We start from the raw sequence: 141,418 nt of genomic DNA, 5'->3' as shown, positions 1-141,418 counted from the left end.
AGACCGGGACGAGGGACCGGTGGGTGCCTGCCCAGCCCTTCTGGGCGTGGGTGCCTTGCGGAGCAGCGCGGTCCGTAGCCCCATCCCGAGAGACTCCGCAAAGGCACAGTCCGGGCTCATGCAGCCTCTCCTGCGCGCCGAGAGTCCTGAAAGCGTTGCGCAGAAAGGACACGGAACGTGGCTTTTCCTGGGAGAAGGGCAGGAACTGCTCATTGGAAATCAGCGTTTCTGTGCGAGGCTGGGCATGCTGGGGAACCGCGAAGTAAAGCGAAGCAAACCCGGCACGAAAGGGTTCAGTAGATTCGTTCACTGCTCCTGGTAGTGCAGAACCTCACTTCCTGGAAGGGTATTGCCAAAGAGCAGAGTGGGGGACTAAGAATGGGGAAAGAGCCACCCAGAGACTGATGCTGAAAGATAGGTTTTCTGGGCAAGCTTAGTGGAAGAGCCAGGATGGGGGCCTGAGACTGTCACTCTCTTGTTCTGGAAAGCAGCTGTTCCTGAAAGTCAGGGCACCTGAGCAAGAGGGCATGCAAGTAACTTTGCAAAGGTGTCAGACACAGTTCCTGCACTGCTTCCTTCCTTCACCTGCACCTCCAGACCTCCTGCCCTAGCTATCAACAATGTGTGTGCCCACCCAGTTTTCCAACTTCTCCTAAAAGCAATCAGCTTCCCACTTTGCCTGAGCCAATCTGTGTCATTCCTTACACCAGTTTCCACAGAAAGCCCCCTCAAATCTTGTCCAATCCAGTGTTCCATCCATTCCTTTGGGAGGAAGACTTGGGTTACAACCGAGTGGTACACATGAGGGTATTTGGACCATAAAACAGTAGCCATTTCCTCTCCATGCTGTGATCTTTTCCTGATCTTCACTCTTCCTCCTTTCAGCTTTCTGTCTTACTTTGTTTCAAACTTCTCCCTTTTCCTGCATCTTTTCACCAGCTAGATCACACTTGTTGGGAGAGAGACCACAACCTACTCGGAATTCCGACTACAGCCTATTGCGAGTACAAACACAAAAATAATGGTGAGAAATTTTCCATGGAATTTTTCTTTTTCCAGTGGAAAGAGCTGAATGGTTCACATTTGGGGAAAAGCTGTTCCTTCTGGCAAATGCGATGGAACTCAGGCAAAAGCCCATCAAAGGAAGGCCTTGGCATGGACTGGTGGGCTACCAAAGCAGCTCAGCTTATCAGATGAAAACCGTGTTTTTCGGGAGCTTATGAGTACAGGCCAGGTTGTTCCCTGGGGGCTGGTCAGATGCTGGAGACTCTGTGAGGGTGGCTCCCACTGTCAAGGAAGGCACTTCATGTCTGGCATCTGGGTTGGAAGGCTGAAGGTCTTGGAGACAAGCATGTCTCCAGGAGGGATGCAAGAAGTGCAAGGAGTCCTTTGTGGCTTAGAGAAATGAACATAAATACTGCCAGAGCCACTGCTACCAGGTTAACCAAGCACTGCTGCTATTCCTTGCCTTTGGTTTCCTGGCCAGGTAGAAAATCTGGACATTAAATCCACAATTCTACCATGATTGCTATGCAATAATTACTATGGAAAGTATCTACAGCATGCACTGACAAGGTACGTTCCTCTGAAATTATTCCTACAGCTGTATTGATGAGACCCATGTATTGATGAGACCCATGATTGAAGCACACTTCACGGGATTGCAAACAACCTGCTGTGGCAGTCACCCAATTTTCCATTCTTCTGTGCCTTCCACAGAGAACTTGGTACCCATTTGCCCTTCTCTGCTATGTGAAGAAAATGCATGTGCTGTGTTCACAACACTGTGATGAAGCTGATGACAAAGAAACAGAGTGGATCTTACAGGGAATGTTAGTAAAAGAAACATTTAGTAATGCAGATTCTTGTTTTGGAAGGATTTCCAGATTAGCCTATTGCCTTTTCCTTTCTAATAAAGTATGAGGTGAATGTTTGTGGGAAGCCATCATCTGTCACCAGTTTTGCTAGGTCTTTTTGTGTGCCCTGACAAAGACTGGATCATTCCCCTTTCTATTCCTCTTCTCTTCTTAAATATCTGCTTTGAGCATTTTGGCACTTACTTACCATGAGCTTTCACCTATATCATCCCCCTTTAACGCATGGCCCTGGGAGGGGAGTCACTGTCTTGTTTTGGGAAAGACTTGCTTACCATCCTTGCTGTATTTGTTTGACCTTTTCCTTGATCTTTCTGCAAGGAAGCCAGTTAATGGCAATTGTGCTGATAGATTTTGTCTTGAAGTTATTTGTTAGCGTTTCTATGATGTACAGGGCTTAAATTCTGTGAAGAAGCCCCCTAAGTAGGGGCTTAAGTCCCACTGAAAGTTGAGAGTAACCAGGCAGCTAAAGCCAGTGGCACTCTGTAGTGTTCTCCCTCCAGGATTTTTAAAGTTCCTGCCATGGGAATGTTCTGGCATTGTGAACAGAGTTGAGAAGTATGTAAATTCCCCCAGAGACTAGTCCAGAGTCCTTGCTGTCCCCCATTACTGGCGCTGCTTGAAGTGGGATCTGCCTGGGTGGCTGTCTCGGAGGCTGGAGTATCTGGGACCATTTATTATTGAGAAGACAGGAAAGGCAATAGGGGCCAAGTGTGTTCCCTCCTGCTCCCCCTCCTTTATTTGTTGTTGTTGTGTAGGAAGTTTCCTTTAGAAAGTTTTCTATCTGCACAGCAGGGAAATTTTCTCTCTGTGGGGCAGTCTGTTTGTGTTGAGAAAGAAGCCGCTTGAGAGACTATTCCAAGGTAAACACGTACCAAGGGCGGATACTTTCACAGTTCTGTCACTTTGACAAATATCTGTGCTATAAAATCCTCTCTGGAGATGTGCTGAAAAGAATACGTTACACAGGGAGAACGTACTCTGATCCACGCAATGATATTTTCCTCTCTTTCTCATCCTCGGTTCAGTCCTGCAAACAAACACTTAAAGCGTTAAATAAACAAAGTGTTTAAAAACCCGAAGAGCACCACATCTCAGTCACACCACTGAAGTCAAATGATTATTTGAAACCACAGACAAATACAAGGAAAGCTGTATTTGACACCTGGTACACTGTGGTCTGATCTTTGTTTTCTCTATGTATACAAGATTTGAGAAGTTGCAATGTTCTGGTTATGACGTCTCTAAACATCCCTTACAAATATCTTTGAGCATAAGACACATAAGAGAGACTTTTGGAAAAGGAAATAACCACTCACCCACACCCTCGTACCCCAAAGGTCTATGGGGTTTGTCTTTAAAAAGACAAAATTCAAGCAGCCAGCCTCCCCCCAGCATTACAAACCATACAGACTCTCCCCATCAGCTCCCGTTCTCCTGGGAAATACCTCTGGAGGCATTTCCTGCAAGCAAAAAGGTACAAATGGGCCAGAAAACGTTCAGATTGCAAACAGCACTAGTGCTTATGAGTGCTTTTCAGTCACATTTTCTGTGTCTGGGGAAGTGGATCCACAATCCTCGTTACAGCAGCAATACTGTAAGTACAATGACACAGCCTTTTCCAAAGGAGCTCTCCAGATTAAATTTCTTGAGCTTTTCTTTCCAAAGTACCTCTATCCTCATCTAATGAGCAGAAAAAGTTTCCTTTGCAGTTGCAAGTTCCTGTGAATTCTGAATTTAATAACACTCGCTGTATTTGCAAATGCTTTAGAGCCTCTAGGCTTATTACAGTTCCATTTGTAGCTTGATGAAGTTCAGCTATGGTTCTTTATCTCCATTGCATGGCTTCAGGATACCTGTGTTTTATAGATCAGAAAATGCATCAATAACCACGAGAACATTTCTCCTTAACTTCTGAGCAACCTTAGACAGAAGATCCTCTTCCCTCCCCTTTACCTCTTGCCCAAGAAACATCCATGATTGATCAGTTTCTGAAGAGCAGTTAATCTTCATAAGAAGAGGCTCAGAAAAAGGCTTCTGTTTTCTCAAACTGGTTTATGGTATCACAAGAGTCATATGGAGAACGGAAACATTCGTATCATGCTAAGGTACAAATGCTGGGGCGTTTTCTCTGCTAGTGATAGAGCTAAGTCAGGACAGTCATCTCTGCTTGGGTTGCCTTTGCTTGTGACTTTGTTGCTCCACTCTGTCATCTGCCTTTCTGAATCACTCTGCAATGTTGCTGGTGTTTTCATGTTCCTGTTTTGAAATGCGAATATGCATCAAGATGTGGGGTACAACTGCTCCACGCCAACCAAATTGGCTGCAAGCCTGGATATTATAGGGAGGAATTCAGCCTTGGAAATCTGACAGCATCAACGGTTTTTATGTCCCCGGTGTCTTTCAAAGGGGCACAGGATGTCAGTGCTTCACTGAAGCAGCCTTTTCTAGCAAAGAAGCCCATTTCCAAACAGTTGAAACCCAACTTGTTCCAGCTGTAGTCTTTAGACTAACTTTTTAAAGAGTTATTCCAAATCATTGTGCTCTGGAATGAGGCAAACTGCTCATTATCACATGGCAGGCATCTCACATGGACTCCATCCCACACCTTTGGCCCATCTACATTAGAAAATAAAGAATCAGCCAAGGGATTCCGCTCCAGCGCAGTTGTTTTCTTTGCTGCTTAAGGATTCATTTCAAAACGTAGTGCAGGTCAGTCCTCATCTTCCTGTGCAGGCAGGGAAGGGCTTGGAATACTTCCCTTGTTCAAGGGCATGGCTGAAAGCCTTGCTCAGCTGCTGTCAGGTCTCAACACTGTTGCATGAGCAGCACTGATGAGGTCTCTGTCTGATGGGAGCGACTCAGAGACAGGCCAGTGCTGAACAGAAGCTAATTGCTCCACAGATAGGAATACTTCATTTTAACTTTTTTGGAGTTCTTTTTTGATAGTGCAGAGGAACTATTAGAAAGAGTTGCCAATGAAGATCAACCAATAAGCTCACTGTGCTCCTGGGTTTGCTTTCCATACTACAGTGCTGCAGAAATGCCACATTTCTCACGATTTGCCACACCGTTGACACTGCTACCTACATGTGTAATGCACTAATGTCCAGTGGTCCTAATTAGATGTGTGTTGAACAAATGCAGGGATCAGCTAAGAAACTTTTCCATGTCTAGCAATGCACTCTCAGTGAGCTGAAACCCTGGGAGGTTCCTCCTTCCCTTCAATCTTTAAGGCCATGGCTGAGAGCAGGAAATTGGGTTAGCTGGGGCATGGATTAGATCTGTACAAAAGTCTGTATTCCTGTGCTGTGAATTTTGATGATAACCTTTGATGCGTTCATCACATCCTTCCTACTCAATGTCAGGCTGGATCTTATTCTCAAGCTAAAGGTTGACCTGGCCCCTGCTATAGAAAGAATACATCCTATAGGCATTGTGTACTCCTCTCCCTGATTTACATCGTGTTTCCTTTAGCAAGGCTTGCTGGCATCCTGTTTGCCTGGTTCCTTTGTCTGCTGTAGCTTCGTTCTGGGCTGAAAATACTATAAGGATGTCTGTACAATGATTTGATGTGTCTGAAGAGCATGAAGGCTACTAAAAGGAATATGTTTCCCAATGGCAGATACTCCTTTTTCTTTCCTTCCTCAGGGCAAGAAGTCGGTTTTATAACAGCCCTTGCCACAGTTCTCTTAACCACCACTTCAGGCATGCATTTCCCATGCAGTTTCCGGTCATTGCCCTTTCTTACCCTCAGCCTGATGAGCCTTACCTCTCATGAATGACTTGCTGCCTTGTGAAAGGGTTTTTGCCCAATTAGCCCAGGTTCCTTTGCTGCTTGGCTAGTACTCATTAAAGTGGAGCATCACATGTTTTTGCTGCTAGGCCAGGAGAAAAATGTGTTTACAACATATGTAATGCTCTCCCACAAGTACACCACCCCTACCTCTTCCTAGCATGAACGCCAACAGACAATACACACATCTTTGAAAGCCGCCTCTAACTCGGAGTTGTGTTTGCAGTATGAACACACAGCGTGTCTTGCCACGCCATTAATCCAGCAAACAGGGTTAGAAAACACCTCACTTGTGCTATTTGGCCAAGGTGGTGTTGCTTTTGGAGTCTCATCTTTTGTATTTCCTTGCACACTAGATTAGCCAGTTTCAATGTGGTTAAACCTCCATTTAGCCATACGAGTGGCTGGAAATACCCATGCAAAAATCCATGACCTGCTGAAATCAGTGGGTTAACTCCTTGGCTGCTCCCTGTTCCTCTGTTTCAACGAAACATTAATCATATGAGGAAACCCAGTGAGATTTAGGCCATCATTTTAAGCAACATGATTAATTAGGTTTTGCCTTGCTTCTGTTTCATACTTGGGTCCCTGCAGACTCAGAGCAGCAAGCCACTAGATTTGAAAAGCTGTATTTTCTAAACAATTTTGCAGAGATATAGAAGAGACTGGAAAGGGAAAGAACTGGAGAACAGGCCTTTAGATCTTTAACAGTGATGGCATGAGGAAGGCTCTCATCCCATGCCTGTTCTTGTTACTGCCTGCCTGGAAATAGCTTGACACAAAGTTGGTTTGAAAGGGCAGGAATATGTCTATTTACATTGGGAATGCTTTATCTCAGGTAGAATAAAAGATGACAATTCAGAGCTTGATTCCCAGCCGAAATGAGCATCTCTCCAGCACTCTGTTCTCACACACTGTTGCTTGTTGAATGCAGCTGAAATGTAGGAGTTCTCTAGATGCTGGGAGATCTGCGGCTTTCTTTGATTCCTGAATAAAGAAAGGTCTTCCAAGGATTCTGCTTTGTGAAGCTGACGTTGAAGTCTTCTTCATGCAAACTATCCCAGCAGAAACCCTGAAGCAGCAATGACTTGGCCCACGAGATGGAGGAGTGTAAGCTCTGTTAAGGTCCATTACAGAACTCTAACAGATGCCCTAAAGCACACTCAGGGGGAATTTTCAAGCACTGGTAATAATTTCACTCCAGGCTCCACCCTCCTCCTGCCTCAGTTTAATGTAGCACACATCACAGCCAGAGATTTAGTGGCCTTGGATTAAGTCCTCTTTCCAGACCTGGTCCTTTCATCTCTCCTTGCTGGAGGCCTATTGGAAAGCGTGCAGCCTCAATGTTTTCACAGAGGGGAGCCCAGCGCACTGGGGGTTCGGGTTTGTTTCTCTTCACTTTCCTTGAACTTGAAAATACCAACTGGGATTCTGTTCCTAGTTTCAAAACAAAATGACCTCCCTTAAGAGAGACCAAGCATGGGAAATGTGAGGTCAAACGCTCAATGGAAGCATCCTAAGCAAACTCAGGATGACGTTGCGTGGTTTTGTGCAATCCTACATTGGTGGTGGCTGATATCTGCTGTAATAGCACACTGAAATATGTGTCACTTAGAGAGAAACCATGCTGAATGTGAGAAAGATTTTCAACACTCACTGTGCACCAGAGCCTTTGAAAAATCACTTTAACGGGTTATTAAAGCTATGCATTTTCTCAGATAGTTTAGAAAGGAGTTGCTATCATTGTTAGCAAGTATGCTGGTACAGTCCTCACAGGTGGCTTGTTTAATTTGGGGTATACCATCACACACTGTCAGTGCCCAAGAGAGGCTGGAGGCAGAGGTGTGCGCTGCTTGGTCCAGGCATTCAGGGAGGAGTTTCTGCAAACCTACATGTGCTAAAAGGGGTCTCTAAATTGACCGCCAGTGAATCACTCCCTGATACTTTCCCAAGCTGTTCTCATCTCACGATGAGCATGATGCTGCCTGTCCCTGGTAGGGGTGCTTAACCTACCTCCAGCAGCGATGGCTGTGGTTTGGTTGCTCCATGTCCTTTGAGTTACGTGGGGAAAGTGGAAGTCTCAAGCCCTGTGTGCTGGCTGCAGTGCCCAAAGCACTATCTGTGTGTACTTCAGTGCCCGAAGTCACCTACGATTTTATCCTGTGGTCCAAACATGTCACAGATCTGCTCCCTCATCATTAATGAACAGAGCTCCTCCCTGTGCCCGTATCAGTTCATGGTGACTGGTTCTTAGTGACTGGCCATTTATGGGAAAATATGTGCTTTTGAGAGTATGAACTTTTACCATGGTAGCACTCTGCCCACGCAGACAGGGCTGTCCTTGCCAGCTTCCAGCCTTGGTCCTGCGTGCATGATTTAACCTTTGGAAAAGAAGAGGTCGGCGCATCCTGTGTGTGTTGAAGAATTCACAGCAGCCTGTGAAAATGACTTATTGCATGTGTTGAGCACCAAGAATGTGCAGGACTGAGGGCTCCCTGTGGGATCAGCCTGTGCTTTCCTTGCAGTCATTCCTGGGAGCATTTCTGAGCAACAACCATCAAGTAGTCAGGGCTGTGAGGAGCACAATAGTCATAAAACCCTGAGGATTTCCATTCTTTTTCTTCCACTCTTTGTCAGCTTCTAGGGTCAGATTCTTCTCATCTGAGCTGTGTGTTGGGGGACCTGTATGATAAAATAGCGATGAGAGGTTGACTATGACTGCAGACCCCATATCTTCTGTGAGGAGCATATGTGAGTTTATGTGAGACACACGATGTGTGTTTGCAGCTGTATGCAGCATGTGTTTTTGGATGGGTGTGTTTACAGATGTTTTTGGCCCACTTAAGACATCTTTGGCAAGAGACGGTTCTGTGAATCTGAACCAAGCCAAACACACCTCTGAGGTCATTGCTGCCATGAGATCACCACGTAGGCAGAGTGCTCAGGACCTTTGAGGACTCCTTTTCTGGGTTTCTCTTAACATTTTCCCTCCTATTTGAAGCCGATCCAGAGCAATTGCAATGCACCAAGGGAACAAACAGAAACACTTTGCAAAGCAGAGCCATAACTGCTAGGCATGGAGATTGCATGCAGGGGCTAAAATAAAATGTGTTGCTGTGCTCTGTTTTTACGGAAGGACTCCAAGCTCCTGCAGTCAGTAGGACTGCCATTGCCATGACCCTCTGGAATTTCGAGTACAGCCTTCTACTAGGTCATTATTTCAAAGTTTGCATAGAAGCAGTCTCTGCAGAATATTTATGAAGCTTGATTTTGTTCTCTATTTTGGCTTCAAATGAGTTAGTTTTACTTTATCAATCTACTTGGCACATACTGATTGTTGTTCAGGAACCCGGCTTAGGGAGGCATCCAATCTAATACGTCAGATGTTAGCACCCTGGGTGCTGGGGATCCAAGCCATGTGGGCTGGGGCAGTTCCCAAGCCAAGTCAATGTCTAGGGCTTTTTTTTTTGGAAACCAGAAGAAAAAAAGCCTTGAACTGCAAAGTGTGAAAATCGCATGGAAGAGCACGGTTCTTCACTGCAGTGAAGGAGGGAGCTTTCGATTTCACTGTGGTAGCAGTGATACATGTGTGTACATTTGGTAAGAATATGGCTCATTGGCTCCAAAACCAGGAGACACTTTCCTGGGATGGTGTTCTGCTATGATCATCAAACCAGAGCACTGCAGCAGCTCTGAAATCTCTCTGGTTGCCCAAGGGAGCTTTGCGAAGATGCGATGTTTATTGTTTGAAGGGGTGGACAGCTCTTGCTGAACCTTGGCACCCTCCCCAGGCTGTAATACCACAACTTTTCTGCTTCAGAAATGACACTGGATACAGAGTGTTAACAGGGTAAAATGACTGTGTAGTCCGTGGGACTGGAAAAGGCGGTCAGAGCATCCGGGATGGGGTGTTCTGTTTGGCAGCATGGTGCAGGCGCCGCATCCATCTCCGCGCCACCCACAGACATCCTGCCTCACATCTCCTCTTTGCAATCCTCTCACACACACTCTCATCCCCCAGTCCTTTTCAAGCGGACTCTCTCTTTACAGCCATGCGCAGCCCCTTTCGTCCTGTTCCATTCCCTTGCCACCACCCACCCACTCTCTCTCAATTACTTTCTTCTCTGGTCTTCATGCAGACGCCTTCCCTCCATGCCCTGTCTCTCACAACATCCCCTCTTGCCCGACACACAGACACCCTCCCTCTCCAGAGCATATGCAGAGCGGAGGCATTTCCTTTTATTGTCCATACAGCCCCTGCAACCCCACCCATCTCCCATTTATTCACTGCAGTAACACATTTGGAGTGGAAGTAGTCCTGCTGAGAGCAGCCACACAGGCAACGCAGGAGAGCCAAGTCTTCGCCCAAAATTGCTCCTACTTGTAGACTACTGCTTCCTGCCTGCACACCCAGAGGAAGAGGCACGCTCAGGCTTGGGAGATGCGGTGTAGAGATGTCCTTTGCTGCTCAAAGACTCTGAAAATGTTTGCAGAGCCCCTCTGTTCTTTGCCAAAACAAATCTGGCCCAGGCAGCTTCAACAATGAGCTTTCCAGCACACGCTTTCCTGTGACATCCACCTGGTCTGGGAAAATGCATGAGGGTGAAGGGGAACCGAACAACATGGAAGTGTCAATGGCAAAAGGGCTGGAGAGGACCAGTGGTGAGACCACCAGCTTATGTTACACAGGTCACAGGCAGAGCAGCTTCAGTGCAGTCAAAGAAGTAACACCAGCCTGTGCAAGCTGACCCCAGAAAGCAAATCTTCATGGAGCTAGATGACAAAAACAACCCCAGAAATAATATCATCAGCAGAACACTGCCCATGTAATCTATCTCTTCCTTAGAAAAGCAGATTTGAAGATACGGAGCGTTTATGTGTTATGGTAAGGTGCAGCCCACAGGACCATACTGGACCAAAAGAGATTTCTGTTAGCTCTTTCTTACCCCAGGACTCCTCCATGAATTGTTCCTGTGCCAGTTATCACTTTTGGCTCTCCACCACTGCCCACTCACGAGCAGCCAAACACGAACTGGGGACCGCTATTTATAACAGAGCTCCTCAGCCCTCTCACAGCAGATCCACATTTCCCCTTACTTCTCCTCATTCCTAAGAGCTCCAGACCTTGCACTGCAATGCCAGCTCCATACAGAGCCCAAGTGAATGTTTTACAAAGCGCTTAAGACCTACTGGTACAAAGCACTTAAGACTACAGGCTTTACCTGAAATGTTAGTGCATTTTATTAGCAAAGCGCACCTTGCCATTGAAGGATCAGTGATGCTGTACAGGGTCCAAGAACCCTCTGAAATCAATGATTCATTATGTTAGGGGCTGTATACAGTCTATACACAGTATACATATATACATACATATAAATATATAGATCACTTAGTCCCTGTCCCAAGTCCCTCAGACTCTAGCATGGTGAGACAAAGTAATGGTAGCATAGTCACTGTGAGGTGGCTTACACATATAATATATATATAATTTATATATATATGTTTTTTTGCTGAGTTAATTCGAGTTGGGATAAGATCCCCCACTGGGAGCCCCCTGCCAGCCCTGTGTCAGGGCTGCTGCTTCTGGTGCTGAAGCCAGCTTATGCCTTTTTAAAGAGACGATGAAAATGCAGGCAAAGTGTAGGACAGGACCCAAGACCCTGTGGTGGTCAGTGTCAAGGTTAGGAGTGTAACAGCCCTTGCTGCTAACTCCTCATCCGGGGCCATAGTCACTTACTGAAGCTGGCTATAGAAATACAGAGGAAAAATAACTGCAGCAGGGCAGCGGCAGAATGTGAAGACACAACATGCCTGTCTCACCAACCTCTTCCTCCCCTCATTTGCCTTAGTACATTTGTCAAGGGATTAACTGCCAGAGGAGATAAAGAAAGATGCACCCCCACCCCTTCATCTTCCCTTCATTGTTTACAGCCCTTCCTGAACCTGGGGACAGCAGCAGCAAGAGGAAAAGGCATGGAATGAAACCAGCCCCCATCTTTGATGTGCTGTGACTGCCTGAGAGTGATGAGGACAGAAGGCATGTGGATGAGGACAGTAGGCATATGGCAAACCTAATTGTTGTGCAGAGATGGTTTTAGTAGAGAAACTTGGCATCAGGATCAGTTCTGGGACATTATCATCACTGTGAGCTCCTACAGCAATGAAACATGAAAAGGGGCTGGTGGGTGGTGGGGAGGGCAGGAGGAGCAGGAGAAGTGGTCGTGAACTTTGAGGGATGCTCGGTGCTGTGTTCTGGAAATGCCTGACAGCCCCAGTCCTGTTTGGATTGCTGACTCTCTTTGCCATGGACTGTCACTGCCAGAACTTTGTTCGAAGTCTAATTAATTAGGAGCTTAACTCCTTTTGGGTTACATGTTAAAAGAAACCCTGTTAGCAAGGGCTTTTCCCACACAGGCAGATGAGAGGCCAGGGTTTATCCAGCCAAAACGAATGAATCTGATGAAAATTTGGTGAAAATTCTCAAGGACTCAGATGTAAAACCTCCCAGTGCTTAGACCTGATTTCAGCTTCAGGCTTGCCAGATGTGGTCCACACCACTTTCCTTCCTGCTCTGTTATCTGAGGGGTGAATAAATGTAGCTCTGAGCAAAGAAAATGTTCAGAAAAGTTGCTCTTGCAACATTTCCAGCCGTAGACCCAAAACTTCAAGAACTCACAGCAGAGCTTTTGACTCTCATGAGCTTTTTTTGTCCAGTTCTTCACAATCACATCTTTGTGTAGGTCTGGAGTTGATGATAGAGTAGCTCCATCTTCAGATAAAGCTCCCGCTGGCCCTGAGGGGGCTTTTGGTTTGTACCTTATCTAGGAGGACCTCTCAGCTTTGCAGAGCTTTGAATAAATCATGAAATGCTTGTTAAAGTGAGGACTTTTGTGTCTATTTTTTATATAATTTTTGGTATCAAAAATGTAACTACAAAACATCACAGGAATTTTCTTTTTAAATGTGAAGAAATGCAAGTCCTTGAAGTCTGACTGGGTATAATTCCATTAAAATGTATTAAAAGCACAATTTTCAGGTGATTTAGAGCTTTCTGTTTTGTGCTGTAATGGAATTGTGTGTTTTTCATGCTCAGAATAGGCAAATTTATCTCTTTATAGCTTCTCCCATCTCACATAAAGATATATTTAGGCTTTACTGTAAAGTACGTTGCAATTCTTGAGTGAAAAGTTCAAAATATCAGGTACCACCCTGCTAATATTATCAGTCTGGTCCCCTAACAAGGATGTTGTGATAAGCGCATTCGAATGGGTAATCTTATCATAAGGATGAACTGGTCTCAATCTTTTCTTCTGGTGTGTTCGGCTCCAGACTTCCCTTCAACATCTGACATATGGGTTTTATTGTTCAACTGACTTTCTTCTTGTACAAACATCCTGACTGAAGCACATGCAAAGGGAGGAGGGGAGACGTTCCTCTCCATATATGTTTGAGTTTCTCTGTTTTCTTGCTATGTGGTCCCAGGAACATATGGAGGACCCTGTGTATTTATAAGCTCTTTGTTTCCCAGTTTCCAAAGCCAGGTATCACATTCTGATGTTTTGTGGCACTTCTACCTTTAGGCCCTGAACTTGTTACAAACTGTGCCCTTACCATAGCCATGGGCAGCTGAAGAATGTCTTACTAGTTACCACTTTGGTAATAGAACAAGGTGTACCAAAACCAATGGAAGAACAGACCCTGGCAAGGTACTTTTCTTGCACTAATCTGCCACTTAATGCTTTTCTAGTCATCTGTGCATTAGATGGGGTAACATACATCTTGGTAACAGTCATGGCAACGCTAATGGGTTTGTTGTCTAAGGTCAAGTTCATTGGACTGTGTATATGTTCACAGCTGCCTCCCACTGGATGTTGCACTTCGTTCTTTGTGCCCTCGTTAGCTAAACAGATTGTCAGATGATCCCATCTGGTTTTGACATCACCTTTATTATTAATCAGCTTATTACTAATTAGATTGTTATAATACCAGCGTTCAATTTTATATAAGCAAAAAGCAGGAGATAGTCCCTCATAATCTCATACAAGACAAAGAGAAGGAGGAGAAGAGGCAGAATTCATTCATTTCATGGAGAATCCTCTTCTATTCACTTTGGGAAAGTTGCTACAAACTATATACAATGAAGAACGTGAGTTTGGCTGGAGTATATAAAGCAGATGAGGTTTCCGCTAATGTGAAGGAAGTAGGAGAAGGTATCCACTTGTCAGCACAAGGTCTTCAAGATCTTGTCTGATGATTGTAAAGTATTGTTATAAATGCTTTTTTTTTAAGAGGACAATAGGAGCCATGATCCACAGGGTAAGAGAATTCTTGTTTCTCTTTCAGTCACAATCTATCTGCTGTGTTTTCTATTATGTCAAATAAGGGATGAACTAGGTTACATCCTTCTCTGAAATGAAACCAGCATTAAGATCTCCCTATTCAACCCAGGTCCTCATGTTTTTAAAACCTGTGGAAACTTCATTACCTTAAAATGACAAATCTGAACAGGCTGAAACTTTTCCAAAGCTTAATTAAAAAGTAACACATTTGGGGTTTATAGTAAAAGCTTTGTTTTACTACAAAACAAAGCTAAGAATACATTTGAGGTCTCTAAGGAACAATGAACTAGATTCCCTTTACCACTCAGAAAAGACAAAGTCTGTGGGATGTCTGCTAGGTGTCTCTGCATGAAATAGTTCTCTGCTGATTTCTTTCATCTGGGTCTTATTGAAATTTCCCTAGGAGTAAGACCCATGGAGAGAGAATATTCACTTTATAGTTTTTGGCCATGTTTTATGATGTATTACAATTTCAGAACACTTACTCTCCGTAAGAAGCCTGATCTTCTTTACTGTCCAAATGCTTTAAGAGAAGACACTATATAGGCTGTATTGACTGTATGTATGGTGAAACTGATACATCTTTGCAAGTGCAATCGGTTCCACAATTACTGCTGATATGGCTTTGTCAGTCTGGGTCTTTATTTATGCTCATCACAGCTGGGTTGCAACAAAAAGGCCAAGCACAAGAACTGAAACCACTCAAACCCTGGTGAAAGGACAGCATGTGCAGACTTAAGTCACCTTCTTCCTAGTATCCTGTTCTTGCTGCTGCTATGAGACACAGGTCTACATAAACTGATGTGGTACAGGAGTTGGGTGGGAAGGCAAGTGCTGACACTGATGATCAGTTACATAAGAAAAAGCTGTATAGTCCTCAAACCTGGACCCGGTGTGGATGCATCACCATAGATAAGCAAACTGTTTTGAAACGGCAGACAGCTAGTGAGCTTATTTACATAGCAAATGGCACTTTTCCATATTCAAATTCAGGGACAGATAAAGATCATAATCTTCTGCTCACCAAGCAGATATAAAGGCAGCACTTTCTAGAGATTCCTACTTGGCCTGTACCTGTGATACAGGTAGTGGGACATTTGTTTGATATGATCTGGATTATTGTTCCAGGTTTTCAAAGGGAATTTGTTACTTGTGATCTATGTATAAATCTTGCAATCTTATATATATACTTGTAATTTATATATAAATCTATATATGTATATGTGTATATACACACATATATATATATGTATATAAATCTATATATAAAGTTGTAACCTATATAAGCTCTGAAGATGTTAAGGCTTTTCCTGGCACTCATGTAGCAATTACAGTGGAAGGATATGTTAGGACATGTCTTCTCATGTGTTGAAGACTGAAAACGTGGACTATGGAACAAATCTGACTGAGATTAATGATCATGCCCCTATCTACCACAGGGCTAAGATCTTGGGATATGTATTTTTCTCCTTTTCAGTTCTGCCCCCATGAAGGAGCACAATGAAATTCAATACTTCGTTTCCAAGCTTAAAAACCAAATTAAAAGGAAACAGGGCTGCTGAAAACTAATCATTAAAAATGCTCAGAGTCTTAATGTTTTGGCAAAGGCCTTTCTTACCATTCATCTGCCACTTAGGCTGTTGAAAAAGTTGTCCTGGAAATGAACATGTTCAGTATTAGCAGCAATAAGTGCTTGATAGGCATCCTTCATATCTCCCAATAGCCAGTGGGGTTTTTTCCAGCTGGGAAAGTTCACACTGCTGGTGAATGATTCTCAGAATACAGCTGCAATGGTCCAGAGTGCTCTTGGAGTTACACCATTGATGGTCTTTGCCTTTCATGTGGTGCAGATGTTTTGCGACATCAGACCGCTGCTAGTAATGACTGGGGTACTGCAGGAGCTTTTCCAGGAAGCTTTGGAAGAGCTAGTGCCTAATGACTTGCAATGTGTGCTGCAATGCCCGTAACACCTCACATATATGACCCCCTAAAGATGATCTCTGAAGCCCAGCTCCACCACCTTTTGAATGTCAGCTGGCCAGCTACATTCTGCCCTTGCATGTGTAGATTCACATGGCCCCACTGACTGAGCCATCGCTAGCCAGCACAGTCATGACAAATTCATCAAGCCTGGATTTCAAGCAGCAACAACCGCTACTGTTGTGGAACATCAGACCATGGTAACAGAGCTGCTGATCTGCAAGCTGTGTACCAGGCTACAGCAAATTTTCTGATCAAGTCTAGCCTGTAAGATGGAAAGAGACATACATGTCCTTTTGGGTCACTAAATGGTGATTCCTTATTGCAAGGACTCTCCTGTACCTTCCACATGGTAAAAGCCCTGATCATTCCTTGCTCAAGAGCCAAAAATCACATCCTTTTTTGGATACTTGCTGAGGTGTCACTGAGATGGGCAATTTCTGTTCTGCACCTGCCGAGCAGAACGTGCAACCCCATGAACAGGCAGGGAGGAGGCAGGAAGTGCACGATGCGAGAGGTATGTAGCATGGTGGCTGGTGGTGGTTTCTGTTGTTGTTCTAGCTCAGAACTGGGCTGTGTTTCCTGATCCTCTTGCTCTAAGCAGTCAGCAGTTTATTTCCAAGCTTTGTCATTGATTCCAGATGAAAACCTGCTGGCACAGTGGCCCACGGAAAAGTAATTTCACATCTGTCCAGCAGTCTCTTCCAGGAGAGGGAGGTAAGCGATGGCTGGGATAAAAAGCATCTCTCAACTCTGTGAATTCAGCCAGCTTACGTTCTAGAGGGTTAATGTGTTGAGAAGGCTAAAATGATGTTTTTATGGCCATGTCAAATGGCTGGAATGCAGCAATATTCTAGTGGAAAATGGCACTGTTGAAGCAAAGAACACAAGTGCAGCAAGTCAGAATGAAGCCAATTATTTGAATTATATTTGTGGCACAGGCCTTTGGTCTTGCGAAGGGATACCCTTGCAAGTCCTAGGGCAGCAGCAGCATCCGTGCCTTTGGTGACAGCTTGTTGGTACAGACTGGTCCTACAGTCCTTGCCCTGGGTATTCAACCCAGTACAGAGCAGCGCTTCCTCCCAGAGCTGAGCTAAGGTGTGCAGCCACTGCACACTTTATCCAGTCTGTTCCTCTCAGCTCAGTGCTTTTTACTGGTGGGTAAAAGGGGTCCTGAACAGTTGCTTTTATTTCCCAACTACTGAACCCTGAGTACTCCTGCAGTGTGCATTTTCGGACAGTTTTAAGTCTTGATATAGATTCATATTTCTAGTATTTCCAAGGGAGTTTTTTTGAGATGATAAGGAAGCAGCATGAAAAAGCATCAAGAAGGTTTAATAGCAGAGAGGGGAAATATTCTGATCCTGTGCCAGCTCCATATGATTAATGGATTCTTCTAGAATGGCTTTCCAAGATCTGTTTTGCTACAGGAGTGGTGGGGATGGATTCTTAGAATCATAGAATAGTTAGGGTTGGAAAGGACCTTAAGATCATCCAGTTCTAACCCCCCTGCCATGGGCAGGGACACCTCACACTAAACCATGGCACCCAAGGCTCTGTCCAACCCGGCCTTGAACACCGCCAGAGATGGAGCATCCATTCTCCATCCTTCATTCTTTCATTTATTCTTGCAGGAATAAATGCTAAGTAATTATCAAAACATTGCTTATTGTCATTTTTAGGTCCTATTTGTACAGTGTGTTCCACCAAACATTTGAGAAGGAGGCAAGAACTGTCCCCCATCCTTCACAGAGCAGAGCATGGCTGAGGCTCGGGGAGCTGAAATGCTGGGGGGTGGTTGCAAAGGAAGCGCTGCTTCCCATGGGCAGCATGGAAGTCACCCCGGACATGTGCTCAGCTGTGGTCCTCAGGACACAGATATGTGCATGCATGCTGCTGTCTGCTAGTGGCCCGGGTGCCCAGTCCTCCCTGAAAGAGCTTATTTAACATCCAGGCAGGAGAGTACAGAGAAGCCGTGGAAGTGAATCCAGTGAAGCCAGGCTTTCAGCTTTCCACCCTTTAAAGGATGAACACATAAGGGAAGGTGTCAGAAGTCAATTTGCTTTGGCAGAGAGAGGGGGAAAAAAACCCACCCTGTGGCCTGGCTGGGAGCCAGAGGATTTGTGCTGGCTACAGCCAGGATGACGCTGTGGGCCGAGGAACAGAAAAACACTTGTGCATGGTCCCAGTGACCTGGCTCTTGGTGCCGTGGGGGAGGTTGAAGGTGATGCTGGTGCAGGGCCATGGTGGGAGAGGGACGCACCAGCCTGTGGTGTCACTGGAGGTCCTGGCCCATGTCCTGCCGTCCGGCTGCATAGGGAATTCCTTTCCTCTTGCTTCAGGATGCGTATGTGTGCCAAACTCTGTGTGTGTGTGAGTGGGGGGGGGGGGTGGTGAAATGGGGGTGGAGGAGAAGAAAAAGACGCCATTCAGTTAAATAACCTCCTTGGCATTAACCCTTACATTCCTGGCTTTTTCTGGACAAAGGAGCTTTCTGAGGGATGGGTAAAGGAAAATCCCATTCTCCCGTGCAGGGAAGCACACAGACCTCTTTGAATGGAAGTTCTTAGCAAGCCCTCAGTCCCGCTCAGTTTGTGTCCACCCCCTGGTTGCACTCTGCTTATGAATCTCCACATTCTGGATAGTCCTGAGCACCAGACTTGAGGAGACAGTCAAGGTTTTCATCTAAACCGGCAGTGAACGGTGCATCTGTCCAGGCTCCTTAATCAGTAAAATATGATCACAGTGCTGAGAGTTCAGTCCATGCCAACCCCTCCCTGCCCCAAACCTCTAGCAAGAATTCCAGCTCTGCTCACTCACATGTCTGTCTTCAGCTGATTTTATTTTGGTGAGGTGGCACAGACCGGGATAGAAAACAGGATAGGTCTTATTTTAGAGGAGATGGAAATCCTGCTCTCATCTAGCGAGCTGGAGAAGGCATCTCCTGACCTGTAGTTCTTGCTTTTGGGTCCTACATATGGAAATTGTTACTGAGTTATTACAAATCATTACTTAGTGACACTGGAATTCCTCAGCAGGGTATCACACCCACGTTAACGCTCCTTCCACCGTGCTGCACTGAGCTGGTTGTATTGAGGACATCACTGGGGCATGACCAGTCTCCTGTCGCAAGGTTTCATCTGCTGTCTGCAGCCTGTGATTGCTGTTAGGAGGAAATGGGCTGTATGCAGGAGGGTTAGTCACAGTGCTTTGAATTGGGTGGAGGAGCTTTGCAAACCTGTCTCACCCTTAGAAGCATCACTGCGGACTGGATTGGCCAAAGTGTGATCAAAGTGTTTCCCTCAACTGGCTCCTGCCTTGGATGGTCACTTATTGGGGTAGTAAAACCCCCTCATAGGAAAATGATAGATGTGTGGAAGCAGCCCTGATCTCCTTGCAACAGCCTGCTGATTTGCCTGTGACCTCACTCACTCTGTGAAAGAGCATGGAAGAGTTCCAAGATTCTAATCTCACCCTCTAACCCCATTGTCCTGTGCGCTTCCATAGGTGGAGTATCCCTGGGAGCTCCCCAGGAAACCAGGAATCCTCAAAAGGCTTCTGCACAGACTGCCGTCATCCCTCCTTGAACAGTGAGGCCCGTTGCACTCTCTGTGCAGGTCCATCCCTGTGCAAGCCTTGGGGTACCGTGAGGCACGGAACATGCTCCTCAGAGAGGTGAAAGCGCTAATGAGCAATGTGAGTTTGTGGCAAGATGGTTGTGTTGACACCCTTCTCATCACATTGGCGTTTGGATAGAAGGAGCAGTTCCTCTGCTGTCCGTATTCCCAAGGATTTTATGGGATCATTGTGGGACACTCTAACGTTAACAGATATTAGTTAGGAATAAAACAATCTCAGCAATGGATTTTTTGTGGCTCCTATGAGAAATGAACAAAAACAAGAACATATTTGTTTCTGTTTTCTTACTTTTTTGCACCAAGGTCAAATCTTTCCAGAAATGAAACAAAATTAAATGAAACCAAACCAAACCAATTTGCTTTTCCTTCTGGTTTGTTCACAGTTAAAAGCAAGCAAACAAAAAACCCCTCTCATGTGCTTCGATTTCCTTCAAATTAACCTGAGGTAACTTGACATTAAGCAATTAAAAGCCAAACAATGGCCATCTTTTGACTTCTCACAGTTTTCATGTTTTCTGGATAAATGGATACAGATGGCTTTGATTGCTGGAAATACTGGGGGCATTTGGTCTGAACAAGCCTTCCTAGCTTGCTCAGGATTGCTGATTCCTTCTGCCTGTCTTCACTGGCAAACTAATGTTTGCTGATGAAAGGAGGAAAAGAGAGGAGGCAAGAGAAATAAGCTCTTTGGCTTCCATTAGGACTTTAGGATTCAGCACCTTGGCACATCCAATGCTTGGAAAGAAATGGTGAGGAAGGAGACAGTAAAGGCCAGGAGCTGAGCTGAGCAATTTGCTCAAGGGACAAGACAACATGAGAATCTCTCTGGAATCCTGCCACCCTCCATCCCTGAGTCAATGGACATGGGAAGAAAGACATCTGACTGCAGCGTGTGCATGGGTATGGGGGCACTGGGGAGGGGGAAGCAAATGTTTATTCTGTTCTGCCGTTTAAAGCCCATCCATCGGTTCACACTGAAGGGCCAAGGCTGCCTACGAGGCTGAGAATGGAGACAGTAGTGCCCAAGGAGCTGCTGAAGAACAATGGAAGGAAATACAGATTTGGAGAATGACATGGATGGGGAGTTGTGATGGGAGGATGTGAGCAGGGCACCGTTGAGGGAGCGGATGTGGGAAACTGCTGGACCCAAACCTCCTGGTTTTGCTCTCCCAAAAACTTCCAGGAAGATTGCGAGGGCCACGTTCAGGCCCTCTCCCTGCAGAGAGCTCCTAGAGTGGGTTATGCACAAGGGGGATCCCATCCCTGGTGACCCACGCTGCAGTTATGCTGTCAGCATCGGTGCGTCTCTGCAGACAAGGCACCCGCTCTCTGTGACAGCAGTTCTTCACGGTCTCCAAAGTATGAGTGAGCAACGTGTTTTACTGCAGCCAGTTCTGCAAAGCCCTCCTGAAGAAACTGTTTCAGGCTGCCTGGGCCTGCTGCTGATGTGTTCCTGTTAATGACGGCACAAAGCCTGAGAGGGCAAGCAAATGTGCAAGGCGCGCATCGCACTGCCTTCTACTCACTCACTGGTTGCCTGGGAGAGGCGGGCGTCTGGGTGCTTCCCCAGCTCCTGCCTGTGGTTTGCACCTGATCATGGGGAATGCACCCATCTGCCTATTGATTTCCTCACCTGCCTGCTTGAAGGATGATTCACATCGCTATCTGTCTCCGAAAATGAGGTAGGAGGTTATTCATTGCTTCATCTGGAAGAAGGGACTATGGCCACCAGTCTGTAGGCAGCCAGAACATCCATTCTCTACTGTTTAGTTTGCAGACTTTGTTATCAGGAAGCACCCAGTGATGCAAGGTTTCCTGGGCTTGGAGCATGGTGCGAGCATCTCTAGGAGTGACAGGAAAAGATGCAGCCTGCAAACACTACAGGTTCTTCTCCAGCTGAATCAATCCTTTTCCAATATGATTCCATTCATGAAAACATAAAGAAACAGAAATAAAAACACCTCAGAAATGGAAGAATGCAATAGCAGCCATGATTTTGGATTGTCTTCCTGATGGAAAGGCTTATGTTAACAGGTTAAGGTAGAAGTTGAACATATGCTTAGGGTTGATCCAGTTTTAATATCTCAGTGAAAAACTTTTCTTCTGGAGCCCAAAGCAATCTGGTCAGATTAGGAATTGCTGCTGTGTTTCTAGGAAGTGCAAAGGGGAACGAATAAATCTTCAGCACTTGAAAGCACATGCAAGTGTGGTATAAAATATAAAGAATATCAACCCAGCGTTAATTGTATGAGAACTGCCAAAATGTTTATAAACTTCTAGTGAAGTGACACAAATCCTACTGGAGAAGCTTCAGATTCTCCTCTACGCATAATAAAGACGTGTTAGGCTAAACAAATCAGTGCCGAGGGCACAGAAAATATTAAACAGACTCAGTATATGTGTACTTGGCTGCAGTCAGTCTTGGGCTTGTTTATTGCTTCTCATGCACCTGAATAGTTGGGTGTCAGGGTTGCACTGACATGAGTCCTCTTTATTCCCGTTCATTCCTTCCTGCAAAATGCCCATGGAAGGAGATGCCAGACTTGAAGAATCTGGGAGAAGACAAAGTTTATTCTCAGAAGATATAAAACCTGCCCCCATCAGGCAAATTCATCTGACTTCACTCTACAGTATTTTAGCAGCCGTCATCAACAGCAGATCCAAGCGGAACTGCATAATCACTTCTGCTCCCACTCGTGTTTGGTGAGGGAACAAAAAGCAACAGACTTCCTTTAGTGGTGTTTTTAATCTTAAAATTATTTTCTCAGAAACGAACATTGCAGCATTTTTGCATTTTATTTGCATACATGCAAATAGTGTTTGATTTTCCAAATTAAATAGCGCTTTTCATTTGCAGGTCACAGCCCTTAACAAAGAACGGAGTACATCTCAGTTTGCATTGCACAAGTGGGAAGCTGGACAAGTGCCCTGTCTTGAGAAAAGAGATGAATGAGGGCGTCTTTGAGGGCTCCGAAAGTCTTCCCCTGAAAGGTAAAACTTTCCAAGTGCTCTCCATGACAGCCACTTAACTTATCCATGCTCCGGCTGCAGCCCTGACTGCTCTCACAGCCTTGTTTAACACCGTCTCAGCATTAAGCCCCACTGATGAAAGTGGTCCTGGTCAACAGTGCTGCAGTCCCAGGTCCTGGCTCACCTGCTCTCCTCAACTGTGGCACTTAACTACTGCTCCGTTTTGGGATCCAGCCCCAGCACTTCTGCCAACACACCTCATTCCAGAGGTACAGTGCTAACTTTTATCCACCATGCCAAATTAAAGAGTGGCTAAATGCTGTGAGTAAGCTTTCCACAAACACCAAGATGAGACCTACATTATGCATTGAACTTGAACAAAACAACTACTGAAGAGGAGCTTGTGCTATGGTTACTAACATCTTGGCATTCTTTCTAGTACTAAAAACTGTACTTGTGGTCAAAAATAAAACAGATACCAAAATGACTGACAGGTCAGGAGCATACAGGATATTACAGCCCATGAAAAACTCCTGCAGCACACTCATTCTAAGGAACGCAAAATCATAGAATCATAGAATGGTTTGGGTTGGAAAGGACCTTAAGATCATCCAGTTCCAGCCCCCTGCCATGGGCAGGGACACCTCACACTAAACCATGTCACCCAAGGCTTCGTCCAACCTGGCCTTGAACACCGCCAGGGATGGAGCATTCACAACCTCCCTGGGCAACCCATTCCAGTGCCTCACCACCCTCACAGTAAAGAATTTCTTCCTTAAATCCAATCTAAACTTCCCCTGTTTCAGTTTGAACCCGTTACCCCTTGTTCTATCACTACAGTCCCTAATGAAGAGTCTGTCCCCAGCATCCTTGTAGGCCCCCTTCAGATACTGGAAGGCTGCTATGAGGTCTCCACGCAGCCTTCTCTTCTCCAGGCTGAACAGCCCCAACTTTCTCAGCCTAAAAATACATAAGAGGGTATGCTGTGTCCTGTGCTTATGAGACTTCCCTCAAACCATTTCACCATTTTTTCATGTCATCACTTTTCCATACTGGAAAAGCAGTCATCTGACCAGGGAGGGTCCAGAAAAGACAAAAATGCTGATTGGGGATTTCAAGGGAAAAACTTACGTGAAGGAATAAAAAAAGATTGCAATGGGACCTCACGATATACATAATCTCATCCTCTGCCTAGCTCCTGCAGCACACGTTGTTGTTTCCTGGAAAGAGTTGGTAGAAGCTTCATCACATAGGAAATCTGAAACTTTTCTCAAGCAGACGATGCAAACAGTCACGTAGGGACCCATTCTGTGCTGTCTAAGCAAAACGGATTAGACCTATCAGCAGGTCTTCCCTATATATAATTTCTGTGATATGTTTATGGAATGCTGCCCATGTGCCAAACCGCAGGAAAATCTTTACACATTCTGAATTTAAAGAGTCCTTGCTGCACAACCCCAAAGTCTCGAGCCGTCCAATTTGGATTCCAGCAGCAACACAAGCTTTGCTCAGTGTTGAAAACTCTTGGCCCCACGATTATTTTCCATTCAAATGCATCATTGCTTGAGTAAAACATCCCATATGGAAGTATGGTTTGGAGAGAAAATGGGTGTTGGCCTTCCTGCATTGACTTCCACAGGGGCAGGTGAAACCTGGTTAAAGGCTGAGAGAAGAAAATTGACAGGTACCTCATGCACACATAGAAAACATGTAGCTCAGTTTCCCTTGTGGGACTGTCTTCCTTTATTACTCAAGGCCTGCAGTTATTCGTGAAACTGCCTGTGAATAAGCCAGAACCTGAAAATTACAAAGGGCTAAAGCATTCCAAGAAAATCAAAGTGTCATAATGGGCAATTAACTCATCATTAAAGGAAGCTGGAAGAGGGTGTTGATTAGAGCGGTCTGATTTTGTCAGACTCCCTGAGCTTATTAAAGTTGATAAGCTGCTTCAACAATTTGCATATAAGCCCAAGAGAAGGCAGAGTGGGGCTGTGTGGCCATCCCAAACCAAACTAAAGCCTTTTTTCACTGTTTTTGTCTTCTTGTGTGTTTTCCCTTCATGCTGGGCGTGTGTGCATGTAAGCACGAGCATTGATCCCTTCTCCAAGACCACTGTTTCCAATCCTGACAAAAAATAGTATGCTACACCTGTATTTTGAACCTTTTGCTTCTGGTGGTGTTTTAATCAGTTTTAGTACAAGTATCCTGTAAGAACATGCTCCAGGGACTCATCGAGCATAGGCTTGAAGGTCCTGAGAGATGGATTTTAAATTGAATAGGGGTTGCAATGGTGTGAAAAATGCACAGGTAAAATACAAAGGCTTTTGCTATTTCTCTTGGGATCTTGTATCTCATTATAAGGATGTTTTACCTATTAGGTTACCAGTTAGCCTAATGCCCCCTTTGCACAATCCTCATTTTCCTCTCAGCTGTAGACTTCCAATCGAAATATGTAATTCCTTCCCAGTCTTCATATCTCCAAGTGCGGGCCTGTGCTGTCTCTCTGGTTACTCTGCGTGCAAGGGCTGCACGGGGTGCATCTCAGGGTAGAAGTCAGCCACGTCATTTTATTTCCTGCATTAGGATCTATAAAAAGTCGCAGTCCTGGAATCAGAAACCTCCCAAGCCCATCCTGTGCCCAGTGCGGCACAGACGCCTTGCTGCAAGGAAACTCCTCCGCCCTCCTTCTCCAAGATCAGTAACAACAGTGTGTGAGTCCAAGAGGCCATGCTAAAAATAAATGACAAGTCCTAAATGGAGCAATTTCCCTGTCCCAGAGCAGGGGAATTTGCTGCTGTGAGAATTTCCCGTTTCCACTGCTCATCTCCTTTACCCTTGCCGGATCCTGACATGGACCCTGTATGCAGCCCAGCAGCAGAGCAGCCTGAAACCTCACAGGGTTTCTGGGGACCAGACACCTCTCCCTTCCTCCTATTCCCTTTCCCCTCCTCATCCAGGCAGAGATGTGTGCTCAGGGGGCCTCAAAGAGACAAACTTCTCCTTGCTTTACTTTGACCTGGCTCCATGTGCCCAGTGCCTTGACAGTCTGTCCCTCCCCAAGGGCAGAAGGGAGCTGGGGGAAGCCACCTGCCCATCACCCCAACAGGAGGAAGAGGTCACCTCTGTCTCTGTCACCGTCTCTGTTCATTTGAATAGCCACATTCACCTTGGGAACTGTAGCAAAACCCAACAGTTCTTGCTTTTCCTGTCAGGGGCCACATTTTTACTGTCTCAAAGAAACAGTGCTGTTTGCATTGGTGCATGCCTGTCACAGCCTGCAGGGAAGCTCACTGGTGACCTGGAGGGAAAGAGGGGACATCGCTGGGTCACAGCCACAGCACAGCACTGACATCACACTGCAGATGCAGACATCTCTCTTCCTTGTTTCCTTACACTTTAACTTAGATCATTAAACCTTTGCAAAAGAGTAAAGACGCTCCTCTTGCATCTTGTCTGTTTTTTGCAGTGGGTGCATTACATGGAGCTGGATGATGGCACCATGCACACATCCAAAGGCATAGATTTGTGCAGGGTTAAGGTAAAACGTAGGTGTTGATAAGCTCTCCTGGGTTTCATCTCTCATTGCCCCAGGCTTGCTAGCATTATCTTCTGCAACAGCTCCTCAGTGGCTTTGTAAATCTGCACAGTGGAAACCATTTCAGGCTCTTGGGTGGCTGATGCACGTATAACACTTGCTGGCATGGGTTTCTTCTCCTTAGAATCATAGAATAGTTAGGGTTGGAAAGGAACTTAAGATCATCTAGTTCCTTAAAAGGCATTGAGTGCCACTGGCTACCTGGGGAGGAAAGAGGAAAAACAGCAGCTCCAACTATTCACTTTCTCTTGAGAAGTCTTACGTATCCCAGTGCCCTTTTGCAGAGCTTTAGGCCTTGGTGTGTGTCAGAGCTATGAAGAGGACCTGAGATCTGGAGGAGGTCCTCAGGGCCTAGAAACATGGCTTGGTGAACTACAATCCTTCATTTTCATATCCTGTTCCATCCAAACACATTCAACACCTTGGTTTGCCCTGGTCAAGACTCTAGCCTCATGTCTCACACAGAGAAGCCAGTCATACACAGAAAAGTAAACCAGTACATCTCTCACAGAAGGCAGAGCTGTAATACAGCTCTTCATGTATTATCTTTTATTCTAAACAATGAAATAGTTTCCACTGTTTGCTGTGATGAGCAATTGCACTTACCTAACCTGCTCCTGAATTTACTCAACATCAAAGGCTCAGAGAACCTGCTTATCTTCCAAGCTTTTAGTACCCCTTGGTGAAGGTGGCTCTGTCCTAAGCCACTCTTTCTCACCTTGTGAATGGGGAAGGCTGACTAGTGGGGATAGAGGACACAGGCAGCAAGAGAATGGGTGACAACATCCATCTCTGGGTGTACAAGAGCAGCCAAAGAGCTGTCAGGGTGTGAGATGACTTTGTGAGGGAGTATATGAATGTGGTTTCAAAAGACAAACCATACTGAGCTTTGTGCTCCCTTTTTATTGGCTGGTTTAATCCACTGGGGACTCACCGAAGGGGGCAAAAATGAGATCTGATCCTTTCAAGGAATTAAGGAAGCAGAATTCCTCCTGAGCTTTACCCAATACTTCACCGACCTCCTGCTTGAACACATCCCTCATTGAGATTGCTGGTCTTAAGTCAAAGGCCTTGACACTGGCGACAAGCTCTGCACAGACAGAGGTGTCCCTACTCATTGAGGGACTGGGGCTCAACTGTTTTGTAAGATGACATTTCTGCGAGCTGTTGTGCTGCTGATGCTCCCCTTTCTGTGAAATGGGAGTTGAGAGACACTGTGTAACATCTGCCCTTTGATTTGCATCAAGTATTCATTGCAGGCAGACTCCCACCCAGACCCAGAAGTACACACAGCCCTCCAGGCACAACCGGACCTGCAGTGTTCCATTAAGAATTCATGCCCTAAGGCTTTTTAAACTGTTTTCATTTTCTGTGGGTTTCCGCCTCCCATCTCGCACCAGTGCCACGCACTTCCTAGGGTAGGAATGAGCAGGAGGAAAAAAATGATGATGGAGCCAGACGAGCAGAAACATCTGCCAGCCAAATGGTCTCAAGACTGAAGCTCCAATTTTCAGTCTATGAACGGCACTTTTTGTCTCCTGCCAGAGGGTGAATCTGGATGCATGCCCAGGAGTCAAACAAGATCTGAGCAGAGAAAGCATCAGCACAGCCAGTAATACAGGAAAAAGCGGAATTTTTGTGGAATCTTCACTCTTTCCTGCTGGTTTCCTGCTGGTTTCCTGCTTACTACATGTGAGCAACAGAGACAGTTTTTGTATTGGAACCTGAAGAACAGCAGTTGTTCTGGAATTACCAGATTGAGAAAAACAGCCTGTGGATACCCCACTGCCACTAACGTGACTTCAACCTTCTTTGTGATGTACGGTTCTACAATTCAGCTAATAACTGTTCTGATTTCCAGGAGTCTGGTCAAAGTTCTCATTTGATTCCTTTTTATTTCTCTTGTTACTTTGGTATAAGCCTGCCAGCCATCAAGCGTCAGGGAGGATGGGCACGCTGGAAGTCAACGCTGTTACCAGATCTTATACACATGCACACCAGCAGCTCTGCCTGCATGGTTTTTCCCCCTCATGGTCCTAAGAGTTTCTGCTTATTGATGTATGTTGATTTATGCGGTCTATTAATTCAGGAAAATCTTTACCTGGAGCTCTCACAAGCTTGTGTTTCTTGGTGTAAGGACTTTCATTTCAGTTATTCTGAAGTGAAATATTATATTATTTCACTTCAGCTATTGAAGAACAAAAATTAAGATGCTCATTCACCAAGATGTTTCTTCCATTGTGTTTTAGACTTGGTACGTCAGTGAGGGGGTGTGATTTCTGGCTGGCGCTACATCCAGCACCAGCCTGGTGTAAACTATGTAAGTGTGTTTTTATAAAGAGATTACATTTATCTCCAAGCCAGAAGGCTGGTGGGGGAACTTTCCCAGGATCCTGACAGTATTTTGCATAGAAAGGAGGAAAAAACCCAACAGAAAACCTTGCAAAAATACATCACACTGCAGTTTTGGAAGGGCTTACACTGCACAGGCCTGACAAACCAGAGAATAAAACACAATCAGACAAAATGAGTCTGCTTCTTTTGAAAGAAAAGCTTGCTTTCTTTTGAAAGAAAACAGTCCATGCCCCATCCCAAGAAACTGGCCTATGAGCAAGTGCCAGAGGGATGGGAGGCTTGAGAGATAATTTGCTAACCAACACTTTGTTATCATTATGGCTCAAATGTAATTAATTCCAGTGGAATTTGTTGTAATAATATTAGTCCTGGTGACCTCATATGTTATACATGTTGCTGCCATTAGGACTCCAATGTGTTACCTAAAAGATACGGAACTCTTAGCCATCTGTGCTGTACATCTGGAGCTGTGAGGACATCTGGATCTCCTCATCTGCAATTGCAGTCCAATTCTTCCCCCTTGGCAGCTGAAGCTGTCAAAGGAAAACCACTGGTTTGGGGTTCAGGAATGGCCCAGTGTCTGTCCCAGCATGTTTAGACTTTGTTTTGCTGCTGCTACACTCACTGAGAAATCCCTGCTTTGTTTAATTTGTCTTCGCTGAGTCTTTGCATTCACTTTTTTGTCATCTTTCATCACCCTGGTCAAATCTCTCCTGTTTATCCATCTTCTTACTTCTCTCTCCTGACAGATACTGGCGTCTGCTGATCTGGACCGTTCCTTCCGTCCGCAGCATGACTCTCATCTGAACTTGATTATTAAAAGAAGCAGGCAAGATTAAATCAGTTTAAAACTCCCTTTTGTTTGACAAATATATGTGGGATGATTACAGCTACTGTCAGAGGTTGCTGGACTCAGATCTTCTACCCAGGGTTTAGAACAGTAACACATTTTCAATGAAGGGACCAGTACAATTCCCTCTATGCTGATTTACTTTCATACAATTAAACAAAGTTTGACTTAGAGTCAGATTAACGTACTTTTCCCGAGTCTGAGACCTGCTCCTGAAAGTTGCCCATTTGATGTGTGCATCCAGCATGGCAGCAGGTCCAGAAGATTCCCATGTGGATGCCCAGTGCTGGAGAAGTCCTTCTGACTGTGCAGTGGCAGGACTTGGGGCTGTTTGGTGCTTCACAAGATCTGGACACACACCCTGTAATCTCATAGCTTGGTCCCTATGCTCACTTTATAGGTCTGCACTATAAGGCATATGCACACTGCCTTCACACAGTTATAAAACTTCTTTGGAGTCTGCACCATGAGATATATTACTAACAATCAATTATTTGTCCTCTCAAGGACATCTTGTCCTGTTCCCTTCATGTGCCCTGCAAACATGAGTTCATGCATTTCCCTTGGCTTCATTTCATGTTGTTCTTTTTAATTTTCGCTTGTATCTGAAACCAAAGGCGTGAAACTGTGCAAAAGGACATTTAAGATTGAAACCCAGTTAGAAAAATGATCTACCAGCTGCATCTGTAAAACAGTGGCAGCATTTCCCAAGGTGAGGGGATGGAATCTTTGCCACTTAAATCATGCTAATCTGGGCTTGGTATGCATCTGGAATGTGCTGCAGAAACCCAACTTATGCTGGGCCAAAGTGCCTTTCCACTCTACTAATGTTCCCACCCCAGATGTGAGGCTTGGAAGAGATGCCATGGAGGGCAGACAACCCTTTGTAGTCTCCCTTTCTGAAAATAAAACAGCTTGATTTTCTTCCAACCTCACTTTCCACCAACAGTTCCTGGAAGAATGGTCTGGTAGAAATATCTAAGAAAACATGAACTAATGGCAAAGCTTGCTGAGAACAAATAATAACTAGAGAACAGCAGCAGAGAAGGCAGTCCCTTCGTAATGGCCATCTCATTGGGAATAGACTCACTCCCTATGAGCAGGTCTTTTCACCAGGAAGGTCGTGTTCTGACTACTGCATCTGAGCTGGGAGCTGCCTGCGAGGTGACTGCACATGGAGGGTGTGTTCTCAGACTGGAACAAACAAATAGTTTTAAATAGAGAGTCAAATAGAGAAAATAAGGAGGGGGTGGTTGTCAGAACAGAGAGCTTGGGTGATCTGTATTGAATAAAGTACTGTCTATGAGTAATTCCTGCTGTGCTCAACGGAAGAAAATGAGCTGTTTAAAAGATTCTAATGTCCTGCAAAACACATTAAAAGTCTTTGTTCTTAAATGCTTTTTCCTTTTAACTACTTTTCCACTAAGTGTGGACCACCCTGCATTTTAGGAATAATCAGCAATGATTCCTTCCCAGTCCCAATACTGCTTCCATGGTATTTGTGATCCCTACTAACAGTGGCAGCAAAGTACCTTGCTGGGCATTCAAAGAAGAATCAAGGCAGCCCTTCCAAACCATTTCATGATCCTGTGCAGCCCTGATCCCAGCTGTGTTATATCCACAATACCTGAGCATAGCACCACCGATGCTACCTGTGATGCTCAAATCTGTCGCTCTCGTCAGAGAAAAGCCTCCTCCTGCTCTCCATGTGGCAATCCCGTTTGCTGCAGACCTAGCATGTCCACCACATCCCATTCCTGCCTGAACTGCTCACACGGTGTGCAGTACTTCATCACTCATGCTCTTGCTCTTTTGTATCAAAACAACCTTCACACTGCAGCTGATTTTGTGATGCTTTAGATAATGGCAATGTGCTGTTCACAGCCACTAGTCACAGGCACAGGGGAATCCTTTTACCTTAGTAAAAGTACCTCTAAGGACCAAGCGGGTAATGCCTCTTCTTATGCTCCAAGGGCAGATTCAATCACTCCTGCATTAGCAGCTACACTCAGATCATCATTTTACCCTTAAATTGTTCAAACCCAGTCTCAGATCTGCATTTCATTAATATTGCCACAAACAGACAGGCAGGAATTCGTCCCAGATCTGGATATGGCCATCACTTGCTGCATGTATCTGAAAGTGACTTTCTTCTCCTCTGGTAGAGCTTCCCCTGTGTTTTCCTTCCAGACCTCATCTATTAAAACCAACATCATAAAGTTTGACCAAGTGTGAGAGAAGAGAGTTGAGATATCTTCAGGAAACAGGACCCCTTTAAAGCTTTTCTATTGCACTGGCATCCAATGGCATTTTCCCATCCCTAGGAGGTCTCTCTTAAGCTACAACCACGACCAGGACCAGCAGATTTCAGCTCAAAGAGAAAGTAACAACTATCAGAAAAAGAGATTTTAGCTGCTCACAGAAATGCAAGTGCAAAGCCAGCTCCCTGCTGCCTGGCTCCTATTGCCCTTCACAGGGAGAGCTATACAGTTACAGGCATGCACATCCTTCGCTTGCTTTCCCACTCACGAAGAGTGGTCCTTGCAGCTCAGCTCAGCCCAACAAACATGCAACTGGCCCACAGCATGCCCTGGATGTCAGAGGAAGTGACCAGCAGGCCAAAGACCAGCTGGGTTTCAAAACCTTTTTAAAAAGCTCCAAGTGATGGAGCAACTTTCAGCACGAGGAAACCAGCCCAGGCAGGAGCTAAAGGGCTGCGAACACAAACCACCACCAGCCTGCCAGTGAGACCAAGCCTACCAATTCCTATTTGAAAAGGTGATTTTCTACAGAAGACCTGACATTTCACATCCTCCCTTTTACTCCTCTGTATGTTAATGAAACATGGTGGTGTTTGAAAGGAGACTCTTCCTCCTGGGTGTTTCTCATTAAGCAGCAATCTCCCCTCTGCCAGGTTAAAGTCATTCCACCTTGTCCTGTCCCTCCACTCCCTTTGAAAAGCCTCTCTCCAGGTTTCTCAGGATCTCTCAGCCTGTCCCCAGAGCCCTCACAGCATCTCTGTGGCCTCCTCCAGACTTGCTCCAACAGCTCCACGTCCCTCTTGTGTTGTTGCCCCAGAGCTGGACACAGGACTGCAGGGGTGGTCTCTCCAGAGCGCAGCAGAGGGGTAGAATCCCCTCCCTCGACTGCTGCTCACACTCTGGGAGTGCAGCCCAGCACACAGGAGGGCTCTGGGCTGCAAGCGAGTAATGATCTGTTTGAAAAGGAAGTCCAGATGTAGCTGTTGAAGTCAACTGCAGTGGTGCCTGTAACAGAAAGATTTAAATTGGGAAAGGGTGCTGCCTCTCTAAAAGCTGGATTTTGCACAGTGCTGAACTCCTCTGCTCCCTGTGGACCTGGGGCAAACTAATTCTGTGCACAAGGCTACCTGGAAACTGTATGATCTGAAAATCCTGGGCAGGAAACAGCAACGACACTTGGAGAGGGAAAGATTCAGACAGAAGAGTGGAAGAACTGCCTTTTATCATTTTCCATACCCTGCTGAGTTGAACACAGTGTCACCTCTGCAAACTCCATAAACTTTATTATTAGAGAAAATACAAGTTTGCATCAAAACAGTCATAAAAAACACAACCAAACAAAAGTACTTAGCATAGGGAATTCAACACACAGATGTTACACACGTCCATGGAGACTGCCATCCCCAAACACTACTGCATCTCTTCCTCCCTCTGGGCCCTGTACTCCTTCATGCTCCTCTGCAAACAAGAGCAAAGGACAAATGTTAACAGCATATACCTGAGTGACTCGTACATTCCATTACACCACCCTGCTTTGTGCTGTGACTCCTCTGTCCAGTGCAGAGGACCCTGAGCAGCTCTGACAGAGCTCCAGGTACCTTCAGAAGTGACTGAGCTTTAAATTCACTCCAAGGAAAAGGAACCCAGGCCATGCCGCAGGTCAGGCAGAGATGGTCTGAGGTAACTATAGGTTCTTTATGCCTACAATACAGCTGCCAGCCCCTTCCTCTCGCCTCTGAGACCAAGAGACAGAAAAGCCCTCTGAACTCTTCAGGAATAGTCTCACCTCAAAGGTGTTGAGCACATGTTGACAAACACCCATCAGGTCATTCAGCCCCTTCCGGAATGGCTCAACAGCAGGAAGGGCCCCTTTGGGAAAGAAGATGGGTCAGTGGTTTCCAAAGGGGTTGGTAGCCCTCTCCCTCACTGCTCTGGGCAGTGTGGTTGATCCTCCGTGATGGGAACAGGCTCTTACACCAGGCACATGCCACACACTTCCCTCCTACCAGCCCACCATCAGCACCCTGAACGCTGAGCTCAGGCTCAGGCTATGGTGCAGGAAGAGCAGAGCAGAACCCTGCAGGTAGCCCCACAGGGAAGGGGTTCCCTTGACAAGAACAGCCTCAGCACTACTCATTTTTAGGAAATTAAACAGTCAGCAAGCACAAACTAGATACTCAAGGGAACAGCCCCATAAGGAATGAAATAACACTGTCCTCCTGGGGCAGCACACAAAGCTGTGGAGCCTAGATGGAGGGCAGTGGACTGAGCTGAAAGGGTTGGTGTGCTGGAATGAGTGAGTGATGGCCAGAACCTCAGAGTTGTCAGTGCTGCCTATTAACAGGGAACACAGACCCCTCTGGGAGGCAAGTCAAAAGACAGCACAGACTGATGTGGCTTTTCAAGAGAGTTTTGGTTCACAGCCTGATGACCAAAGCTGCCAGACAGCCAAGAAGGAGAAGCAGAATCAAATTATCTCATTGCAGCTATGTATGTCAGCACATTTTGGGGTGGCTTTCCAAAACCTCTGCTGATTTAGGGGTAGATGAAGCACCCATCACCTCTGACAGGACGTAGCAGATCTACCTTAACCCAGCACTACAGTACAGTGCCTGCTGCCAGCCAGACTGACCAGGCACAGCAGTTGTGGGTGGCTTGCAAAGAAGAGGGAGAAGAGTGGTTTCCTTTACGGAAATGGCTGATGGTGCAAACCTGACATGAGCAGAGAGGATTCCACCAAAGAAGGGCCCTGAACATGAAAGCAATGCACATCCCATACCTCTGGTCTGGATCCGGAAGTTGATCTTGCTTTCAGAGGGGTGTGTGATGCAGTAGCCACAGAACTCTACATCAGGGCTGCAGGAGGGGCAAGAGGAGAAGAGAGCAGTGAAACACAGGCCAATCCACAGCAAATCTCAGGGAAGTCTGAGGCTTGGGCCACCCCAGACCTGCTGGGGCTCAGGATGTTTCTAACATGACTGAGGGCCTTATGGGAGGGATATGCTGAAAGGACATTACCCGTGTAACCTTATTCACACACCTCCATCTATCTCTGAGCTGCAGCTGGAGTTCGTAGAGGAAAGACCTGGCTGGCACCCTGTTCAAACAGGGGATCCTGGGTGCTTGGAAACCTCCCTCCACACAAACCTGTTGCAGTTCTAATGGGCAAAGGAGGGAGAGGGGTCTCGAGCAACACAAGATGTCTGCAGACTGCACGACATCTGCCTTCACAAGCCGAGGTGGTTGGTAGAACATTTGTGCATGCAGCAGAAAGCACAGCCCCTCACAAGAAGGCTGCTCTTTTTCTTGTCATGGTGATCTATCAGAGGAATTCACATGACATTTGCAATGCAACTGTCATTTGAGATGATGCATTGAACTTCCTGCTGGAATTCTTCTGAGGCTTACCAGTGAGTCTTCACAAACCCCCAGTGCCTCCCAGCTAAATAAAATCAGAGTGAAGCCATTTGTATATTTTAATGGGGGCAGCAGGATAATTCATTTCCAGCATCAATTCCTGCCTCTTGATGGAAGCATTAAAGATTTGCTTAATACTGACTGTTCCTACCCTCTTTTCTGACAACACTTGTCCAAGAAGGTGACATAGATACTGCGTGACCACCTGTACTTACACAGAGTTGCACATCATTTTACCCAGAGCAACATAAGACATTCAGAAATCTGCCACATGTCAGGCATTACATTTCCTCTGTAACTAACCATCAGAGCAGTGAGAGTTGGCTGCTCTCTAAGCGATGAGAAGCCAATAGGGCAAAGGACTCACTGGCCAGCCCTGTCCCACAGCACCCAAGCAAGGGAGTAAGGCAGGTGCAAAGGTGGTAGCCAGGGCCAGCCAAGGGTCCAGGTCACCAGGCAGGTTTGTGGGGGTGAAACAGGTCCAAGGCCAGGCCAGGAAGCCAATCTGCAGGTCAGGTGAGGGTAATGAGGGTCAGACAAAACCTATGACCACCAAGCAGGTGTACAATGTACAACAATGAGGAGAGGTTGACGTCAGGTCAGGAAGTCAGTCCATGGGTCAGCATCCAACAGCCCAGTACAGGCTGAGCTGGAGACCCATATTCATACAACATAGCTCAGGAGGGACTAAAAGCCCTGAACTGAGCTTAAATGGGGCTCCTGAGCCTGTGGGTAGGGTGTGTGTGGAGGCCCCAGGTGAGGCTGCTTAGACCCATCAAGACCTATTAGTGCTCTCAGGGGCTAACAGCCCAAGAAGAAAGTTAATCCTGCGAAGAGAGGGAGTAGGTAAGCAGCCTTTAGCACCAGGTTTGATATAAATACTCCAACAGGCATGCACAGAGGTAGTTTTGCCTTGTTCCAGCAGCAACTGAGATACAACTCAGTAAGGAGAAGGGAACAGTAGGAGACAGAGGAACTCCCAGTGGTACCATGTGCTGTGGGGACTCCACTTACTTCTTCATGACCATGTATCGCAGGGCATTGCCAAGTGTGTGGTCCTCATCATGCAACACAAACGTGACGCAGTTTCCATTTGTCCCATCTGCCTGGACCTGCCACGAATGGGGAGAGAAGAGATGCTGTAAGGTTCTTTGAATACCAGCCCCAGGGTGAAAAATCAGCAGTTCTGCTCAGCTTCACCACAGGCACTGGGAGGACTTGTAGCTCTGGCTGGGTCATCGTTGCGGCTCGTGTCTCAAGCACTGGAGTGTGACCAAGAGCAACTCCACAGAGGAGGGAAGGTGGCAAAATTATCGACCTCAGAGAAAGCTCTCCCTGGTTATCAAAATGCCTGTGCACCCTTGCTCCTCACAGGAAAGAAGAGGAGCCCAGAGAAAGCTGCAGCTTCAGGACCCATGGTGGAAAGAAGCTGAGAGTGACTGTTCAGGTTGGTGTGATTCCAGGTCCTGTCACCAGCCCAGGGCTAGACAGCAATGAGAGAGACAGTCAAAAACTACCCAGAGAAGCGAGCTGCCTGTCAGCAGGGAAAGCTTATCCACCTCAAAACCAACTATAAGCCCAGATTCACACACTTAGGAGAAGCCTGGGGAAATTATTGGGGAGCCTCAGGCTGCTGAGCCCACGCGTAATGAACCCCACAAGGCCAACAACCAGCCCCTAGTGTGGGAGACCACTTTCCTCCTGTCTGCCTGTCCCGGAGCTCAGCTCTCCCCAGTTCCCACAGACAGACGGGGGCAGGGAGCATCCGATGCTCCTGTGCCAGCTCTCCCTGTCGCTGTGACTTAGAGAAGTGCCGGCAAGGAGCCCGCAGCAGTTTTCCGGCAGGGCAGTGCCATCTAGTGCCTCCTGCTGCTGCAGCGGCTCTGGAGCGGGACTCAGCGGCCTGAATGAATCGGGTGAAAGGCAGGAGACGAAGCCGCTGTTGGCAAAGCCACCCAGAGGCCTGACGTTACACAGTGCTGAGAGATACTGCCAGAGAGGAGATTGAGATGGGATCTTAGGCAGAAGCTCTTCCCTGTGAGGGTGCTGAGGCGCTGGCACAGGGTGCCCAGAGAAGCTGTGGCTGCCCCATCCCTGGCAGTGTTCAAGGCCAGGTTGGACACAGGGGCTTGGAGCAAGCTGCTCTAGTGGAAGGTGTCCCTGCCTGTGGTAGGGGTTGGAACTGGATGAGCTTTAAGGTCCCTTTTCCCTTGAATCTACCCTCACTATCGCGATTTATCCAGACGGCGGCACACTCCTCCTTAGCGTGCCCGTGCTGAGGGGCCCGGCCCAGGGAGACTCCGGCTACCGCTGCCGGGGGAAAGCAGCGCACACTGGCTGAGCAGAGCCGACTCCCGTCCCGTCCCGTGCTGTCCCGTGCTCTAGGCCAGCCAGCACACTCTCTCCTGGCCTCACTCACCGTCTCCAGCGCCGCCTTCCTCTCGTCCTCTTCTGCCATGGCCTCCAGACTACAACTCCCAACAGCCAGCGCGGGGCGGTCCCACCGGAAGTAACGTCACGGCGACACGGTGTCGGTGCGGGGGGGCGGATCCCGAGCGCGGCGGGCGGTGGTGCCCAGGGAAAGGCCCCTCCTGCCGCGGCAGCCGGTGAGCGAGGCCGGCGCCTGTGGGGGGGAACCGGGGCCTGCGGCAGAGCCGCCTGGTGCCCTCACAGCGTGCGGCTCTGCCCCTGCCTCTCCTGGGAGCGGCGGGGCCGGCCCTGACTGAGGGGCTGGGCCCGGGAGGCCGGGAGCCGTGGCGGTCGAGGGGTGGCTGGACGCTCCTGGGGCCGGGCCGGCTGTCGGAGGCCTCGTTCTGTATCAGCGGGGTTTGGGAAGCTCGGGGTGCGGCTGCTGGCGTGCGGGGAAGGGAGTGTGTGTTTGGGGGTAAAGGCCGTTGGTGCTGCGCTCGCTGCGGTTGGCCCCGGTGCGCCGTGTGGCGGAGCTCGGAGCCTCGGGCTCCCGGGGGGGACCGTGAAGGGGACCGTGAAGGGCCTGACCGTGATAACCGGCTGCGGTTATCCCCGGGGGGTGTCAGCGTGCTGAGGGCGCACCCGCTGCCTCCCTGGAGAGTCGCTTGTGCAGGGACTCCTGCTTACCTGCACCTCTCTAAAACACGGTTCACTGCCCTCCGGAACGGGTGAGGGGCCTGGAATAGAAACCGGATTGATCCTGCAATTTGTTCCTGAAGGGATGAAGTGGAATATCTGCACTGAGCTCTGAGGGCAGGGAGGGTGCTAAACTTTAACTTGGTACGTGAATGAGAGGACTGGAGCAGCTCTGCTCTTGAGCCAGGCTGAGAAAGCTGGGCTGGTTCAGCCTGGAGAAGAGAAGGCTCCTTAAGGGGAGACCTTAGAGCAGCTCCAGTGCCTAAAGGGGCTACAGGAAACCTGGAGAAGGGCTTTGGACAAGGGCCTGTAGGGACAGGACAAGGGGAATGGCTTTAACCTGCCAGAGGGGAGACTGAGATGAGCTCTTAGGCAGAAGCTCTTCCCTGTGAGGGTGCTGAGGCGCTGGCACAGGGTGCCCAGAGAAGCTGTGGCTGCCCCATCCCTGGCAGTGTTCAAGGCCAGGTTGGACACAGGGGCTTGGAGCAAGCTGCTCTAGTGGAAGGTGTCCCTGCCTGTGGCAGGGTCCTGGAACTGGATGAGCTTTAAGGTCCCTTCAACCTAAACCAGTCCGGGATTCTATGAATGTCGTGCTTCTCAGACTTAAAATGAGCAAATAAACTATAGGGCTCAGTGTTGGAATGTCCTTTAAGGACATAATAACTTATTGCAATGCCAGGGGAAGGTTAAAGGGAAGTCAAAGCTACTTGCTGCTAGAGTCACTAGAAATGATCTTATTGCAGTGGGGCTGTTTGCAATTCGCAGGGTTGCAACACACTCATTTCATGTTTGGAACCAGTTGGAATGGGATGTCCTTTGCTTTCTGTAAGGAGGCTTTCTGGAAATGTAAGCAGTGACCTCCTCTGTTACTAGCTGGCTCTGAGGCTGTGAATCTCCTGGTGGAGAACAAGAGGGGCAGTACTGCACTTAGTGCTTTGCAGGCTGCTGATCTCCTGCAGTGTGTGTGGTAGGGGAGGATTTTACTCAAGAGGTTTAGTTGTGTTTGTGTGTCCCTGGCTGTGCCCTGGTGTTGTATTATGCACTGACATAGGTCTGGTTCCATTTCTGGACTGGCCAAAACATCACAGACAACTTTATCGTGGCGGCTCTCAAGGAACATGGTTGTATAATCAATTCCTCCTGGTTTAGTTAGTATTGCTGCAGATCAGTGTGCTGTGGTAATGCTCACAAGTTCTTTGATTTGTTAGGAAGGTGAAGGTTAGGCAGCATCTGAAGAGATCCAGTGTGGAGTGAGTAGAGAAGATAATAAAGTGCAGATTGTGTGGTTTGCCTCTTCTGGCTAAATTAGAGCTAAGGTGTGTGACACAGGGAGCCTGAGCTTGTAGAGAGTCACTTCTGAAGGGCTGGGCAGTTGAAATGGATTTTATATATATATATATTTCCCCACAGGTATTACTTTTTTGCCTGGGCCATGTCTATGCTCTCCCTGTAGCAGTGTCAGGAGTGAGCTGCTGTCTCTTTAACCAGGAGAAACGAGGAGCAGTTGCATGGCTGTTAATCATTATACAAGATCAGGATCAGCTCTGTGCTGCCCTGGTCTCTGGTGTGATAAGCTTTTAACTGATATAATCCAAGGCCTGCGTTTGTTTCAGCTTTGTGAACTTGCTGGGTCTGGGTTTTGGTTTGGCTTCTCTTCTGTTACAGCTTCTTCAGGTGGAGGTAATGGCTCCAGTGGGAAGGCTCTAAGGAACTGCTTTTTCCTTTATGTTTTAACTCTGAGCAATCTCCACTTCTGTTCAGTGCCAGGTCCAAATGCTCCTGCCTTAACAATACTGTGAGCAGCAGGCTGAATAAAGCTTTTGGCCTCTTCAGGTCTGTGGAGGTGGGACTTGTGATTAGTTATTTACTCATGTTTAACTGGAGGTAGGTGAGTCTTGGAGTACTAGGGTCTTGCTTAGAGACCCTCAGACTTCTGTCTGTAGCACTGTGCTTTGAAGAGCTGATAGGTTTTTTGTAAGGTCAGAGGCAGCAAAATATCACTGGAATCTGTGTGCTTTTCCTGCTCTAATGCCATCAGGGAGTGGTTGATGCAGTATTTTAAAGCTGGCTTAGAAAGAAGCCAAACTTACGTGTTGGCCGCTGAAGTCTTCTGGTGAGCGTACGCAAGCTTGAGTGTGGATCAGCCTGAGAGCTCTTCTGGTACAGCTTTCTGGAAGGAAGGTGGACTTCTCTGTAGTGGGGCAGCTCAGATGCTGTGAGATGTAATCTGGCAGAATGCTTTGGTGGTGCTGGAGGAAGAAGGTTGTGGTCGGGCTTCTCAGAAGCTTTCCAAATGACGTGGCTCTGTGCTTGTCACGTGAGGTTCTTGGTAGTTGAAGTGTTGCAAGGAATGGTGGGACACACTGGAAGGATGTTTTGAAACTCTCAACTGGGATGTTGCCTTTGTGCAACTCCTAATTGTGGAAGAGCAGAGTGAGGAGCAAGAGCAGCCCTAAAGCTCAAGTACTGTGAGAGTTGTAACCTCAGCTGGGGCTGGACCATGGGCCTGACTTGGTGGGCCACCTGCTTGCTGCTTGAAGCTATTACTTGCTCTTCATAGTATTTCTTGCTGGGGATGAAAAAGCCCTAAACTTCTGTGGCATTACGAATGGCAGCACTGAGCCAGACCAAGGTGAGCCTGGCTCAGTGAGATGCCTTGAGGAGTGGAAGAGCAGAAGGAACTTGTGATAAACTCTTATGCTCCAGTGAGTGGCTGTTTGGGTGAGATTTAATAGTGATTCTTTCCCTCCATAACCTTGTAATGTGAACTCTTTTCCTCCATGATAGCATGTGGGAACATGCCTCAGAGGACAATGTGTGAAGACCTTCTTCCTTCTGCTGGAACCTGCTCTTGAGCAGATAGTGAGCATTTTTGTATTACAGATAGTGAGAAATCACAGCTTCCTTCTCTGCTTTATGCTCTTCCTCCTCTGTTTGTGCTGAGGAGCTTCCTTAGGAAGTGTGTGAGAGCAAAAAACTGTTACCTTTGCTTTTCCATGTGCTGTGACTTCCACAGTCACCTTCAGGTGGACACTGATGTTGCTTCATTGACCCTAATAAGCACCACCTGCCCTTGTGTTTAAAGATCTTCTCCTCTTAGATGTAAATGAATTTGGGGGGGTATTTTCTGTAATGCTGACAGGCTCAATGTCAGAGGGCAGTTGTGAGCCTGCAAGCCAGAGTACCTGTGACTGTGGGACGAAACAAACCCAAACCTGGCTGTTTGTCACCTCTTTATAGCCACATTTTTAGGTGAGCTGGAGCTTGCTTGCTTCAGAATGGGAAGGGAACAGGGCAGTTTGGGTGCTCTTCTCCTTCCTTTTTCCTAGCAGATTTTGTGCAAGCAGGGTGTAAATCCTGTTGTTCAAGGCCCAGAGCCATGTCCAGATGAGGTTGGCACCCAGGTGGGAGTGATGGGAGGGAAGCAAGTGATGTGGACCACTTAGACATGGTGAGGACAAGGGAAGCTTCTATCTCAGAGCAGCAATGCAACAAGTTGCCTTTGTTCTGACAACAGATCTTGCTCTGAGACAGGGTGAAGAAATGGCGAGTGGTGCAGAGCAGCACAAGGGGCTTCCCTGTGCCCTTGGCAGAGGGAAGGGGCACGAGTCTGGTCAGAGGAGAGGCAGCTTTAGCCCAGGAGGAAGTGAAAGCGGTAGATCTGTTTGGGCGAGCTGCTTCTGAGTGCTCTGGGGCTTCCTCCTCCTTCAGTTGCTTATGGCTTTTGGTTGTGTTACTGGTCTGGAGAAGCAAAGGAGAATTGGCTTATCTGGGAGCTCACATGTGCACGGTGTGAGGCTTCATGTGGCATGTTCTCCCATCCCCTTTGCTGGCACTGTGACCCCTCTGAGGCTTTCTGGAGCGCACTTGGCTGGGTGTTCTTCTCCAGAGCAGTGTCCTTCAAGTCCTCTCGCTGTTCTGCTTCCTGCTTTGCTTGCTGTGGCCTCTTGTCAGACTCACCCTTTGCCTTCTGCTTCCTTCAGCAGTGCTGGCTCTGAACACCTCAGTTGTGTATGGTTGTATTGACATAGAAGTGTGAGCTTTCCAGCCACAACTGAGGTTTCTAGGCATAAACCAAGATGGGCAACGTGAGGGCAGGCAAGTGCAACATGAAAAATAAGATTTTGGGGGTTTTGCATGGTCAAAAGTCTTCCTAAGTCTTTCCTAAGCAGAAAAGAGGCTTATGGAGGTACTGGATCAGCTGAGCAGATGTCATAGCTGTGGTCTGGCATGTGGTTTCACATGTTAAATCTTGGCTCTGACAGTAGATTAGTGGGATGATATTTCAGCTGATTGTGTCCCGTTATATGACAGCAAACGTGTTCTTCCAGCTCTGGAGACCACAGAAGGCTGGCCCTCAAACACTTGCGTACTGTAACCTGCCTGGTTCGATACGTGTGCAGGGATGTTAGCTTTAGAACTGGTGTGCTCCCGAGGATGATCAGCTTGCGAAGGTGCTGTCTTGCTTTGAGATAGGGTTGAGTGCTTTTAGAGCAGTTTTGGGACAACAGGCACCCAGTGAGTGTCTCCAGACCATGAAAAGGGGATGTGTGTGGGGTGACTCCACACAGTGGCAGTTTTTCTACTTGAATTTGATAGCAATCAAAGCCAAGGCCTCACCCCTGAGCAGTCATGCGTTAGGGATGGGGGCTGGTAGGTATAATGAGCTTCTGTTAGTGTAGCTGTGAGATTGTGACTTCCTTTCTGAACTGGAGCTCACTGGCTGCAGCAAAAACCTTGTTTTTCTCAACAAGCAAGAAAAAACTCCAGGGTCAGTTAAAGAACAAAGAAATGTACTAATAATAACTGGAAACCTAAGTGGAACCAAGGTGGGTAGAATTCATTATGGGGCCACTGACTGTAGGACGCCAGGGATCAGCAGTGAGAAGAATCTTCTAGAGGTTGTTGTAGCCTTGGTGGTGTTCTGAACAGAACCTAAAAGGAAATGAGAGAAGCTTTCTGATAGTGACATCCTGTCAAAGTACTAAACAAGCTTCTGCCTGCCTCTTGTTGAGGGCTCAGTGAGTCCTGCTAAGATGATGCTGCTTCCTCTGGCAGAGCACACGAGTCTGATCCTTGCGGTGTTTTGTTCCAGGTGAAGCCATGGCTATCCTGTTCGCTGTTGTGGCAAGGGGCACAACCATCCTCGCCAAACATGCCTGGTGTGGAGGGAACTTCCTGGAGGTGACAGAGCAGATCCTGGCGAAAATACCTTCTGAAAACAACAAACTGACCTATTCACATGGGAAGTGAGTAATGCTGCTCCACTGGGTACAGAGAGAGGCTGGTGAATGTGCATGGGGACTGGAATAAATGGAGTGTAGCCAGGTTTGGATGTGTTTGTATGCCCATGGAATGTGCTGTCAGCTCAACAGCTGCTTCTTTTTCCTCGAGAACTTTGCAGCATGACCAGGATTTGAATTTAGCTTAAGCAGTAAGTACCAAGGCAGTTGATACAAACCCAGGTTATCTACTTTTATGCAGCTCCAGAGGGATTTGGAGGGTGCTCTGCTGTGGAAATTAAGTTGTTGGAGTCTGGTGTTTGGCTTGGGGAGTCTTTTGTTGGCTTTGCTGAGGCTAGGTAATGGCTTTAGGTAAGAGCATCACCCTTCTCAGCTGGATCACTTGTGGCTCCTGGTTGCTTTAAGATAAGTCATGCTGACAGACTCCACAGGTCATCCTGAGCTACCACAAATCCACTTCGTGGGATGGAAGGATTCTTCCCAGGCTTGCACAGAGCTCTGAACGGCCCTGGGTCAGTGCTGATAGAAGGGAGGGATTAGATGCTATATCACCTGAGCCTGTGCTGACTCACTGCACATGTGTAATAGGTAAGTCAGTGTGCTGGTGTGCAAACTAAAGAACAGACTGTGGAGAAAGCAGATTTAGACACATTGGGCCCCACTTCAGCTCTGTTTGTGGAACTGGCAGCGTGGCTGCATTCACAGAACTGCCTGAGCTGCTGTGTTAAAGCTGTTCTGGCTGCCTGAGCATTCAAAAGATAAGAATCAGGGTAGTTTCCCCACATCCTTCCCTGGTTTGGGAGCCCTAAAAGTCCCTGGGCAGAGCTTTGTGAGGAAGCTGCCTGCCCTGTGGTGTAACATACTTCAGATGCTGAATCTTTGCTATTGTCATTTTATAGTAGTTCTTTTCTTTTGTATCATCTTTTCCTTGAGTGCTGTTCAGCCAACTACAAAGCTGAGTTTCAGGAGCACCACAGTGTGTTTTATAGGTGAAAACTTGAGTTGTGCTAGAGATTGGTATGAGCCTAAAATAACAGCTTGGCTTAATTGTGATAGGAAATAACGCTTTGAGCTGGTTTGCACTGTTTTTCAGGATACTGAGGGTTGCCTTTAACTAATGTCTGTGTTTGCTCAGCACCACATCTTTACATGAATGGTTAACCTGGATGATGGATACAAGCCTGCTTAGAGTGATTACTGTTCTAATGCACTTTCTGCTGAGGTTGCTTTGTCCATTAGCCTTTGTGCTGAAAACCATATGGCACAGCCTGGTGGTCACACAAACAAGGTTACAGAAGCAAGTCACTGTGCAATAGAGGCTCACTAAGGGGTTCTCTTCCTGGTCACCCCAGTTAACTGCAGCTCTTGTCACATGTGAGCTGGTGAATGGATGCTTCTGTGCACATTGATTAGGATTAGACACAAATCTTACCCCTGGGTATCCTGTCAAGGTTTTGTTTTTACAAGGAAGTAGCTGGAAGGATGTGAACCTGAAGTTGTTTGGCACCTAAATGACCCACAGCATTATTGCTAAGTGGGGAGTGCTGTGTAGTACATAAGGCCGGTGATCCTTTAACACATAGGTGGTCTCTAATTCCCTGTAGCTTATAGGAGTGGAAACATTTACCTGAACAAAGAGGGCTGGGATATGTTTGCATCTGTCTGAGTTCCTGTAGAGTCACTGGAATTTGCTGCTCTCCTTCTCCAGCCCTCGAGGGCCCCGCAGGCAGAAGTGTCTTCTAGAAGGTTAGTCCTGTGGCAGCTCCAAATGACCTTTCTTTTCCTCTTCTCTGCAGTTACCTGTTTCACTACATCTGCCAAGACAGGATTATATACCTCTGCATCACAGATGATGTAAGTGTTTTGCTTACAGCTATTGCCCAGACAAGCTCTTTGCAGGTTTTGGCTTTTCTTGTATTTATATGTCAAGGAAATTCAATAATGGGTGCTAATCTGAGGTGGCTTTTTTCCATTGAAGCTGCTGCTTATGTTCCCACTCACATCAGTTACAGCTTTGAAGTGTAAGCCTGAAACTCAGATGCATGTGAATAGTTAGTTTTGAGGTGAAGTTCTTGCTTTTGCCATTTGTGTCTTAGCAGCCCCAGTGCAGTAGAGCCTTAATGCAGAGCCTTGAATTGTCAGTGCAATTGGAAGTGTTGTAGCAAAACCTTCTCCCTCACTGGAAGAAGGTACCAGGCACAGAATTAGAGCTATGGATTCCCCGGTAAAGTCTGCTGCCATCCCACATCCAGGAGGCTGAGACTGGAATATGGCTGCTGCTGAATCCCAAGATAACCAATCAGATCCCATCATGTTACGTGCAGCATGAACCGATAATTACAGTTTCTCTACCTGACCATGTACTTTGTTATTCCTTGGCACAGCTCTGGATGTGGTCTTCTTTCTTCCTTGCAGGACTTCGAACGATCCAGAGCCTTCAACTTCCTGAATGAAATCAAGAAGAGGTTTCAGACCACGTATGGCTCGAGAGCACAGACAGCTCTTCCCTATGCAATGAACAGCGAGTTCTCCAGCGTCTTGGCTGCGCAGCTGGTGAGAGCTGTTGCTAAATGGGGTTTCCCAAACTTCTCCCCAGAAATCGTCCTTGCGTTTGCTCCCTTGGAGCTGAAGCACCGTGTTGAGCCTGAGTTGAAAGCTGGGGAGCTGGCTGTTCTCTCCACTCTTACCTTGCTGCTGGAGTGCTTCGGTGTAAAAATGGGTTTTAATGGGCATTACCTGGTCACTGCACTGGAAACTAAATCTTAATGGTAGCATTTGAAATGTCCAGCTTAGTTCCGGTGACCATCCAGTGCAGGCTGATGTCACTAAGAGCAGGACAAACGCACAGTTTCTGTTAAACCAGAGTTCAGAACTTGAGTACCTGGTAATCCTGAACTGCTCTCGCTTCTCCCACCTTTACTGCACAGTCTGACAGGGTATTTGCTCCTGGCACTGTGTCCTTTTCAGGAGGAAAGAAAACTGGGCTTGGGTTACAGCCAAGGGCTGTACACAGAACCAGGATAGGCTCTCCAGCTGGCTTGCACAGGGGCTCTAAGGATTTCCATTCCCAGGACCGGTAGAAGGTTAAAGAGCAGGATAAACAGCTTGTAAAAGCTCCCACATTCCCTGAGTTGAGATTTTCCTTGCACTCTTCCAGCCTCAAGATTCAAAGTGTGAGGGTGTTCCAAAAGTGAGGAGAGTATCTGCTTTTCCCTCAACTTGCCCTTCTCAGCTGAGGCCATGATGCGTTCAGGATGATGCTGGATTCCAAGCCTGGGACTAGGCATTGTAGGCTTTGCAAGGCGAGTCACTCCACTCGTATGATTCCAGCCAGGAGAGAAGATGAAGCCCATGTCAGTGGGCTCTGGGTAGGTGCTGAGCATATGAAGAGCTGTGGGACAGAGCCGTGGCACAAAGCAGTGCATTTCCTAGAGCTCTTTGTCTTACGCAGCATTGACTTGATGTGTGACCCTGCCCTGCTGCAGAGGGGGTTTTGTGGGGCAGAGCAGGAGGAAAAGCAGGGAGCAGATGCTCCAGGTGTGTGGTTGGGCTGCTCTAAAAAGCGGAGCTGTTAATGTTGTGGGAATGCTGCAGTTCCCACCCTCCCTGGTGCTGGTCTGCAGAGGAGAGCTTCCAGCACCAGCAAGGGAAACAGGCCTGGGGAAAGCACAGACCTGCTGCTAGATGGAATTTCAAATGAAATGAGTGAAGGCAGATGGAAAACATAGAAGGAATAAATAACTCTCCTGTGACTCGTGATCAATAGCCTCAATAGTGCACAGAACCTCAGGCTACAAGGAAAATGGTTTGAATCTTCTGCTGAAGACTCTTTAAGATTCCCTAATTGACTGCAGACAACTCCATAACCTGAGCAGTGTTAGCTTGGGGTGAGGTTTGGTTTGGTTTTGGGGTCTCCCTTGAATTAAAGATAAAATGTCCTTGGAATATTGGGGTTCAGAGCTTGTACACAATCAGTACCTGGGGCAGCTACAGCTGGTGGTGCAGGAGGTTCTCAGTCTGCTGTGGCTGGTTGGTGCTGGTGCTGTTCTCCATGAAGGACTTGGCTTTTTCCCTGCTGATCTACTGAAAGTGCCCTGTTTGGTGATCCTGCAATGCAGGAGGAGGGGTCCTTTACTGGTGAGCCATGAGCATAGCTCCTGCCTGTAAATGTAGACACTGGGTGGGTTTTATAACTCTCTCCAGCAGCAATAGCTGCATGTTGAGGTGGACAGTAAAGCCAGGGTACTGGGGTGGGTGAAGGTGAAGTGAGGATTTGCACTGCTGCTGCCTGCCATTTGTATTGGAGTTTGTGAGGAGCTGTTTGTGGTGTGCCCTCGGTCACTACTAGGGGCCATGTGGAGCACAGACTTGCACGTAGTTCACTGCAGAAACTGCTTTGGGTTATGCAGCAGATAGAAAGCCCTGAATGGTAATGCCAGTGTGCCATTGTGTATAATAAATCAGACTAATGCCTGTCTGGAGTGGGACTGAGTTCTTCTTCTCCACCAGGTTTTGCTACATGGAGATTGGAGCTATACAGGTGGTGTCAGAAAGCTCTCCCTCAAATGGCTCTAAAGCATCCAGAGCCCTACTGATCCAACGCTGCATGTAGTGCAAGAGCAGGACTGTTACAGGTGATTCCTGTGACTGCAGGAGTTTGGTGTGAGGCCGAGGCTGGAGGAGGAGATCAGGGCAGGTCAGAGCTCAAGTTCAGCACACAGGTAACACTGGAGAGGGAGGCCGCACTTCCAGTACAACCAGCGGGCAGCTTTGGTGACAGGCCAGTGCTGCACCTTTGCCTAAGAACCAAAACTCTGAGGAGAAGGTTCAAAGGAGCTGTTGCACTCGGTGCTGTTACTGTTGATTACGTCTCTGATCACTTGAAACCTCACATCCCTGCCGGGAGCATGGCACTGCAGTGCTGAGGGTCCCTGTGCTCACTGACTCCTCCTCTGTTGCAGAAATACCACTCGGAGAGCAAGAGCACTGACCAGGTGGCAGAGACACAAGCTCAGATCGATGAACTCAAAGGAATCATGGTTCGAAACATAGGTACCCACTTCCCTCAGCGCCCGGCATTCCCGGGATCCTCGCAGGGTGTTACCAGAGTGCAGCTGATGTGGGGTGGCTTCTCTTGGCAGAGTGAATGGATGAAGAAGGGGCTGGGGAAGGCCAGAGTTTGCTCTGTTACTTGCCTTGCACATGGTTGAGGGTGGCACATGGGTGTGAGGAGCGTGCTGAGATGAACTTGCGCGGGCTGTGGTGGAGTGAAGCGTGCTCTGGATTTGGACTGGTTGTCATGAGGCTTTCCTGCAGCTGCTCAAGGTGCTCCTTGGTAGCTTCCATATCTTCTGTGTGTGTGTGTGGCAGACTCTGGCTTGGGTTTTAACAAGTCTCACCACTTCAAATGGAATGTTAGGTCTGGAACTGGCCAAAATTGAGTCAGGTCAGTCCCTAAACGTAGCCTATGTGCTGTGAGACTGCTCCTTAAGTGCCTCCTGCCTGGCAGTCTCCAAAAGGCTGGGAAGTACTTGATGCCAGGAGCTCCGGGACGGCAGCGGAGCTGGGGTGTGGGATGCAGCATTTTCCACTGGGATACTACCTGCAGCTTTGGATTTTTGTCTCTTTTTCCAGACCTTGTGGCACAAAGAGGAGAGAAACTGGAGCTGCTCATCGATAAAACAGAGAATCTTGTGGATTCGGTAAGTCTGGAGAAGGACTTAGAAATGAGGAATGGTGTTAGTGCATCATTGGGGAGGAGTGTGGGTGATGATCAGTATCTAGAGCTGCTTTTAAATAGACACTGAAGCATCATCACTCTGGAGAGGGGCTTTGGACAAGGGCCTGTAGGGACAGGCCAAGGGCAATGGCTTTAACCTGCCAGAGGGGAGACTGAAATGAGCTCTTAGGCAGAAGCTCTTCCCTGTGAGGGTGCTGAGGCGCTGGCACAGGGTGCCCAGAGAAGCTGTGGCTGCCCCATCCCTGGCAGTGTTCAAGGCCAGGTTGGACACAGGGGCTTGGAGCAAGCTGCTCTAGTGGAAGGTGTCCCTGCCGATGGTAGGGGGTTGGAGCTGAATGAGCTTTAAGGTCCCTTTAACCCAAACCAGGCTGGGATTCTATGATCTAGATCTACAGATCCTTTCCTGCGTCACACACAAATTGTGTCTTATTCCCCCACTCCTTGTAGCTGTTTGATAAGCTGCATCCCAGCCCCGCTGCTCCATGAGGGAATGAGGGCACCCTGTGTTTTCTCTGGAGTTGTGGGTGACTCAGTTGCTCCAGTCCAGAGGAGCAGCTGCCTCCTGTATATGGAGTAATAGGGAAGCTAAAGATCATAATGAAACCTTCTCTTGCAGCCTGGACTCAAGTCAGCTTGATCCATACAGACTGGAAGCCTGTAGAGTTGGTCTAGTGTATCAAAAGGGAAGGTGCAGCTGATGTAAACAAAACCCCACCACCAATAAACCCAAGTTGTTCTCCGAAGTAGTCTGGAAAAAACTCTGGAGGTTCGTGGGGTGTTTCTAAGTGAGAGAAGACTGACAGCCCCCTCTCACCCTAGCTTAATGTACAGAGCAGTATGTTATCTAGTAAAGCACTGTGCGCTTTGGAAGTCTTTCCCCTGGGAATCTCTGGAGGAGATGACTGCTTTGGGTCATTAGGGAGACAGTAGCTGGGAAAAGCATGTGGTTCTTGGGATGCAGCTTCAGGAATGAATGAGCTGTTCTACTTTCTCTCGTAGTCAGTCACTTTCAAAACTACCAGCAGGAACCTTGCTAGAGCCATGTGTATGAAGAACCTCAAGCTTACCATCGTCATCATCATAGTATCAATTGTAAGTATGGAGCACAATAACCTTTAGCTCGGAGGTCAGGTTCAGCTATGGAACATGCCCCCAGCATGTTGCTGTGTTCTCAGCTCTGTGCCTGGCAGGGTCTCAGCTGTAAACCCAGTGTGATGATGGTGGGGTTTGCTAACTTGGGCTTTCCAAGCGTTGGGTACCAGGCCGAAGGAGCACTGGGCTGTGGCTGTGGAGGGGCAGTTCTTGTCTGAAGTGCCTGTTTTCTCTCTCCAGGTCATCATCTACATCATCCTCTCGGCTGTCTGTGGGGGCCTTGCCTGGCCGAGCTGTGTGAAGAAATAACTGGGGGCAGCTGGTGCTGGTCACTTGGAGATGAGAATCACAGGAGTGTGGAGAAGCAACCTACAGGATAACTCTGAGTCTTTCACTACTGACACCTCCTCGTTCTTCCATCCCTCCAGGACTTCAGACTTTTTTGCCTTATCACCCCAAACAGGCCCAGCTGGTCACTGCTCCAGTGCAGTGTTAACCTCAAGCATGGGCTGGTTTCAATTACTTGAAGGGATTATTACTATGATTTGTTTCTTTTCCTGTCCCAACTCCAACCTCCCCAGCTGGGCGGGTGCTGTGTCCAGCTCCAGGGGGTTATGTGCATGCTCACCCCATGTCCATGTAGCTTTGCACTTACCTGTGAGCGTGCAAGTGGAGAACAGGACTGCTGGCAACTGTCCGCCTGCGAGGACGGGGCTGTGGGCGGTTTTGAGCCCACCTAATGGGGCAGGAACAAGGTGAGGGTGTGTGTGAATTCCCACTTCCTATGAGTATCAGAGATCCAGGTGCCTCTCCCTGCACATCTGGCTTCACGTGGTTGTGGAGTGGTTTAGCATGTGGAGGTTGTGAGGGTGATGGGGGGAGTAACGAGAACAGCTTTGGGCACTGCAGGATGTGGGTGCTGCTGCTGTGTGGAGCCTCCCTTTTCCTGGAGGTCTTTGTGCAGATGGTAGGAGAGGGTGTTGGATCACCTCAGTGTTTCGAAATGGCAATGGCTTCCCTCTTCATCCTCTTCATTGTCACTTCTTCCTCATCTCCCCCTCCTTTAGTGTGTGCTAAACCGATACAGTAAAGGAGGCAGTTGCATATAGCTAAGGTTGCAGTAATGTATCTGCTTTCTCACATGTTGTTTCTCCTGTTGTTCTTTTGAGGGTGAGCTAAACTGAGTACTAATGTCCCTCACTAAGGTGAAACTGGGGGCCAATCTGCTGATCTGATCGATGAGGTACCAGGTATCTGCTGCTTGTGCTTCTGCTCTGCAGGCAAGCGCCGTGAGGACAGAGAAGGGTAGGAGGTTGGAGTCGATGGATGGTGACTTTCTCTAGGGGCTGGGGAAGAAAAGCTCTTTCAGAGGATGTAGTAACGTGTATTCCTCTGATAAGAAAATAAACCCAATCCCAAGGCTAATAACCAAACGTCAGGCCAGGTACACTGCTGCTGTGCTGCTGTCGGGGGACAGGGGCTGCTCTGCCACATGTTGGCAGCTGTGAGCACTGCGTTTCTGTCCCAGCCAGCCCTCAAGCCATGGGGCCCAGCCCAGCTGACCAAAGCTGCTGTTTCCTGGGCGAGGGCTGCAGGGCTGAAGGCTTGGATCTCACAGGGGAAGGAATAGAACTGAAAGCTCATAGAAGCATCAGATGGATGATGAAGGAAGCTGCATCTTTCTGGCCCAGGGAAGTGGCTATTCGCAGTGGGAGGAAGGTGTTGAGGTGGGGAAGGGGAAGCTCAATTTGGTGATGAAGCTTGAGCCCTGGGTTGGTGCCATGGGTTCCTGGTGCCCTGCAACACGTTCTGGCCACAGGCAGGGTGACCATGAGCAGGAACTGCTGCCTTGAGGCCTGTCACAGTGACAGGAGAGCTCCAGGAGAGTTCTATCAGCTTGTACATTTAACATGGGATTTATCTTCTATGAGGCTGAAACCTAACTGAGGATTATCAGGTCTCCATCCCCAGGAAGCGCCATTGGTTCTGCTCAGCGCTGGGGTCTGTTCCTGTAACTGAGTCCAATGTGAAGCTTAGAGAAAGATTTCCTTCCTCCTGCCCCGCACAGCTCAGCGTGGGCTCTGCATGTTCTAGGGGTTGTTGATGTTCCCGTGTTCATTTCTATGATCTGTTGTCTTCTGTACAAATACTTTTTAAGCAAACCCTTCCTTTCCTGTTAAAGGATGCACCGAGGCATTAGTGTAAAGTCAAAGGAACTTGGTTTAAATAAAATTCCTGTACAGAAAGCACATCTCCTTAGTTTTGTGAAAGGTGGCTGCAGCACTGAGTGTAGGGACTGCTCTGTGTAACCAGTGAGTAACGGGGGGGTGCATCACCCGTGGGGCTGCCTGGGGAGGTCGCACATGCAAGTCTGGCTGTGAAAACCTCACTGTGCCAGGGGGATTCTGACTTGAGCCTGTTCTGACCTGATGGGGGCTGATGTCTGGTGGTGGAAAGAAGCCACTTCTCCACGTTGTGCACCTGCGGCATATGTGAGCGCCCCAGGCTGAGGCTGGGATGGAGGCAGGGGAGGACACAATATAAATACCTGAAGGAACTCACTTGGTATGAGAACAGCTTAGAAAAAGGGAAGGATAAAACTTAACCATTGCTCGAATGAGACTTTAATCTCTTACAGAGTTTGGGTTTGTGCTTAATGTCCCTGATCTGTGGCGATGGCCCCATCCTGAAGTGGGACAGCCCTCCAGGTGCTGGGCATATGGGATTTGTATTTTAAATGCCTGTGAATCCAAGCAGAATGAGGCCCTGCTCACCTCTTTGCTGCTTCTCTTAAGCCTCTTGTCTGTCTAGAAATGTGTGTCGGTATTGCTGTAGACATCAGTTCCTTGGTTCTTCACAGCAGCAGTGTCGCAGCCTGATGCACTTCAGCTGGGAGATAACCTTAAACTAGTTTAACACTGCACTCTTCCAGGGAGATTTTGGTCTTTATCTAGCATTAAATAGATGTTCAGTAGCCATTAAGTAGTGGGAGCTGTCTCGACTCAGGAGCCTGCACGGAAATGCTGGTGTGCTCTTTATGGAGACTGTAGCCCAAAGGTAAGACAGAGAAGTGAACTCAATAGAAAGATCAGGCCCCTGAGATATGCTGCTCTTTGTTCTGTACAGGGGGAGGTAAATAAGTAAGTTCTCTACAACCCAGGTTCCAGCTTTACCACCAGGCCAGGTTCTGGAACAGAACCTTCTCCATAAAGGAAAAGCCTGAGCAGGGCAGTGCTGTAAACCTGCAAAGCTTTATCGGGGGTAGAGAGAAGCCTATTGGTGTAGAGTTGCCTGTGAGACACTCACATGTGGCAAAGAGGGGTTTGTACTCTTGAGAATGAGCTGCTGTAAAGCTTCTCTTTGCCAGTGGTGTTTCCTGTACTTTGTTGTGCTTGGGCCACTTGTGGATGTTCTTCTAGGAAAGCCATGAAGCGAGGGCTGTGAATGGAGTTTTCCCTTGCTACCCCCACCTCATCCTGATGAAATCCAAGCAGATTTAAAGGTAAAGATCAGCACTTGTAGCACATGAGGCTTCCTCTAAGCCCTGTTTACCTCTGCAGAGAGTTAGAGGTGAAGTGCAGAAGCCAACTCCTGCAGGCTGTGAGCTGCTGCTCATTCCTAGCACAAAACCAGCCCCCAGTCAGGCTCAGTTTGAATAAAGCAGATCTATTTCAGCACCATAACGTTTTATTAAACTACACTATCAAAATCACATTGATGGCAGGGAGAACATTGCTATCAGTGCATATCTCCTGTACTAAGACTGCATTCAGAGCATCCAGCACTTGCTGAGGAAGAAGACACTGGAACAGAATCCTTCATAACCAAAGAGACAGTAGAAAACTCTGCTACAAAACCCAGGGCGGGGGGGAGCTGGGTGGAAGAGGAAACACTTCCATTCAGATCAGGCAGGGAGGGTTACTGTTAAGAAGTTCACTTTTAACTGGTATTTAACTTTTCGTCTGAGTTAAGATGCTGCTGAATAGCAGGTTTTAAATAGCAGCCCCTGTCCCTGCAACTGCCTGTTCACAAACCCACACAAATATTGTGTACTGCTCCTTCACTTGTGAACAGTGACACACGTTGACCACAACAGCTTAAAGTGTTACCACAGTTATAAAACCCTGCTTTGTCTTCTAGAACAAACAATAAAAAGGAGCAGGAACACATTCTATACAGAAGTAAAAAACAAAAAATCAAACCAAAAAACACTTGAGTTTCAGACAGAGTCGAGAACACGAGGTTGAGTTTGAAAAGTCACTTCTAACATCTCTATAACTAGTTCTAGCCTCCCCGAGCTGCTGCTGCCATGGAACAACACAGCAACAGCTCCAAGCTGCGCCCCGGACCCCCAGCACCCTCCAGAGCAGGTCCCAGAGGGCTGCTGTGACAAACCTTCCCAAGGGCTGCAGTGGAGGTTTAAAGGAGATAAGGCTATTTGCAGTCTTCCTGTGAAGACTCGTGTTGCAGTAACGTTTACGGCAGTGGGAACACAGCAAAGGAGTTGTCTGTTCCGCTGCTGTGAGGTCAGGCTCCTGGCAGGTGACAGGGTGAGGACAGTCTGTGTCAAGAGAAGAGGAGCTATATACATCAGTTTGCAATGTGATGGGTCTCTGGAGTTCCATTGCATGCCCAGCCAGCTGGGGTCTGCTTCACAGGGGTGTTGGGTTGTCAGTAGCACCCATCCTTCCAGGAATCGTCCTCTGTGGTCTGTGCTGACTGTAGAAACCTGGGTTGAGAGACAAATGGGAAAAGGTCACTAACAAACAGCTGCAAGAAGGAGGAAGATCCCAGAAACCTGCTGAACACAGAGAATGCTTGTTTGAGGCTTCACATCTATTGCTGCCAACATCTGCCGGCCTTCAGCAAACTGCTGCAGCCTCACATGTGCCAGAGGAACAGACACAGCAGCACCAATTCCAGGCAGTGCAGGGACATTAAGTGACATTTATCCTACTCTGCTGTCAACAATCTATAGGGTTTTTCCTGTGACTGAGTCCAGGAGAAACATCTTCCCTGCAAATACAACTGAACACCTGAAAAATACCCAGGTTTTGTCATGTGTTACTGCAAAGTAATATTCAGATGGGAGGTTTTAAATAGATACATTTCAATTGAAGGCTACAATGGGACATTAAAAATCAACAAGCACTTACTGTGTATTAGCCTGATACCAAATCAACTTCACTTCCCTCAATCATAAAAGTTCATGCTACAGCTGTACCAAAAAGAGCTGTAAAAACCCAGCTTTTGGCAATTTATCACACAGAGAAGCACAGCAGATGCCTCAGGATGATGCGATGAGCATGCTTGCTCCAGTGCACAAAGCAGGGATGCAGGTATGTGTTAACATGTCTTAGAGGCCCTATTCTTTAAAGGGATTTAATAGGTTCTAACTAAACAGCTGCTGCTTTAAGACTATCTACAAGCTTCAGGTATCCACAGTGTAAGTATTTAGGAAGCTCATTGTAAAAGCCAGAAATAAATGTCAAAAAAAGCAAAGTCCAGACCCCTCTTGCATCTTTCTGGATTAAGATGTGGTCCCTAAATCAGTTCAGACTCATGCAACAAGTACAAGAATAGTAAGCTACTGAAGCCCTTTCCTATGCTCTGCTTTCCCTTGTTGTAGAAAGTTACTGTAAGGATATAGAATCATTTTACAGACAAGCCTTGGTAATTTGTCCTACTTTCCAAACCCTTTGAAAACTCACCTGGAGTCCGAACCAAAGACTAAGGAAGAAAAAAAACCACAGCAACCTTATTTCACCAGTAGCAAAGTTAAGAAGCACCAAAGTAGGTCATCTGGGAAGATTATTATATGAACAGTAAAGAGTTACTGGTCTTTTGGAAGAGTTTTTCCCCTTCCCACTGAATAAGTATGTGCCGTAATGCTCATTTCTTATAGAAAGAAGTTTGACCCTGGGGCTTTTCACTTTCTGGGATAATCAGCTTGGTTTTAATAGCACGCTTTTTTAAGCAGATGGAACACTGAAATACTGAGTGGTTTGGTCACTGCTGATGTGGTAAAAAGGGGCATCTCACCCAGAAGCTGCTGAGTCCCAGCCAGGCAGTTCCCAAAGACATCCACAGAAGGGGACTGCACCCCTGTAACATCCATCTCCCAGCTAAGTACTACTCTTTCTTCAAAGGCTCCCCAACCACAACCCTACTTCTACAGCTAGTCAGTAGTTGTGACCCAGCTCTATACCCACGTCACGCTTTAAGATTGAAGATGAACATAACTTTTTAATCAAGTGGTTTAATCTGTGAACCGAAAGGCACATGTTCAAGTCTGTGACATTTGGAGCCTCACACTTACCTCCTGGATGGTGGCGTTGGCTTGTTCTTGGGCACCGAAATCCCCCCAACAGACGTGCGGGCTTTGATGGGGGAGTTTTTTGCCACAGTGACCATGTTACTGCTTCTGGTAGTGCAAGTGCTGCTGGAAGAGCCTGTGTGGAGCTGTGAAGATGCCTGTGGCTTTCGAACTCCACTGACAGGGCCTGTGTAACTGCAGGCTTTCACTGGCTGCCTGGGTGTGAGGAGAGAGTTTGTGCATGACCCTGCCTTCATCGGCTGTCGCACTGTCAAGGGAGACTGCCCAGCACTGGAGGAATACCTGAGCTTACTGGGAGCCAGACCTAGGAATAGAGCAACAAAAGGAAGAACAACCCAGTTGGCAAAGGTAGCTTAAGAACAATTCAGGATACCAGGCCTCTCAGGGTGTCCTTAGGGTTGGTTAGACACACAGAAGGGAATCAGCTGCAGGAGTGCACAGAGAACACCTCACACCGACCTGCTGACCGCTGCTGGGTTCTGGGAATTCGGCTGCTTGGCACCTGCAGATCCGACTCCAAGCTCCGACTGCTCCTTACGGACTCCAAGGAGCGGAGGCTGGTCCTGGCCAGGTTGGGCATGCTGTGCCTCATCTCCTCTGAAACCAAGAGCAAATTCCCTGTTGCTGCTTCTGATAGCAATGGGGATGTGTAATGGGTTAGGCCCTCTCTTGAAAAACCTATGTGCTTAAAAGTAGACAAGTATCACAGAACACCGGGTTGGAACCTGAGGATCATCTGGTCCAACCTTTAACCATTAGTGTATAATTAATCCTAGAATCCCAGACCGGTTCGTGTTGGAAGGGACCTTAAAGCTCATCCAGTTCCAACCCCCTGCCACAGGCAGGAACACCTTCCACTAGAGCAGGTTGCTACAAGCCCCATCCAACCTGGCCTTGAACACTGCCAGGGATGGGGGACCACCTTCTCTGGGCACCCTGTGCCAGTGCCTCAGCATCCTCAGGAAAGAACTTCTGCCTAAGAGCTCATCTCAGCCTCCTTTCTGGCAGGTTAAAGCCATTCCCTCTTGTCCTGTCCCTACAGGCCCTTGTCCAAAGCCCCTCTCCAGGTTTCCTGTAGCCCCTTTAGGCACTGGAGCTGCTCTAAGGTCTCCCTCTAAGGAGCCTTCTCTTCTCCAGGCTGAATCAGCCCAGCTCTCTTAGCCTGGCTCAAGAGCAGAACTGCTCCAGGGCTCACAGCATCTCCGTGGCCGCCTCTGGACTCACTCCAGCAGCTCCACATCCCTCTTGTGTTGCTGCCCCAGAGCTGGAAACAGTACTCCAGGTGTGGTTTCAACAAGAGCAGAGTAGAGGGGGAGAATCCCCTCCCTTGACCTGCTTAATTCTTTGTTTCCATTAAATAACAGCACTTTTGAAATGTGTATGTCAAAATTACTTGCACTGGCTCACATCAAAGCTCAGCCCCAGCTTACCCTCACTGTTGGCATACTTGAGCCGGTCCTGCATGGGACTTTGCACAGATCTCCTTGGGGGACGGATTCGGGATGTGGATGACCTGCTGTAATCCGCACTGGAGGAAGGGGACTGACATCTGGGTGAACTGAGTGGAGACGGTGAGTATCTGTGCGTACTGCGGTACGACAGGGAGCAGTCATAGTCATCCTCATCCTCCAGGCTGTATGTGTCGAACTCCTGGTCGCTGTAGGTCCCTCTGCGCAGGGAGTGAAGCGAGGCGCTGGAGCTGCGCCGGGACACAGATGCAGAGCTGGAGGCACAGTCCTGACGGAGGCCTGGAGACAGAGGCAACATGGATCAGAGGCAGGTTTTAAATAGGAATCCCTTACCCAGATGCAACACAATTCAGAAGCAACTCTTTTATCAGTGATTTCACCTTGGGAGGAGAGTCAAGTTAAGAACTCGCTTCACCGAAGACACTCACAGCTTATGGAACAACCAAAGTGGAACAGTGTCACCCAGATCAGCACTGTTAATAGAGCTAATATTCAAATTGACCTGAATTACTCCCTGTGTCACAGACACAAGCAGCTGTGACTGTGGACTAGATACTGCCACAAAAGCTCTGTGAGGTTAACAAGATGGAGGAGTTTAATTCATAGTATGAATGGTTTAGTTCAATTAATTACTCACCCACTGACATTTCAACTGGTTGAAACAAAGATCTGAGCTTCTGTGTCCAAGGGAAAACACAGCCGATTCTTACAGACACCTCCAGTGCACATGTGTATTTACAGGTTCCCCCCTAACTTGCACCTTTAGTTCATCTTCTTGCCTAACAAAATACCAGCAATTTCCTACCAAGAACTAATTCAGCAAACTGGCAGAAGGGACTTTTGAGAAAGGCACCACTTAAAGCTCTGAAAAAGCCTCTTCCCAGTGCAGGGATTAAATACAGCAAGTGTTGCCCACTCCTCTCCCTTCACAATGCAATATGAAAAGCTTCCATCATTCCAAGGATGAAGCACTTTTCATACTGCACTGGAAACTTTGTAATGTGACAGGATTTTTATCACAAAGCATAAGAAAATATTCAAGTTTAGAAACGAAAAGGCTGTTATTTGCTTCATTTACTTTAATACAACTTCTCCTCAGCTGCAATAAAGTGATTGCAGATCTTGTGTCTTTTGCCCAGTTCTTAGATCATAGTGGTTTCTAAATGGATAAATGCACAGTTCTAAAGTCAGTGAATGTTCTCCAAACCAGCGAACTTCATTCTCCATTTCCTGTAAATCAAATTAAGGATTCATTTGCACAGAAAAACAGATCCAACCACTTTGTTCCACCTTCAATTAGGACCTCATCCAAATTCCACTGAAGTCAATGCAAAGTTTACCAATGATTTAATGGGAATTGGATCCAGGCCCTGAAATCCCCCCACTGGGACACGAATATGTTTCATTGTTAAGTTAAATCCACAGAGCCGCTTCTGAATGGTTTACCAGAGCAAAACTTAAACTATAACTCCAGCTCTTTCAGGTTTAGCACTCCTGAACTCCTGGGTTTACTCAGTAGAGCAGTGAATAGTATCTGCATCTTCTGTGCCATAAACAACTTATAAAACCCAGCCCTGCAGACAGCTGCTAACAGGGCTCCAGGCTGCAGCCACTGTTCAGAAAACCACACGTTTACAAGGAGAAAAATTGCTGGGTTATTATTTCAGCTGGATCAGTTCCCAAAGCAATCCACAGGGAATGTCCTGCTTGTGTTTGCTCAAGTGAGGGAGCTGCAACCAGGTGGGAACTGTGAGCTGCTGCTGTTTGAACTGCCATGACAATGAAACAGTCTCTCATGAAACTACACCTATACTTCAGAGCCAACATGGGATGGAGGAGATCTGAGTATTAAAGAGTGCTTATGTATCTAACAGTGGGGTTTGGGATAATACTTTCCACACTATCCTCTGCTTTAAGAGGTGTGATCTTGAGAACGTTCTACAATTGCTAAGTTTGAGTGGCAGTTTGGGCCTGTACAATATTAAAGGAAACCCCTGCAAATCACAAACATGTGAAATGATCTTTCCAGTTATTCTTTTGTTGTTAGGGAAAGCGGAAGAGAACTCCAGTTAGAATTCATCTATGTATCTCTACAGTGCTAAAACTACCACACAAAGGAGATGGCCATCACGTACTTTCTTCCTGAAGGCGTGCCATGACCTGGACATCAGTCAAGTCCTGCAGTTTATATCCCATAGAGATGGAGTCATCAGATGTACTCAGCTCACTGTCCACAGATGACTGAGAGCTCAGTGCAGAGTGCATGCTCAGATAACCTTCAGGAGGGAAGAGGAACACAAAAAGCATTCAGACATCCACATACAAACCAAGAGCAAGCAGCAGAGCAGGTATTCTGGTAATAAAGCCAGTGCAGTTGTGAAGTTGAGGAATGGTTGCTAGAAATAATTAAGTAGTTAGAAATAACTGAGAACACAACACTCAGTGTTTTGACCTGCAGTTTTCAGGAGGCATAGTTGTATCTGTGCAGGGAACAAGCTGTGGAGAAAGTAATTTTGAGTTTAGAACCATTAGAGTATCAGTATTATTTCTCCCTATTTTGAGAAAAGGGCAACTATTGATCTAGATACATATTTGTATAAAAAAACCCCAATCAAACCACCCCAAACCTCACACAACAGAAAAACACCCCCCAGGGAAACACAAAAAATGACCAGAGAAATTTCTGGGAGCACGGAAGGATCAGTGAATGTGAAACCTCTACATGGCAAATGTGCTCACCTATGCCACATGCTCCCAGTATAACTAACCCTTGAACACAGACACATCAGACCACGTAACTCACAGAGCTATTTTAGGAGAAAATACATCATAACCTAAATTAATTTCAAGACAAGTTTGCAATTAGTAGTGTATAGATTTAGACTCCACACTGACAGCAGATCGGATGAAGCAGGTAGATATGCAAGAGCCTGAGAGCACTTAACATCACTTTCAGCTAAAGTAGGCTTAACAGACACAAATCCTGCTCAAGCAGGGATTTGAGATCATCTCTTAAACAAAAAGCAACGAGCAGGCTGAGGCACACCAGCAGACACATCCAGAGTGGAAGTCAGCCTCCCAGAGCATCCATGGGATGTCATTCACCACAGACTTCCACTTCAGCTTCAGGCTTGGCCTGGTGTGCTCTGAGGGGTCTTCACAGCAGCACATTGACTGAGTAATTCTCAATACAACATTTTGCCTGTTCTCAGCAAAACATCTAAAAGCCATTGCTGAGCAGCCCTTTTGAACAATGGTCAATTCCAGGCAGGCAGGAAGAAGCAGCAGTTTCCCAACGTTACTTCTTCAATCAGTTTTGAAGAGCAGCAACCGATGAAATGGAAAAGACACATTTAAAGTCCAGGTGTAAAATAAATACATTGAGCAAACTGCTTTGTACCAGTAAGCCTTCAATTCCTCAGCTGCAAAAGCCAGCTTTAAGATGTAACACAATACCATGAGAGAAGTGTGACTGTAGTGTAAGCACTGTGTTTGTGCACACATGTGCTGCACAAATATATGCTCCAAGTCAAGACCCTCCAGTATTATTACTGTACAACACAATCCTGTTTTTCCTTCTGGTGTCAGGAAAAGACATTGGAGGCAACACAAGTGTAGGGATTGCACCTGTGGGATGCAGGGTAAGGAATAAGCAGTTTTCCATACTAAAAGTTGTATTTTTAATGCAGCTGTATCCTGAATGCAGCTGTTTAAGAAGTTCCCACTCAGTTGTATGTGGTTAGTTTGGTTGTTGCAATCCAAACTGCAGGTCTGTTTTAAAACAGTTAAGGAAAGAAGGAGGAAAACATTCACATTCTTTCATCAGCAAAAAGCGTTGTGGGATCAACACTGCAAGATGGGCGGACTGTGATTTTCATTACAGAACCTTCACATCTGGGTTTTGTCACAGGCTCTTTGTTTAGTTTTTCAGGGCAGTTACTGTTAAACAGTTTTCAAGGTAGGGAAGTTTCGTTCTCAGATACAACATTAGATTTGAGTCATTCAAGTTGCTGGTGAACTTTAAACTCGCGTTAGCACTTCCTCAAGGGACGAGCCACCACACAGGCGACATGAACTCTCATGTATAATCCCATTTGGATAAAACCTGTTCTATGCCTGCCTTTTTATGTGGCATCTGTGACAGCTTCCCATTTGCAGGGTGAATGAAGAAGCCTTAGAAGTTCCACAGACACTTTGGTTTTACACATCAGTTACTGTTTCTTTGTGAAAAGGTGGGCAGAATCTAGGTTGCCAACCAACCTCTTGTTAAAAACAAGAGATTGATTTAGAAACTCTTCCCTGCAGAATCCAGCTTGCAAACCCAGCAGTCCTACATGCAGCTTTTGTTTGCAAACAGAGATCAGTGTTCACTTCTATTTACAGCAGAAACCCAGCAGCTCTTAAGAGCATACCTGCACCTGTGGAAATAGCCATATCAACCCTTTTTTAATCCATAAAAAAGGGGCTCATTCAACAGCAAGTTTCAAGCCAGGACTGTTAAACATGCTTTATGTTTTTAAACATGCAAATTAGGACATAGCAATTTCCAGGAAAATAAACAAAGCAAGAAATCAAGGAAGACTCCTTTGATCATAAAGCCACAGGGCAAAGTCTTTGTGCTCGGAAGCTGAACACAACCTGCAGCCAGGATAAACGAGGCTCCTGCAAGAGCCCACATGGACTCCTTAGGCAGCAGCTTTATATGCAAAGGCAGACTTGAGGCTTAGAAGCTTCATTATCATTCCTACAAATATGGGTTTCCAACAGGAATTGTGTGGAAATGGCCTCTAAGGTAGGAAATCTTACTCCAAACACAATTATATCTGACAAAACTTTTGTTATGTTGTGTTCACCTGCCCACTTGGCCAATTTAAAAGCTTCTCCTGGAGATTACACCTTTTACCTTAAAGCACAAGGCTCCTTTCTGTTGCCTACATTAATCAGGATTTACAAAACAAACTCTCAAGCCAGCAAACTGAATCCAAGGAATTTTATAAAGTTAACACCTATAGAGGATACCATTATTCAAGAGCAGTATTTTCTTTGCCCCAACAGCTATTTTCTAAGTGAAGTCAGCTAAAATTAGTACAATTTATAAATATATAAAGTTATAAAAACAGAAACCATGAAATAAATACAAGACATTTAGAATGCAAGGAGGTTTTCTCTAATGAAACAGATGAGACCTGGGTCAGTCAGCAAGCAAAATAAAAAGGAGAAAATCCCCATGAGTGAACTTGAATCTCTTAGTAACTTTTCCCCGTGTCAGTTAGCAAAACTCCTTGCATTTTAAACACTGGAGGTTTGCACTGCTCTACTGACATGCCATACCTGAGCTGCCACAGGTTAGTAGTGCTTTGTTAGTCGATTTGAGATGCCCGGGAGAGTTTAGTGCATTGCTACAGGAGCCTGGCTCTGTATTCAGATTATGGGTGCTTGGTGATGCCAGCGGACTGCAATACAGGTTTTTCCATCTACTGGCTAGAAGGAAAAATACAAAAAAGCCGTCAAGGTTATCGAGTTATTTTGAAAACCAAAGTGCATAAGATAAAGAAAGGCAACAGATCAAACAAGATTCCATACTGTAACAGATGTACTTCAAATGAGACATTTTGACAGTGTCAGTTACCACTGCAGGAAGCAAAGCAGTGCTTGCCTCTTGCTTGTTCTCCCCTTTAACTTGTTCTGTCACTTCTGAAGAATTCCAAGAATAACTGCTGACAAACTGGGCTTTAACAAGCCACACACTTTGAAAGGTTTAGGGCTGGTCTTCAGACATGGCTGTTTTCATGAGTATCTGTCACTTTTACACCCCATCTTCCCTCTGAAGAACTCCACTGACCTGCATATCTTTACACATCTGTTATTTTGACTTTATCCTGATGGATTCAAACCAGCGTTGCACCATGAAGCTGTGCCTTGGGATTGAACTGAGAGCAGATCAGTATGGGAAACAGCCATTCTGAAATCCTCATTCAGCACAAAGACTCACATATGAGTTAGAGAAACAGTCAAAGTAAGCCAGGTAGCAAAATTAGTGCATCCACACTTGTGAAGTGGGAAATGAACACCTAAGGAATGACTTCATCTGTGACCTGTATATATTTAAGGGGCTGCTGGATTGCCCATAAGCCATTATCACTGAGAGAACAGTAGCTAAGAAAATAACGAAGATTCACGATAAAAGTAAGTTTTCTTGTTTATTTCCCCCCCCCCAAATATAAGATCAGACTATCTGAGTTTGGAGCGATGGTGTACAATAAAACCTGATATATTTCAGGCAGAAAGCAAAGAGTTAATGGAATGAATCTTTATTCAAGTTTTTAAGAGCAGATGGTTTATGAAAGTAAATGAAGTTTGGTCTCAAACAACATTGTTATCTCAAATGAGGAATTTCAAGGCTAAACTCAAAATAAGCCTGATCACAAGCACTGCCAAAACACTGTAAGAATGTAACTTAAACCCCCAAACAAATCAAAACCCAAACAATGAAAAAAGCCACTCAAAACCCTCCCAACAAAACAGCATCCTCTCAGACTTCAAACCCCTGAGGTCAAATTACTGCCCAAACTGAAGTCAGACTTCTTGCATTCACACAGAGGACAAAGCCAGTTCAAACAAGGCAGACAGCAACTTCTGCACCAAGCTGGGAGCTTGATTTCAGCAGTTAAGAACATCCCTGAACTTCACACCATTAATTCTGTTGGAAACTGCACTGTTTCAAATACCAACCCTGCTTTTGTGGTTAGATGTCGGTGAGTCAAACCAGACAGATGAAGTTGCAACAGGTCCTGCTCTGAGGTGCTTTTCAGTGAGGAGTTGTTAGAGGAACATACTAAAACTGGTCAACCCTCCAGCTGCAGGGTAAAACCCAGCTGCCTACAGAGGAAAGCTGTATCCTACACAAAGCTGTACAGTATAGAACAAGGTTATTTATTCACTGCAAACCCCTCAGTGGTTTGGCTACCAGCAATTCAGCCCATTTCCCATTCTAACCCAGAGGACATTGGAAAAGACATGATTGTCTTTCCACCACATGGATTCCAGGTGATATACTACAGGTATGCAGAAATGGAACCTTCTCAGTTTTGGAATGAAGTAAACTCTGCAGCTATTCTAACAGCTCTTACACCAGCGAAAGGCTAATGTGGTATTGATCCTCTGGTGCTCTGAAAAAGAGAACACACAAACCTACAAGCCCAGAATACTCCTGAACAGAAAGCTCTGTCCATTTCATTTCAGGCAGATTGATTAAGGGATTTTCCCTCCGTGGTGAACTAGTGCAGCTAAAAGCAATCACACACTGCTTGTAGGGGATGATGAAACTGGAATTAAAACTAGGTTTCCATGTGACTCCATTTCTGCGAGTTAGGGATTTTAATGTTTTATGATTGTAAGCTTTGAGCAGCAGACAACTGCATTACCAGGTAATGCTACTAATGGTACAGGTACTGTAAGAATCATTACTATTAGAAACACTTAACACCACCAGAACTTCTGATATAGAAAAGAAGCTGCAATAAGAGTTTTGTCTGATTCTCTCCCCCATTCCCCAGAAGCATATTATTCCCTCTACATATCTGTACACTGAAGATGTTTAAATATTGAAAAATAGTATCAAGAACCAGCAAACACTACAATGTGTTTTAGAGTTTTGGCTCTGAACATAATCAAAAGCAGAAAACAAGGTGGTCAATCTGGCCATTAAACTGAAATGCTTCAATTTGCTTCTTAACAAATACATAGAGGTGAAAGACTACAGTTCTACTTGTTTGGTCTGTTCTTTGCCATCAGTGCAATTTTCTTGCTGTTTACAGACTGATCTCTTACCTTCATAGTTGAGGCATGACCAGCGTAACCAAAAGCAGGGAGGTTTCCATACACCACCACACAGGGCTGCACAAACATGCACAAATCTGAGCCAACATGTGAAGTGCAGTGTCTGCAGACACTCTCCACCACTGCAACTGCACCCTTCAGGCCTCCTCTGCATCACCACTTCTCACTGATGTCAAGTACACAAGCGGAAACGAGGGACACTTGAGGCACCAATGTCCCAGCTTACGTACCTTGATCGAGTCTGCTCAGCAGCGTTCGACAGGCCACCTCTGTCTCAGGGCTGGGGTGATCCAGCACCTGCCGGCACCATTTTAAAGGTGAGGCTGTTTTCTGATCCACAGATTTCCTTGGGGATACATAGAGCCTTTGCAAAGATGGAAAGGAGACAGGAAAAAATGCCCATTAACTCAAAGCACACAGCCAATGAAACAGCATTTACTAAAGTGCATTTAACAGGAGTCAATAGAGAAGTTACCCAAATGAAAAACAGGAGAGAAAGACTGAGATGAGCTCTTAGGCAGAAGGTCTTCCTTGTGAGGGTGCTGAGGCGCTGGCACGGGGTGCCCAGAGAAGCTATGGCTGCCCCATCCCTGGCAGTGTGGAGGCAAGTTCCAGTATTTGAGCATGAAACAATGATGAGGATGGTTTTAAGACCTCAAGGAATGTCTGCATGTGCTTCACTGGCCTCTTACACACTTGAGCAATAACTTTTGACACTCCTGCAGTGAAATACATCAAGTTTTTCTGCTCCAGTTACTCATTCTCACTCAGGCACCTACCTTGTATTCAATCCATAAAACACTGCTTTCCACAACAAAACCAATACAAATCAACAGAAATTTCAGTAATTATCCCATTACTTTCTGAAACCTCTCTTGTTTGAAAGGCACAGAAGCATACTATGGGGCTCTCAGGTGCCTATCCATGTTTGGCCAAGGTAAAAAAGACAACTGGGATATTTAAAATACTGGCATCAAAATGTCTATCTCAGCTATCACCCTGCCTCCTGTCCTGACTCCAGGTAAGGATAAGCACAGAAACCATCAATCCCAAAGCCGTACTGATGCAGAAAGGTGTCCTGGACTCCCTCAGCCTGGCAATCTGGGAGTGTCAGATGGAGCATTTATCAAAATCACATTTTTTAGTAAAGCATCTAAGCCCTTTCTTGAATTCATACCTGCTTCTAGCATCCACAGCACCCTATTGCAGCAAGTCCTGCAATGCCCCAGCATCCAGGGTGAAGATCCACCTCCATCCATTCACCTGCCCTAAAAATATCACCTGCTATTTACACTTATATTCCTCTTGTCTGGCTCTTGAAGGGTGGGTACAGATGGAAGGTCATTATTCCCTCTTGACATGCTACTCATGGGTTCATAGATCTTAATAATATCCCTGCCCCTGGCCAGACCCATCTTTTGCAGTCTCTTCAGTCACGCTCTCCTGAAGAAGCTTTTTCATACCAAGCTTTACAGGCAAATACCAAAATCCAAAAGCTAATTTGCTATTGACAAAATAAACACTGAGAAACACGAACACTATTATTCCTGCAGCTGCAATATCCCCACAAGCACATCTTACTGTGCTCCTGCATGGGTAAATGAGCATTGCAGCTACTCAGATCCAATAAATCAGAGAGAGCCAATTGCTCTCTCTCTGGATTTATTTTACAGTTGAGACAAAAAAAGCAGTAATAAAACCATCAAATAAAAAAGAGGCCAATGGCCTCCTTAGGGCAGGTCACGCTGTTCTTCACGTATTTTAGGTTAAGGGAGGAAATCCTGCTCTACTTCAGGAAGCAGTAGTTCTACCTAGCTCCTTCCATACTGCTAATCATGTTTCTATGTGATCAGATGTATGGTAACACTTGTTTGATTGCCAGAACTGTTTCCACATGGAGCAGGGTGTTGGAGTCCTCTGTAGTCTGGCAGAGGACTCTCATTTCCCAGCTGACAAGTCTATTGGTAAGAGATGGATTCATTTAAATTTCATGCAATCATAGGATCAATCCCAGACTGGTTTGGACTGGAAGGAACCTTAAAGCTCATCCAGTCCCAACCCCCTGCCATGGGCAGGGACACCTTCCACTAGAGCAGGTTCCTCCAAGCTCCATCCAATCTGGCCTTGAACACTGCCAGGGATGGGGCAGCCACAGCTTCTCTGGGTTCCCTGTGTCTCACCACCCTCACAGGGAAGAGATTTCACCAAACTGAAGGAAGAAAGCTCAACTCAGAGCACTGACAGACAGCTTAATTGAACAAGAGGGGAATTCAGGTTTGATCCCACAGCATCTAGCTTGCTAATTTCCCTTTTCAAGAAACTCTGGAGAAGGCTTCAACACACCAACTTCTCAGGTACGCTAGCATCCTGTATGCAGTGTTTCTGGTACAAATATGCTCAGGTGTGCCATGAAGCATGCACACAACTGTCAGTTAACCAGTCAGCCAAAGTCCTTTGACTTTAACGAATACCTGACTCCTCAGTAAGCTTTACCCTGCAGTTTGCTCCCTCAACTCAGCAGTTAGGGAGTGAAGTGTGTGCTGTTTAAATGCCAAAAGGTTATGCTTTGAATGTTTTCTGTGCTCAAATTGCAAATGACAATTTAGAAGCTATCTGGGTAGTTACAAAGCCTAACACAAAATTCAGAAAGCAAACATTGGGGGCATATATCCTCAATGCGATGTACTGGGGTTTGCTGTGGAACTGATTAAATATAAATGAGGTTTTCTTCAGCTGCTGTGAGGAAACCCTTGGGTAAAACATCTTTACTTTCTGCTTAGTAGTGTTTCACTTTCCCATATCAAGAATTCTATGAAACGCAGCTCTGGTAAGTGTCAGGCAGTTCCAGTTGTGCAACAACTATGACAACTTTCCCAACCTGCACACTGCATAGAAGAAAAAGCATCTTTACAATTCAGGACACATCAGATGAGTTATAAGTGTGCAAGCCTGTACTGCCTGAGAGGTTAAGATCCTAATCAGATAAGATATTTGCACTAGTAAATCTATAGGTCATTAAGAGGCGACTTCAGGCTGCAGAAAGCTCTATAACTAGTGCATTACCGCATTAAACTGAGAGTAAAATGAACTGCAGTTTTTAAGACATGCTGGTTTATTACATGCCTTCCACAGCACTTAGCACAAGTTGCTACCACAGCACTAAAAGTGAGCTACATGCATCAGAGCAAGAAGAAAGAGACCGGAGGTAGCTAAAGATGTTTAGAACAATTTAGGTTTACACGATATACTTCCAGAAAGTGCTCAGAAGGCAGCTAAATTCTTCTATAAAGGTGTATTTCAAACAGGTAATGCATCCATTTTCCTTTCCTTTACATATCAGACTTGAGAAAGTTGATTTTCACATTTTTTTCTGTGCTTTATGTTGTTCTAGTCTCAAATCTAAATGCTACTGTTGAACAGAACAGCTCAACAATAGAGTGTTGTGGAACAACAGTGAAACAACATCTGGCAGGTCTTGTAATGACAGAAACTAAGGGAAAAAGGAGGAAAATCATGTGGAAAACACTCCACACGAAGACATTCCAGTATTAGCCCAAGTAGAGGTTTGAGCCTTTCTTACCCAAAAACTGGGAAAAGAGGAATAAAATGATACTGCAAAGCCCCGAAGAGGTGCTGCTTTTCCTGCCTATCTAGTGACTAATCCTGCTCAACAAAATCCCCAAATCTAGGCACTAAGTCCCAGAAGCTCTAAACACACATTAGCTTAAGCTCATGACACAGCCAATAGTCTGTAAGATGATCAAAAGGCACCTTGTGGGACAACTCACGAGCTGCATTATACGAACACGGCACAAGTCTGCTGAGCTGCGTGTGAAAAAGATTTCCCGCTCTGCTCTGGCAGTGGGAACGAGCATATCCCTGCTCATACCTCACCCTAAGGAAAAGAGCAGGAGCCAACACCTCAAGCATTTCACTAAGAAAGCAGTTGACTATATCAAGTTAAAAATACCTCTAGAAGGTTTTCATAAGGTGACCAGCCTGAGAAACAAAGACCTTGTGAATTGCTTTTCATAGAATCACAGAGTGGTTTGGGTTGAAGGGACCTCAAAGCTTATCCAGTTCCAATCCCTGCCATGGGCAGGGTCACCTTCCACTATGCAGGTTGCTCCAAACCCCATCCAACCTGGCCTTGAACACTGCCAGGGATGAGGCAGCTACAGCTTCTCCAGGCACTCTGTGCCTGTGCCTCACCACTAAACAATAAACTAAAAGCAGAGAAAACGACAACTTAATTCTTTGGGGGAGCACCTACAAGTGGCAAACACTGAGGAAGACAAACAAGGCCAGGCTCCTGCAAGCACGGCTGGTTTGATCCCTTCTGTGCAGGGAACAGCCTTTCTGCAAACTACTCAGGAGCTGACCTGCACTGAGGTGTAGCTTAAAGGAGCTCATCCATTAGGAGTGAGCAGCACTCCAGTCTGAATGTGGCTGAGCTGTGTTGACCCAGCAGCACAAAACACTGACTTCCACTTGATCAAGTCTAGGGGATATTTACAATTGTGAACAGCTATTTGAGAAAGGGACCTAAGCAAGCAAGTCAAAGGAGAGCCATCAAAGAGGTAGAGAGTTACACCTGCAGCGTGGGATGCGGCACCTCACATTTCAGAGTTCAGTCACTGCAGGGTTGTTGTTATAAACACAAACCCTGCTGAAGCCGAGGGAAGCTGCACAGAATCATGTGCAAGTTTGATCCAAATAAACCCAATAATTTCAAAGTAGTGCAGAAACTAAGCCTCTGTCTGCACCTGCAAGATAAACCCTCTGCCCCATGGCTTTGTGCTTCCGACTTCCTCTCCTGGGGCCATGGGGTTTGCTGTTATCACATCAGCCCAAGGGCAGACTGCACCAGAGGCCTCAAACCTGCCGAGAAGTTATGATGCATAAGAACAATATCACAACAGAAATCACCTTGAAGTTTGGACCTGTTCTTAGAACTAGAATGACACGAACATCTAAGAACCAAAGCCTCATTTTTTGAAAGCTTCTCATTCCCAACCCCCTGTTTTAAACACTTTCATAATTTAAAGACTACAAACTGAATTCTTTATATTCTTAAGGTATAAAGCATCACCCCTCTAGTAGGTGATATTAAAGATAAGGTCAGCAGACCAAGAGGCTGTTAACTGAACAGATAGAAGCAACGCAACATGATCAAAGGTGATTTATGATAATAGTACTTGCACAAGTGCTCTATAATACCACAGCTCCTTGGGGCACCTCTTTTTAATATGTTTGCCTGTATGAGCCAAATCTGACAAGAAAACAGAGGTATCAACAACAGGAAGATCATAGTCTAGTGAGAAGGTCACCTGGCAAAGAACAACCTCATGAGTCACAAGCTCAAGGGAAGGTGAAGACGCAGAGCTGCTGGGAGCAGAATCAGTCCTGATGGCACCAACACCATCCATTGCCCACGTAATCTCAGACTCCCTCTGGTTCTTTCACCCAATCAATGCAATTTGAAGAATCTCATGAAACTGAACACAAAACTGACTGTTTTCATTAACATGGAAATAATGAAGCCTGTCTTCCAAATTTAACTCTTTAATTCTCTTTAAAGAAATCTGCTCCAAATGCTGTTTAGGTATGCTAAGGAGTTTCAGTGATCGAGTTAGAACCATTACATAGGTTTTAAAAGAAAGCTTGCAAATTAAAAACCAACCAACAATTATGTTTTTAATATAATCTCGAATTTAGACTTGAGCTGAGCTCATCACATTAGTGAGCTCCATTCCATTAACAAAAGTTTACCTTCACTTACAACGGCTGGAGTTTCAAGTCACAGCTACTGCATGAGCTGGCATTAGCCTCAAACTTACCTAGCTTTGGAAGGGCAAAGGGAAATTAATCTGCTGATTTATACAACAAGTTCTAAACAAGGCTGGTGAAGCAGAGAGGCCTACACAGTGAGCTTGGCTGAGGATTACATCACTGATCTGTTTCACTTCATGTCTCTAAACAAAAGAAACAGGTTAACTGTGAAGAAACAGTATTCAGGAAATGGAAATGATTTGTTGTCTTAGATACCAGCAGAAGTCACAAATTCCAGGCAGCCTAAGGTCTCACTTTGCGTTTTACAACATTCTCATTTGTACATAACTATTAAATACCGTATTTAAAGTTTAAAAACTCCATTATTCATTCACCTGCATGTGTTACACACAAACTGGCAGGGAAAGGAAGGGAAACTTTCTGTGCGTTCTAGGGGGAAAGACAAAGCCTTAGAGTTAACCTGATTTAAGAAATAATAATAATGCTCTGGCAAAATGGTCTGAAAAATAAGACCAGTCAATAACAGGAACTGCATTCCTGCTGCTAGCAATCAAAGCACTGTATAGAAATCACTTTATATCCTTAAAAATCACTGCACACCTAAAACCAAACTCCCAACTGCAGCAGGAGTTCCAGGTATCACTGAGGGTTTGAAATACCTACCAGCAGTCTTCTTCTTCGTTGCAATTTTCAAATTCTAACACTTTGACTTCATCCAGATCCGTGTTATTGGACAGACTTTCTGATTCTCCACATTTCTGACTGGGATTTTGTTCATTTGTTTTAATTGAGGAATCAATACCTGCAAGGACCATGTTTCCCATCAGCTCTGTACTATCACTCATGGCTGTACGTGAGGAACACCTCATATCACCATCATCCTTCACTTCCACCTTACACACGCTGGAAGACAATTCCTCAGTGGCACTGCTGCTACTATACTGCATTTGGGCATCTATATCTTTTGTGAAGCAGTTGTTGTCTCCCGCCTCTTTTCTTATCTTGCTTAGTTGGCTGCGCAGATCCGCCATGATTTGCAATTCCTGCTTCTCGGTGATGGCATTGATGCTGTTATTAATCTCCATCCCATTAAGGCCAGAGCTGTGGTTATCCACAGCAGTATGGAGCTCGCTCTGCACTGTCCCAAGCACACTCCTGCTGCTTTTGGTCCTTGGGTGCTGGTTCTCTATCTCCAGCCTCCTCACCAGCTCCCGCAGCTTCCGCACCTCTGCCAGCTCCGCACCCACCTCCTGGGGTGCCGGCGCCGTGGCAGGGCCCATGGCTGAGTTCTCCATGGAGTCTCGTCCTAAGGCTGGCTCGAAAGCATGATCCTGCTGTATGACCGGCACATTTTCAGGCACCACCATCATCCAAAACACACAGTGGCACTGCAAGACATGAGAAACATCTAAAAGCTCCATGAAGATGCACCGTATTTTTAAGCCAACTGGCATTAAACCCCCCAAAATCTCACTTCTATAAACATAAACTAATTACACTGGGGTACAAGGACATTTAATCAAAACCTATTGAAAGATAACAACTGAAATTAATAGGAAAAATTTCAACAAACACAAAATACTCATTTGAAACAGCGAGGATGTGTGACTTGTGCTACAAAGTGGCTGTATAAAAGGAAGCTGATTTAATCACAGTTTCCATCTGTTTACTAACAAAATATGTGAGAAAAGCACTGCCTGAGCAAAGCCAGGAAACATCATTAGCAGGTGCTGACGTCAAGCAACGACAACACGAAGAAAATGCTAAAAACATCCTTTGTTTCATTACCAGGTTTATCCTGGAAAAGCAGAAAAAGAACTGGAGAAGGTTTCTGGATCAACTCACAGCAAAGACTAATGACAGGAACCGCAGTTTCAGTGGGAGATGAAAATAAGCATCATTCGTGTCTTAATTAGCATCTTTTCCTGTTACAAGTGCAAAGGGAGAGAGGCAAGCTCTTTGAGGCCAACACAGCAAAAACCAGAACAAAAAGAGAGATAAATACACCCCAACATAGATTACATATTCCCGCAAGTTTCATAAACCAAAGCCTTCTACTTGGTTTTGTTTGTTTAGTGCTACTGTTCAGCCTGTGGCTGTTGACCAGGGTGAACAGCAGCAGAGCACCCTCGCTCTGGCAGCTTTACACTGCCCAAGTTTCCAGGCTTCCAAAAAATTCACACGCATTTAACATCCAGCTTTCCACCACTTACAGATAAGAAGCAAACACTGGTTTTCCCCTGCACTAGTGATTTACATGAGTCTTCCATTTCAACATGTGATTCATTTCTGAACTGACTCTTCACTGAAGAGCCCCTAATACAAGATTAATGCTCCACAGAAGGAGTAAAAGGGATTCCCCCCCAAAATATAAATCCTTTCTAGTCTGCAGAAGGAGAGCAAACAGACTGACAGATGAGGAAGCCAGACACGACCACACTGAAGTTTAATAGAAGATGTGATGCAGACATCACAACTGCACTTGGACCCTGGTTTTCTGTGGCTGTAGATATTCTTTGCCCCTCCATTTGTTGCCTCAAAGTTTCCCCTGTTTTCAAGGCCCAACTGCCAGCAGGTGAGAGAAAAACACAAAAATTCAGTGTCACATCAAAAATATATTAACACACCCTCAGCATCTCGCTATTACTTCAATCACTTGTAACTGCAGCACCTGAGCGTGTTTCCTACAAAATGCATTTTGTTTTGGGTTTTTAACTTGTCAGTTTGTGTTTTTATTTAGGTCCTGTACAGGAAAGATGAAAGTTTTAGGCTTACATTTGAATTCGTAATGAAGACAAACAGCTCCTGTGAAGAGCTGACTGCAGTGCGCTTTGAACACCACTCTCAAAATGACGCCTCTAAGGAGCATTCCTGAAGTCATTTTGACTTGGGAATGAGAAATTTAATGTGTGGTTCCCAGAAAATCCGATTCCTACTCATATGTCCACTTGGAAAACCTTGTGGGATCATCCGTTCTCTCCATGAGTAACGAAGCACAAATCATTTCCAAAGGAACACAGAGGATTCCCAAAGGCAGCTCAAAGCTCCTGCTCAGGAACCTGAGGATGCACCAGTGGGGAGTTTAAGAGTTCCACTGTCAAAGCAAAACACCACAGCCCAAGGGGGGAGCAAAGAGATCTGTCAACCAACAAATCCCTTCCTCTCTAAGACTGAGGAGCAGCAAAACCTGCTTTTTCATTCACAGACAGGGAGTAAACAGATTAAAACCATTTCGATTTTTCCCACGACCAGCAAGCCTAAAACCCACCCAAATAAAGGAGCAGGGATGCAGGAGGGAAAAATGTGCATCTGAAAAACTTGATTTCATTGTATAAAGGGTTCAAAAGGCGGGGGAAAGAGAAGGGAAGAGGCGGCCCCATCGGAAGCCCTTGCTGTGCCGGAGACAATCATTCGGAGTTTCCCATCAAGACATCCGGGTTTCTAGCGAGGGTTAACGGGATCCCCTCACCACAGAGAGCAGGACGAGGCCGGGGAGGGGGGAACGGACACCATCCCCTCCCAGCCCGCGCTCCCCGCCCGCAGGTAACGGCCCCGGCCGGGAGCCAAGGAGCGTGGACAGCTCCCAGTGCGCGGGCAGGGCCGCTCCGAGGGAGAAACCGGGAGAAGGAGGAGGGTGAGGGCGGGGAGAGGGTCGCAGCCAGCACCGGGTGCGGCGGGAGGAGGCGGCGGGGCCCTGCCGGAGGCGCGGGGCCGTGAGGGGCCAGGGCGCGACCCTGACGGGGGGCGCGGCCGGTCCGCGCTGAGTGCTGCGGCCCCGCTGTGCCCGTCTCCCACCCCCCCCCCCGCACGGTACCTGCCGCCGGTGGCCGGTGCTCGGTGGCCGCCGCTCCCGCTCCTCCTGCTCCGCCTTTCTCCGGCGCCGCCGCGCGCCCCACTCGCAAACGGCGGGAGGGACGCGCCGCGCGCGCACTCGGGGCCCGCCCCCTCCGTCAGGGGAGGGCGCGGATCTGCGCCTGCGCCGCCGCCTCAGGGCCGCGACCGCGGGTTGTGGCTAGAGACCGGCGCGGAGCTGTCACTGCATGAGAGAAAGGTCTGCCCGTGCTCACACAGCCCTGTTCAGCCGCTGGCATCGCCCACCCGTTGTGTACAGTCATGGAACTATGGAATGGGGTGTGTTGGAAGGGACCTTAAAGCTCATCCAGTCCCAGCCCCCTGCCACAGGCAGGGACACCTTCCACTAGAGCAGGTTGCTCCAAGCCCCTGTGTCCAACCTGGCCTTGAACACTGCCAGGGATGGGGCAGCCACAGCTGTGATAGTGCCTCACTGCCCTCACAGGGAAGAGCTTTTCCTAAGAGCTCATCTCAATCTCCCCCCTGGCAGGTTAAAGCCATTCCCCCTTGTCCTATCCTTACCTGCCTTTGCAAAAAGCCCCTCTCCAGGTTTCTTGTCCAGGTACTGGAGAAGCTGAGGAGTCTTTCATTGGAAAACAACACAAAGGGTTGTATCAAAGGGTGTTACACAGCAACACAGCAGACGAAGACGCACGTGAGCAAAGGCTGTTTATTGGAGCTGTATACCGAGGTGAAACCATTGCTACAGGGAAACAGTGCTGAGGAGAGACGGTGCAAAACACACAGCAGGCAGATCCTCTTCCCTGCAAGGCCAAGTACCCGTCGGAAGCTCTGGAGTCAGCACATACGTTATTGCTGTAGATACTGCCTCAAGTGCAGCTATAGTCACAGGCCCATCTGATCTTGTGCTTTAAACAATCCCCCTTGAAACACAGAACAGCTGCTGTAGCCATCATTGACCACTGCTGGTACAAGCCCCAGTAAGGAGTGACTTGGGGAGATGATATGCTCCATGACCTTCTTCTGTTCAGAACCATCTCTGTAACACCTTGATAACTTAAACAAACTTAGCCAAAATCAGTAGTCTGTTTTGAAAACCCCACCTTGGTGCCTTCTGGGTTGTTCCTGCTGCCCCAGCTCCAATTGGAGCTGCCCAATGCCCCTCTCAAGAACACGGCTTTAAGGTCTCAACCTGGAGCTGTTACTGCTTTCAGCTGATGTTCCCTCACGGAGTTGCTCCTGAGGTCGTGCCTATAGGTCAGTTAAATAACCTAGAAAAGCAAAGTGGCACTTGTGCTGTAAACCCCTCACTCACTAAGCTGTTGCATCCATGCCAGCTTCCCTCACTGAGAATTATTCAGCAAACAAGAGTCTGGACTAGAGCTTTTGTCATCACCTATTTCCATGTGGGAGCTGCTACAGAACTGACTCAAGTGCTTTGCAGACATTCCTGATGCTTTCAAAAAGAAAATACAAACTCTCTGGCCACATCTGGGGCTGTACTTGTAAGGCACAGAGATCAACAAGGTTTCAGCATTCACCTTTCTCAAGCTCTCAGCTTCTGAACTAAGGGCTAAAATTACATGATTCTGGCTTTAATGAACACAGCATCTGCTAGAAGTTCAATTTTGACTCCAACCATCAGAGGACAAGTTAAACTACCAGGTGAAAGAGTGTTATCTTCCCAACCAGGCAGCAGGGACACATGCTGCTGCAGCATTCCACTGGGGAGTAGGCAGGAAAGGGAAATTAAAGCTGACACACAATTAAAGTGAGTCTGCAAAGTGCTCCTGAAAGCCCATGGAAAGCAAATGCGAATCAGGCAGAAGCTATTTCTAGGCAGAATTTGGGGGTGAGAGCATAAAAATAGGCTTTTGCTCAAAACTAAAATCAAACCCTCCCAAGAACCCAAATTTAGTGTTTAACACCTCCCGTCTCTTGCTTCGTGCCAGCTCACACACACCAAGCTGCAAGCCTGGTTGCAGAAATGAAAGGAAAACAGAATCAGGAAAGGTTTCCCACAATTAGCTTGGACAGACATAAGGAGCTCTGCTCGGCTTCCAGCACAGGGAGCACTCTGCAATCCTAATGAAGTTAAAACAGGCAGAGGGGCTCAGCACCTTTGGAATATCAGCCCACTTATCTCTGCAGGTGGCACTGCCTTATCTCATTCACATCAACACTTGTCCTGGTGCAGCTGCAGTGGATGTGAAACTCTTCATCATGATGAGGCAGCAAGAGGGAAAATAACTTGAGGAAAGGGGGGAGCAGGAATTCTGCTCTTAGCCAGTCAGGAACTGCTAGATACATTCTGATAGGTGCTGCTGAGGACTTCCCACTGGCTGCCTTCTCCAGCACTGCAAAACCCTGCAAGCATACAAAGAGCAGGTGAGGACAGGAGCTGGGTACCACACGCAACACTGCATTATAGAGAGGGCAACGGAGCAGGAGCAGAACTAAAAGGGCTGACTGGTCACTGCAGTAAGAGGCAAACAAAGCCACTGCACATACAGTGAGGTAGAAGCCCCTCTTCCTCCTCTACACCGTGAAGCCTCTTTTTACAACCCCAGTACAGCAGCAGCATTTCTGGTTGCCACTGTGGTGGCTCCTGCCCCATACAGGTAAGCAGACAAACCTACATCCCACCTACTCCCTTGCTGATCTGTCAGCAGAGCATACAACTCTAGCTTTCCCAGTGGGTTTCATCTCAAAGGATTTTTATGTAAAGAAGTAACTGCATCTGGTGCTGCCTTCTTGCTGGAGGAATGTTCTGGCTGCAAACAGCACCCAGCCTGCTCCAGGTTAGCTCAGGATGGAGGAGGAACCTCTAATTACCTTCTGAGAGGACCCTCCATCTCTGAGGAACATTTCTTTCATCGCTGGAGCCTGCCTTCTGCTTGTCTCCCCACATGAAGCTAGCACAGCCTGTTTACCACATGATGTCCAGAGATCCCTGAGGAACTGAGGCCCCTGGATCAGCTCTACCATGTTTCCAGCTAATTCTGCAACAGTGGTCGCTGCTTCCCAGTGAAAAGCCACAGGAAAATCCCTGTATGGGTCACTCAGTAACTGTGGGGGTTAAATGCTCTTCAGTGAGAGAACTCCACGAGCTTGTTCATCCAGCCATGTGTGCTGACACTGCACAAGGCACTCACCTAGAAGAGCTTCTCGTAGCACTTGTCACAGTGGACAATGTCCCGGTGGATGAATATTTTATCCAGAAGATCTCCCATTGCTCTGTGGCAAATTCCACACTGCCAAAAGGAAAAGCAGGTGGTCAGACAGTAACCAAAGCACCTTGCAGGAATGACAGCACAAGGGGGCAGAGGAACGGTCTCTATATCACTTTATAAAGGTGTGAGGATGGCAAAGCAGTGGCCTCTCAGGCCAGACTTCTCTACAGCAGACTAATTCCACTGCAGGCTTCCTCCTCCCACACTCACCATTTCCACCGACTTGTAAACCCTGCAAAGTTTGAGATGCAGCACACAAAGTCAGCTACATGAGGAAAAAGGGTAAGGGGTGCTGCTGCTCCTTCAGAGGACAATAAAGAATTCTCCTTGTTCTAGTACACAGTTATGTGAGGAACTGAAAAACTTTTGGGGACGCAACCAATACAACATGCCTTTTTTTGTCCCAGTGTGGATGCAAGCATTTGACACACACTATATATGACTCAAGGTCTGAGGACAATATTTAACAGACAGATTCCAACCCCCACCACTCCATTTCACAGCAGCACACAGAAGGCAATCAGTAGTTAAGGGGTGTTTTTACCCTGAAGCAGTATTCGTGGCAGCAGATGTTAAGATGCTCTATTATGATCTTAGGGCAGTCTCGGATCTCACGGCTGCAGTAGCTGCAAACAGGTTCACTGGACCTGTGAGAAAACAGAAGTGTGAATTCCTCTGTAACACAAGCTGGTTCCAGGCTCAGCACTGGTAGCAGAGGCTCCTTTCCCACCACCAACACCACTCCCCATAAGCTGCCTGCTCCTACCTGTGTCTAACTGCATCAAGTGACAGAGGGACATGTGTTATCCCAGCAACAAAACCAGGGCAATACAGATCTTAATGTCACTATATTTTCCAAACATCATTTACACTTCATGCTGCTATTTCACCAAACTCATACCAATATTCTAACACAGCAAAACCTTAAAGTCATTTGTGTTTAAGAGTTTGCTGAAACCCCCAAGGCAGCCACCAAGGTAGTGTCCTACCTCTGGAGGGGAGCACTGGACAGGTAACGGTGGTGGCTGTACGTTGCTCTCTCCAAATCACTCATATTCACAAGGCTGCCACTGGAGACAGAAGGAAATATCAGCACTTGGCAGTGATAGATGGGAAAAGCATCTCAGATGGAGTCATTAATCATTAATCTAAAGTTCTAACTGCAACATCCCAGCTGCCTGCTCTTTGCAGAGGAGGTTGGTCCTTCCTAGAAGGCACTTACCTAATAGAGAGGGAGTGGGGCTCTCAGCAGCAGTATCTCCACCTTTGCTGGTTTCACACTGCTCTGCAGAGCACTGGGAGATGCATTTGGCTGCTGCTGTCCCCTTGGAGAGAGGCAGGATATGGGTAGCATGGCTGGGAAATGGGATGCACCCTGAAAACAGTGCCTCTGAGCCTGAGGCCAAGGGAGGTGGCACAGCAGCATGCTCTGCAGTGTGTCCCACCCTGTCACTCTCCCTGCCAGGAGCAGGGGACATCAGGGAGTCATTACTGAGAGTCCTACACAAGGGTCTGTCAAATGCGACTCAGAGGGGGCTGAGAAGCCTTAACAGCCATGCCAGTGCAAAGGGAAAGATACTGCCCTCCCTGCTTTCCACTGGCTAAATGAGATGAGGTTGACAAAATCCTGCTCTGGCTGCTGGGTGGGCAACCTGTGAAATCCTGCCTCTGATTTCCACTCATCAGGGAAACTTCTCTGGCTTCACCAGGGTCCTGATGTTTACATATGGACCCTACAAACAGCAGCTATTTGACTGCTTACCACACTCCCAAATCCTGACCTACTATGCAGGAAAAGGCACAAAACACATCCTCAGTCTCACCCAACTGAGTGTTCCCTCTCTATTCTGTCTGCCTCTGATGGTGTTTCAGGCACTGCAGCAACATGCTGATCTTTGGCTGCTGACATCTGCTTTGCCAGCCTACAGGAAAGACTGGAGATTTATGGAGCCTGTCATCAGCTACCACAGTAATGCCAGCATAGCACTGCGAAGATAAATGCCAGCAGGGAGGCATCAAGCTGGGTGTTAACTGCCTGCCACATCAGGGTAAGCCTGAGGTACACACGACCACATTCTGCTCTTGGTCACTTTGGTGTTAATCTGGAGTAGCTTTACTTAGTTATCTTTGAGCAGAATATAAAGGACTGAAGATTTAAGCTTGAAAATGACATCTTTTAACTTGTTCTAACTCATAAATAACTTTTTTTGAGTGTCAACCCTCCACCTCCACATTTTTCTCAGCAATTCCAACCATTTGCTTATGTGTATAAACGCACAGTGATGCCTGACAGTGCCAAATATGCAGCCTAAAACACTGCAGTGTGGTGTTTTCATTCTGTCATCCACCTTAGAGGCTGGCTCACTTGGAGGGGGGGGTTATCCCTCCACTTGGAGTTGGGAGACAGACATCCTCCTGTCCCCACAACAGGATTGACAGCAGGGTGAGGTCCCCAGAGCAGCATTCCCTGCCCACCCCATGCAATGATCCGTCCAAGGCTAATCCACTCATGCTGACACAGCACTAACTGTGAGCTTGCTCAGTGTGTGTGAGCTGGCAAAGCCGCACGCTGTTGCTCTGCACACATATGTTGAGACGTGACTGTGTGTGGACACTCTCATACCTGCCATAGCGTGGGGAGGCCGATAACTCGCTGCTGTTCATGTACTCCTTCACGAAGAGGACCCCTTTTCTAGGAAGGGGTGGAAACACAAGGAGAAACATTTGCATCAGAAAAGACTGGGGCTAATGAGAGACAGAGCAAGGACCACATGTGTGCCCTTGGACATGTCACGTGCTTCAAAAGGCACAGAGTGAGAAGCTGTTGTTCTTGAATAAATACCAAATATCAAGCATTGTTGCTAAATAACACTTAATAGAACCCAGTAATTAACCTACCGAAACAAATCAAGTTAATTACAAAGAATGGGATGGATAATACAACCCTTTCATCCAGTTATCCCTGGTCTTGCAAGGATAAGTCTTTTCCAAACCATGTCAGGATTACACAGACAATAAGTATTTAGAGAGCTCGTGGTTCTGCCCGTTAACAGGAAAGCTCTGCTGGCACAGCACTGCTCACTGTGGCTGTCATTGGAGTATCTCCAGCGTTGTCATCCATTCTCAATTGCTGCTGGCTTGCTTTGGGAATGGTTTTGCTTACAGAGCTGCCCTTTCTTGTGTATTTCCCCCCTCTTTACAATTCTGATTTCAAAATTACATGCTCCCATCTGTCTGTCTGTGGCTCTGCTGCAGATCGAGGGGAGATTCAGTGCCCACCGGCTCTTCCTCCAGCCATGAAATGAACTAATCAGCCTCTTATCCATGGTGCATTTTGGTTGTTCCCTATAAGCTATGATTAATCCTCTCTCCTTACATGAGCAAACTAAGCCATGGCACAGCTAAAGAGAGGAAAGAAAAGCTGCTTTGTCACTTAGCATAGACACTTCCCATATGAAGCATTTCAGATGAGTCTTCTACTCAGATCGGTGCTGCGATATGTGGCTGCAGCAAGGCTGCAGGACCCAAATATTCCCCCACGAAAGCCTCTACTGACCTCTCACTGCTTTGAAACCCCTCTCTAAAACGCTGAAAACTGGATGGTGGTTTTCACCTCTGAGGAGGAGCCTGTGGAGACCACAAATCCCAGAACACAGCTCTGAGCTGACAGTTGCACTGTGCTGGGACACTAACACACCACAAATCAGGGTCCTGCACCCACCCCACCAAATTCCATAGCTACATTTGCTGTAGGTTGCTCACAACAAGGCAAAGAGTCTTGTCAGAGCCCCACACCTGTGATGAGTGTATATGGCATGAAGAGCTCCATCACATCCCTCCAGCTACAAGGTGTTATGGAGGATTTGTGCTTTTGCCATGCTAAAAAGACATAACTCACACAGTGAGCTACATCCTGGTCTCCATAAAACGGCACCTGGAGAAAAGCAGTCAGCCCATCTCTCCCTTTTAGGTGGCTTTGTCTATGCTCTTATAGCCAGAAGTGGCTAAGTGTGCTGTGACCCACAGCAGCAAAGCCTGGCTGGTCTTCAAACAGGATGGCCATTAACAAAACCCCTACTGCACTGCAGCAGAAGGATCACAACCCACTGACCCTTACCCAGTAGCGCTGGAGTCAGGCTGGTACCCTGAGGCCAATGCTGGGCTGTTGTGTGGTGAGGCAGTGTCTGAAGTGCAGATCCTCTCACTGGAACTGGAGAGAAGCCTGCAAGAGTGAGGAAAGTCTGTGGGCACTGGGGACATGAGCTGTGACATGATCCCAGCTGGTAGCCAAGGAAAGACTGACCACTAGGGGAGTAGGTTGGGAAGATGCAATATGATGGCCCTTAATCATATAGATGGATTCATCTCTATCACTGACCAAAAAGGCTCCTTTCTCTTTATAAAGCTACATAACAGGACTGATTCCCTGGAAAAAGTCACTTTACAGGGCTGTGGGAGAAAAGATCAAACAAGATCTTCAAATAAGTACAGACCGTTAGTGAATTACGAACCCTGAAGGGGAGCAGCTACAGAGGGAAACGGCACACAACATATTGCAGGAGAGGAGACGGGGATGAATTGGCCACAGTCCAGTATAGTTATCCCCAGTATAACTATCTCCAATTTAGTAATCTCAAAAGCTGCAGAAGGGAGAAGGTGGCTACTAAAATGTCTTTGGAAAACACCTCTGTCTGTCCACTCAGGGAGACCTGTTGAGTTTGACTTGCAGGGGTGAAGCTGATCCTGCGCCTCCTGCTCACACCCACAACATACTCTGCTTTACAGATCCAACCTCAGAGCTATGCTGGTGCCTCCATACAATGTCAGATCATGAGGATGGACTGTCAGTGCCATGAAGGAGTGCAGAAAGCCCAGGGTAATAGTATTCTGCACTGGATACCTCCTACATGTTCCAACACCCATGTTCTGTGACTAGTTCAGTCAGTTATTGACATTCTGCAGATAGTGATCCTCGCTCTTGATATCCCTCTTTTTTCCTGCAGCCTTTGCAAAGGCCAGTTTCTGGTCAAGGGGAGGCAGCCAAGAACAGCTCTTCATTCTCCTGTCCCTCTGTTCTGGCACCTCACATGGTGAAAAATCTCCAGAGATGGATGTATCACAGACCCTGTGCTGGGTGGCTTTTGCTAGGTATGGTTTAAGAGTAGTTCTGTGCCTCCAGATCACACATTCACTGCCTGGAAACCACTCATATCTCTCTCAGCTCTTGGCTTTGCTTCCTAGCTTCTTTTCCATCACTGTTTCCTGGAGGTTTCTCTCACAACCATGAAGACTGCCCATTTACCTGGTGCTGTTACAGTTTAAGCTGTCCATGTAGAACGGCACCCTGTGGCTTCTCTGGGAGATGGACATGGTGGTGTCTCTGGGAAGGGAGTCATAGCTATGAAAGGAAGTGACACAATCTCAAGCACTGAACTTGAGCACGTGTGGGATTCTCACAAGAGAATCTTGGCTAAATGCCTCCCTGCTTAGCATCAAAATCACCCCCGCACCACAGCCATCCACACAAACAGCTCTTTACTGCATATGCTTAGATCCAAGGAATGAGTAAGAGGTGAGTTGGGACACTCAGATGGTGAGTGAATGTAGTAGTGGAGTGTTCTTTGTGTTAACAAACGGAGATCCCCCCCTCTTTGCCCTCTTACCTCCCAGCCATGGGGCTGAAGTCGCAGAGCCCTCTGGCACTGGTGCTGTCGTATCTGCTGTTCCTTGGGCTGCTGCTCCCATCATAACCTCTCCCTTCATAATCCAGGGTAGGTCTGGCAAGGAGGCACAAAGACCTGATTATCACTATACTCCCTGGAGTCCCCACAGTGCCCAAGTAGTGTTTGTCCCAGCAGTCACCACCATGGTGCATCCTCCCCCTGCTTTGCCCATTTCACCAGTGCTGGTTCTGCAGCTGCAGGATACACATGAAGCTCTGGGGCTAAGAAAGGCTCAAAATCTAACCCCTGCACCACCTACATATGTGAAGTGCTGACAGCCGGCCCATTCAGTGTCAGACCTGCATGTTTTCCCTTTTCCAAGGCAGAAATCATCAGGGGAATGGCTTTAACCTGTGGGCAGAGCTCAGGCTCTTTCAGCAGAGAAAATGAGCTTACAGCTTACGGTCATTCTTTTCTTGCAGGTGCCCTGGGGCACAGATTATGTTTATATTGTATATCAGCAATTTGATCCTGATCAAAGCTTCAGGCAACTGTATAACTTAATGTTCAACAATGCTGAAAACCCCTGAAAATCAATGCTGCATGAAAGAGAGAAAGAGGGACAGGCTGAGATCATCATAAGATGAGAAAACCCTGCTTTGGGCAAGACATGTGTTTGGTCTGTGATATAAACCTAAGGGCGGGAGTGAAGTGTGAGGTTCCTGCTCTGCAGAGACATGTCAGCATCACACAGTGCCAAGGGTGACATCAGGCTATGAAATACAATAAAAATCTGTCCTGGATTTTCTAGTCCCAGTCTGAAAATGCCTCCAAAAGCAAGTGAGAGCTTTGTGACACCAACTGAAAAATGCTGGAAGAGGTGTTGGTGGCATTCAGACCATATGAATGTAGATATCAATATAAATAGTAGTTCTAAGTGTACAACTTGTCTTTTATGTCATTGAGAGTCATGAGAAGTAACAATCAGACTGCTCCTGAATCCTCATCTCTGCAGTTACAGAGGAGAAGCAGATGTGGTTTCTACACATCCGTGAGGTTTCCGTGCCCTGTGTAGGTGATCTGAGCACAACCTGCCAAGAATTCTCTGGCGTTACAGAGCAATTATTAGCTCTGATCTCCTGAATCCCTTCTTCAGCCCATCAGCTCCAAGAATGATCCTGTTCCATGTGTTGTGAGACCTGCCAATACTGTTTCTCCCTCTGGGAACAAAATATGCAACCTGGACCAGAGTTTCTGGCACATATTTCTGTGCCAGCAGCTTTCCCTGTCTCTGCATCTCATGTCTATGCCCTTACCTTCTTGTGCTGAAGGCTTGGCTGTCCACATAGGATGGTATCCTGTGACTGGGTGCTGACATGCTGGTGCTAAAGGGCTGGCGGTCCATGTACAGTGGCACAGGCTGCTGGGTCTCACTGCCACTGAGTGCACTATCTGAGCTGAAGTTGGACCTGCTGAAGAATTAGAACCAATTTGACCATAAAGCCAACAACTGTATTTGCTACAACAGCTCACACAAGTGTTCAGAATTTGATGAGGCTGGATCATGCCTCTTTTCACTGGCAACAAGGAAAACCTGGGACATAATGCTGCTGAGGTACTTAAGGCCAAGGGAAACAGAGGTCTGTCCTACTTCCCCTCACCTACACAAGCTGAATTCCCAGCACAATGAAATGCTGCAAGATTCAGCAGTCATCCAAGTTAATTTGTCATCTGAAATGAAATATGAACAACTGGATGTGCATGGAATCCTAAACCCAACATTCCTTTTGTCAGCATCATTTGATTAGTATATGCTGGGCAAATTTACACAGGCCCAGGGCTTCAGCCAGGTTTGTATCAAGAACTAGGAATGGTGAAGGATGAGGAGTTGAGAGCCACTGATGGGGAGAAACAAAGGAATGGTCCCACACTACCTGGCTGCCAGATCAGGCTCATTGTGCCTCCAGTCTCCCGAGCTCTCATGGCGATTTCCTGTGGTGGGGCAGGTTTGTTCTTCCCAAGCTGGAGTGATCCTGCTCAGGGAGGAAGAAGCCTGTTAGAAGCTTTAGCACTTGTGTCTCAACCTGTCCACTGTGGTGAGTAAACACAGGAACACACATGATTGTGCTGGTTTCTGAATTCTCCAGCCAAGAACTGAGCAGAACAGAGCAAGAGGGAGAACACAAGATGTAGGAGAAGCCATGAAGCATGCCTGATCCCTGACTCCGTACCTTTCCCGGTGTAGGTCAGGTTCATTTCCACGTGGGGTCTCTGGAGCAGTGATGCTGCTTTCTCTAGGCAGAGAGCTGAACCTGCCAAGACAGGAGATCATTACAGCCTGGAGGAGTGCCGCTGGGCATAGAGTTACTGTAGGATGGAGCTGCAGCCCCTGGTGAATCTCCTCCCCTCCAGGAAAGCACAATATCCCTGCATGGGAACATGCTGGACAATGCAAAGAGGTGTGAAAAAAAAGAGGGAAAATACAGATGCCTTAAAGAAATAAAGGTGAAAAATAAAGCTCCTGAAGAGCATCATCTATGTGTTCATTCTTTCCAACTTGACAGTTTAATTCTGGTCATTTAGTTACAACCATTATGGATTACCCTGTACCTCTGTTTTACATTTCACACTGCTAAGAGCATGACCTGGCCTCACTTGGGTACCACCACAGAAGTGTATCCACTAGATAACCACAGTGCAGAGCCACCCTGGACATGCCCACATTAATCCAGGGAGAAGTTTGTTTGATTTTTCTATCTGGTTTTGTACGTCTATGCACACCAACCCCTCTGGGACTACTGATGCCCTGTAGGAAACCTGACACTGGCTTGGATTCCTGCATCAAAACTGCATTTAACTACCTGATTCCTTACCTAGTCACGCTGGGTTCATGGTCAGTGTGTTCCCTCGACTTGGGAGGCTCCGTGTGGACAGTGTGGGCAGGAGGTTCTTGTCCCTTCTCAGTATGGTTGGTTGAGTCTGAAAACCTAAAATAAAGATTTCTGCTTAAGGCACTGGAGATAAAACATGGGTGGACATCAGTTCCCTAGGCAGGAGCCATCAGGCATGGAGCAGGAGACACAATTTGGCCAGACCTATTTCCATACTGCCCAGGTACCAGACCTGATGGGAATCATGCTTACGAATCCCATTGTAGCTTGCAGGTTGCAGCTAAAGGTTTTGCAGCTGAGATTGTTGCAGAAGGAAAACATCAGGCAGAGGAGAAATCACTTGTGTGAGAACTCCCTGATATATATAAATATATAAAGGGGGAGTGTCATGAGGATGGAGCCAGGCTCTTCTCAGTGGCAAACAATGATAGGACAAGGGGTAATGGGTATAAACTGGAACACAAGAGGTTCCACTTAAACTTGAGAAGAAACTTCTTCTCAGTGAGGGTGACAGAACACTGGAACAGGCTGCCCAGGGGGGTTGTGGAGTCTCCTTCTCTGGAGACATTCAAAACCCGCCTGGACACATTCCTGTGTAACCTTATCTAGGTGTTCCTGCTCCGGCAGGGGGTTTGGACTAGATGATCTTTTGAGGTCCCTTCCAATCTCTAACATACTGTGATACTGTGAACTGACAGATGCTTCTGACACCTCAGGACACACTCATGCTTGATTCTGCAGCATTCCTAAGTGCTTGGAGAGTACTTGCTGAGATCTCTGGGCAGTTGGTCTAAGTTCCATCACGAACAGATGAAGACATGAAGAATTATGAAGTGTGGGTGAGTCCTGATGGCCACTCACCCTTCCTGGATCAGCTCTGGTTTGTGGTCATCCAAGGCCCTCATTCTCTCGTGCCCCGTTTCCCTAAGGGTGTTCCGTTCTTGGAGATCTTGGGAAGACCTGGCAAAGGGAAAGAAACCCCACTCGTGGCTGCCAGGCACAAACACCTGAAAGTGCAGTTTTCAGTGCACCCTGAGAAGAAAGTAAGTCATAAGGCTTTGGTGGAGGATATTCCAAGGGCTAAGGTGTAACCAACACAGACTTCAGCACAGCATGAAGCTCTACTTAACTGTTTGGGATTCAGTGGAAGGTCAAGCAGCAACATTGTCACATGCTGATACTAGCTCTTTAAAATACCAGCGCAAACTATGTTTTCTTCTTGCAGGGTACCAGATTATTTACTGTGGCTCTACCATACATCAGGTGGTGTTTGACACACCAGGCATCACATCTGGTACAGTGTCTGATAATACCTGAGGCTGACTCACTCACTGAGTGTATCCAGTGATACCCCTCCCACACAGCTTCACCTCCCCTTGCACCCCAGGTCCTTACATCGCTTCATTCCAGTATGGTTTGCTGTATGCTGGGGCCTCAGGACCCGTGTATCTGCTCTCTTGGGTGCTGCTGCTTCTCTCCTTGTAGCCCAGGGCAGATCTGATATGCAAAGAAAGGCCCATGGCACCTTTAACAGCTGGCACATGAATACTCACACTATCTACGCACCAGGCAAGGCCTGTGTCAGTCTGTACCATTCACTGTCCCCCACCAGGACTTGTCTCTAGGGACGATATTTAGACTATAGTTGCATTTCAGTGCCTTCCAGCTCCCTGCTGCCCCTGCAGCATCCCTGTAGCACTTCACTGGATTATCACTGAATGATGGGGTACCAACTGAACCCTACCAAGCACAAACACCAAGAGGAGAGAAAATGCTGGGGTGGGGCTGCTTGGTTTCTAACAGAGAAGATGGAGGAGGGATACAATACAAACCTTTTAGTTTATTTTGCAAGCTGTGCTTTAAGCCTCAGCTACCTTCACCCTTGGGACAAAAGCTTTAAAAAGAAGCCTCTTTCTGTGCCTGCCCATTCAGATGTCTGTTAATCCTTAGTACTCACACGCTAAATGTACCTCACTCGTACCTTTTGAAGGAATATTCTGTATCCTCCAGGTGCACAGGGGCTTTCTCAGTAGGAGGAACTGGGACATCAGAATGCAAGCTAGACCTGTCAAAAACAGGAAGGAATCTACAGCTTGCCAAAGGCTTCCAGGGCACTTGTGTGAAATCACAACACTGCACTTCATGTGAGACCAGAAAATAGGAAGTGTTTTCTCAGAGAACTGGTTTTCCTTCAGAAAAACACATTTCCACTGTCTCTGATCAAGGAGAATAGAGGCTGTTGGTGGAACTAATGCAGTTTGTAAGCTTCAGTTCACACACATCTTGGCTGGATACAAGACTTCTCCAGCCTGCCACAGGATCATGCACCTGGGATGAAGTACAACAGGAATGACTTCAGGAAAGATGTTCCCACATTACTAGCAGCAGCTCTAGGTCTTGGGATTTACCCTTGTGGGAGCCCTGTGATCCTGCTCACCTCAGCTAGGAAGTCTGAAGACATCATTTGCTCATCTCAGGTCTTTTGGTAAGCAAATAAATGGAGCCAAGTCCCAAAGTAATGGACGTGTGACAGTGACCACTCAGAATTTTCTGCCTCCCCTTGCTTTGGTGCCCAATTTGGATTCTGATTCCAGCTCTATTACAGACAAGTTACTTATTCTCTCCCCCGCCACCGCCATCTTCCCTCTGTGAGCAGCACTGTGAGTACCAGTAGTAGGCGCTGACCTTGCAGGTTCAGACTTTGCATCACCCAGACGGTGAGAGGTCTCGTACTGGTGGCGCAGCTTGTCTGTGGCATCTGCAGCAATGTCTCTGCAACCAGAGTTGGACCTGGCAAGAGAAGAGAGTCGTGGGTCACAGAAGGAAGCTTGGCATGTTGGAGAACAGAGCAAGGAGCAAAAATATCAAACATAAGATTTTCCTGTCTCAAACACAACCCCTTTTCCTCTTTCCTGCTTAGCTTGGTAAAACTCCTGCAGCAGACCTGAAGGACAGAGACATAAATCCAACCGATTCATGCTAGTACAAGCAAAAGAGCTGGAAAAATCTCAGCCCATTTTGAGCTGGTGGAACAGGTCCAGCCCACTTTGCAAGTGCTGCTCCCAGAACAGAGAGTTCCTGTTAGGAAGTACCAGGTCAGCAGAAGACCGTTCTCACTCCAAAAGTGAGAAGGAAAGGTTATTTTTACAGTTAGTAGGTTTACACTTACTTTGGTGGGTAAAATCCATTGTTGGCTTCTGTGTGTTCAGGATAACTGAAAAGGAGAGACACCAACTTTAGGAATCATCTTTGGTTTGGTTTGTGATGTTCTACTATGATTTTCTTCTGCATTTTATTAAAGAGAGGGGAGGAAAAACCTAAAACTTCCCAGAGGTGTTCCTCAGTGGATTTCTATAGGTCGAATGGCAAGAAACTCTGGGGAAATGCAAGTCAACCATGGAATTCCACCCCAGCTCTACCTTCCATTCGTGGATACCATGGTTGCTCTGGGGGCCTGTTCATCCCATGGGAATGGCTCAGACTTTTCCTTCAGAGGTTTGTCACTAGAAAAAAGAAAATGCCAGTGAGAGATGCCCTGGCAGCATTTATACTGTATCACCCCAGAAGAGTCTACTAACAGTCAGGAGGAGCACAAACTGGGGCTAACAATATATCAGGATGGGAAGGACTAACCTTCTGAGTACTGTGGTCCTGACCACTGCTCATGGGTTACTCAGAGATGGGCTGCTCCCTGCAGTGAGAGTCTACTCACGCCTTTGCTAAGGTGAGCCTAAGTACCCTACAACAGTTGCTCCCTCTCTGCTCATGGTCAGAAAGGGCAGGCAGGCCCTACACCCATCTTTCACTCCCCAGACCTTTCAAGCTGTGCATCCATCTCCTTCCTTCCCTCAATTACTCCCTCTCCAGTTTGAAGTGGCTTAAGTAATGAGGCAGCCTCTAATTTTTGCCTCACAATTAGGAGCAGTTATGTGACCCAAGTGACCCCGAGCACAATGAGTGCCTTGTCAGCCTGTCCCTGCAATGGCATCCACAGATTTATTTACAGGCCTTAGCTACATGACCATGAAAATAGTCCAGCCTCTACCTTTTCTCAAGCACTCCAGACTTGGCTTCAGCTGCTGACACCAGTTTGGGGACATTTCTAGCTTTATCTTCATTGATGGAGGTGGAGGGCAATTAACTGTATATGCTACAGAAACTCATTTGGTCAATCCAAGCCTTCTGCAGCTGCTTAAGGACAACAGAGCAAAAGGTGAGGCCACACATACAACTGCCTGCTTCAGTCTAGAGGCAGCCAAGCATTCAGAGTGGTAACACTCAGAACAAAAGAGGCCTGTGAGTATGGGGTATATTTTGTATATCTGAAATGCTCCCAAGTACAGTCCAGAGGATTAAGACCACTGGACATAAGTGTACAAGGAGGGAGTGGTCTCTCAGGGGAGCCAGAAGCTTCCCTGCCATCAACTTCAAGTCAAGAGCTCTGCCCCTTAACATGCCCATCACCTGCATCCATGCCTTTAGCTTCCCAGTCAGTTCCTTCCTCAAGTTTTCCTCCATACAACAGATCTTTCTACACTTCCCCATTACTCAGCCACCCCTTCAGACTTTTTACAGGGTGCAGAGGATTAGAACCAATGTCAGCAGGAGCCACCAGCAACCAAAGTTCAGCACATCCCTTGTAGGAGGAAGAAGCTCCCCAGGAAACAGCAGTGGGGAGGCAACTGGAGCATGAATGAATGCATGAGGTAGACTCTTTAGGGACTGAGCCAGGGAGGAGAATCCTTGAGGGAGGTGAAGGAAAACTGACAAGTTGCAGCTTAGCCAGCAGATGATGCACTTGGAGTGCAGCCCAGGACCATGACTGGGGAGATCCCATCTGCTTGAGACCACTAGCAGGTAAATGCCATGTCTGAGCAGAAAGCAGGGGTACACCTTATGTTCAGCAGCACAGAGCAGTCTTTCTCAACTGCTTACCCATCCCCATGCTGTGACACGGTTTCAGATGAGGATTTCCCATTAGGGGCCTGCTCATTTTCCCCATTTCTGCAAGGGAAACAGCAAGAACGATTAGGTAGGGAGAGGAGGGGACACAATATGAGGCATAGGAGCTGTATGGCAAGGTGCTGGTTGGAACTGTGCCACCTGCAGTGCAGGGATTGGATTAAAATGAAATATTGATCAGTTTAGGACATAGAAAGCTCTGCTATTTCTGGGTATCATAAAGAACTGGGTAATGTTCAAGCTGTGGGAGGCCCGTAGCTTCCATGTGGCTGTATTTCCTCCCAGATTGCTAAGGCTTTTGTAAAAGCTCCTTTCCCAGATCCCCAGTCCTATGGTATTTATTGTTCCAGGACTGCACTGTGTCCAGAGCAATCGTGTAGTGGGAAACCACCAAGTGCAGCATGTCCCTCACTATGCTTAGCAGAGCTTTGGGGTGATACGAGACCAACAGACTGACCTGATTTCAGCAGAAGTGGAGATTCTCTCTGAAGTTTCCTTCAAGGATGCAGCTGTTTGGCTCTTGGTGCCTGTTTCAGGGCTGCAAGAGAAGGCAAAGACAGAAGCTGTCATTGCTGAAGGAGCCAGCTCCCCACTGCAGCTGCCCAAAGCTTCCCTGCATCCAAGTGTGAATGAATAAAATGGAAAACACACATCACTGTTTTCAATACCTTCACTTACAAAGTCGTCTTATCAGAAGCAATTTTTACCTTAAAACACTGACATTACCAGGAATAGCTGCCTTCTGCCAACCACACACACACAGAATAAACCCAACAGAACCAGGTCAGTAAGCAAAGTGCTCTTTGCAGTGCTGTGGAAAACCAGGTCAACATTTTTTATCCCCCAGTCATAAATTCAACCAACCAAAGTTAAAAGCAACTGAAAATTATCCCTCTACATGTACTTTGTGAGGAAAACTTTAGCAAGTTTGGTTTTTTTTCCTTTCAGGTTTTGAACACTTTTATCAGGGTGTTGCCAGCTTCTTGCAGGACCTTCCTTAAACTTTCCTTAAAGCAGCTGCCTGCATCTAAGAAAAGTCTCCCATGTACAAGGCTGACAAATGTGTTTCATTTCACCCCCCAGAGGGGTGCCCACAGGATCCTCTGACCTACACAGCTACCTGTGGGCCAGTACAGCTGCAGATGATGTCCGAGACCTCCTGGCTGTGCTGCAACCCTTACCTGGAGGGAGATGATGCTGTTGTCTTTGGCTCATTCCAGGAAGATCCAGCAGTGGCTTTTCTTAGCCCATTAGTACTGACAATAAAACAACCAAGTAACAAAGCATTAAAACCAGAAGTTTTTTTAAGTGCTTTCTGCGTGGGGGACACATCCTTGTCTGGCCCACAGCTCTGGTGCCTGCTTCCTGGGCAATGAGGCCAAACCCTGCTGTGCTGCTGTCCCCATGCCCTGCTGCACTGACGTGACCAGAATCTGCCTTTCTGCTGAAATACTCTGCCTTTAGAAACTGGCTTTTCCTATTTAACACTCTGGAGCTGTTTCTAGCCCCAGTGTTTGAGTCTGCACTAAACCCCAACTTCCCCAAACAGATTAAAGCTCAGTGCATCCACAAAATTGATTTTGCTATGTGTAAGTGTGTAACATGTGAGGGAAGGAGGAAAACTGCTTCCAAGCCCTGCCTTAAACCTGCACCACAGTGGCACAGAATTGCTACCAACATTCATAAGACAGCTCCTTCACCCTGAAAACAAAGTGTTTCAGGCTGAAAAGCCTCATTTATTGGGCTCCCTGCTGAGCCCACTAAGGACCAGAGTGGTAGAGAAGCCAATAATGCTGCTGCCTGGCATCGAGCCACCCCTCAGAGCAGGAGCACAGAGCTGAATCCCAAATTAAACAGACCTGCTTGAAAACATAGGAGAATCCCAGGAGGATTCTTCTCTGAATCCTTCCATGACGACAGACTGAGAGTTGGGGTTGTTCAGCCTGGTGAAGAGAAGGCTCAGGGAAGACCAACACTGTTGTGTTCCAATATCTAAAGAGGGCCAAGTTGGATGGGTCTTGGAGCAACCTAAAGGTGTCCCTCCCGTGGCAGGGGATTGTAACTGGGTGAGCTTTAAGGTCCCTTCAACCCAAAGCAGTCTGGGATTCTATGACTCTCCCTCCTAGGGCAAACATCTCCATTTCAGCCAAGCATTTCTGCACCTCACTGCTGCCCCACACAATATGCGACTGTTCCAACCAGTGTGGGCTAAAGGACAGTGTCACTGCTGCCCCTTTAGATAAGAGGCAGCCTGTCCCCAGGTCTCACATACCATAGAAAGAATGCTCCACCTTGCCTGTCACTGCTCCTGCATACACTTGGGTTTCACAGTAGCTTGTGAAAAGGGCTGGAGACTTGAAACAAGGCTAAACATTTCCCATCGAAGCAAAGATCAATTTAAAGATAATGAACCTTTCAAACCTCTCTGCTGTCATCAGAGCAGAATAATTAAATCTAACTCTAAGGAAAGCAGAGAGCTGGCTCAGGGGACTGCAAATAGTGAGGCATTGAGTATTTCATGTCTAGGTGATGAGGTCAGGTCACACAGCCAGTTTGGGAGTAAAGGAAGATCATCACTATCTAATGGCTGCTCCAACTCCTCCTAAAGTCATCTCTCCAAAAGTGCCACCAGGCTCATTCCTGTGGTGTGAGCTCCTTGTGAAGTCAGGAGTGTGATCAGCAGAGGAGCTCAGTGGCAGGTTGACCCACATTAGAGTTGGCCTGTAGTTAAATGCAGCTTGTCACCCCCAGGACTGGCAGTTGGGCACTTGATGCCTTTCCCATGTCTGCCCATTTGTTCCACTAAGTCAGCCTGTGTCATTTTCCTTTTGGATTTTCTGAGCAGCCCCTTTGAAAAGTCCCATCTCTTGTTGTGTTCAGTCAGCTGCTGCCTTCAGACAAATACAGTTATCTGTGAAGATGTCAAATCAGGGTGCTCTGAAACCAGAGACAGCCAACCCGCTACTCCAGGATGAGATAAATACCTGTTGTCATCTGGTGTGAACCCGCAGGAACCAGTTGAACTCCTCCTCTGCTGTCCCTCCTCTTCTATGTCAACTCTTGCAAAAGGCAAAAAGAGACAAATATCACTGCTTCCTATTCCCACTGCTAACTCAGGCAGCTTATCCTTGTTTCCCATAAACTAGGTTTTCCCCCTGTTTCCCTCAGAGGCAGATTTTCCTGCTCCTCATGCTCCCTATGTTCTGCCACGGGTGAGCACCTCAGATGAAGTAAGATCAGTGGCATTTTGCTGACACAGTTGCTTTACAAATAGCATCATCTGAATGCTGAAATCTCAAAGAGTGCCCAAGGCATCGTTCCCCATCCCACCCACAGCTTTAGAAGCTAAATGCTAGAAGAGCATTCACCCTGCTAGTTGGAGCCAGAAGAAAGGCAACGAAGTCTCTCTCCTTGTTTCAGGTTGCCATAACACAAAGCATCGTCAGTTCTGTATTCTCAGTGTTTCCAACACTTTGGGCTCTCAAAAGCCAGTGTGAGACAACCCAGAGCATCCTTTTTAAGGGAAGTGTCCCTCCTGTGCTTTGAAACACCCAAGATCTCCTGTCCCAGCACTTAACAGAAACCATGGTGCAGCACAGACACACAACCCCAGCAGTACTTCAGAGGGCCAGTGACCTACCTCTTGGCAAACAAGGGTGGAAATTCTTGTGTTGGGCTGCTGTAAAGGAAGCATAAAGGCAAGAGTAAGAAGTTTAGAGGTAAAGACACACTTTGGGCAGGGCAATGCCCACAGAGTCTGTGACCCATACTGACCCAGATGGTGCAAGGCATTAAGGGGTCATGTAACATCATTTTGGCAGAGCTGGCAGTGACCATGTGTGTTAAACCTCTGCAAATTACAGAGCAGAGGCAATAAAAACAGGAGGAGCAGCTACTTACAATATGCGAAGTAAAGAAGCTCCCCCAAAGGGCCTCTTTAATTTCATACCTTCCTGATGGCTGTTTTTCTTCCTGCATACAAACCTGCCTCCCAGAGGAACTAACAGTCAGTGCAAACACCCTTAATGGCCTCACAGATCCCAGGGAATGCCAGCCTGGTTTGGGTTGGAAGGGAGCTTAAAGCTCATTCAGTCCCAACCCCCTGCCACGGGCAGGAACACCTTCCACTAGAGCAGGTTGCTCCAAGCCCTCTCCACCCTGGCCTTGAGCACTGCCAGGGATGGGGCAGCCACAGCTTCTCTGGGCACCCTGTGCCAGCGCCTCAGCACCCTCACAGGGAAGAGCTTCTCCCTAAGAGCTCATCTCAATCTCCCCTCTGGCAGGTTAAAGCCATTCCCCTTGTCCTGTCCCTGCAGGCCCTTGTCCAAAGCCTCTCTCCAGGTTTCCTGCAGCACCATCCAAACACTTCTCCCACTCTGGAACAGCTGAGTGCTGCATCCTCTCCCTGCTTCCTCCTGCCCTTGTAACCTCCCTGTGCTTCATTGTGTCACCCTGAGTTATGTCAAGAGGAAAAGGGTTTACAGTGAAAGCAAGCTGCAAAAGTCACTGCCCTGATGGGCTCCTGGGGGGTGAGAGTCCTTGGAAATCTGCTTTATTTTACCCTTTCCAAGAAAGAGATGGACAAAAAAGCCCTGAACACCAGTAGCTCCCACACATCTTCACACTCCTGTTACACGCCCACATCACTGTTAGGTTCTTTTATCCTCATAGAACTATTCTGAAGCTGCAACTAAGATCAGGATCTTGTAACTCTTATAATCCAAAAACAGTGTAAATGCAAACCGTGGCAAAAAGCTGATCCACAGTGGATGCAGTTTATATTTGCTCTGATTTTCCCCTTGCATGCAACAAACTGCAGAGAGCAGCAGCAAGAACTGAGTCTGAACACCGAAGTCTTGATCGCAGGCCTCCAAATGCCTGGTGCACCAAGTGCAGATAACCCTTGGCATTCCTGGAGAGACAGCAGCTCTGTCTTCTCCTTTCACTGAAAAGGAACCCATCCCCTTCAGAGAGGCCTGGCTCAGGCCACCACCCCTGTGAGTCTCCTCTGCAGTCCCTGCCCCGCGCCGCACACTCACCCACTGCTTTTCTTGGCTGCAGAGAGGACATAAGCACGTTCCCTGCTGGCACTGCGCCTCAGGACACTGTTGGCTGCCTCTGTCCTGGAGGGAAGGGAAGAGAAGGGGTTACATTCTGCTCATGCTCTCAGTGGCTGCTGCCTGTAGCCTTGAAGAGACATGAGGTGAACAAGCCATGTGCCAGCTATGCAGAGTTCCTGTGCTCTGGGAGCAGAAATCCAGCCAGAGCTGAAAGGGGTAACAACATCTGATCTTTTTCTTTAGCATCATTGATGCTGAGTCACACCACTTGTACATGTAAAGTATAAGGAAAAAAAAACTTTCCTCTTCCAGGCGGGCAGAGGGAGTTCTCCTTTTGAAGACCTGGACTGTTAATATTGCACACCATGGGACCGAAAAATGGGGCACAGGTGTTGGGACTGACATGCTACCTGGACTGCACGTGTCTTACAGGCATCAGCACCACCAGATGTATCAAGGGAGAGGTGCAGATCCATGAAATGACTTTTGCTGCGGGCAAATAACCAAGTTTGCGTTTGTAAAAGCCTTGTATCTGAGGAAATGTATCTTCAGAAACTTGACCAAAAGCAACAGGGACTCTGGCTGCATTGATGCAGGTCCACCATACAGACAAACCACATTCTACTCCTGGTATGAGAACAAGAGACCCATCTGGATCTGCACTTAGGTGCAAGTCCCCCTGTGGTCCAGACTCAGTTGCACACATGTAGGCTGTGGGAGGTGGTTCCTCCCCTCACTACCAAACTGATTGTAGTCTCTATCTTTCCACATAGACACGATGCAGCTAATGGGTTCCAGAACCCATTTCCAGCTGCCAGATTAATTGGAGTATGCTGTCAGGTTGAATCATGTCAGGTTTTTAATTATATGTGGTTGGGAGTGCAGTCACCCATGGGCATAGCTGTGCTCTGAGTAGAAATATCTGCTTATCATTATCTTACTGCAGTGAGCCCTAATGGCTCAGCTGCAATCATCAAACTGACCCTCCCAGTAACAGTTAAACTGAAGTCCACTTGTCACTGCCCCTGCAAGCAGAAAGTGGTTAGCTGAGGACATACCTCTTTTTGTGTTCATCTGGAGTGAAAGGCACATCCTCCTCATCCAAGTCCACTGATTTTTGCTTAACATTGTACGGAGCTCTGAAACAGAAAGACAAGAGCCAAGGTAAGGGAACTGCCTCTGTAGAGGCAGCACAATCAAAACCCAAGGTAAATCCAAGGGCAGGGCATGTGGCAGTGGGTTCAGACCCTGGAAGTGTGGCACACAAGTGTGAAGGACACTTGTATTTTTTATGCATGTGTCCCCACATGACTTAGTCAAGGGGTTAAGCCTAGAGGCTGGTTCATCATAAATGCTCAGCTGCATTCCAGATTAGAGCCACGGCCTTTGACAGCAAAAGCTATATAGGAAATGTCAGCAGTGCTGCTCTGTCCCTCCTTTCCCCTGGTTGCAGAAAGGTCTGCAACACTGCAAGTCCCCAGGCTGCATCCTCCAGCTCTTGCCTTAACTACTACCTAGTGATAGAATTCATTCTGCACAAAGGCCACTACCAGTTTGAGGGACCCTTCATGCCCACCCAGGCCTGGAGGGAGCACTGGGAACTGCTTCAGTTTCTAGCAAAGCTCTGCAGTGCTTGAGTGATGAAGCCATGCCTGGATGTCCTGCACACGGGCATCCACATGCAGATGGCCTCACCACTGAGGCTCAGGTGCTGCTGAGCCTGGCATGGGCAGAAGTGCTGCTCCCCATAGCACACTCACAGCTTCTTGTAGTCCTCAGTGGTCATCCTGTAGCCAGAGGAGGAGCGGCACAGGCTGTGTCGCTTCGTGGTGGAGCTGCAGATGGACAAACCATATGTTAACATGAGCCTCCCCAGCTCTCACCCTTCACCTCCCCTTCCCCAGGTAAGCCCACGCTCCATGTAACAGGGGAAACAGGGTGATCCCATATATCCACTTTCTGAACTCAGGGAATCCTGTTTATCTAAAGGGCAGCATTCGCCTCCTTTGCACAGGCTTGGACTAGGATTTGAGGTCTGCTTTGCTCCCCCAGGGCCACTGTGAGTTGTCAGTATGGGCAAACCCTCTGTTGGATGGTGCTGCTCCAAGACACACACGTACCTTTTTTGTGCTTCATTAGGTGAAGAATCTGGCACAGAAGAGGTCTTATCAATGGTTTTTGTGAACACCCCTCTGAGGAGAAAAGAGACATCTTAAGAACTCAAACTAAGAGACTTGCAGCCATTCCATGGCCTAATACAGTGTTTGTGTGTCCTGTCAGGAGGAAAGTGCTTATCAGTGTATCATACAGAGATCTGAGACTCTGTTAACATCACCATCAAACTACCTGTTAAAGGAAACACTCTCTCTTCACCAAGATATTCCCTGAGCATTGTAACGTTCCTAATAGAAGAACCCAAGACATAGTAATATTTTTCATGCTTGCTGCTCCTGATCTAGTTCTCCTTCCCCTGCAGCCCAAATACATCCCACTTTATACTGACCTGATGAGGTAACCAGATTGAGGCTTGGGGGGAGCAGACCTGCGCAAAGAAGACATCAGTGAGTAGAGAAACATGGGGAAAATAGCAGCAGCAGCAGCACTAGGATTAAAGGGTCCATGTGGCCATCAAGCTACAAATCCAGCTAACTGGGCTGTGATACCTCAGCTCTGCACACACAATTGTAGTACATTATATTGAACAATGCAGGCTCTCCTCAGGGGCTATTTTTAATCAGGCACAGCAGTGAGTGGCTATGAGGAGTTGAAGAAAGAGCTCAGGTTTATGAAGAACCAGTGAAAGTGTGCACTGACCCCATGAGATAACACAGAAAGGAAGCAACAGGATGGGTCCCCAGAATTACCTGTCACTCTGGGGAGTACTGGGTGCTGGGGATCTCCCATTGCCATGGCCAGACCTGAGTAAAGAGGAAACACAATGACATAATTAACTTCTGGTCTTGCTGAGCTGCCTCACTGAACATGGCAATGGTGCTGGACATCAGTGGATGGGGGGAACGGCTTTAACCTGCCAGAGAGAGGACTGAGATGAGCTCTTAGGCAGAAGTTCTTCCCCTGTGAGGGTGCTGAGGTGCTGGCACAGGGTGCCCAGAGAAGCTGTGGCTGCCCCATCCCTGGCAGTGTTCAAGGCCAGGTTGGATGCGGCTTGGAGCAACCTGCTCTAGTGGAAGGTGCCCCTGCCTGTGGCAGGGGTTGGAACTGGATGAGCTTTGAGGTCCCTTCCAACCCAAACCAGTCTGGGATTCTATGTTTTTGGAGATCGTTGCTGAGAGAAAACTGATTTGGGCTTGGATTTGTTGGATCTAAGAGGAGCTGGTGCAGGTTATGATGTTCCCTGGTACAAGGGTTGCTGTGTTACACAGCCTGTGAGCTGCAGAGGGAGACGCAGATCTGGCTAGTTTACCACTTAAACTCCCTCCCGTCAAGGTCTGCTCCTGCCTTTGTCACCCTGGAGATGGTGAAACACAATCTGACTTCAAAGAACTTTGGAGTTCTCCCAAAGACTTGAAACCTGCCTGTGCTCCCAGGAAAGGGCATTTCTCAGAGCTTCTCCCCAGGCTGTATTTATCAGAAATAAGCAGAAGCACCACTTCCCTCTGGAAGTGACAATTCCTGGCATCATGGGGATCCCAAAACATGCTAGCACCACGTGTGCTGCTTCTGCAGGCTAGAGAACAGTACTCAGGGGAGGCTGATGAAGGAAAGGAGAAGAGGAGCGTTCCTCATTGGCCACACTTACAGCGTGCTGCTGCTCTTCTCATCCTCAGAGTCTGAGTTGTGGTGGTGGATCCAGCTCTTATCTCCTTTCAGGGTGGTGCGAACCTTCATCTGCTTAATGATCCTCCTGCGGTCTTCATCTGTGGGAGGAAGGGCACGTCCTGGGAGAGGCAAAGGGAAAGGGAGGAATGAGAAGGGTTGCTGAGAGAAGGCAAGGATTATCACTGTCAGCAGGTGAGCTGGGGCACATTAACATTAACAAGTCATTTTCTTTCAGGATGACCAAAGACAGCTGAAAATTAAATTTATTGCTAATGGAAATATGGCATTTCCACTCTTCTCTCTGTCACTTTTACAGCTTACCTGTGAGCATGTTGCTTAAAACTAAACCTGAGTTGAGTTTGCCACAGAGTTCTGCAGGGTGGGGATGTTCCTGGGACCACTCAGAGCAGCCTGGAAGCCCCAATATGATTTGTTTCACAATCCTCTGATGATAACACATTATTAGGAGTTTATCAGTAATAAAGGCAGTGTTCTCATTGCTGTCTGGCTATTGCATACTGCAGAAGCATGGTCTCAGCTCAAAACCTCAGCCAGGTTCTAAGCTCTCCAGCTCTTTCTGCCTTCATGGCTACTGAAATTACAGGTACATGCATGACATGTTGGAGCTCAGATTGGAGCAGGTCCCAGCTAAGGAAGAGATGTCCCCTCCCTTGAACACACTGCACTGAACGAGTTGAGCAGAGAGATATAACCAAGCAAAGCCATCCCCGCAGCTTGGGATGGGGAAAAGAATTACCTTTGGTGACACCCAGGGACATCATGGTTCTCACAAGCACCTTCCCCCTTCAGTCACTGCTTGAAGACAACAAGCCCCTGGAAGAAACGGAAAAGGGGAAAAGCTACAAAAACCTGTGGAGTTCTGTGGAAGGGAGAGCATCCCAGCAGCAGCACAGCCACAGAGCCTGGAAGGTGGTGAGACTCCGGTATATAAACCCAAGTTGAGATCTCTCCCCATGTCATGTACCTTCAGCATCAAACACATGGGACTTTTTACTTTGTGAGCAAACAAAAGGAAGCAAAACTCCTCAAAATGGACACATCACTTTCAGATTAGTAGAACCTTGATCAGGAATGTTTCTTTTCCTTTTTCACTCCACAGTGTTTCATGTAAAATGGGATAAGCCCTTGTTTCAGAGGAGAAAATCCAGGGCAACTTCCAGCTTCTCCAGCCCTTCCTTGCCAAAACTCTCTGCTGAACCTGGATTCCTAAGTGCCTATGCTATTCATTAATGAAAACACCCAGCCCTGTTTGGGAGCCTGGTAATCTAAAATTAGGCTGTTATCTCCTGGTAGGCTTGTCCCTGCAGTCCTGCCACGAAGCCACACGCCCATGAGGAATGCTGAGCGCTGAGCTCACAGCGCTGCTTCTTGGCAAACTTGGCTCCTCTGCCTTATCTCAGCTGCAGATCTACCCACTGCACCATCCACTCCTCATCCAGTTTGCACTGATGGTGAAGAAGCTCTCTGCTATTACCCCAAGGCTCCCTCTCTTCTGAAACACTCCCAAACATTAATTCAGCTTTCTCCAGCATTAGGCAGCCCACCTTGTTCCTTATCCTTCCCAGATCCCCCTTAGCCATGCTGATTTAACCAACCCTGCTATAAGGGTGGTAGGACTCTGGCACAGGGTGCCCAGAGAAGCTGTGGCTGCCCCATCCCTGGCAGTGCTCAAGGCCAGGTTGGACACAGGCGCTTGGAGCAACCTGCTCTAGTGGAAGGTGTCCCTGCCCATGGCAGGGGTTGGAACTGGATGAGCTTTAAGGTCCCTTTCAACACAAACCAGTCTGGGATTCTACGACCTACAGATGCCAAGGGAGTAGCTGTGATGAAGAAACAAGAACAAGAGAGATACATGGGACCCACTAACGCAAACCACAGACAGGCAGATCAGCAAACTACTGGCAGGAATAACACTTGCATTTTCTTCCTTAACTGCATTTGCCCACGTTTCATTTTGTCCATGAAAGCTTTTCTTCAAAAATATGCTTTTATGCTACCAGAACTTCCATGTGTGATGTCAAGTTACAAGGAGGAAAATTGTTTTGTTGGTACAGCTTCTTTGGGAATTATTAGTACAGCCATAATAGGATACAATTTCCTCTGTTGGTACAGAAACAATATGCTCCACTTGCCTGGAGCCAGAGCCGACTGCAGCCGATCCCAACAGCAGTTCCTCAGCTCTGGGCACCTCCAAACTTCAGATAAGACAAATACTTTCTCTCCCAGTGGGTTAAGTCCAAGCTTCACTGGAGTGGGCAGGATTTCTGGAGGGTTTAGGATCCAAAAACAGCTTCCACCCTGTGAGAGTCATTCAGAAGAGGGGAGCAGGACCCGTGAGTTTGGGAGCCAGGAAAAGCCTCCCTCTGGCAGCACTGCGGGGTACCTGGAACCCCTGGAGCTGGCTGTGACACAGGGTCCAGTCATACACCACTGCAGCTATGTTTGCAGGACAGGTCCTCAAAGAGCCCCAGAAGAAACACTTTCCTTTGCCCAAGATGTCAGAGACATGATGTTCCCTGGCCTCCTCTTGCCAACACAACTCAAATATTAACCCAGGCACCTGGCGCTTGTGGCACAATCAGAGATAAAAGGGAAAAACACAGTTCAGATGCCATGCCATGGCCTAAAAATGATGCTTCAGGACAGGAAACATGGCAATGGATTCCTCTGTATTTTGTGCAGTCCGAGTCCCCATGTCCACAGCATCCTGGTGCTGATTCAGAGCACATCTAGTGTAGATCAAAACCTCTTTCTTCTGCCTAAACCTAGATCCATCTCTTGCTTTATCGTGGGAGAATAAGCTCTGCCAGGCTGGATGCACCTTTCTGTATTCTGTTTATTCACTGCCTCATAGAAAATGCTTCTGCTGGCAAGTAGGAACATCTCTATTAAAGGGACATGCAGTAAGTCACCAAGTCACTGGTTTAGATACCAGAGCTGGTCAAGAAAATACATTGTCTCCCAAATGTTCACTACAAATGTATAATCTGAGACCAAACAAAAATCCCTATTCTCCATTTATACAGCAGGGTTTCCTCCAGATGCGCAGTGGAAGCCCTTCAGTGGCAAGTGCCTCCTATTAAGTGTCTGCACAACACCATCACCAGGCCCTTGATTCTAATTGGCACCCTTGGGTGCCATTGTTGTGTGAATGAGCAATAGTCCATCTCCACTTCCTGATCCCAACAGCTCCTGCAGGCTCTGCTGCACCGTTAGCATCACCTAATTCGCCCCAAAACACTGGGCTTTGGAGAACAATTCCCTTCATACACTTTCCCTGGACAACCTCACAGAGCTGCCTTGGGCTCCATGTGTGCAAAGTGTCCCGGGATGCTGAAATAAATCCAAGATTGGGTTGTGTGACCCCAGCTCTGAGAGGTGTTCCCCTGCTGACAGCAGCCACAGAAAGGAAGGAATTGCATCTTTCTGTGGACAGAGCCATGTATTTCCTTTGCTGCTGAGTAGCTTGACGCTGCCCCCATGGCACAACACTTCCCAGGTGCCCTGTCCAGGTCTGGGGTCCAGCCATGTCCTGTCAGAGTTCCTTACTGAAACAAAGCCAGTGCAGGCCTTTCTTCCCAGTTATGTACTGATTTCCATGTGGACACAGCCCTGGCACTTGGGCTTCAGAAAGCCATGGTGTATGACAGTAGGTCTTTTACCCAGGACTGACCTGAACTTGTGAGCATGACCTGCTAAAGAGACACCAAACAAGCAATAAACCCCCCAAGTGACCATGGTGGAGCAGCTCCTTCCCTCAGCAGGGACAGCCAGACATTGCCACAGGTAATACTTCAGACACAGCTATGTCCATCCATGACCTACCTGTCAAATACAAAGCTAGGGATACTTCCTAGGTAGCACAATGGACAGAATTCAGTTCCTCCTGCACCTTCTTACAGACTTCTGAGCTAAAACAACTTAGATTGCATCTGTTTTAAAAGGTCTGTGACTCACAGAGCCATGCGTACTGCCCGTGTAGAGTACGTCTGGGTGCAAATTCAAATACCATACCCCAGAGCTGGATCAGGACCACGGGGTGATCCCCAGAGTGCAGCAGAGGGGGAGAATCCCCTCCCTCAACCTGCTGCTCATGCTGTGGGGGTGCAGCTCAGGACACTGCGGGGGTTTGGGCTTAAGTGCACACTGAAGCCGGGTCATGGGGAGCTTCTCCTCACCCAACACCCCAAGTCCTTCTCCTCAGGGCTGCTCCATCCAGACTCACCCAGCCTGATGAAGACACTAACTATGGAGATCCTCACCATGTGAATGAGAGCAATTACAAGATATTTAATAAGGAAAGCAGAGCTGAAACTGTATTTAGATTCAACCTGCAAGGCACATCTGCCTGCAGGCAGGCACTAGCTCCCCTTTGGCATGCTCCAGGGTGCAGTGGTCCCAGCCCTAATCCAGGTGTCTCAATGCACTTTGAGTTCATAAAGCAGCTCCCAGCTATGCCAGTGCTGTAACGGGAGAGTCTCTCTTTGCAGTGCTTCAGAGAGCAGCTCCTGGTGAAACCTGTCACCCTGCCAGGCAAACAGGCAGCTGAGCTGCTTTTTAGCTGCCCAGGGACCACACCAGTGGGCATCAACAGCAGTGGTACCAGCAGCAGTGGTACCAGCAGAGGAGATGGCTCAGGCACCACAGACTCCTCTCTTACCCTTAGCAGGGAGTGATCCCTACAGATCACAGCCCGTGCACTACTTCTAGCCCCAGGCAGTGGGCAGAGTGTGATACATCCTTACCCACTCAGTCCTCTGCACAGGAACTGACGGACAGCCAGACCAGCCCTCTTTGCTAATAAATTCTTCAACTGCCTGAAATCAGCAACCCATCACTTAATTGGGAATGATTCTTCTTTCCATGTAAGCCACTTAAAAAAGATGTAATTACACCCCAGGAGATGAAACACTCACTGTTCTTTAAAAGCTGACTGTAGCTCCTATTACCTGCAAGCACAGAAGAAAAACCTGCCAGCATCCTCCTTTGTGACAGCCCAACTGCAACTTTACCATGTTAATAACCATTTTTAGCCTGCTGTTGTCAGGAGTTTCCAGGGCACTCACAGTAACAGCCCTTAATGGGCACCTTGCCATCCGTTCATCCCAGTGATGAGCTGGATCTGACATTGGACCCAGTTCAGAGGACTGAATGAATGCCCTGGGAAAGGAAGCAGAGCTGCTTTGATCCTGTGAATACAGCGTTCCTGGAGAGTGCCACAGGCTGCTTTTAGATTCCTCATCTGTCCACACAGCCCAGGCCAGGCATCAGTTCATGTTACAGCACTCCTGTTCCCCGTGCCTTGCTCCCTGCTTGCAGGATAGGATCTCCCTTTGATGTCCAGGGCACCAGGATCCCTTTATTATGCTGGTCTCTGCAAGAACTGCACGGTGAGATGCTCTGTGCTGCATCAGCCAGCCCCCCTCAGCTGACCCACATTAATCAAGTTAAACTCTTGCGGCCTCAACACAAAGGTCATTAACAGGCTACAAACTGTCCTAAACCTGCTCTTTCCTTCAACCCAAAGCCCTCGTGGCATCACTTACGTGACCAACAACAAATCAATCCTGTTTCACCTACTGTGACCCAGGACTCGCAGCCAGCAAAGCCCACCCGTGCCACCACGCTGCTTTCCAAGGAGCTCTCACGTGCTCCTCCTGGCCCTGGGCTGAAACACAAAACTCACTTCAGCAGCAAGGAACCTGAGTGCTAATGGAGGACTTGGCCAGTGACCTGAATGCTGGACCTCAGCACCAGCAGGACTGAGCTCAGTCATGCGGAAGATCCCAGTTTAATTGAGGCCTATTCTGACCTTCACAGTCCTCAAATTAAAATGTATTTAAAGCTTGCAAAAGGTTTGATTCTTCTTCATTTGAACCTCCTAAGCCCTGCTGTCATCTGGATCTAAACCAGGGTCCAAATCCCTCTCTGAGCTCATGTGGTGAGAGGTGGGACCCTGGTTTAGCACTCAGCACATCCAACCCAGCTCCTGCCTGCAGGAGGCAGAGCCAGGCTGCAGGACTGCTGATCCTGACTGCCACAGGTTAGGCGTGGGCAGGTACTCACATTGCTCTTGCGTTAGCCAGAGCACACAATGCAAACTTTGTGCCTGTGTTATGCTTTTGCCCAGCTGTTACCTGATCTGCTGTGAAGGACAGCAGCCTGGCTAGACTGCGCCTGACCCAGCTAAGCCCTGCCACGGCACACTTAACCCTTTCTATTAATTTCACCAAGTTTGAACCGGTAAAGGAAGTTTACCCTGGATCTGTGCGCAGTGGCTGTGACAGTTTGGAGCAAACATACTTAAAACTAGATTTATTTCTGAGCTCTGACCTGAGTGACATCCCGTGCCTGGGAAGGATGGGTGCTTCTGTCCCACTGCCTGCACTTGAGGAAACCAGTGGCAACAGGAATTACACTTCAGGCTTCCCACTGGGAGCCCACAGTCTGCAATTTAGGATCTCATCCCACCTCCCGCACACTGAATGTGTTTGAAGTGGGAGGCTGTCAGTCAGCCTCTGAAAGGGTAGACCACAGCCTGAGGCATGGTCCTGGACTTGGACTGAGCCTCAGTGGCAAATAACATTTATTGTCCCCATATTGGCTCAGTATTAGGAGCAACTGGATGGCTGTGGGCTTTCAAATGGAGATAAACTCATGCATAAGTACTTCTGAACAGCTAAAGCCCAGCTGGATGGTCATCTGTACAGGCAGGGTGGCGAGTCCTCACATTTTAGGCAATGTTTAACTTCTCTGAAGGACCAGCTTTACTTTTGCCTTTCCCCTTTACCATGCAGTGACTATTTAATACTGTTTCAATGGTGATTTTTAAGAAGCACCAGGAGATGCCCCATCCCTAGCAGTGTTCAGGGTCAGGATGGATGGGGCTTGGAGCAACCTGATCTAGTGGAAGGTGTCCCTGGCCATGGCAGGGGGTTGGAACTGGATGAGCTTTAAGGTCCTTTCCAACCCAAGCCACTCTGTGATTCAATGATCTCTCAAGTCAAACCTGTGAACAATCAGCAATGCAATAGTTGAAGCAGTCCAGACAACCTTAAATCAGTCCTTCTAGGCTCATGCAATACACCAGCTCATCCCTACCTTCTTCAGTGCATGCAGAGATGCTCTAAGGAGCAGCTAGACTGCAAAACAAGGGAAAGTAGAGATGAAACCCTGTAACTGCCCCGGGGAAGCCTGCACAGAACTCATTCACCTGAGCAGCACAGACACATTTCAGCCATGTCAGGGACAGCAGCTGTAAAGCTGCAAATGCACGATAACCATTTCTTGTCATTCACTTGCAACCACATACCCCACAAGAAAACAAGGATCCAGTCTGATCAGATGGAGTTGGCAAAGATGTGAGCTACTGGAGTAAGGAACACGTGGCATACACTGACTGAGAGCAGCACACTAACCTGCCTGTCCCAGGAGATCAACCTGGGGCTCTGCTGTACAAACTTCTGCAGCATGACCCCCCAAAATCCAAACCTCACTGCTCTTACTGTCCAAAACTACATTTTTTCCTATCTTGGCTATACAGATTCATTACTCTAATTACAAGGCATTAATTCCTAATTGCTCAACTAATTTCTGTATTTGAAAAGGAAGAAGGATGTGGAGGGTGTTTACCGCACCCACACACCCTTGACCTTAAGCCTTGATGTCTACAGATGAAAGCAAGACAGAAGGAAAAGTTCCTTCTTCTTTCAAAGCAGAGCTCTGAGTTTGTGTCCCACAAACAGAGCAGGGCAGAAAACATCATGGAAGCTTCATGACATTGCAGAGAAGGTACCAAGTTTTGCCAAGAAAAAACATTTGTGGAAATGGGACTTCCAATTAAAACTTGATAAATCTGGGGAATAAATTTGGATGGGTGGTTAAAATAAACCAGTCTAACATCCTGATCAGTCTGATGGGGGAACACCTCTGCTCCCTAGCTTGAGGTGGAGCAACCTGTGCAGCTGAATCCAGCTCATCCTCCTGCAAGGGGTTTGTCCTGGAGCAGACCAGGGCTGAGCAGAGGGGTGGGGAACAGAGGCAGCTTCACCAAGCTGGGATGAAGCAAGGACTGAGGGAGGTGCTCATCTCCTCCTCACCAGCTGTACCACTCCTTTCCAGGGTGCTGATTTCATCCTGATTCAGGGAGAGCAAAACAAGGTAGAGCAAGAGAGAGCAAAATATCTCTACCTGCACCTACCTCTGTCTCACATGAGTCCTGGGAAGTGGGTATGGAGAGGCAGAAAGAGGCACACGCAGCTCACCCCATGGCTCCCAAGAGGTTGTCAAGGGTCACAGGCTCACTTTAACTGATGTTGTCCGGGCTCTGCTAGCTCCTACCCACATACAGACTGTCCCCAATTAGCTCACACCATGCCCCTGCTCTAGCAGGTAAATTAAAAGGGGGACAGGTTTTGGAAAGACATGTGGCACTGGGCAAAGGAGGGAATTTCGATCAGACAGGGATAAGCAACAAAGAGCCATACTCAAACCTCCCCTCTTCAGCCTCATGGGTGTACTTGTGCTAACACCATCCCTGCAGTACTCATGTACCATTTTAGAACCACTCTTTGAATCAACACGCTAAAGACCTTCACTTCTCCTTGCAGGAGGAGGACTGAAGGTACTGGTTCAAGCCTCCCTCACCCCTCAGATCCCTGCAGGTCAGGAAAAGACAGCCCTCCTCTTCCTCCTCCCCAGGCAGAGAGAGTGCAGGGAGAGAAGCAGCATCCAGCAACACCAGAAGCAGCACTTCTGCGGGGCTCAGAGGACTAACCCCACTGCCCAGCCCTACCTGCAGAGGCTCCTTCAGCTGTGGTGTCCCCCCAAAGATGGATGTGCAGCAGCCCACAAGCAACCTCCGGGCACTTCAGCCCCCCCGGGCCGGCAGTGGGTACCACGGATGGCAGCAGAGGCGGCTGTGGGTGAGGCTGAGTGTTACCTGCCAGGGCTGAGAGGGCTGGCTCTGGAAGCCAAGCCTTGTTTTGAGGAGGAGACTTGGGTGTGTTTTGCCCTTCAGGGAAATCAAACAGGTTTCTCCTTACAGGTCTCCCCTCCCTGTGAGCTCGCCTCTACATTCCTCACATTCCCCAGCAAATGCCATGTTCCCCAGCCCTGTGCTGGGATGGGGCAGCACAGAGAAGTCCCCCAGCTCTCACCGCACTGAATTTCATCCCAGGCCAAGCACTCCCAGCCCTGAAAGAAGGGGGCAGCAGCCACTCTATGCTTACCAGGTACCAGCAAGCTCTCGAGTCTCAGAGCCGCTTGCAGGGGTGGTACCCAGGTAGCAAGAGGGACTGGTGTAATTAGCACCCAGCAGTGATTGTCTAGTTGTAACTAATTAAATGAGGTGCACAGGTGTGAATATCACTGTTCACTGCAGAGGAAATTGCCAGGTACACTGCTCCTCCTCAGCTCAGTTCCCCTTCTAATTGCTGTGGTCACACAAGATCCCTGAGGCCCAGCTTTGGTGGGCCTCTGAATGGACAAAACAGGACCCTTGAACACACATTTTGCCAGTTCCTAAAGACTGGTGGTTGGGGACATGAGTTTAGAGCACATGTGAGAAGCCAGGTCTTCAGCCCAGCACTGCTGCACATGAGAAGGTGATGAAGCCTCAGCCAAGCATCTCTCAGGTCCTCTTCCCACCTCAACACACACTTTCTCCTGCCCCATGCACCAACCGGAAGTAATACCATGCCTGTAGTAGATGAGCTGCTGGAGAGAAAGACTCCAGTTCTCTCCTTGCAGCAATGTGATGGATCTGCTGTACAACAGTGGGCAAACCCCAGCAGGCCAGGCTGGGATGTGCTCTAACAGGGATAATCGCCCATCCCTGGCTCCCAGCAGCACAGGGAAGATAAGGTCTGAAAAGCCCTGATGTCAATGTTGTTACTCTGATCCCAGATCTTTCTCTCTGATGTACTCAGGCTGAAACACCACAAGCTCAGCTGAGCTTCCTTCCCCAGAGGCTGCTGGTGATCCCAGGTGAGATAAGGGCAGGCGAGCAGATGTAATATCCACAGATCCACACCCTGAGCTGGGAGTGGGCACAGCAGGGTGTCCAACCCAGGAAAACACGAGGTATTTGAAGTGGGCTGTTTAAAACACAGCCAAGACCCTACCTCTGTGAAGCATCCTCTGCTTCAGGGCTCCAGCTGACAGTGCAGCTTTATTTTCAGTAACCCCTGAGTCATCCCATCGTTTGCTGAAGGTTTGTTCAGGTTCTTTCCTGAAGAGTGACTAACAGGCTGGCCAGCCTCTCGGGTGCAGGAGGTGCTCTGCCAAGTGAGCAGAAGCGACACCCCAGGCTCTAAGGACTACGCTTGTTTTCCAGTCTGAACACACTGATCCACAATGAACATTCAAACAAACAAACAAAAAAGCACCTATCATGAGCACCTTGATGTTAAAACACCAAAAGAAATGGATAAGGAGATGCTAAAACAATACACACAGAAGCTGAGTGTTGTTTTACTACATGCAGACTAGTCTGTTGAACTGGCACCCACAGAGGCTAAACATCAGCTGTCTTATTAGCACTCAGAGGAAAGGAGCACAGCAGGAACTGCTGTTATAATTAACTAAGAGGAGATAGGTGCAGCATGAAGTAACATTTTGTTATAAGCTGGAAGATACAGGCCCAAGCACATGTACTTCCTAAACTTCCTAAGACAGGTCATGGTCAGGGGTGTGGTGGCAAGGGAGAGAGGCAGAAAACCTATTTCCAAGCTGGCAGCTCCATCACAACAACTTAGGTGAGCAAGTTGTTAGTGAAAGACACGCAGCACAGCACGTAGCCTGGTCAGATACAGAAACAAGACTCTTCTCCTCCATGTGAACCACCATTCAAATCTTGTCAGATCAACTCTCTAAAGCCTCCTCACTCTCCAGCCTCCTCATGCCACTCAAGGCCCTGCTGATCCAGCACTGACCTGGCACAGCCTTCATCTGCTTCAGGAATCAGTTCCTTTGCTGCTCCAGTCTGAAACCTGTATCAGTCCCATGGGGGTTCTCCACACTGTCCTTATCCTGCAGCAATGCTCCTGAGAGAAGGGGCAAAAGCAGACGTTTTAGTTCACTTCATGTACCCACAGCTTTCTTGTGCAAACACTACCCGGGTAATTTCAGCTACTGGCTAACACAGCAAGGCTGCTGCACAGCAGCGCTTGCGTGAAGGACATCATTCATCTACTCACTGCTGTACATCACACCAGCCACATTCAGCTTCTTGGGAGTAAAACAAGAGGAGAGTTAACACTTACCTGGGAAAGACCATGGAGAACTATGACACTGCTACAACTGCCACACATGGACAGTTTACACTGGAATAAAAGGGATTTTATTCTGCTATATCTACTCCCCTCTCAACTTATTTCGCATTTCAATGAGGTACATTAAAGAAGCCATGATCCAGTTGTTAATGCAGCCCTGGGGAAGGGCAGCAGCACAGCTTCTTCCCCTTATGTGCATGGTCCTTCAGTGCAGAGGTACCTGTGTCTCCTGGCAGTGCACTGCTCCGCTATGGCAATGCCTACGCTTCAGCTGCTGCCTTGCATGGAAGGTACCAGCTTATCCTTGTGGCTAAATCCAAGACCTACCCAGCAGTTGTCTCTCTCCTGTCTGTTTCAAAGCAGTGTCACCCTTCATTTCAGGGGAGCTGCTTTCATTTACAGCAATATAATTGCCAGGAGAATCAAGCTCACGCATCTCAGAGACTCAAGGTCTGCACAGGAGGATCACCAAGGGCAACAACACGTCCCTCAGACACTGCACCCTTGTCACCATTTAGCAGATGGCTGCCAAAAACTGCTTCTACAGAAAGAGTAAAGCTGGGAAGCTCTTAAAGCCATAGGTGCTGCCAAAGAGGAGCAGAAATGAATGTTCCAAGGACAGAATGAACATCGCAGACCTCTCAGGGAGTGGGTGTCCCAAAAGAGAGCACTTCAAAAAGCCTGGAAAGAAGAAGCCTCAAGAACAGTTGTCTTCCAGGACTGGCAGAACATGGAAAGGGACCTTCTGTCTTCCTCACATGGACTAGGACAACACCAGAGAGTCAGGGACAGCAGTTAACAAAGGATACACTGTATATATGTATATGCTTGTCAGTATACAAGTAAACCACAGCTTTGCCTTATTTCCCAGTGAGGACAGTAGAACAGGAACACACTTTCCTTTTCCCTTTTTTTTCCCCTCAGTAGAAAAGGTTTTTCATAAGCTTTGCTCAGTTGACAACAACCACAGCCAACCATCCAGACAGCTTACCTTTAACTGGAGCTGCTGTGTCACGACAGTTCACAGTCCTCCTACTCTGCAAACAGAGCTCAGCAAAAACATATGTGGTGCACAGCAGTTTAAGCAGTTCAAGACAACCAGTCCCAAACAAGCCTTTGTGGGTTTATCCCAATTAAGCCCTTAGATAAACCACTCTTTCCAAGCTATAGCTGGATGTCACTCACACCAGCAGGCACAGAAACCCTGATGGGTGGTTTCCTTCCTCCTAATTACAGGAGCATGTTCAGGTTTTAATGACATGGCGTTTCAAACCCACAGCAGTGGCCAGAGGCAGGAGGGTTTTGGAAGCAAGCAGCAGGCCTGGGTGACACCTGGGAGAGCCCCACACCACAGGGCCACCAAAACACAGCACCACCAGGTACCTCCAGAGCAAAGGTAAAGGTGACGTCCGGTCTGTCTGTAGGGGAAATCAGTTCACTTTAGGCACTTGACTGAGACAATCAGATCAGGAGCATCATCTCAGCTTCCAGAAGAGGCTTGGGATAAAGACTCCAGATTTATGTTCAGCTTGGAGAAGAGAAGGGTCCTTAAGGGGAGACCTGAGAGCAACTCCCAGTGCCTAAAGGGGGTACAAGAAACCTGGAGAGGATCTCTGGACAAGGGCCTGTAGGGACAGGACAAGGGGAATGGCTTTAACCTGCCAGAGGGGAGACTGAGATGAGCTCTTAGGCAGAAGCTCTTCCCTGTGAGGGTGCTGAGGCACTGGCACAGGGTGCCCAGAGAAGCTGTGGCTGCCCCATCCCTGGCAGTGTTCAAGGCCAGGCTGGACGGGGGTTGGAGCAACCTGGTCTAGTGGAAGGTGTCCCTGCCTGTGGCAGGAGGTTGGAGCTGGAGGAGTTTTAAGGTCCCTTCAACCCAAACCAGTCTGGGATTCTATGAATTCATTCAGTAGACAGTGTGCATGTAGGTGTGTGTATAGTGGGAGTAAAACTGGGCCTTTCTGCTACAGTCTGATATGCCTTCGAAGTTAGGAAAACTGTAACTCTTACCAGGGCAAGAAGTAGCAGCTTTTTCCAGGTAGCAGCTACAGGTTAAACAGTGACAAAGTCACCATGCTTCAGGAGAAAGCCACCAAACTCAGTCTCCTTGGCAAGACCAGCCTCATCTGGAGACAGCACAGCCAACCTGCACACCTCTGGAGCAAACCCTTGACTTCTTCAGTCGAGAAGCAGAATCCAAGAGGGGCATTTGCTTCCTCTGTACCAGGTTAACAGCAAGAGGGTCTGGCTTGAACCACTCAAGCAGACCAGGAAATGGATTCTCCCCGAACCTCCTTCACAAGAAAAGCACAAGCCCTCATAAAGCTGTTTCACCCTCAGCACTGCTTGATGCTTGTTTCACTGCTGTTTGCCTCTTACATTCTTAGTGCAGTGCAAAGCAGATCATTTGGGATCAGCGAGACATGAGAATTGCATCACACAAGGAAGCTGCAGCCACAGAAACCACTTGCAGGTAGGAGAGAAGGTGGAACAGCAAAGGGCTTAAAGGGCTCTATTTAGGTACATAAATAAATAAAGAAGAAACAGAAGAGACTTCACCACAAGAACTCCCCAGGAGAGATCATGGCAAGTATGACGGTACTTGCATCAAGAAATAAACAGAAAAATTGAGGACTGACCTGCAAACCAGACACTTTCCAACAAGAGTGTTTCTGTTTGAGGCTGGGGTTTGAACACTGCATTCAACAGAGGAGCTCTAAACTCCTTGGAGTCCAGAGGCTGTCCAGAGGGAATCCCTCAGCCCAGCAGAAGCAGGTCAGGCTGGCTGTGAGCTGCAGTCATGCCTGTACTGTAGTCTCTTCTTGCTGGGTACAGCAGCCTGCTCTGAGCTCTTTTCTGCCACAGACACACTGCTATCACCTCCAGAGCAGCCCATTCAAAACCAGCCTGCGTAACTCTGCAGTTACATTCCTCTCCAGGGATGCAGTGCACATACCTTTACAAACAGTGATGTCTGTGAGGTAGGAACCTGCTCAACCCCCAGGCCAGGCAGCCAATGTCAGGGGAAGGTGGTTGTACTGAGTAGCACAGCAATTCTTGTCATTCCTATTACAGAGGCACAGAGTCTCCCTGACCAGCTTGGATTCAGTTACCACTATCACTACATTTTTGTTACTATCTTCTAGTCATGAGAAGTTGATCACCACCCTCCAGAGCACTGAGCTCCACTGGAATGTTTCCTGTTTATTCAATAATGCGTTCTCATGTGTAACTCTGTCCCCCATCCTTGTGCTGAAGGTGGAAGGAAGGTGACTAACCCATCAATGCTGTGGGCCTTGCCAAGGTGACAGAAAACTAAAGCTCCAGTAGAGACTGAGCAGAGCTGTGATGAGTAGAAGGGTGTAAAACCACTACACCCATTTGTTACAAGGGAATCAAACTGGTTTTTCATGAGGTGTCATTACAAAGAACTGCCAAAACGCCAGACCTCACCTTCCTAATAGCAGGTAGCAGAACAGAATCGTAGATCCTGGACTATTTAGTGCTAGAATACACTAATCTCACCCATGGTCATGAAGACACACCTGCACAGGAGGTCAGGAGCTCTCAGCACTGAGACAAAACCAGCTTGTCAGCAGAGGCAGAGCAGAAGAGCAGGCACGGCTCAGTGCCAGGCTGATGACATTGCAAAGGCAGGAAAGCAACATGTGCAATCAGGTAACAGAAACACCACAAACATGCCCTGCTGCAAGCAGGGAGATGCTTATTTATTTCTCATCACCAGCTCAGCAAGCTTCCTCCAGGCTCCCAGGCAAACAACTTGCTTGCCTTCTCCCATAATAAGCACTGAGTTGCACCATCACTTACCTCTGTGGAGCTGGCAATTGCCAAGGGCTTGCACAAGCCTTAGTGAAACTCGGTAAACGGAGCAGAGCCCGGCGCACTCATGCCATGTTTGGCTCTGCAGTGCTGAAGGGTGTGGAAGCTGGTGTGGAAGCTCTTACTGGTGGTTGGGGATCACCACATCAGCACATCTGAGTAACCTACATGAGGATCTACTGAGCCAAAAGGGCCCTTTCCACAGCTTCAGAGGGCTGTCTGAGCAGCTGCCATGCAGCACATGCAGTCATACTGGAAGTCACTGGAGATGCTGAGCTTCCACAGTGTAACATCACACATGTGGACTGGTTTGTGTTGGAAGGGACCTTAAAGCCCATTCAGTGCCAACCCCCTGCCATGGGCAGGGACACCTTTCACTAGAGCAGTTGCTCCAAGCCCCATCCAACCTGGCTTTTATCCTCCACCTCAAGCCTCCTACTTATCTACCTCAGGCTTGACTTAAGTCAGTCTCTCTGTAAGGGGGGATGTGGGCTTCTTTGTTACCTTAACTCCACCTAAAAAAGCACTTTCATTCCTTTCTTCTCTTTCTCTAGGGTAAGCAATAGAAGATATCTTCTGTATCTCTCCCACTGCTTGTCAAACCAAAACCAGTCTCAGGTCAGCAAAACTAGGAGCTGCAGCAAGAAGCAGCCTGGAAAGCAAAGTGAGAGATAAGAAGTTTGTCAAGAGCACTATAGGAAAGTCTTTGAAGTCTCCAGCAGCTCCTGCTGAGCATTACTAGAACAACAGACTGCATCTGCCCCTAGGTATTTGGAAGATGTCGATAATGGCAGTTTTGCTCTGCAGCTCCTGCTCACACACACATACAGACAGAGGTTGTGAAGAGGTGGCAGGATGAATAAATCACAGGCAGGAAAGTACAGAACAATCTCCTTGGCTTCCCCAGAAAATACAGGATGGGACTTATGCAGGTGCTTATTAGGATGAGAACATGAGTTGAGAGAAGGAGGCTTGATCAGGGATAGAGCAGGCTGTGGATAAAGCAAGGTTCCTTCTCTGTTGTGGCCAGGGAGTATAGGCAGAGCACAGCCAGGCTCCACCACAGCAACAAGGCCTGTTTACTCCTGGTTTGGAAAACAGAAGCCAGTGAGCCTGCCAGAAGAAATTCTGGGAACTGACCTAATTACATAGGGAGTACCAAGTCAAACAGACTTCAGCATGATGCAATGCCCCTTCTCATGCCCAGATCTGGGAACTGCTCGCCCCCATGCAAGCAAAACCTCTGGTTTACCCTTCTTGGATGAATCAGACATGTGAGGGAAATCATGGTGCTGCTGCTCCATATCAGCAGACCTGCCCTTCCAGTGCCTCTTGTTTCTGTGGTGCCTTCTGGTTGGTACCTTCACCTCTTACCTTGACAGTCCTCCAAAGATGAGGGGAGATGAGTAACTTGCCACTGCAACTGTGTCCAAGGACCGATACAGGCATTTTTGGGCCTGACTGAAGCTGTATGGCAGATCTAGCTGGGAAATGCCATCTAGAGGCCAGAATGTGCTTTTACCTGTTTTTGTATGATCGACTTCAAGCAGTGGCAGTGTTTGCTCCTCTCGCTTCAGCACAACCTTATTCCCTCATCATCTCTGTGTGAGGGCAGCATTGTACCTGCTTCACAGACAAGGAGCTGAAGTTCTCTGCTGTGCACCATGACTCCCAACAGTTCTTTTCCTATGTCACTTTCTATATATAGATGGGGCACTGGTACACACTTACGAGAACCAGTGAGGGAAGAAAGGGTCCTTCCACTGACACTGAATTTGTGCTGGCACATGGATGGATTGCAGAGGTTAACACAGCTTAGGTCTTCAAAAGCAGCAGCTGTGTCCCACTGAAATGGGATGTGGGATGACACAAGCAGATTCGAGAAACGTAGCAACCACAGGGCTTGCTCTCTGCACTCCAGAATTCAAGCTTTAACAATCTAACTCTAGAGGCTTGAACGGAGGGGAAGGAACAAAGCAAGGCAAAGTGGGTAAGCAGTGCAAACCAGAACTGTGTGAACTGGCTGATACTCCTTCAAGATCCAGCAATACAAAGGTTAGTAAGACTGGTTACCTGGTAAAGCAGCAGGTAAGTGTCTAGAAGGAAAAAAGGCCAACATAAACTGCCCCCCCCAGAGAGCAGCCAGAAGTCAAAATAAAGCTCATTTTTGAGGACACCAGAAGCATATTGAGCTTCCAGATAAGGTTAAGGCTCATTGAGTGAGGCACTTCCCATACTTCTGAAATCTGAAACATTCAAACTCCTGGGGAGGCAGAACTGGCACAGAGGCAAGTTCCAACTCTGACCTAGACTCTTCATTCAAAAACAAAACTGAAGCACTTAGAAAGATTATAGGGTGAAGTACACTTAATATACATGTCAAACTAAACAGCTCGGTGAATACAGTATTATGAGAACCATCTTCTTGTGGAAATGAGCTTCTTTTGATATACTAAGTGGTCAAAGCATCAAACCCCACCATTACCAGCAATAGCATGTCAGACAAGAGAGCTTTGTGCAGGAGGATCTTCCACCCAATGCAGCTCTTGTGGGAAGCAAGTGAATGATGGTGCAACAGTGCAAGCTGACTGATGACAGCCCCAGCAAAGGTTTCTGCCCCCTTCCAAAGGGAATGACTGAAAACCTCTCTGTGCTGAGATGATCAGAATGGGATCTGCTCTGGAACACAAAATCAGGAGTTGATCTCTTCTTCATTTATTTGGGTTCTTTTTGAATAGAAACAGGCTCCTGCAGAAAGAAAGGCAAATGCTTCCTTACAAAGACAGGCCCCACACGCCTGTTCTCAGGTTTCCTCATGATATCTTAGTAAGAAGTCAAATCACCCATCAGTCATGGAGGGAATAACAAAATTAGCTTCAATGATTTAAAAGATGGTGGCAGGACTCCTTTTTGGTGGCCTCTCATTGCTCTTATATAGAAAAAAGCCAAACCACAGAGGAACCAGTGGTGGGAAGTATTTCATTGAGAAGAGGTGGCTGTGATCACCAGAGCAACAAAACAGAGGACAAGGGTGGAGAGAGGAATGCTGATATGCTGGGTTGGGATTGAAGAGGGCACAGCAGAGTGTTTATTCATAGTCCAGAGGGTTCAGCTTCTTGTTTCAAAACAAGAAGTCACATCAAAGAAAAGAACTGTTAGCACAGCTCCTACAGGAGCTTCCATTTCAAGCCAGATAAGAGCCATCTTGATAATAGTGAGAGGGAGGAAGGACTTCTCTGGACTCTGTTCCAGAGAATTAGTGAGATTTGGCTCATTGTTCATGTTAAGACATCAAAGCAATTCCAAAAATCAAGTAGAAAAGAATCCCTGTAGGGCTCCTCAGGCCTTGGCCCGGCGTAGATGAGGGTAGCTCTGCACAGTCCTCTCTATTGCTTCATCCAGGCTCACCACTGGAGCGTAGCCCATGGCTCTTTTAGCCTGGTCACAGCTGTAGTAGTGGAAGGTTCCAGCTAATGCCACCCTCATAGGGGTGAACGTGGCCTTGATGGTGACCAGTGGACTCAGCAGCCACAGCACCAGAGACAGCACCAGGGCCAGGTAATACGCCAGCCAGTAGGGAATGTGGTACTTGGGAGCATCGTAGTTCAAGCCAGTCAAGATACGGGACATGAAAGCCCAGAAGGGAATTGGTTCATCATTTGTGATATGAAATGCCTGGAAGAGAGGAAGACAAAAAGCCAAGTGATAAAATCATTGTGGTTTTCACAAACTGGTCTCTGTGATGGCCCATCTCACGTTCATGCTGAGGAGAACTGATATCCCTGACTTGACTGAGACCATGAGAAACTGCTTTGTGCTCACCATCTCCGTATGGAAAGTGATGAGCCCCTCCTCGGCTAAGGAAGGCAGCTACTGCTGACACTCCAGAGGTCAAGATCACTTGTAAATGGTCAAACTGAATGACACAGCACAATGCAAACACACTAAAGTCCATAGATCAGAGCATGGCAGTGCCATGGAGACCTGGAAAAGTTTCTTCTGCTTTGAACTCTATTGTAAAAGCTAAATAACTATGTTTATCATGCACACATCTTGGCTGCCCACAATTCTGCCTGGATTTCCTTTCACAAGGAGTTTTATAGCATAAAATTAAAGTATAGTCCTACATCTTAGCCCATGTGGTTGAATGCAATGGTCATCACATAGACAACCATTCATTATAACCATAGACAGAAAAACCCTGACCCATTTGCTCACTGGTTCCACTCATCTCCACAACAGAGGTTCAGAACAAACAGTGGCATGAATTACAGAGCAGACACACAAAGCCAGTGCCTGGCTTGCAAATGAAGGCTGTTTGAGGGACACCCACTCCCCTCCCCAGGTCTTTCCTTACCTTCCCACACAGGGGAGAGCCTTTCTGAAGATTTTCTGCAGCCAGGATGTGTCCATGGACCACATTTTCCACATAGGTAAAGTCTACCAAGTTCTTTCCATCCCTGCACAGACAAAAGGAAGAAGATTAGCTCCAAGGCAAGTTAGGCTGAAAGTCTGCCAAAGGAAGGACTTCCCCACAAGGTATATTTGTTCTAAGTTTCTTCTCCCGCTTTCTTATGCTGCAACTTCAGGCTATACCATGTCAGAGAGATGAAATCACTGCATATGGTTTTAGAGATAGGAAAGGCTGTTACTGGCTCAGGTCTTGTCTCCAACTTTATGTTCCTGTAACAGTACCAGTTCTAAACCTCACAAGTTAACCAGGTTTTCAGGTGTTGCAGATCCTACGGGGTCGGAGTGATTCAAAGAAGCAGAACAAATAGAAAGAGAGCAGAGAACAGAAACCAGCACAGACAAAGTCACTTAAGGACAAGCTTTCAATTATGAATTTCTTGGCTCAGGAAGTTCTTGCTCACTCCCTCAATGAGCCAACTTCAGCCCTGGCTGAAAGAGATTCAACCCACTGTGTTTCTACCCAGGTACAGAAAGTGAATCTGCACATCACTTTCAAGAGCCTGGCTAAATCAAACCAACAGTTTGTTACAAAACCATCACTCATTTGGCCATAAACCAGTATTGCTGCAACCCAGTATTTTGAGAAGGAGCGATTTTCATTTCCTGCGTTCATGGATGAATAACTATTTTATTTGCTTTCTTGGAAGGGATGTACAGGCTGTAGCTCAGGTGAGGAATGCAGGTTTGAGATGGAAGAGAATGCAGACTTGCACAAAGTGAAAACCTTGAGTTTGTGTAGGTTTGATTCTCTCAGAGCAGTCTAAAAGATCAATTCAGAATTGAGCTGTGAGGAAGAATGAGAACCAAACCCCCCCTAAAATCCAACACCAAAACCCACACAACCCTATTTCCCTTCCTTCCACCCCAAGCACATATTCATGGCTGCACATATACACACAAACTAGCTCCTTTCATGTATTACAAGTTTATTATAGATTAAAGAGCCTATTTCTTCTCAAGAGCATAATACAATCAATAAAAATGTCCTCAGTAGTAGCTTGAACTATTTCTTGCTCTAAACTTTCAGCTAGAAGCTCTGCCAGGCTTAATAATAAGGCAAATACCTTTGATTTTACAAGCAGAGATATTCAAACACTGCCATAGAGGCCTTTTAATTGCTAACAGAAGGGTGTATTAATTAAATTAACAGCAACTAAACTGAGCTGTCTCATATTTAAAAGGACAGCTCTTTAGACAATACAAAGCAGCTCAAGCTACATCAGCTGTCCCCACTGATAGTCTTTTTGCACTATGAACACTTACCTGAGTGCAGGAGTACCTGACACAAAAGGATTGTTTAAAAGAGAACCCTGAATCACAAGTGATAAATCAACTCCCCCCTCTCCCCCTTTCCATGCCACACCACCAGCTTTAATTGAATAACAGATTTAATATTATTCCTTTCCAAAAAGGTTTTGTAGGTTGAGCATCAGTTTTAACAAAAGCTATTAAAGGACTGAGTCTTCCTCACCCAATGATGAACTTCATCTTGCCACTCTTAGCTGCTTCAATGAGGATGGGAACCAGCTGAGGGTCTCTAGGACCAAATATCCCATGGGGACGAATAGCAGTAGTGAGGAAGTTGTTGCCTGGGTCATTTGCACTGAGCACTTCCTGTAGGAAAAAAAGAGAAAACCAGATCAGGAGAGAAAGGCTGAGAAGAAAAATACAGCTTCATAATACATTCCCAGATCATCACTAAGGGATGGGTGTTCCCCCATCTCCTTGGAAAGGCATCAGTGGAAGAAACAGTCTGTCCATCTTTTAATAAACGATCCTTCCTTTGTTCCCAGTTCTTCTCCCACTTCTCTTGAATGAGAAAAGCAGACAAAAATCTGTCCTCATTACTGAACACTTCATGAATTGACAGACAAAGGAAGGGTACTCCTCACCTCTCTCATTTACCACCACAGAAATCAGGGGAACTTGGAAAGTTCCTTCTCTTCACTGGAGAAAAGAAAGACACTGAGCAATTCCATCTCTCTGTCATCCATCAATGGATGATTTCCATCACAGGCCTCCTCAAACAGATTCAGGAGGGGTGTGATAGCACCTTCCTGCAGCACCAAGTGCTAAGCACATTTAGCCAGGCATCTTTGAAAATGATTTAATTCTACTGGGAGTTTGCAAATGCTGTGTTCTACTTATTTTTAAGAGCTGCTGCATTTTCCATTAAAAATCCAAGAAAAACCCAAATAAACACTAATGCTTTCAGTGTTTCACCCCAAAGATGTCATTACTACTTTTAGAAGGGCAGTTTTAAGCATTGTGAAGAACAGTGTTTGTATTATGACAAATACCTTCTCCTGGAGGATCTTCGTCTCTGTGTAATAGTCGATGGGTTTTTTTGCATATGGGAGATCTTCTGACCCATTTTTTATGTCTGTGCCCTCGAAAACAACACTGGCACTGCTGGTTAACACCAGCCTCTGCAAGAGATGCAAAAGAAAACAGCTGTTTAAAGCCCAAGACAAAAGGGTCCTTATTTACAAAGGCTGAGTAAAGACAGTAAGAATGTTTAATCAACTGAGATAGTACTAAGTGTAGAAGCACATGGACTTGCAGGAGATGATCTGAAACTGCAGGAAAGAAAATTCCCACTCTTTCAATTGAATTATTTAGTGCTACTTAAAGGAGATTAAAGCATTTTAACTAGCACCCAAGACAAGACATCTCCAGGAAATCAAATCACCCACTTGGTACATTTCAGCCCTTAACACACAAGTGTTTTTAAGGTATATTCACTCATCTTGATGGTAACAATATCGCAGAGATTAAACCAGAAAAGAATTCTTATCTTGGATATTTTTGTACACTAGTGGATCCAAAACAGAATGTCAGTGATGTTTTGGAGTAATCAGAAACATGTGGGTTTAAACAGGATCTACATTATAATAGAAAGAAGACCAGATCCAACAAAGTTCCAACAGGATGGAACTCCTCGTTCTGACAGAATCCAGACTAAGCCTGAAGGAAAACACCCCATGGCCCATTTCCTACAACAGCTCATTACATGAAGGGGGGAAACCACCCCAGCAAATAACAGACTCTGGACTGGGAGGCCTGGGTGATAGACAGCAGTTAATTGTAGACATTGGCACTGCTGCATTTGCACTGGGTTTCTCTGGCTCTTTCTTTCATCGGCAAACAACTTTCTAAACCAAATTAGACCAGGCTTATGGCACAAGTGTGTTTCTTCTCATTATATGTTAAAGAATTCATGTAGGTAATAGATACCATGAACACTTCCAGTGCTGTAAAGCCCTCTTCAGAACCACTCCCTTATTACAGCATGAGAGAACACCCTTGTGGGTGATTCCCAGATGTCTGGTAGGACAAATTTTAATGAATGCTTTTCCTGCAGTCAGGAATATTGCCATGAGTGGGTTTTCTGTGGCAAACATGGCCTGAGCTTACACCAGACACTAAGCAGGAGACCAACTGAGTCTCTTCTACTAATTTCCACACAACAAGTAGGTATTTGCTATCTCAGAGACCTCTATCCCTCTCTCAAACTAGACTGAAATTGGTCCATGCTGCAACTGTTATAAAGTTACATCAGCAGCTTACAGTCTCTATATGCTTTTCTTCCCTTACCTGCACTCCAGCTTCTTTGCACGCTTCAATGACAGCTTTGGTTCCCATAAAGTTCACCTTATAAAACAGTTCCCTGTTGTCACTTGAAGGTGCTGGCGACGCGCAGTGAAATACCACTGACACACCTTGCAGAGCTGGGAGCAAAGCCTGGAGGAGACATCGCATGAGACAGCAGTGAAGCAACAGCAGCACCACTCAGGGGAAACAAAAAGAGGAAGAAAATAAACACGAATCTTTTTCTTATGGAAAAAAAAACAAACCTAAATTTCAAGTCATGTTCCCTCCATAAAGATGAGCACCTGGAACAGGATCAGCATCCAGGATCTCTGTGTCCTCTCCTTCTTGCTAGGCAAAACCACACTACATATTTCCTTCCCAGGGAAGAACCCGGGAATTTTCTAAGACCTAGAGGCTCCCTTGATTAAACAACCTGCAGTAGCCTCAGTGCAGGTATATGACTCCAAATTACCTGGAGACAGGAGTTAGAAAACCCAGCAAGCAGCAGGTTTAGCAGCACCAGTACCCCATGGCACTGTCTGCATTGGTGATGACTGGCATAGAGCTCTGAGCCATGGCTCTTTACCCTTCTGGGGAGATGCCTGTTCACATCATATACAAATGTTTTGCCAAGGCTCATACATGGCTGAGCTAAGGCAGGAGGTCTCAGCTGACTGTTAGAAGTGATGCACTATGCTGTTCTCACGCAGCTGGGGTTAGCCAGAAGAGCACCCACACACCATTACCAACAGGGACTGTAATTACACTGTATGTCTGAGCTAAAAGTAATGCAAATCATGATACAGAAACAAGTTCTGCTCTTTTCAGCTTCAGGAAGACCTCAAGTAAATTCCTTTAAATGTTCTAGATGAAGGTCTGAAAACTGCTTTGGCTACTGGCTTCCCAGGGCATGGCTGGGGGCCATATCCACACACCCTTTACAACCTGTGCAACGCCTTCAGGTGTTTTGGTGCCTCAGGCAAGGCTCAGTAAGCTGCTCAAGGGAACATTTATTTAAACACACATCCCTTCTCTCTGCCATGCCATGTACTGTCTGTCATATGTCTGTACCTCTTTGTCACAGAGGTCTCCCAGGAAGAACTGCACTCTGTCATTCTCAGACCTCTTCTGAATATCAAACACGTTGACTGCATAACCCTTCTCCAGGAGCTGCTCCACCATGTGCTGGCCTAAGAACCCAGATCCGCCAATCACGGTACATTTCTTACCAGCCTGTGGAGACAGGGAGAAAAGCACCTTAACATGCAGACATGCACCGAAGTGCACAAGTAAACTGCTCTGAGAAATCAATATGCTGGAATTTTGCACTAATCAGTGTGTAGTTTAATTACAGGAGTCTATATTTAGATATCAAAAGACTCTTCAATCAGTCTGTGCTTAAATGTTCAGACACACCAGCAGTCCACATGGCTCACGTGCTGGTTTGTTTTGGCAGGACTCTGCCTCATAAACAAGTGACCCCCATAGCAGGGAAAAAAAAAAAGGAAATGGCTCCCACAAACTCTGCCCTGTGGCAAAGCAAACAATCTGCTTCAGCCACATGGCGCAGATACTTCGGAACACCAAAACTATCACCATCAGCAAGGATAAAACCATTTTCAGACCATGTGAAACTGTAGGTTTCTCCAAGCTGAGAAAGCAAACAGGTCAAGGCAATGATAGTCCTTCTCAGTCAGCCATTGGTTCTTCCTTCCTTTTAAGCTTGTTCAAATCCATGGCTAAAATCACCAACAGATTCCAGTCCGGTCACTCATGTAACTGAACTGAGACTAAGACCTCACTACCAACACAGAACATGCAAGCAATGAGTCTGAGGAAGCTTTCATACAAAGAATGCTCTGTTCTGGTTGGAAATAGGTTTGCTCCTTATTGTTGCTACACAAAGCCCCACCTCTGCCGTTACTCTATCAAGCTGAAGGGATTTTTAACCCAGTGAGACTACACAACCAACAGTTACTCAGAAGTTTCCAAGTGCTACATCCTTAAACAAAGGTTATACTGCAAAGTGTCAATTACCAACAGCAAAAATTAGAAAAGTGCAGCACTGCTGCTTAGTCACATTAAAGCATGACCAGTTATTTAGAATGGTGCATGCAAAGTACAATATGATTTAAATCATTAAAATAAAGCTCTAACAGGTTGGCCAAATCTGTGTGGGTTTGATAGTTGTAAGAGAATGGACAGAGAAAGCATATGTGAGTTTAAGGACCCTCTGCAGCTCACTCTCCCCCTACAAGTTTTGCACATGCTTTGCTCTTCAGCTCCCTGATTCTCTAAACTCAGTCACACTCCTCTGCAGTGTCCTCTCCCCAAGTGTACCTTCTTCAAAGGCAGTCATTCCATTCCATCAATATTTCTACTTGCCTCCCCCTGTGTCCTTTCTTCTAAGGCTCCTTCCAACTCAAACCAGTCCAATTCTATGATTCCAGCTCATTCTTCATCAACTGAGAGCACCCCAGCTGTGCATCACACTTGGACGCTCTCAACAGTGTTCGACAGTGGCAGAACAGCGCCCTCTAGCCCTAATTATCAGAATCATTTTCTGCCAGTACAGATGGGACCATCCAGGTGCTTCTGAATGATAGTTTTCCACTCCCTCAGCTACACTAGCAGTATTCTAACTGGCGATGAACAGCAGGGTATTTAAATAACCTTTAATGCACTTTTAAGATACACAATCTAGTGCACATACCTCTTGGGAAAGGACCAATGTCAATGACCAAAGTCAGTGTAACTGCAGCTAACGGGGCTGCACCTGGATTCATGAGCAGGTAGAAAGACAAGCTACACAGGATTATACAGGGTTTAGGATACGAATTACTACCTACCTAGTGTTGTGCTGTGAAGATATGACAGCTTGCTCACACTCCACCATGATACCACATTGGGTATTCTGTTTCTTTGTTTCTTAACTATCAGAGATTCACTGGTCCTCCAGAAGCTTCATATAGATTCATAATAAAATAGTTCACTAGGTAGAAATGTCTCTATGAACAAGAGCCACGGGTAATGCAACAGCACAGTTGTGTAAATTGTACTCCTAAGAGCAATATCCAAACACCATTCTGAGCTAAGCAAAATGTTACTCTTTCCATGTTCTAACTTCCTGTACTCAGTGCAGTAACCATAGAAAGGTTACAATGGCATGGTAGACCTCAGGGACCTCAGCTGGGCCTTTATAACAAGGAATATGTTATAAAGCATGTAGAAATGCTCCTGGAGTAACTAAACTTCCAGCCTTATTGGTCTGGCACTGACAAAGCTGCTGGTGTACTTGGGGGGCTGGAGCATTCCTGGAGCTCTTTGGAACTAACAACAGCAGATGATTCCTTAGAAAAATCCCATTTTCCTTGCCAGTATCGCTACTAACACAGGAACAGCCTCATGTCTTCCAGCACTCAGAAGTATCTATGAAAATGTTTCTGCAAGACAAATCTTCATAAAGCATCATTTAAATCCTCAACTCACCGATCTGAGGTGTGTGGCCATTTCTCAGGTGATTTACTCTCAACCCAATTCCTTTAAGAAAGAAGAGGATTATTTCATTACACTGCTTTTTAACATGTTTCTAGTTAGAAAAATAAAGGTTTGGAGCCATTGCACTAAAGCAGAAGCATGAGAAGATGTAATTCTCCCTGCCCTACTGAGCAAAATAAGCAGTAAAAGAGTATCAGTGACATGAAGCAGCTTTCTCAAAGGCATACTTCTAATATCGTAAATTACCTTTGATAACAAAGGCAACATCTTATTTTAAATGCTTGTGTTAGCTTCACAGACTGCCTTTAAGTCTTAATATTTACACCCCAAACAACACGAACACAACTTCAGGTTTTGGCAACATCCTCTTCAAATATACAGTTGCTCAAGAAAAACAAAATAAACTGGAGTTCAAGCATTTCAGCAGCACCAAGCCCGCCTGTTCCACAGCAGCAGACACAGCACAGCCACCCCGGCTTCCTTCAACCCCTTCCTCACCCCTCAGCCCCTACCCCCAGCACCTCAGGCCCCAGCTGCCCACTCCACACACACACAAGCTACCCTTTTACCCCCATCTCCTCATACAACCCTCACCTTCTCTGCCCCCAGTCTGCCCTTCCACACACTCCTCACCCTTCCCTAAGCCCCAGCCCTCCTCACAGCCCTACAGCCTCCCTCAGCTTCCCTCCCCACACACCCGACGCCATGTTCATTCACCTTCAGCCCCCTCAGCTCCACAGTCCCCATAACCTATCCCTATCCCTCCTTGACCCTGCCCCCAGCCCTGCGGGCTCTGTTTCCTCCATCCCGCCATTCTGCAGCCCCCAGGCCCCCTGCAGCCCTTCAAGGACCCCTCACACCGACCCTACCCCACTCACCACACCGGCACCGTACACACCCTCCGCCGCCCGCCTTCACGCCCGGTCCGGCTCCGCCCATCCCATCACGCCCACCAATCAGCGCAGACGCTTCCAGCAGACCCCGCCCACTCCGCCGGCTCCCGCCACTTCTCCTCCCGCGCGCTCTGGGCTGAGCATCGCGTTAGGCGCCTATCGCTCGCTGATTGGCCAGCGGCCTCTTCCCTGAGGCCAATCGCGTTGACAGAAGAGGAAGAGGCTCTTCCCCCCCCCGTCAGTCACCTCTTGGACCCGCCCCATCCACCTGTTAGCCAATAGCAATTGTCTAAGCACCTCCCAATAGGAGAAAGGGTTGCCATGGCAGCGGCGTAGGGGCATTAGCCAATGAGAAAGCGCAGCTGCCAGGACTGAAGCCGCCGCAGGGCAGCGGCCGCCGGGATGGTGAGTGCGGCCCGGCCCGCGGGCGGCCTTAAGCCCTGCTCCGCTCCGGCTTCCCGGTGCCGCGGCCACGCTGGGGGCTGAGGCGGCCGCTGCCCTGCGGGTCTCATCCACCCTTCGTGGCGCGGCGCGGCCTCATCCTCTTTGCTCTTGTGTTGCTGCGCCAAGGCCTCCAGCTTGCCGAAGCCCTCGCAGGGAGGCGCGTCCCGGCGGAAGAAAGCGAACCCCAAGCTGGAGCTCACCGAGGAGGAGAAGCGGGATATCCGAGAGGCTTTCGACCTGTTTGACACGGACGGCGCTGGGTACGTGGATGTTAAGGAGCTAAAGGTAAGAATGTGCTTAGTGCTGAAAGCACGGTTCTGCTGGTGCTATAAATAATAGGGGCATAAGCACCTAAATGTCCTTAAACGGGAGGGATCCTCCCGACTTAAAACGCTGTTGTCAACAGGTCCATTTGTCTCTTTAATTGTAGCTCTGTCCTGCTGCTACCACGTGTCTCCAGGACTGGACTGGCCAAAGTACATGGATAGTTCTGTATTTCTGTACCATCACCTCCTCAGTTACTAAAGCATCAAAAAGGGGTTGTGCATATTAAAAATGTGTTTTTTCCCCTGCTTGTGTGTTGCTGAGGACTGCTGCTTTGCAAATGGGGTTATCTGAGCTATGGAACACACCAGTGGGATTTGTTTTCATGCTTTTATTTATTGCAAAACTTTTTCAGTCCCTCCCCACCCCTGTCCTGTTGGAAGAATGGTAACCAATAAATCAGGAGTTACTTTGCTTTCAGAATTTGCCTTTCCTCTTTGCAGCTGGATATCCACGTACTTAAGACCATGGGAAGAGATAGACCTGATTCCAAACTTGCCACTTGTCCCTTTATCAGAGGAACTAAAACTAAAGCATGTAGGTGTGCATTGGTCACCAAGTGAAGGCATCCTTGGGTGCTCTGCTTATGGGACACAGAGTGCCACACAGAGGCACACAGTGTTTGAGCTGTGTTTTCCCAACATCCACTGGAAACCATTTTTGTCACTAGAATAAAAAAATCAACTGATTGAAGTTCCCTGAGGTCTCTCATCTTCAGACCTTCCATGTTTGTGCCATCAGATCCACTTGTTAGAGTCCAGCAGAGCTGCAGGTGTGATAGAAGCTTCTTTCATAGAGTCACTAGGCTTGAAGTTGGTTGAGATACTTCTGGGTGTCCCATTGCCATCTTGCTTACAACAGGCCCTGAAATAAGCTTTATTATCACTATTACTATTATCACTATCACTATTATCTATCACTATTATTATCATTATCACTATCACTATTACTTTCACTGTTATTATTCCTCAGTGTCTTGTTCCTCATTGCAAAGGGAACACTGGCAGGAATGGCATAACGTTCAGTTTTCCAGCAGCCTTGGAAATTGCTCTCCACAGTCCTCTGTGACAGTTTGAGATTTTTCCTTCATCGTGTGAATGGCAGTGGCATTCTCTGAGTGCCCATCACAAGAGTTTTACAAAGCGCTTACCAAAATAGGCTTTTGTAAGAAGAAATTCACATTTTATTAGAGAAAACACTTCTCCAAGGCCCTGTTACAGAGCTTTGTCCCCCAGAGTCTCACCAGTTCTGAGCTGGGGGAGGGGAATGCCTTTTTTTCTTGGTACATAAGACTTGGGTTTCAATGTGATAAAGTTCAACTTTCCCCCTTTTCTCCTGTGGTTCTGTTTAGAGTTTTCTGTGGTTTATAATTGTTTTTTGTCTTTACAGGTGGCCATGAGAGCACTTGGTTATGAACCTAGAAGAGAAGAGATCAAGAAAATGGTATCAGATATCGATAAGGAAGGAAAAGGAAAAATCAGTTTCAGTGGCTTCTTAAGAGTGATAACCCAAAAAATGGTATGTGACTTCAAAAAGCACTTCTGAGAGTGGTGGAGCACTTCTTAAAACGTATTGAATAAAACCAGATATTTAACAGTAGAAGATCCCGAATCTGAAATCCCAGGGACATCTGGCCAGCTATGAAAGAAAATGCATTCCCTGAAGCCCTGGTTCAGGAACCCTTCACCTTTTCTACATGTGCTTCCTTCTGGCTGTGCTTGGTTAAATTTGCTCTTCGGAGAGTTTCTTAGTCTGATGCTTATCTTTATATCGAGTGTTAGCTACCACATAACCACTATTTATTCTTCCTTCTTTAAGGTTGAAAAAGATTCCAAAGAGGAGATTCTCAAAGTCTTCAAACTCTTCGATGACGATGAAACTGGTAAAATCTCTTTCAAAAACCTCAAACGTGTCGCCAGAGAACTGGGGGAGAATCTCACGGATGAGGAGCTGCAGGTTTGTTTGAATGGGAATTACCTCAGTGAGGGAGGGAAGCTCAGGGTCAGCTTCCAGGCACAGGCAGCAGCCACTCACGTTTAGCTGCTGTCCTCTAAAGGAATTGTTAGGAAAATCTGCCCCTCCTGGCAGGAGTGGAAGAGCTCCTGTTAGGCAGGGATTGGGGATCACTGGTCTTCACGAGGGCTGGAGCATCTCTGCTGTGGAGACAGTCTTAGAGAGCTGGGCTGGTTCAGCCTGGAGAAGAGAAGGCTCCAGAGAGACCTTAAAGCAGCTCCAGTGCCTAAAGGGGCTACAGGAAACCTGAAGAAGAGCTTTGGAAAAGGTCCTATAGGGGCAGGACAAAGGGAATGGCTTTAACCTGCCAGAGGGGAGATTGAGATCAGGTATTAGGAAGAAGTCAACATTCTGTGGCATAACAGGTCTGGCGTTGTACCACTGTCTCCTCCAATGCAATGTACTAAAAAATTGTTCTAATTCTGAATTAATCTGCTAATCCTAATCCAGTCTAACCTGCCTCTGATTCCTGAACACAAATATCTTCCAGGAAATGATCGATGAAGCGGACAGAGACGGGGATGGGCAAGTGAATGAGCAGGAATTCCTGAGCATCATGAACAAGACCAGCCTTTACTAAAACAGTTTCACTTCTGTTTTGCACATATGTATAAACATTTAATAGGTGCCTCACTTTTTTACAGCCTTTATTTCTTTTGAGACAGCAAAAATGCAGGTCAGTGTTCTTGAAGTGAATGTTCTTACACTTGTGTTTGTGAGCAGTTACCAGCTGCAAACCTGTTTACGTGTAACAACATGGCTGCTTCTTCGTGCTCCTAAGATCTTTACACTCTGGCACTGACAAATGTGATCTATACACAGTGTTCACACCCTTCTCTGACTAAAACCCATGTGTCAAATGATTACGGTTTGGCAAAGAGAGGACTCAAAACCTGATAGTGCAAAGCTGTTATTCAGCAGTTGACGGTTTCAATTCAATGCCTTGGTTTGGGTGCAGCTCCAGTGAACTGTTTATCTGACATATTTGCAGGGATCAGCACTTTATGCTCTGTTTGACAGTGATTACCCTCCTCCCCTTTTTTAGTATGTTCTTTAAAAATAAAGTAATAAGTAAATAGACTGCTGCAACTTATTGTACTGCTGCTCAGTACCTACCTTCAAAGAAATCTCTTTGCAGCAGGAGAGGAAAGTGGCCAGAGCTGCTGCTGCAGGCTCTGGATAGTTGCAGGAATATTCAGTGGCTTCACATATAAGATTGTATTTAAAATAAAGTGTCTTTTAAGCCATCAGAGTTGTGGAAGGAAGCACACAAATGGCACAGCAGGCCTTCTGGTCTGCTGCCAGAGAAACAGCTGACTCTTTGCTTACCCTCATTTACCCTCATGAAACCCCACACAGCTTCATTGCTTATTTCATAGAATAACCCTGGTTTGGGTTGGGAGGGACCTTAAAGCTCATCCAGTTCCAACCCCTGCCACAGGCAGGGCCACCTTCCACTAGAGCAGGTTACTCCAAGCCCCTGTGTCCAACCTGGCCTTGAGCACTGCCAGGAATGGGGCAACCACAGCTTCTCTGGGCACCCTGTGCCAGTGTCCCACCACCCTCACAGGGAAGAACTGCCTAAGATCTAATTACCTTTACATGTGTATGGGTTCCGGAGAAGAAAACCTGGCCAAGATTGAGAACCTCTGGCCACAGTGAGCTTTTAGGAGGTGAAATTGTCCCCCTTCTCTCACCCACTTTCCTACCCTGTGTGAATTTCCTGTCACATTTTCATGAGTGCACCAGGATAGCATTAATCTAGAAAGGTTGGACCAGGTGACCCTTGAGGTCTCTTTCAACCTGGGATTCTATGATTTTGTTAGCACAAGAAAATTTAACCTCTTCCCATTAGACCTGTGTGCTAACATTGGTTTGATTCTGCTTTCAGCAGTGCCACATTCATGCCCAAGTCTGGGTTGTAACAAATCCCAGCAAAACAAGTGGATTTTGCTGCTGGTGACTTCTTCCTATATCATTTTCCCATCCACTGCCCAACAAGTAGCACATGGAACATATCCTAATCCCGAGTAAAAGGCAAAAATGAAGCAGAATTCAGCCTGTGTAAAGTATCAGCTTTTATTCAGTAGCACAACTGTGTTCCTGCCTTTTGCCACTAACCCATCTGTGAGGTGGAGGTGTGGGGCAGCCTTGTAGTGCTGGCAAAGACAGATGTTTGAGGAGTCTCAGACAGGGACTATTCCTGTTGACGCATGACATGCTTATGTTGGGGCAGCCCAGTCACACTGACATGACCTAAGCAACTCTTCAGCCACTCTGAACCAAGGGCAGTGGCTGTGCTTGAGCCCCGGGGAGACCTGGGTTCTGCATGCCAGCTCCATGTGTGCCCACACTCCAGTTCCTACCAAGTTTGCTGTCACTAAGGGCTCTGTCCATGGCAGAACACAACAGTACTTGTATTGCTCTGGAGTTCTGCCTCCTCAGCAGCACCAGTGGCCCAATGGGGGGGAAGAACTCCATCTGAGCAGCAGCTTGCCTGCTGAGATGTGGATGTGAAAGGGGAAGAATGTTATCTGCACTCCAGAGGAGATGGATTCTGTGGCTTTGTGGCATTCAGGCAAGTCTGACCACTTCTTTGACCATTTTTCCAATGCCATCGTAGATGTCATGGATGGGGGCGTTGCACATGAAGGCACTGGTGGTCACCAGCTTGTTCTTCACATCCACATGGATTTCGGTGACGTGTTTGTTCACATGCTTACAACCAAGTTCCTTCATGGTCTCTGCAGTCTTGGCATAAGGCCACCTAAAAGAAGAAAAGAGAATGAACCCTGGGTGGGAAGTTATCACTTCACAGAGTGACTGATGAAGCCAGGAATAAAAGTCTGGATTACAGGGAGATGGATGGTTCCTACAGAAAGCCAGCTCAATAGGATCCAAATGTTTTCCCGTCAGAAGATTTTCTCTGGGACTGTAGAACCAGGAAAACCTCCACATTACAGTGACATAATAAAACAATTCTGCCAGGTACTTGAAAGGTTTCAGCTTTTAACTGTTAAATGCCCCCAAGGGCCCTGGTTACTAAATGCTTCACTCCAGAGGCAGCAGCTATGGGACAGTTTGTCTCTGAAGTGGTATCTGTCGAAGTAAGAGCATAACTGAAGGATGCCTTTTGCCATGTGTTGGAGGGAAACAAGCTCCCTTCTGTTACTTCCCTTTGTTTCACTGACCCCTCTGGTATCCTCCCTGCCTATTCCTAGTAAAGGGGAGGACAGACTCCTCCTGTCCAGAAATCTTAACATTGTCCTTACTCAAACTCTCATTTATTCCTTTATGATTCTTGCAGTCTCTTGTACCCCACATGGTAAAACACCCGCATTGCAGAAAACTGTCCAAATAAAATCAGATTTCTACTTTAACATGAGGAACATGTAAATTACAAACGGGGGCATTAAAAACGGCGAGTGTTTGGTTTATCAGCCAGGTTAATGCATGACACAGATCATTCTCAGAAATAATGTTCAGCTCATCACAAGACTTCCCCTATCAGGACACGATAGCTGGGACAAGGCACTCTATACAGCAGGGGGGCATTGCTGATTCCATGACATTCCTGGTGGGATTTCCTCTGGGCACACTGAGGTTACTCACTTCTCACACTCTGTGTCATGACCCACTGTCAGCTCACAGCCTGGGAAGATCTTGGCTGCCAGCACTGGGGAAATGCAGCACAGGCCAATGGGCTTCCTGGCAGCATGGAATGCCTTCAGGACATCCTCCACCGCTTTGGAGATGACGCAGTTCTTGCCTTGGGTAGCCCAAGTACTCAGGTTTTTAGCCACTCCAAAGCCACCTGAGAGAAGAGAAACAGATTAGACTGGAAGATCAGTACTCCAGGGCAGGATTTTCCCAGGTATTACTTGGTAGGATGTTAAAATGGATCGGGTGCATGGCAGCATTTGCCCAGTGGGATAAAAGAATTAAGACCAGACAAGCTGAATGTCTGTGAGCTGACTGCCAGGAGATGAGACACCACAGCACCTTGCTTCCCTCCAGGACTGAAGGAGAGTTATAAATGCTCTGACGAGTGCTGTGTTTCACCCATGAATTCTTTTTTTTTCACCCACGAATTAGGGTGGAACATAGAATCATTGAGCCATCGAATCAACTAGGCTGGAAAAGACCTTTAAGATCATCAAGTCCTGACAAGTTTTCACTTGTCCCTTAATCCTTGCTCCAGGCCTAATCCATCCCCACTGGATTGCACGGCCCTGATAAGGAGGTAGCATGTTGGAAAGGGAGAGGGTGGGTTTGCATCCAGTGAAAGCAAAGCTCAGCAGATGGCAGGATGCTGCCCTACCTGGTATGATGAGGGCATCCAGCCCCTTGACATCCAGCTTGGCTAGGTCCTTGATGTTGCCTCGGGCTATCCTGGCACTTTCAATCAGCACATTGCGCTTCTCCTGCGTTGGCTGCCCTTTCACATGATCCACCACATGCATCTGGTCAACATCAGGAGCATAAACCTCTGCCTGAGGAAAGAGGGGAAAAGTCTGTTATCCTTTAGCCTTGTATCCTAAGTGTGTTAAAGATCATAGGTAGTGAATGAAAACGCTTGTGTTATTTCATTAGGAAAGAAATCTATTTTCCATTCTCTATTATATTCCATTCTATTCCATTCCATTCTATTCTATTCTGTTCAATTCTATTCTATCCTTTGCTTTGCTTCATTAGACCAGCAAATCGAAAAATAAAAGCAAGGGGTTGAACTAACGCCTGAGTTTCCTCCACTAGAGGCCTCTGCTCATCCAGGGATGAGGCAGGACTCTGCTCCCAGCTGCCAGCCCGGGGAATGGCAGAAGGGAACCGAGTGCAGCAGCTCCGGCAGGGAAGAGGCAAAATTACACACACAGTGGACGAAAGGTCTGGACGACTCTCAGCTTTAAGCCGAAGAGAGAATTCCTCCTTTGAAGGCTTTGGGATTGGGTGCCCTGGCTCCTCAGCATGGGTCCATCACCACCGTGCCGTTGTATTTAACTGAGGTATCCCATTCCCAGGAAAAGAGCTCCGAGCTGAGGGTGATGTTGCACAGGGCTTCTCTCCCTCCTCTTCCAGGCTCGCACAAATGGCACATTACAACAGCTGCCTGAGGGTTGCCTCTTTTACCCCTATTCAAATTCATCTAACAAGAACTTGTCTGTTTTCAGTTCTAATCTTCCAGGGGGTCAAAAAGATGAATTTCAAACAGCCCAAACCAGTACTAATCTTTTAGCAGAAGCAGAGGAGAGGGGGTGCAAGCCAAAGAGAACTGAGAACGCGCTTAGGAAAGTTTGTTTCAGGGTTTGGAAACACTCCACACAGAGCTCCAGTCCCTCATATAACAAAGCTGTGAGGGCAGAGCAGAGCCCAGGGAGTTCTCCACGCTGGCTACAGCATCCCCTTCACTGTTCTGTTCACTCTGACTCCAGTCACTTACATTTGGCAAACCCCATGGCAGCAATGGGGAGCTCGGAGTTTGTTCAGCAAAGCTCCATTGAGATAAGCAGCTTTGGCAAAAGAGAGGGGTTGGGAAGCAGAGCAGGGCGAAAGGAGCCGGAGATGGGGTTGGTGCTGCTGGGGTGCCTCTTACCTGTGCCCCTTCCCTGCTGAGATGCACCAGCACGGCTGAGGACTCATGGATCTCACTCCCATCGTACACCCCGCAGCCAGCCAGCACCACAGCCACTCGCTTTCCCATGGTCACAGCCGGAGCAGGAGGATTCCCAGGAGAGCCCGGACTCGCTGTGAGTCTCTGTTCAGCGCCTGGAGTCTTTTATAGCCCGATCCCTCCCCCTGGAGCAGGTGGGGCTGGGAGGGCTGGGCTCAGACTCTTCCTGGCAGGAAGGTTTTATTTCCAGTACCACAGGCAGGGCATGTAAATATTGTTTGTTTCCTCAATTGGCTGCTGCTTTGCAGATCTTCTTCCCAGCACGTTGTGTCCAGAGCATCCCCGGCTGACGTGACCCGCGCAATAGAGCAGCAGTGTTTTTCCTTCCCAGCCCTCCATTTTCCATTCCATTTCAGAGCAAAGAACCAAAGTCTTTGCGTGTAGGATGGTACCAAAGTGAGCCCGCCCAGAGCAAGTATTCAAGCCAGTGTGGTCCTCTCTGTGCTCTGGTTTTTAAACCCTACGCTCAAGCCTCAGCTTTTTAACACCCAGATTTCCCTTTCTGACCTAAATGTTCTCATCCTCATATCCCATCTCTCAAGAGCAGACATTTTGCACTCAATTGTAGCTGTTTCCTGGACTTTGGGTCCCAAGGTTAGACATGAATAACTTGATTTGTCATCAACAGCACATTAACAACATCTTTCCATGTGCCAGGAAAGTGGCACCAGGAATTGGCAGAGCCTTGACCTCTCCAGGGGCAGATGGCAGCAAGATTCACAGTGTTTGATAGGGAAAATCCCCTCCTCACCCAGACTTGTTCTTCCCTGTGCTTGCTGTGCTCTCACCTGAGATGATTATGTACCACTCTACTTCACCTTTGCACTGTTGAAATAACTGTGGCCCCTTGGGGCTGTCTTGCTATTCTCAGAGAACAAAACACTTCATACAGCACTCTGAGGAGTGCTCTTCAGGAGTTATTTATGAGACATTTTCCTTCGGTCTCTATCATATTTGCAGGAGACATGAAGTATATGTATATAATGTATATAGACAGGTGTATAGACTGGAATGGGTTGCTCAAGGAAGTTGTGAATGCTCCAGTCCCTGGCAGTGTTCAAGGCCAGGCTGGACAGAGCCTTGGGTGACATGGTTTAGTGTGAGGTGTCCCTGCCCATGGCAGGGGGGTTGGAACTGGATGATCTTAAGGTCCTTTCCAACCCTAACTATTCTATGATTCTATACAACAAAGTTATACTTCATTTAGTAGTTAGCTATAGCAGGCAAGAGGAAGATCCTCACTGCTGATGCAGGTGACTTGATTTATTCCATGCACTTAAAACTAGTGAACCCAGGCACCATGTACCCCTGGATGCTACTTATACAAGCAGGAGCAAACAGCACGTGAGAAAGGACTTGCAGTCCAGCTAATCTGACACAGGCTTTGCCTTTCAGTTACTTTTATTACCCAGAACAGGAATTAAACCATGAGATCTGTGTGGAAAACACCCAAAGCCTTTTCACTGCTGTTTGTTTTCTGTTATCCAAGGTGCTCTAACTGTATTTTAGAGACGGATCATTTCCTCTTGCTTGGAAAAGCAGCTGAATCATGCTGCAACTTGAAGATAGTTTCTTCCTCCTTCAGCTGGTTAAGGAGCAGTCCTGTTAATGATGGAACAGAGATAGCCATAGGTGATGATTAAAACCAATTTCAGTTAGTTCTGCCTGTTGCAAACTGACTGAGCAGGTTTGCTTTACCAGTATAATTCCCCTTACCAGGTTAGGTGTAACTGGACACACTAGCCTGGTTCCAGTGCCTGCTTCCTCATGTAAAAAGATCCATCTCAATCAACATATTGAACCTAAAAATCTATCTGCCATGAATGTATTCTTCATAACAGTTTTCAGCTGAGTTATTCCATTCTGTGTAGGAATGTCAGCACCAATTTGTTATGGCAAAGACACTGGGCTTTAATATTAACACCTTGCTTTTAACCTGCAGCAATATTCTAGTGAAGATGAGTGTGGAGCAACCCTGTTGCCTCAAAGCTCTCCTGGAAGGGTGAGCACAGTTAAAGATGACTGTCCTCCAAAGCACTGAAGAAAGGGAAGTCTGGGAGGCATTATAGGGATGACGCCGCGCAATGGGAATGTGCCATCATATTCCAGTGGGCTGCCTAGAGGAACATCACAGCTTGCTGCTGTAGGGCCCCCGCAGAGTCACCCTTGACCACCCAGTCATAGTAGTGGGAAGCTCTTTACAATGTTCTACATCTGTCATCTTCTCAAGAGGCTGAGAGCGGCATTTGCTGTAACTGGGGCTGATGGGGCAGGAGCTAGGTCCTGCATGGGAACAGTCCCCACATTGGCCCATTGCTCACCAACAAAATTATGGGGGAACGTACCCAAGTCCAGGCAAGTGTTGTCCCTCTTTTCCATCAGAGCTCTGTCAGCTCTCACAGAACAGTTCTCTGCCTAACTCCCACTGGATCCTGAGGCCAGTGTCCACAGCTTTCTGCAGCCTCTCCTCCACTGGCAAACACCTCAATGCCCTGATCCTATATTCTCCATGGGAAGCAGTAGGAAGCTGTGAATAGGTCCATCGTGTCGCCTTTGGGATATAGCAGTGATCATGGCAGTGCCTGATACTCACTTGTTGCCTGCATAGTTCTGGAAAGCCAGGAAAGCTCCTGTGGATTCATTCTCACAGCAGTGGACTCCAGATTGCACCTTAGCATGGACACCTCAGTCATGAGAGCCACTTATGCAGAGTTCTCCATGAGGGTGTGCAGAGAGGCTGGATTAGATGGATGTGGAGTGACACATGGACAGAAGTCACCTTTAAGGGAAAGGCACTGCCTCTGCCCTGGGTTTGCCCAGCACAGGACGGTGCTGCCAGACATTCAGAGCTGTGACGGGGACAAACAGCAGGACCATGGCCAGTGTTAGGAGAAATAACTGGTCCCGAGGGAGCTCCTGGGCTTGCAAAGGGCTTGTTTGCTCCAGCAAGATGGACTCGTTACGAAAACCCCTTCATTTTAACCACTGCAATTTCCTCACTGGCAGCAGCAAAAAGGCAGCGACAGGAATAAAGCCTTGGCCTTAGTTTTCAAGTGTCTTTTTTAACAAGGGCTAATCAACAGTAAAATTAAGAGGCCCCTGGAGGGAGCTACCAGCAGCCCCGGCTGACTCACAGCGGGACATTTATTGCGGCACGGAACTCATCTGCATTTCCTCCCGCAGGCGGAAAGGGAGCGAACAGGCGATGTTTGTAGGGAAAAGGGGTGGAGAGCAGGGAGGAACGCGGGCCGGAGGAGCTGCTTTGGTTATAAAGAGCTAGGGAGGCAGGAGAGCAGCACTTCAGCCGCTGCTGGGTCTGCAGCGGGCTCTGCGATGGCAGACAGGAAACCTGAGTCACTGCATTCCTCCATAGGGCTCTTGGGCATTTCCGCAGGTAGGGATTGAGTCTTCTTGGCATGGGAGGATGAGGTTGGGACTAGCTTGCCTGGACAACCCCCTTTCTAAAGGGGGCTAAAGAGCCTGTTTAGTCGGAATCTTCTCTGCCTGGGTAATAGCTTTTAGATCCGGAGATCCCGGTGCCTGTTCCAGCAGCCAACAAAATATTTGTCTTGGCTTTCAAGTGCTGGCCTGAACTTTTGGACTCGATCCATCCTGGGTGGGAAGCAAACCAAAACTTTTTGGTAGTCATTTTCATAAATGCTCTTGATTTGTATGCACTTTCCTTTTCTAGCTGTTTTCTCTGCAGCCGTTTTCATAGAGTCAGAGAATCCCAGCCTGCTTTGGGTTGAAGGGACCTTAAAGCTCATCCAGTTCCAACCCCTGCCATGGGCAGGGACACCTTCCACTAGAGCAGGTTGCTCCAAACCCCATCTGACCTATTCTGTGTTCATTCCCTTTCATTGGTTCCTTCTCTGTGTTTCATCTCTCTGAGTGCTGCCCCTTCTCATTCTGGGCTAGTTTTCTGTCAGCACCAGGTTTATGTGACCATCTGTAGTGTGTCTGTGTCCCTGCCTGCCTGTGACTGTGAACCGAGTTTTACCTTTTCCTGACAACGGGGGAGCACTTTCAAAAGTGATTAAGTTCAAGTTTCTTAAAGCTAAGCACTCAGAAGGAGGTGAGATCTTGGGCACAAACTGAGTTACAAGACACCCTTCCTGCTCGCCTTAGGTTTCACTGTGTGCAGGTCTTGTGCTGCTGTTTGTTCCTGTTCCCTGCTCTTGCCACTCTGGTTCTCTCCTGGTTTTGGGGCCAAATTTACAAGTTCTTCCTCTCTCCCCCTCCCTTGTCACTCACAGGAGCACTCTTACTGGCGGTACATTTC

The 141,418-nt window shown here is 47.2% G+C and overlaps 7 protein-coding genes across 10 annotated transcripts; 2 read left to right on the top strand and 5 right to left on the bottom strand.

Moving 5' to 3' along the window:
• Positions 1–32,919: 32,919 nt before the first annotated feature.
• LOC308224618 (DNA-directed RNA polymerases I and III subunit RPAC2-like) lies at positions 32,920–37,571 on the bottom strand. Its single transcript, XM_080624746.1, has 5 exons — positions 37,495–37,571; positions 36,090–36,187; positions 34,438–34,514; positions 33,445–33,527; positions 32,920–33,116 (listed from the first exon to the last, which is right to left on the bottom strand). Exons 1-5 carry the CDS (start codon positions 37,531–37,533, stop codon positions 33,069–33,071), a joined length of 345 nt encoding a protein of 114 aa, XP_080480872.1. The 5' UTR covers positions 37,534–37,571; the 3' UTR covers positions 32,920–33,068.
• Positions 37,572–37,620: 49 nt separating this feature from the next.
• Positions 37,621–52,456, top strand: VAMP7 (vesicle associated membrane protein 7). Of its 4 annotated transcripts, none has more exons than XM_080624714.1 (8): positions 37,621–37,681; positions 43,276–43,429; positions 45,220–45,277; positions 45,839–45,976; positions 48,385–48,462; positions 49,058–49,125; positions 50,163–50,255; positions 50,496–52,456. In XM_080624714.1, the coding sequence occupies exons 2-7, from the start codon at positions 43,284–43,286 to the stop codon at positions 50,212–50,214; spliced, it is 540 nt and encodes a 179-aa protein (XP_080480840.1). In that variant the 5' UTR covers positions 37,621–37,681; positions 43,276–43,283; the 3' UTR covers positions 50,215–50,255; positions 50,496–52,456. The 4 variants fall into 4 exon arrangements, with proteins under 4 accessions (XP_080480840.1, XP_080480837.1, XP_080480838.1 ...); XM_080624711.1 differs by having other exon boundaries at positions 48,385–48,475; positions 50,496–52,446; XM_080624712.1 differs by lacking the exon at positions 37,621–37,681 and adding an exon at positions 37,697–37,917 and having other exon boundaries at positions 48,385–48,475; positions 50,496–52,449.
• Positions 52,457–54,849: 2,393 nt separating this feature from the next.
• LOC308224602 (SLAIN motif-containing protein-like) lies at positions 54,850–73,063 on the bottom strand (the record flags this gene model as incomplete). Its single annotated transcript, XM_080624710.1, has 8 exons — positions 54,850–54,984; positions 56,575–56,896; positions 57,052–57,189; positions 58,023–58,340; positions 60,197–60,337; positions 63,393–63,542; positions 66,131–66,264; positions 72,357–73,063. 8 exons carry the CDS (start codon positions 73,061–73,063, stop codon positions 54,927–54,929), a joined length of 1,968 nt encoding a protein of 655 aa, XP_080480836.1. The 3' UTR covers positions 54,850–54,926.
• Positions 73,064–78,661: 5,598 nt separating this feature from the next.
• Positions 78,662–101,877, bottom strand: ZNF185 (zinc finger protein 185 with LIM domain; the record flags this gene model as incomplete). Its single annotated transcript, XM_080624464.1, has 30 exons — positions 78,662–78,760; positions 79,284–79,386; positions 79,729–79,809; positions 81,363–81,431; positions 82,857–82,961; positions 84,042–84,137; positions 84,403–84,516; positions 85,719–85,874; positions 86,334–86,435; positions 86,634–86,714; positions 87,276–87,389; positions 88,155–88,253; positions 88,689–88,790; positions 89,275–89,358; positions 89,979–90,065; positions 90,463–90,507; positions 90,713–90,796; positions 92,229–92,297; positions 92,713–92,793; positions 93,437–93,511; positions 95,240–95,314; positions 95,896–95,934; positions 97,295–97,378; positions 98,374–98,454; positions 99,076–99,150; positions 99,436–99,507; positions 99,819–99,857; positions 100,180–100,233; positions 101,076–101,214; positions 101,853–101,877. 30 exons carry the CDS (start codon positions 101,875–101,877, stop codon positions 78,662–78,664), a joined length of 2,529 nt encoding a protein of 842 aa, XP_080480590.1.
• Positions 101,878–119,568: 17,691 nt separating this feature from the next.
• On the bottom strand, positions 119,569–127,806 carry NSDHL (NAD(P) dependent 3-beta-hydroxysteroid dehydrogenase NSDHL; the record flags this gene model as incomplete). Its single annotated transcript, XM_080624907.1, has 7 exons — positions 119,569–119,904; positions 120,587–120,689; positions 122,174–122,316; positions 123,003–123,131; positions 124,300–124,446; positions 125,368–125,529; positions 127,786–127,806. 7 exons carry the CDS (start codon positions 127,804–127,806, stop codon positions 119,569–119,571), a joined length of 1,041 nt encoding a protein of 346 aa, XP_080481033.1.
• A 693-nt stretch (positions 127,807–128,499) lies between these two features.
• Positions 128,500–132,048, top strand: LOC308224484 (uncharacterized protein; the record flags this gene model as incomplete). The annotated part of the gene is made up of 6 exons (XM_080624463.1): positions 128,500–128,834; positions 128,995–129,092; positions 129,175–129,416; positions 130,845–130,973; positions 131,274–131,411; positions 131,959–132,048. 6 exons carry the CDS (start codon positions 128,500–128,502, stop codon positions 132,046–132,048), a joined length of 1,032 nt encoding a protein of 343 aa, XP_080480589.1.
• Positions 132,049–134,042: 1,994 nt separating this feature from the next.
• On the bottom strand, positions 134,043–137,166 carry LOC308224719 (glutamine amidotransferase-like class 1 domain-containing protein 3, mitochondrial; the record flags this gene model as incomplete). The annotated part of the gene is made up of 4 exons (XM_080624891.1): positions 134,043–134,235; positions 135,081–135,282; positions 135,790–135,961; positions 137,059–137,166. 4 exons carry the CDS (start codon positions 137,164–137,166, stop codon positions 134,043–134,045), a joined length of 675 nt encoding a protein of 224 aa, XP_080481017.1.
• Positions 137,167–141,418: the final 4,252 nt, after the last annotated feature.

Source organism: Psittacula echo, assembly GCF_963264785.1.
Source record: "Psittacula echo genome assembly, chromosome: 8".
In the NCBI taxonomy this organism is placed as follows: domain Eukaryota; kingdom Metazoa; phylum Chordata; class Aves; order Psittaciformes; family Psittacidae; genus Psittacula; species Psittacula echo.
Note: the sequence above shows the minus strand (reverse complement) of the source record. Positions and strands in the feature narration are given on the sequence as shown.

Excerpts from the sequence above, each read along its gene's own strand:
- LOC308224618 (XM_080624746.1), bottom strand. The coding sequence starts at position 37,533 with ATGGCAGAAGAGGACGAGAGGAAGGCGGCGCTGGAGACG. Across the intron at positions 36,188-37,494 it reads GGAAGGCGGCGCTGGAGACG|GTCCAGGCAGATGGGACAAA; the intron begins GTGAGTGAGGCC and ends CATTCGTGGCAG. Across the intron at positions 34,515-36,089 it reads CGATACATGGTCATGAAGAA|CCCTGATGTAGAGTTCTGTG; the intron begins GTAAGTGGAGTC and ends CCCCTCCTGCAG.
- VAMP7 (XM_080624712.1), top strand. The coding sequence starts at position 43,284 with ATGGCTATCCTGTTCGCTGTTGTGGCAAGGGGCACAACCATCCTCGCC. Across the intron at positions 48,476-49,057 it reads AATCATGGTTCGAAACATAG|ACCTTGTGGCACAAAGAGGA; the intron begins GTACCCACTTCC and ends CTCTTTTTCCAG. Across the intron at positions 49,126-50,162 it reads CAGAGAATCTTGTGGATTCG|TCAGTCACTTTCAAAACTAC; the intron begins GTAAGTCTGGAG and ends TTTCTCTCGTAG.